The sequence below is a fragment of the Pagrus major genome, chromosome 9, assembly GCF_040436345.1.
Source record: "Pagrus major chromosome 9, Pma_NU_1.0".
NCBI lineage: Eukaryota > Metazoa > Chordata > Actinopteri > Spariformes > Sparidae > Pagrus > Pagrus major.
The window spans coordinates 25,717,242-25,846,440 of NC_133223.1; the positions used below are offsets into that span (position 1 = coordinate 25,717,242).

Below are 129,199 nucleotides of genomic sequence, written 5' to 3' on the forward strand. Positions count from 1 at the left end.
TTTACTTGTACTTAAGTATACATTAAAGGTTTGGTGAGGTGACCACGACCACTGAGCAGAACAGTGCAGGAGTATTGTTTGATTACATATTGATAATGCATTGAACATCAACAGTTAAACAGTAACTAATACTCTGAGCAGTGTTTAAGAAGAATACTTTGCACTTTTACTTCAATATTATTTTAATACCACTAGTTTTACTTGTAACTGAGTAACATTTCAGTAATGTAACTGTACTCCTTCCACCACAGCACCTAGGTAGCTGCATAATAACTCAACAATAGCAGGGGCTCAATTGAACTTTGACTATGGAAGCTATACAGAACGAAAGGGTCTTTTCTAGACAAAGAGATAATGGTTTCGCATTAACACTTTTTTAAGCCCGGCCTACCGATGTAAAAAGTATCAAGTGTAGTAAACTTTGGCCACTTGGGGAAATCACAACTTAGTTTCCTGACACTTGAACATCATCCGCCAGACACGAGGTTAAACATGCACTCAAAATTCTGAGTTTGTCCTGCACTTTGTAAAATGACTTGTCATAATGAATGTGCGACGTGGACCTCCGTTTTCATAACATCTTGAATCACCATCTCTCCCTCATTTCTGCATGCTTGACTGAGCCATAATTACCATTTAAAGTGGGATAGAAGTGAGTTGAATGAGATGGTTGTTTGCACCTCAGGTCACGCTGCCTTCCTTGATTACTTGATTAGGTGAGGCTCGAGGAGATCAACCAGTGGAAAAGATTTCGAGGGAACGCAGGCTGATCTGTGACACAACAGATGGATATAGCTCAATTTCTACAAGCGCTTTTTGCATATGACTGGCTGTGTGTATATATCAATGTCCTGCTAATTTATTCTAACTGCTCATAATATTTGTCATTAGCATGTTCACACAATAACAGCAATGATGTGACCATGTGTAAAAGTAAACGGAGCAGCAATGAAAACCATTAATTTCCATTTATTTTAAAAAGTCAAACTGTATGGTAAAGGAAAAAAAGGCTAACATGGTTCTGTTACATAAGATGTGTAGAACAACTGAATTTTATTATAAGGGGCTTTTGAAACCATCACCATTCAATGTTTGAAAATGGCACATCTCCATCAGCGATTATGGAGATCTAAAAAAAAATAAAAATAAAATCCAAAGTTGTCTCATAATTGGCAGAAATGTGAAATGAGGTTAAAAAAAACAGTTTGCCTTTCAGGGGACCAAGATATCATGGCTACACAGATGGACCTCTGGCAAAGAAAGAGTTCCATGACTAATACAACAGCTGTGAAATATGCCTCCAAACAGGCTAATTTTAAAGGGAACCATCTTTCCAAACAGTCCCCCTTTTGTTACAGGAAAAGGGGTCGTCGATTTATTTAGCTAAATGTGGCACTGTGACCGCCTCCTGAAGGAGTATGAAGAAGAGTACAAGTACTTCATTCAGATTCAATTCAGACAGAAAACGTGTTGAAAAGAAAAGCAATATGAAAGCCCTTACATTACAGTTGAACTAGATATGAGGAGGTAGGGAATAGAAAAAAGGAAAAAAAAACTAATTATAGACAGACTTCTGTAACAAATCTCTCTACTGCATCTGGTGCTATGTTAATGTAAAAATACAAATCAACATGGTAATTCAGCTTGAGGTTCTCAGTCTGCCTCCTCTTCCTCGGACTCGGACTCTGGAAAAAAACAAAAGAGAGAACAACAGTCAGAGCTGCTCTCAAACATCGATGCACTATGCATCACCAGCAATGTCATCTAAACTTAGAAGTGGGACAAAAGAGATGCCAAATGCAGTTACTCAGCTCAGATACAGCAGATACCCATCCCATGTATTTTTTCGGCAACCTGTGGCCAAGGTTTCTGTTATCTGACAATTAACTTTAATTTTTTTTTTTTTGAAAACAGGTTGAGGTCCCACATTTTTAATTCCCTGGTCATCATGTCTGGTGGACATCGTTCCCTCTAGGCACAATTTGACTCACATAAAAAAGGAGTGAGTGAGTGAATAAAGAGAAAGATAATTGATTGTTGAGTCTCATCCACAGGTTGTCAAATACTGACACTTTGGGTTAGTTGTGCACTCCGTCACTGGTCAGGGACAGTTCACCCCCAAAGCAAAGATACATTTTTTCATCTTACCTGTACTGCCTTTAATCCATCTTGTTCATCCATTTGTTTTGTTGTGAGTTGCAGAGTTTTGGAGAGATCGACCATAGAGATGTCTGCCTCCTCTCTCATATCATGAAACTAGAAGTTTTTCAGCTCGTGGTGCTCAAAGCAGTGAAAAAACAATACATTTGAAGGTCTGTGGGTTATCTTGAGAAAACCAGGCAATGATTTCCAGAAGAGACATGCCTGTTGAGTTCTTTGGAAAATTTTTTTTTTGCTGCTTTAAGAACCAAAAGCTGAGTGCCATCCAGTTCCATTATATTAGAGAGAAGGCAGACATCTCTACAGCCAACATGTCCAAACCTTGGCAACTAACTCCAAAACAATCTAGATGTGTAAAAAGCACGACAGGTAAAAGGAAAAATCTTTATTTTTTATATGTGGGGGTAAACTTTCCCTTTTAAAGAAACAGTTCAGCCAAAAATCAAAATTCAGTCATTATCTACTCACCACCATACCGATGGACAGTTGGGTGAAGTCATGTAGTCCGCTAGACATTTCTGGAATTGGTGCACGGTGAAGCTAGTGCACCGATTACAGATGGGGTGTGCAGTAACGCTTTTAGTTTAGCAGCTACTGTAAAGATTTCGGCTTTAAAAAAAAAAAGAAGCTATGAATAACATCAACAATTTGGGATCTCAAGACTTCTGGAGACTTGAATTACATCTGACAGCTGTATGGAACCTTCTTTTTTTGTTGCTTAGGAGAATATTGCAACTCTATTTTGCTGTGACGCTCCAGAAATGTTTTGTGGACTACACAATACAAACCCGATTTTCCATCAGCATGGCATTGAATCCACCAGGACACTTGAAACTGCTGTGGGAAGGAGAACCAAGATCATCGACTGACGAAGACAAACAAAAGGAGACCGTGAGGTGTTTACCTTCCTCTGCGTTCTTGAGCCATTCAACAAACTTTTTCATCTGCTCAAGGAAAACGCTCTTTCCCTTGGCAACGTGGCCTTCGTTGTACCACTTCAGAATTGCCTCCTCACTCAAGACATCAGCTTTAAAAAAAAAAAAAAAAAAAGGGGTAAATTATTAAATACAAATACAACTCAACATGGAGCCAACTGCACAAATGAGTCCGCGGGTGCTCGAAAAACAGATGTCTTTATGCAGGTTGGCGACATCAAGCAAGACAAACTTTTGGCTATAGTCTCTGGCCATCTGGCATCATTCACACAAAGCTTCCCACTATAAAGTGAACACTTTTCTACAAGAAAAAAAAGGAGCACAAATAATCTACCTTTGTAGAGCAGAACAACAATTTTCTGGAAGGCCTTCATGAAGTGGATGTTGTCGTAGCAGTACTCTTGGATCTTCAGCAGGAGAGTAAGTTCAGAGAGACCCTGGGAGGTAAAAGCCTTCAACAGTGGGCTGTATTGCTGAGAATGTAAAACAGGGAACATTAAAAGTTATGAGTTGAAAAAAAAAAGAGAAAGAAAATCATTTTTTTCAAAATCATTAATATTCACACAAGGGCTGGGTGGGAAGTTTCTGGACCTCACAGGGGATAGAAAAAGATTCAGGATATTTTTTCTAACATTACTTCTACTTTGAAAGGCTCGGGGTTGGTAAATCAATTATCTTCAAAGCCTAGAGCAGCCTCGATTTGAAAAAATCTTTAAGGCACAATTTAAGAGTGACATCCGTAAGTTTCTTTAGATCTCTCATTTCCGCGCGTGTTGCCATGGCTGCCGCAGAATCAATGAACAACGGAGCCATAATAACAGAGGAGTCACCTTTAAAAGTTTGATGGCTTGTTCTGTGACCAGCTCCTCCTTCTTGTTCCACTCCACGGAGCTCATTACACTCAACCAGATTAGTCCAATCATCGTTTGCTCGGAGATGTTGTTCTTCTTCATTTCCTCACGGACGTAGGCAATGATCTGTGAGACACGAGGCACAGAGATGTAACACACGTTATTGGCAAAACAAGCACAACCATGGCCAGCAGACGCAGAAGCTTATTGCTCATCAAATCCTGCCGAAGTCTGACGTATGAGAATGCTGGCAGGAGCTGGGAATATGTTCAGGCTGAATGGATTTTAGGGCCGCTTTCATTGTCGACTAATCTGTTGATATATTTTGGATTAACTGATAAGTTGTTTGGTCTATAAAATGTCAGAAAATAGTGAAAATGTTCAGTGTTTCCCAAAGCTCATGCCCTCAAATGTCTTTGTTTTTTCCTACAACATAAAGATTTTCAGTTTACTGTCTCAGAGGAGGAAAGAAACCAGAAATTCACATTTGAAGATGAAATCAGATAATTGACGTTCTTTCTTTAAAACAATTACTCAACCAGATTCATTCATTATCAAAAAAGGTAGCAATTAATTTAATACTTAGCAAACCACTTGTTTAATCATTTCGTTTTATCAATTTAGGCAACTTTTCAATATACAGCATCCTTTTATCCAGCCCTCGAGCCAAAATTGGGGGCAGAAGTTAAGAAGAAAGCAAGCTGAAGTGTGACCCTCACACAAAATGGTCTCGATTCATGTAAAGGGGGTGACAAACTGACAACGCTTACATCTTTGAGGGGGTCCCCACGTGCCATCTGCTCCTGAAGCTCTTTCTGCAGTTCTTTGCGAGCACCGATGGACTGCTGGTTTCTGGCAAAGTCCGAAATCTCCTTGAGCCCCGCGTCTGTGAAGTACTTCGAGAAGTGCTCACAACTGCGCTTGTTGGCAGGGAACAGCTCCTGAAAAAGCACAGTCAAATATTGAAGCAGACTCTTTCGGCCAGACAAGCTTTCATCGGCCATTAAGAAGCCTCTGTTTATAAACTGCCTGCGGATCAGATGCCACAATAACTTGGAGCTAAATCCGGGCATGGAACTACACTTATTTTCATCAAACAATGTCATTTAGAGTGCACAGTGAGGCTGTTGACCCTTAGCGCATCTTAGCCTTGTAAAGACATTGCATTTGAGCTGTCATTCTCACCATGAGCCTGTTGTCCATGCCAACCTTTCGGAGACTGGTGGCAACAGAGCTGATGTCCTTTTCAGAAAGCCAGGATTTGAAGAGTTTTACCGCAAAGCATGCCGAAACACCTGAACAAATGCATAGAGACGTGTCAGCTGTTGCTAACAGACCTGCCAGGATAAAGCTGGGCCTGAGTAATACATTTGTAAACAACTCCTTAGGATGCAATTAGACAGGTTTGAAAGAGGACAATGCCTAAAAAAACAATGCAGCAGTCGACTAAATTAGTTTGGATCGTAGGTGTATTAAATTTGCATCTGCCCCTTAAAAAACTACGATAATTATTTAAGTGAGCATCAGTTTAGTGACATGGTTTGCAAATTTGAAAAGAGAACAGCTGTCTTACATCTGTCGGGAGGGTTTAAGGGTCCTGTTAGATTAAGTCAAATGGCACCATTGGGCTGAAGCCGTCCATCAGTCACAGTTTTTGTGTCCCATTTCTGGCTGTCAGCGCCAGGTTGAAGCAGAGCAAAGCTCACCAGAACTGTCACCTGCATCTTTTCTTTAGACATTGTCAATTCACAATCCAAGTATGTATTGAAAACACATTCACAGAAACGTCTTTGTCTCTCCACAATGCTGACTCACAGAAATGGTATACGTAACTCTTTGTGCTGGGTGATTTTGGGCAAAGCATGAAAGCATTTTACCTCTGACACAGAGGTTATGTGCCAACTCATGTCTGTTTGTTTGATTGATTGATGGTGGGCGGTTGATTTATCAGCAGGATTACACAAACACTAATGAGAGAATTCCACGAAACTCGGATGGACGATGGGTCTCGGCCCAGAATAGACCCCATTAACTTCTGGTAAGGATCTGGATAAAGGGGATGGATCCAGGAAATTTTTTTTCGCTCACAGTCTTTCACATTTCAAGATAAAGTGTTTTTCTGACATTTTCGCCACTTTCTCAGGGAATAATGTACGACTCTTAATGAGAAAATTAGGCATATTTAGTTGGCTGGTATCTATGAGTGAGTACAAAAAGGGACTGTTGGGGCGTGGTGGAGGTATGCGCTTTACTTACTTAGTTACTCTACTTAGATGTTTAGGAACAATTTCTCTGTCACACAATGCATCCACCAGAAAGAAATGGCAAGTTTATTTTTTTTTTTATGTAAAAGGGTCCCATTCAGTAAATATCTTTACCTATAGCTCTATGTACATCTTTATCTCATAATTCTTGGTTCACCATTTTCAGGGATCAAAAAGTTGTTCAATACATTTTAGTTGATTGCATTTAGGTAATAAACATCAGTGTTTGTTAGCAGATTGATAGGGTTAGTATTCATACCAAAATTGGCCGCAAAAATTCAGCATTGGTTGGACTAAAGTTTGATCAGTTACATTCTGTTGGCACTACCTCTTTGACTCTTTGAGTGTAACTGGCTGTGTCACGTCATGTCTGTCTATGGAATAAAGTTGTGTGCATGTGTGACTGCCAAATGACATTAACAACAATGGTTTATAAAATATTTCCCCAAAAATTTAGCTTGTGTAGTCAGTAGGTCCAAATGCTTTAGTTACTGGAATTGCGAATGGTAATGCTTACAATACCAATGTTTCAGAAAAGATACAATAATGCAAGCACTTGTGTTGATTTTGAGGTAAGCAGTTAACAAGAGCAAAACAAACAGCCATAAGAAAAACAAACAAAACACAAAAGCCATTATGGATGCACAGCATGGCTAATTTAGTCTGCAAGTGGCATCATTAGTCAACACTCATATTTACCATTTATCAACTCACATGGAAGAGAAAAACACTTAATTGAATGATTAGAATATTCTGAGTGTTAGACAGCATTTTATGCATCTATTGCATCATCTGATGCATCTTTTTCAGATGCCTCTAATATCAAACATGGCTGTAGAAATCTGCTTTCCCTTTATATAAACAACTCAGAGACAGAAATTGGTTTGTTTCATTGCACAGTCTGCATTAGATTTGGGATGGGAAATTGTGGGCTCTCCAGTTGGCTGCTTTTTAAACAATACAGTAAACAACAATTTCACGTAGTTGGGGATTGATTATTAATTGTTCGGACAATGATTAGAAAACCATCAAAAAAAATATGCTACACATTTTAAAAAGAAACAATCACAGGTACTTAAGAGGTAAAGAAAATATTTTGTTTAAAAACAACTGGTTTATACTGTTTTCAAGATGAGTTTGCAGGTAAGAGATGATTCTTCTCCTTTTTTCAGATCTAATTATTTCTTCTCAGTACAACTACTTCTACCTGCGGACCTGATCTGCAAAACAACAAAAAACACAACCAGGCAAGCCCACGAGGCAGAGAGGTACGTACCTTCTTTGACTAGGTTCTCATTGAAGAGGCTGCTGAGAATGGATGCAGAGAGATTGCCGTTGGCCAGCAGAATCCCTGTTAGCATGGCCAGCTTGTTGCGCTCAGACTCTGTGAAGCCCTTGAGAAACAGCAGCAGCTGCCAAAGAGCAAACACAGAAATTCAGTTCCATATGCTGAAATTTTTGAAAATTTTAGTTGGAATAAAATGGACATTAATTTAGAAGCTTTACTATTGTGGTACTGTGTGTTCCTGTAAAGACACTTTAAGACACACCTTTTTAATCTCCTCCTCAAACCCTTTCTCCAAGTATTTGTAGCGCCTGATGAGCTTGTTAAAGACCTAAAAAGGAAACACCAAACATGTTGTACCATCTGAAAAAATAGATTCATGACTTCCATGTGATAACAGTGAAAACAAAGCAGAACTTAATGGTATTCACCTGTGCATATGCCTGCATGGTCTCCATGTCCTCTTGCGCTTTGAAGAGACAGAACTCGGTGGGTGTCACGTCATCTGACAGCGTCCCTCCTGGGGCTGCAAAGAAACATAATTCCTTAATTTTGTTGCCTTATGCTTCATACATCCAGTGAGTTGTTTCACTTTATATGATTAAGTGTCTATACTTGCATTGAACTAACAACGAATAAACTATTCCAGGGTACTATTAGTGTGATGACACAGCTGTACAAGGGACTGACTTCATCACCATCAAACTGATAATTAAATAACAAAAAAGTCCTTCTTAGGGCATAATTGCTACTTTTTAGAATATTTAAAAGAGGTCATATTATGCTTTTTGCCTTTCCTTTACTGTGTTATGAAGCATTTTTGTGCATGTAAAAGGTCTGCAAAGGGAAAAAGCCCAAAGTCCACGCCAAAGGAAGTTACTCTCTCCCACAGAAAACACTGCTCCTGCACTACCTGAAACGCCTGGTTTGGAGTCGAGCCTTTACTTTCGTAACTTATGTGCGTCATTATGTAACAGCCATTTTATAAATGTATATATATATTTATTATAAAATATATATGGCTGTACCACAGCCATGGTTACCAGCAGTAGCTGCGTTATTTTCAATCACACTACCTTATTGGCATGACCCGCCCTACCCGCACTACATCCTGCCCGTTAAGTAATGAGCATGTACAACGCTCATCAAAGATTGAACAGAGGCGAGATGTCTCACTCTATAACTAAAACGGAGCGTCAAAACAGTGTGTAAAGGGGTGCTGCAGCAATGCACCATATGAGAAAGATTATGTGTTTTTTGAAAATTAAAGTAAGTAAACCTATTCTACTGGGACCCCCAAATAAAAGAATGAACCTGAAAATTAGCATTATATGACCTCTTTAATGTAAAGGCACAACACATATGAAGAGCCCTGCCTCTTACCCAGCATTCCACCGGCCACCAGGATGTCGAATAGTGTCTCAGCATAGCGGCGGTAGTCAAGCTTGGCACCAGAGGCATCAAGGAATTTTGCAACAGCTTCCAAATCAGTGCCAGTTTGATTCAGACCTTGTATGATGCTTTCCTGAAACTGGGAAGGGTCAAACCTCTCCTTTTCATCTGTTGAAAAGACAGATATTTACCAGAGTTTATCAATGCCAATAACGTACGACCTTATTCTAAGACATATCCAAACCCATACACGGGTCATGAAAATTTGTAGATCATCATATTCTCTTCCTTGAAAAGGCATTTCAGTTAAGGTCACTGACATCCTTTAATTACATGTATTTGCCACTCAACAGTTTGGACCCAGACACATCTTTTTAGCATTTTTAATACTGAATATCTTATCAGTGAACATACAGGTGTGATCGTCACTGATCAAACCTTACAACCGTGTTCCTGTGTCCGCGATTGTAAGCAGGTAAGGACCTGGATAGAAAGGTCAGTACTATGAAAAGCTGGAAGACAATCAAGCAGGTGTTCTTCATGGAACCTGATGGAGAAAAATAACCAAGAAACACTGCTGCCTTCAAGTTTGTCACCTCTTTTTCGGGTTTTGAAACGCTGGCCTGTTAGCGTAGGCTTCTGCTGCCTTTGATTACTCATAAAAGACACTCTGGAAGAAAGGGGAAAGGGAAATAAGATCAGCATTAGGACATATGTATAATAAAAATACATTTCTACACCTATTCATCTATGATACATTGAAAAAAGGACAATTGTTAGACCAAGCAAATGGCTGGAAACTGCAATTCCAGCCATCACCTATTGCAAGTTTATTTACCTGAAGACAAAGTGCGACACATTATAAGATGAGGGCCTTTTGATTAATTTGCATTAATCAATTGTAATTGAAATAGACACGGAAACAACACTGTAGCTGGCACAATGGATATAATGCTATGCAACGGTGCAGTACACACTCATGCAGTGCAAGGTACAACAAGCCAGACATTAGCCACATCCCTTACTTCTTTGCTACAACTCGTTTCCCTTCTGGTGGTCACTGTCACGATGTAAATCTATCAAACAACATGACATTCGTTAACTCTGACTAAACACATTTTTTAAAATACTGGCAAATCATGACATGAGCGTTGATTTGTTTATATATATATATATTTTAAAGCCAGACAAGAGACAACCTGCACGTCTGACTACACCGGCTAACGGTCATGTTAGCTAACTACAGCTAGCTTCGGCATCCTTTTTTTCCCTGACGCAGTGCATCAATGCGTTTAAATATGTGACCTTAGCTCGATCACATTACAACTATAGCAAAAAAAAAATGAATAAAAAGCAACTCACCGAAATCCTCTTTATGAGCAAAAACAGTCCGAAAAATAAAAACTAATATCACTGGATATCAACACTATCAGTTCCAGGGAAGAGGAAATTGTTAGCGCGCATGCGCAGTAAGACGGGATTTAACTGGGTCATTACATTTACGTGGGGAGAGTCCAGTTCACTAACTGTAACAAAATGGAGAAAAACACGTCCGAGTGATAAAACTGTGGCAACATTACAAGCGAATGTACACTTTGGTGCAACCTAGTAGTAGTTACTCACTGCTTAGGATGCAAAATGGAGTAATATAACGACAGCGTTTGTACATGAACCCCCTTTGGACGGGTAGAAGTCATTGTCTTTGGTTAACGGGTAAACGAACAGTACAAATGTTCCTCAACTCCCCCAAAATCTGGATCAGGACCTTTTTTCTAAACTTCTCTTTTAACACCACAAACTGCTCCAGGGTTAGTGTAATTACACGACGGGTCACCGTGCCGGTGCTATCTAGCATTAAGACACAGGAGGGGGGTGTTGTGCTGTCGGGTGGCTGCAGTATCCGTCCATGGGATGAAGGGAAAACTTTAATGTTGCGTTAAAATCAACCTCGGAAATCTTAGTTCTCATTCCAGGAACGTCTTTAAAACCAAATCAAATAATTTGTCTGAGCCAAAAAATTATATGGATTTACATTTGCTAACACTGGTTTAAAATACATGGCTGTGCCATAAGTTATGTATCCGTTATTAATTATTCATCAATCCATTTTGCAAAAAGTCTTTCTCATGTATTAGAAAAAATACACTTTGTCTATGGAAGATTGTGTTTAGGCAGTGATGGAATGTAACTGGGTACATTTACTCAAGTACTGTACTTAAGTACAATTTTTAGGTACTCTAAAATGTCCATTTTCTGCTACTTAATATTTATTTTTTCTATAACTGAATAAACAAGCTCATAGGAAAATAGAACTATGTTTGAAGCTAGAAAGGTGGCGAATAAGGAATTATAAAATATGTCTTTTCAGTACTTTTTTACAACACTGGGGTTGGGCATGAGATTTAAAATATTTAGTTTGGCTTGCTTGAATGCCTAGATTATTATCAGATTTGATGAATGTTTGTTAAAAAAAAAAAAAAAAAAAAGTTGGTTATGGAAGGTGTTGCATTTCCTCATAATCACAGCTGGGGATTCGTGACTAGTGCTCCATGTGGACAAAAAAAATACATAAATTCATTTTTTCCCGACAACACGTGAAGGCATCACAGCCCCACCTCCTCCCCCTGGCGCTGGAGGTGATTAGGGGACGCTGGACTCGCCCAGAGACGCCGCTCCAGCCACTCCCTGCGCCCGGCGGACCCTGCACTCTCCAAGTCCATCCAGAAGCTCCATTCAAAAAGTGCCGAGATCCGGATGAGAGCCACGTTCAGCCTCATCCAGCGCAGCAGACTCAACTCCCAGGCAGCGGGGTAAGGGCTTCAGGAGCCACTCCACACTTTGGAGAAGCACCTCTGGGATCCTACTTTTTTGTCCGCAGAGTGGATTTTTAAGGACGAGAGGGAGCAACTTCTGCGGAGATAAAGAGGCAAGTTTGGCATCTTCTGTTACTTGGCTCGGTGCTGGAAAACAACTGCGAGTCCTTTGTGTTCGTTTGTGTTACACTGTTGCTGCAACTTCTCTGAAAAAGTTGACTTTTGGATAGTCTTGTAGTCCGTCTGCTTCCCAACTCATTCATTCCTGCTCTCTTCCTGCAGAAGGGGGTTGGGATTTAGATTTTTTTTGTGTGTGTGTTTATCTTTCTTGTTTCTTTGTGAATGAATTGCAAACCGATCGGAGGATAAAACTTGTAAGACGGAGTTTGTCCGAGTGCAGTTTTTCCCCTCTGGTTTCCTCTTGTCTTCAATCCAAACCGAGGCTCATTTAGCGATGTTAATGAAAAGTGTGGTCGCTAATTGCCTACATCTGCCGGTTAGAGCACCATCTTTGTAATTCAAAGGCAGGGAGGACAAGCAGATGTGTCAAATCTCAGCACTCATTCAAAGTTTTGTAAGAGAAGTATCCCATCGCCACACAAGTGAGCTTAAAGCTGCCTGTGAAATGGAGGGCTAAATGAAAACCTCCACCTCTGACCTCCACTTTCATTCAAAGCATCTTTATTCCATTTAAAACCACATCCTTTTACATTATGTCGACTGTAATCTATGGATCTGTGGCAAACAGATAAAAGATCAATGTCAGGCTTTTGAAGGCGGATGAACCGACTGAAGGTGGGTTTACCCTCCAGTACGCCCCAGGTTTTAAGAGATCTCAGTGCTGCTGACTGGAATAAATTACTGCTCAGCATGGGCTGCATGAATAAAACTATTCACCTCTGAGTAACATCCCCAAAAAAAGTTCCCTGCTTGTCAGAGTTGACCTGCTTCCTCTCTGCTGGGATCTCCCCCACCCCCCACCCCCCCAGCCAGAGGCATCCAGCCTGAGAGTTATAAAATCAAACAAGGAGAGGAGAGACGTAGATGGAGGAAAAAGTGACAACACGCTGCAATATTAAAACACACCGTTGTTGCATTAGAGTAAAAATAGACTGAATCGCTGCACGGTGCGCTGCTGTAAAATCACACTGGAGTGCCATAGAAACTGTACTGTGCGTGTTCTTTTAGAAGTGAGTTTTAAAGCATGTACTACTTTACTTTCTTACCCTGACTTTAACTCTTTTGCATGAATCATTTTAGTCTAAACTATAAGTATTTTAATTCATTCACAGGATCAGACGTATGGTTTTCCCGACCGTTCTGAGGCTTAGTTCCCAGATCTGATGGTTGTAGATGCCATTCGACGTCTTCATCAAGTTTTATCATAATGCTTTTTTGTGTCTTGGTTATCTATTATTTGCTCTGCCTTTTTCAATTTTTTTTAGAATGGCATTCAGTCGTAGAGTGCATACCTCTGCCAAGGCCCAAAAGTCCAGTTTAATTCAATCAAGACTATACCAATATCATAATAAAACATGTTTTAATCTGCTAGATCCGGATTCTTATTTGGATCAGCATCCAATTGTACTCACTAATAGATACCAGACACTTAAATATGCGAATTTTTTGACAAGACCCACGCATAACTCAATGTTAAAGAAGGTGAGTGAGTCAAGAGAGGCTATCCAGATCCCTGCCAAAAGTTAAAGGGGTCTATTCTGGGCCACGGCCCATCCTCCATCCAAGATTTGTGGAAATCCGTTCAGTAGTTTTTGTGTAATCCTGCCTACAAACCAACAAACAAGTGGACACAGGCGAAAACATAATCTCCCTGGCAGAAGGTAACAATGTTCCAAAATTAAGCCAAGCTGCGCATTTTTATGAGTTGAAAAACTTGCATGCACCTCGTCTTCCACAGAGACAGGGAAAACACTGGAAAATATTCTTGCTTCTAAAGTATTCCATTCAAAACATGAATTCAGTGGAAATGTTACAAACTCACAGTCTTATTCAGCTGTAAATGTTCCTATGCTTGGCTCTACTTTTCGCTCTCCTGCACTTTTTCAGCTCCTAATTCCATTTGTGAACTCGGAAATCCCGAGAGGATCAGATAAGACCTCCTTTTCTAAAGGATTGTGTCTTTTCTCTTTGTGGTTTTCCACAAAAATGTCCCGCCTCTGTTGGCCAGAGTCTCAGTCGGGAAACCAGATGGGAACTTTATTACCCGCGCTGATCAAACAAACAGTGATGTAAGAGGGCTGTGAAAAGGTAGTGTGTGGTGAGCCGTCAGAGCTGCTCGATGGACTCCTGGAAAAAGTAACAACCGTTTAGCTCAGACTTGGAAGACGAGCGGTGTGTGGGACTGTTGGCCACTGTGGTAGCTCTTGTCGGCGTGAGCTAGGTTGGCCGCCCCGCTTTAACTTGCATCATTGTTTTCTTTAAATGTGCCCCTTGGTGAACACGGTCGCTTGAGATGCTGTGGTTTTAATCTGGTGTGCATTGAGGACCAAAGTCCCCCAGCCAGTGCCATGGTGATGAATGGTGTTTGTACTTGTCTGCCTGTGCAGTTTAGTGTAGTGAGGCGTGCGTCTTGTGTCAGAGATAGTCAGACAGGAACACACATGTGCAGCTCCACCGGCTGAACCCTGAAAAGCCTTCAGCATAAGAGAGACTGGCTTGGAAGGATCCTCTTTATGCCAGGAAGCACCAAAACCGAATATGTTGTTATATTTCCATTTCCTCATAATGAACTACATCTCACTTGTGATTGTTTATTGGTGTATTACTTTACGATGCTTTGAGGTTAAAAGGGTAGAACTCGCACATTGTTGGGATGGTGAACCCGAAGACAAAGAATTTTCCCCTGGTGCTGTTTGACTCAGAAACACTTTCCACCCGTTGAACTTAAACTGCTTAAACTCTACGCCCTCCGGTCTCCCTGTGGAGCTCCAGTAATAAGGCTGTACATTTTAAAAATTCAGCCCACTGTTGATTTGTTAAGTCGAGTACAGCTGCTTTCTCCATTCACTTATGGGAACCCAAGCCAGACCAAGTGTTTGAGTGCCTGTTGTGCAGACGATGCTGAAACTGCTAATGCGGAACAGTCTGGGGAACGATTTAAAACTGGAGTGCGCTCTTGTACTATAATACAGTAAAAAATCGGTGACCTTGCAGGGTGCTTTTTAAGAGGAGTGTTGGTCATATTAGTTGTAGAAAAATGGACAGTTCTTTGGCAGAGTTTGCATATAAAACGTCACCCTATACCCAAACAGTCGCCTCACATTGACAACTGGAGAAAAAGTGCCTAGTACAGAGTTAACTGCCACCTGTTTCATCATGCATGAAGTTAAAATCAGTGGTAAAGGCTCACAGCTTCCACATGATCTATGTGCGTAAATCACTCTCGGTTAATGGGAAGGAAGAAATGGAAAAAATCAATCTGCTCCTTTTGTGAAAATAGACGAGCGCTGAATAAAGCTGAGACTAAATTTAGCCTCATAACACAGTGACAATACTTGAACGTTACCACGATGGTATTAGATATTCATGAAGCAGCAACTGTCAAAGTTAAAGTTAAGAACAACATCCTTGGGTTTTATTAAGAGTTTAACTGTCAGAAACTGTGCCTGGAAACTTAAAGTGGAAACAGACTACTTCCCCCCCACTAGCGCTTGCTGTCACGAAGACAACCCGATCGCTTCGGTTTTCTCCTCGGAGTGGCAACTGCTAATGACACAGGAAAATGTGTTTTTTCTTCATTCATGTAGTCTGTAATGGAGGCGTGAAGCAGATAGAAGAGGTGTCATGCTGTCAGCTTGCATGGCTGCAGACATGGTTGCATTGTGAAAGCGAGGCTCGCAGGGAACCAATTTAAACGTGGATGGTGTCGTTATTCTATGGACATTACATGCTGCAATCAGCATTTACTGGAAATTAATTGGGGCAAAAAACATGGCAGTAACCCCTTTTCATGGCAGATATTTTGACATGTCACAGTAGGAAATAGCGCAGGCTACAGTGCTAAGTAAATCTGTGAGAATGAATTTTCACATTTAGCTCAACTTCGGGGGAACTTTGACCTGAAAATTTGGGCCTTTGACCGAAGCAGGCCGCCTTGACAATGCTGTCCTTTGAGGGATCGGAGAGCCAGAGGGTCCAAAATATCAAAAAGCTATTGTAGCTGTGTTATTTAACCTCCTCTGTCAGGATACAAAGTGCTTCACAAAAGAGCAGTGGTTGGTGCATCACCATTTCCTAATGGAGCCCGCCCCCAAAAATAGTATCATGATCTTTTTAATCGCAATCACGATCCCCAATCTCAATTCTGAAATGTGCTATAGACTATAGACAGGCTTGAAATAGCCTGTGAATTTCCACCATTATACCGTAATACTACAGCGATCGTTCTTTTTTGGCACAAGCTCCTCATCTCCCTTGCCACTCGCTTTAACTTGCATTGTGTACAATATGTTGCCCGAGGAAAAGTCAATCATCTAGCTGGCTACATCACTCTGTCCATGTAGCACAGATCTGCTCGTCAATGATGCTGTGTGAAGTTTGGAAGCAGAAGTAAAAGGACATGAAATACTGCGATCTCTCCAGCTCGCCTGTAAACTACATTATGGAGGCCTTCAACAGTGATCATGATTTAAAATCACCAGATTGCCTGGTGTCGTGTGACATCACCAGAACTGTTCCGATGTTTGCAGATTATTTAGTGACCACAGCTCATGGAAGAAAATATGTTTTCAGAGGCCTTAAGGCAAACACATCAGACAGTTGTTCCTATCAGTCGTCTGGTCTCTCTTCAATCAACGCTTTGTATGCTTCGTGGATTAATTACGGTACGCCTGTTGGATCCTTTGTCATTTTGATTGCCAGCTGTAGGCTCATGTTTTGCAAATCTACCAGTCTTGATGTCTCCCTGCTGTGTGAGCTGTATTGTAAATAAAGCCCAGTGTTTGTTTGGGTTACAGGTTTATGTTTAACCGGGCTGGCTGGTTGTGTTGTCATGAAAACTCTGTTCCACTCGCAAATGTGTGCACACAAGAAGACAGGAATCATTCCATAGTGGTCATTAAGCAAGTTGTTCGCAGACGTTTTGTTTAGTCTTTTTCGGTGTTCCAGTGGGTGGAAGAGTGGCTGGTGGTTTTGGTTGTGTGCCCACCTCTGCTCACAGATGTTCACCTGGAGTAAGGTTGAGGACTTTGGACCTCTGGGGTCACTTTCTCAGGCAACAGCTCGCTCTCTGTCCCGTCCGTCCCGGGCCTGCTCTCTGGCACAGCCCCCATGCCCCCCCTGCCGCTGCTCCATTAGGAAGGGCTTTAATCGGCATCATTGCCCGCAAGCCTGTGATGTTGTGACGCTCGCGTCCCGTGACAAGGCCGCCTCGATCTGCGGGGAATTTACAGTCTATTACGCTGCATAATAGATTTTTATTATCATTTGTTTGCACATCAGCCTCGCCGCTGTGTTCTCAAACAAGCGCTCCCAAGGTAGAGTGACGCCAATCATCTCTCAGTGCAGCTCACACAATAACCCAGACCACATGTCGGTGTAGATGTATGGTTGCTTTGTTGACTGTGATGCAAGTATTGATGATTTCAACACTGATAGCCACTCTGAGCTGCTTTATTTTTAATCATGAACACACATCCTAACAAGTCAACAGCTGGTTTACTGGCTCCTCGCTTTCTGTTTTCACTACTACACCACTACCACTGCCTGTGCGGTTAATGACTTTTGATCGGGTGACTCGTCCCCCTTGCTAAAGAACAGAAAAGGAACACGTGGCTGTAGCCCAGGGCCTGTAAATAATATATGTACATGTAATAGTGTTTTTCATGTTTCCCTCATGGCTTCATCTCGCAGGGAAATCTAGGTCAGCATGTCTCATAATATCATTGGTGGTTACATGCATTGAAATCCCAGGTCAAGCCCACCCATCGCTCGTGTTTCCATCAAGCAACTTCTAAAAACAGCGATTTAATCAGTGGGAATTATAGATCAAACTTTAGAATTGCATTATATGACTTGTGCTCTATGTCGCATGTAGGATCAACACCTGTGCCCTTCGCCTGACATTCAAGGTGTGCTCAGCGTGCTCCATATTATGTGACCCCCAAGGGGCAGGGGAGTGTGTAGAGCCAGTGGCAGGTAATGCTTTTAAATTTATAGTGCTGGCAGCTGATGATGAATAATGGGAGATTGTTGTACCAGGAAGTCAGAGAGGAAAGTGTTCAGAAGGGAATACTGAAACACCACTTTGCCATCACATGTAGGGCTGCAGCCAAAGATTATTTTCATTGATGATTAAAGAATAAGTTCACCGTAAAATGTAAATTCAGTCATTATCTACTCTGGAGCTTCACAGCAAAACAGCGTTGCATCATTCTTTTAATTAACTGAAGTAGATGGGGACATAAAATGGCTCTGTATGGCTCATCCGATGTAGTCCAAGTCTCAGGAAACCCCAAGATCCCAAATTGATTTGAAAAGACGATATTTGCACCTTTGACGCGTGGTCAAGCTCGTCAGATGGGTTGCGTGCTAACACTTTTAGCTTAACAGCTTGTTTGACTTAAAGAAGGATGTGAATAATCAATTTTGGATGTTAGGCCTTCCTGAGACTTGGATAACGCTGGACGAGCTGTAGGGAGCCATCTGATATCTTCAAGTTTTAAAACAAGTCCCCATCTACTTTAGTTGTGAAGGAGAATGCTGCAGCACTATTGCTCCAAAAATGTTTTGTGGACAACAAAACTTTACCTGACTTTCCCTCGGCATGTGGGTGAGCAGATAATGACTGAATGAATTTTCATTTTCAGGTGAACTTATCCTTTAATCTATCATTTCATCTGTTATTTTCTCAATTAGTTGTTGGGTCTATAGAACGTCAGAAAATGGAGAAAAAATGTGTTTCCCAAAAAACCCATTATGATGTCCTCAAATGTCGTGTTTGGTCCACAACCCAAAGATCTTCAGTCTGTCATAGTGGACAGCCTTTAAAAATATGTATATTTAAACAGAATCTAATGGTTTTGGTGCTTTCACGACATCAGGTCAGCCTTCAATGTGCCAAACTTAAATGATGTGTAAACCACTCCCATCTGCTGCACACAGGCACTGTGCCAGTCATGTTTTTTGGAGAGCGCACTCGGTTAAGGTGACACGCATCCAGCCGGGGGTATTTGACTGCAAGTTTCGCTACATATCTGATTTGTGAGATTTAGATTTGCGATTAATAACAGCTCAACCATGTGGGCACATGACATGTGATGCTTACCTACTAAACATGCATCAAAGAGATTTAATCAATCTCTCTGATGCAAAATGCATCAGAGAGATTGATAAAGAGGGACACTTCTAATCCAGTTTCGAGAGTAAAATGCCAAAGGGTCACGCTGTGGTTTTTTTAATTTGGACTGATAAAATAAGTGTGTTTAAAAATAAATCAAATCACAACACAACAGTGGGAGTTTTGTACTCCATGTGTACACTGAGGCAAACAGCAAAAAATCTGTTTTTTACCAACACAGACTGGTTGTGTCCCTCATCTCTCCACCACTCAGCTGTGAAGATAATCCCCTGGGTATTAATCAAGGCTGTCAGGTTTTCTCTCATTCTCCCTCTTTGGATCCCATACAACAGTTAGCAGCAGGAAGCAACTCTTATTAATGGGATTGTGTCACTGGCTGCCTAGAAGCCAGCTCCAAATCTGGGGTAGTGGGTTATCAGCAAAGGAGCTGAGGGCATCCGGCATCCAGGCTGCAGACAGATGCAATATGTTGTCGGTCAGGGTGGCACGAGCACCCAGGCGACATGGACGCACTGTGCTCTCCCCCAGGTCACCGACAGGCTTCAGCATCTGTTTCCACAGAGGAGGAATACGTCCTTTAAGCTCAGTGTGGCATGTCTTTGCACCTACTGTCAGGCTGTAAGTTTGGAGTAGCTGCGTGGTTAACTAGTTTTCTGTAATTGGATTGGCCAAAATTGATTGTGTCAGGCTAATGCATGTATTATGTGATGCTGTGGGTGATCAATATTAAAGCCTGGGTCATTAATTGTTTTTGTGAGTTTGAGTGCATTCACATGTACTGTATACACATGTTAGATTAAGTCACTTCATTTTTATTTGTTCAACTTAGAATCATAAATCACAATTTGCCTTAAGGGGCTTTAAAAGCTGACCAATCAGAGGAGATGGGGGCTAAAACAGAGGGGGGGTACAGTGCTGCAGAACTGGACCGTATGAGAAAACCGATATGTTTTTTTGAGCACTAAAACATGTGAACCTATTCCAGCATTAACCCAAAACAAAATGATGAACAAAATATGTCTCCTTTAAAACATTTCTTACTATTGGAGTCTATTTAGACTAATGAAATACTTGCCTCTGTTGAGAATAACAAAAGAAAACTAGATTGCTGTAGCAAAGCAGCAGCATTATGAATCCCCGCTGACAGAAGAAAACATACGGTGCGAGATCACAGAGCAGGTGATTGCAGCTCCATCCCTCGAGAGAATCAGTTGAAAGGAAATAACTTGATTTAAAACTGTGTTGCAGACAACCAAAGCAGCTGGTAGACATGAGCCATCACAGGGAATGTTTGGGCACAATGCCATCAGCTCAGGACGCTGCACTAGCCGGCGGGGACTAAGTAACACACCTACCTGGACGGTGGGTTGACAAGCCAACAAATACTTCTCCCCCTGTTTTGTACGTCCCTCGGAGTCAAGATCGAGCTGTGGGTGTCTTTGGCGGCCCCTTTTTGAAATGTTTTAATTGCGATAGAACATCAGTCATTTTGAACATTCTTCCCCATCTGTCTCGGTCCACCTTTTTAAAGATTTGTTTTCACGCTGAGAGCGAGAGTGAGTGTTTTTGGAGCTTGAGTTTTGCCTCCTACTAAGAGCCAGGCAACTTCTTTATGGGCCAATAACACCGTGCCCTGCAGGGGAACAGGAGCCAGGGGAAGAAGTAAAGTGGAAGTCGACACAGGAGATCCATTTTTCAGGAATGTCATGCAGCTCCGAAGTTGCTGCTAAAAGTTGATTGACTGCTAATAGAGGGGTTTGTGCTGAAGCGTTGGAGCTTTGAGTCTTCCTGTTTTGGCTGTACACCAATAGTTTCAGATCACGTACTGTATTACTCTCTGATTCAGATGTTTAAGCCCCAAACATGAACTTGCCAAAGAATTCTGTGTCTACATCAGATATATCTGTGATATTAATCTATGCAGAAAATTCAACCCCCCTCCCCCAGGCAGGGTGTTTCAGAGTGTCAGATGTTCTCTAATTTCAGGGCTTTTTTCTAATTCCCACTCAAGTCGCTGCTTTATTTATTGAAAAGCATATCTAAAACATCAGAGTTCATGATACATTTTGTTGCTTTCATTCTGTACCAGCCAGTGTCTGCTACTGGGTATGCAACAAAAAAAAGACATCTGGACTAAGAAGCAATGAACAATAGATGACTACATGTGCCTCATCTGTCTGTTGCAACAGCAGACATTGGGTTTTGAGTTCAGCAAAGCCCTGTATCAAGGCTCTGAATGTATTCTAGGCCCCTCTTTTATCTCCATAGCATTGGGATTACTGTCCCAAAGGAGATGGGAGGCAACACTGGACTGAAAACTGCCACCCCCAGCAGTGTCTTTGTCATGGTGCACTCCAGCCCAGATCCTTTACCAGCCACAAATATTAGATTGCTGCAACAAGCAAGAAGGGCGGAAAAAAAAGCTTTGAAGCACTTTGGGGACAATTTCTTTGACTTACAAGAAGTCCTGAAACGGGAGCAGATTCCAGCTGTGCAGATACCCAGAGGTCAAGGGCAAAGTTCTTGAGTTATGTAATAGCCTATGGGATCATCTCACATGCCACTGGAGAACAAGACTGAACAGCCAATCAAATGGCCCCACTCCTCCCTTGGAGTCTAACCACTGCTGTACAAACATGTCCACCCCAGGGTTTATTTGTATTGGCTATATATAGGGCTGTTTATTTTCTGATCAGAGAATGCCTCTTAAAAACATTGCTGGAGACCTCACAAATAATGGACAACCAACATAAAATGGCTGATTAGAGTTGTTCTTTTATTAAGCAAGTGTTTCCCACCAAAACACATTGTGTATAAGTGCTTTTTCTTTATCATAAAACATATGCAAAGCTTAAGATATTTCAAATCATGCATTGTTTACATCTGTGTGTGCCTAAAGGTGCAATATGCAAGAATTGCATATTGCACTTCTGGCTCCAAAAACCAAGAAGACGACAGCTGTCGTGCCAAATTCATGCTGTTTAATAGCGCTACTAGTGGTTCAATCTTCTTAGGATACCTCTTTAACTTCTACAGTGTGTGACGTATCTCTTCCTTCCTCTGTATTTCTCTCTAGGGGGGGACACCGGCAGCCAAAATGGAGGTGAAGACGTCACTTCTAGACAACATGATCGGGGTCGGAGACATGGTCCTCCTAGAACCCCTGTCTGAAGACTCATTCATCGCGAATCTGAAGAACCGCTTTGACCACAATGAGATCTACGTAAGTCTGCCACTTAATGTTAACATAATGACTGCATTAATATAACTGAACCTCATTTGAGTGGTGTGTATTGTGTTGTATAACTACTCCTCTGCCGGTCCCTGCCTCCAAGACGGATATAAACGGCTTCCCTAAGGAACTCTATTGTTCTTCCACTCACTCACTCACTCACTCGTTTTAGTTTTGGCTACAGAGGTGGCATACAGAGACCACAGCAAGCAAGCAACCAATCAATAAATCACTCCACCAAAGAATGTAGATGATGCCTTTTCAAATGAGGCATGAAATCCAGAGCTCAGGGACAAGAAGGGACTGGCAGGATGGCCCACTGGCTGTCTATCTGTAGAAGAAGAGGGTTGTTGAACTATCATGCCCGCATCAGCGAATTGGTTCTGGGCTTTGTGCGATGGCACTCCATGATTTTTCTTCTCTGCAGGTTGGCTGCTCTAGACGTAAGCCAAGATGATTACAGCTCCACTCTGGTTGCTGTTGGCTCACAGGGCTCAGGGCCCAAGGGATGATGTCACCTCATATAGCGATGATTGCCTTAGCGGCGCGCTAGATATTTTGCCGAGATGCAGCCCACATCCTGCTGAGGAATGGGAATGGTGTTTTCACATTTCAGATGCCCTCAATTTTCTGTCCAAAACTATAAGCTCAGAGCTTTTTTATTTCCTGTGTGGTGCTGACCTAAATATTGTGGCGCTAGTTAAACACGCTCAGCTGTGTCTTTTTAATGTTATTATGCGCCGGCACAGAATCTTAACATTTATGTTTTAGGTGAGTATGAAGTGAAAGTAAAAGTGGCATATTCATGGAGAGGTAAATCACATGGTTTGAAGCCTATAATGGAAGCTTTTTTTGTAGCATAAGCTGCACCTAAAGAGTGATGACCAGGGAAAGCGCTGGAGCCTGTACTTATCCAATAAATCTGTGGTGAACAATCCTTGCATGTGAATGTATTTTCCCCTCATGTGGCATCATTCCTTACAAATGGCCCCAACCCCCACCCTGAACTATCATATGACAGCTCAGAGCAGAAGAAACATGGCTTTGTTTTCCAGAGGGACAGCGCATCATGTATCCAATAACTCTGTGGAAAAATCAAAGAGACTAAAACTCGCCCTCTTAAATCTTGCCCTGCTTCTTATGCCTGACTTTCTTTTTTTTCCTCTGAGGAAGAAGAATACAATGAGCGTTTCTCACAAGTTTATTTAACTCCTCCTTTTTTAAACATTAGCTCTGCATTGTGAGTTGCACGATTAGGTGTATCGCCGTCATTTCCCTTTCACACCAAAACTGAAGCTGGATGATCAACCTCAATCTGTGTGACCAGCGTCTACAAGTCTTTTTTAAAAAGGTTTTTGTCATGACAGATGAAGAGATCAAGATACCCACTCACTGTATGTTTTGTACATAATTGCTGAGGTTTCAGCCCCACCCAATTCTTTTTTAAATCAACCATAGCCCTAGACCACAGTAGCTGCCCATTTCCAGATTAACAGAAGTCATATTTATGCAGTCCTGTACACAGACTGCAAAACTGTCATGCTGAAATTATGGATTTTAAGAATTGCGGTTAAAAAAGCTGAGAAAGCTTTCATTTATGCAGTTTTTGGGCATGTGGCGCATCATCCATGCTGCTACAATTACAGTGACTGAACAGATGGAGCTTTAGAAGTAACAGAGCAGCAGGTGTAGTAGTGCAGAAGAAGACATAAAGACAGAAAATGACCAGATACCTGGGCAGTGTGGACAGTGTCTGCATACAGATCGATCTCTGCTGATGGACATGATACTCGCTGAGTTTTGACTAAAATCCTGTCCAACTTTTTTTGCAGTGGAAAAGGTAAAAAATGACGAAGAAACCTTCATGAGAAAACATAAAATCTCCCAGTTTTATTTGTAGGTTTCACTTTTTTCCTGCTTAGCACCTGAAACTAATTGCACCAAATGCGTTTGAAAAGGTAATGTGCTTGAACGCCTAACCTTTTGTCCTTTTTTGGTTATTTGTTTACAGACTATAAACTTATTTTGGATTCGGTGTGAAAAGGCTTGAAAGCCCCGAGTTCACCGCTGTTTTTAATGGTGCCAGTAACGAGCCTTTTTGATACCAATTTACTGATGTGATCCGTCAGAAGATTGATGAAATAAACATGAAATCCTTTTCAAGCTGTGATTTGCTTAACTATCAGCAGAGACTAAAACATGTGTTCTGCCTTCGGTCAACAGAACCACTCATTAACACGTGACGCTCTGTTTACATTACGCACTCTCTCTCCCTTTTGTGTCCGTCCTCTGCACTTGAAAAGGCCTCATTTCTGCCTCCGGTGGGCTATTGAACGAGAGGCTGTGGGAGGTTGTGGTGCTGCCACGGGGAAGGCCGTGCTCCACTCTTGTCAGAGTGGGTTATGCAACAGCCATTACCGCGGAAAGGCAAAGAAAAATGTTTCAGGTTGATGTTTGGAAAGTGCTATCTGGGCTTTTGTTTTGAGCGTGGGAGGATGATGAAGATGATGGCTGCTCCGTTCGCTTTCAGATATATCTGACAAGTGTTATCTGTGTGACTGTTACATAAAGGTGTTCATTTATGTAAAAATGTGAAACTTTGTTTGCAGATTTTTGATTAAAACCCCACTGCTGATATGTTAGATATGAAAGCTTTCTCATTTTATTTGGAGTTTAAGGTGTTTTTGTCACACCAGCTGTTGTATCCAGGCCTGTCAGGCGTCGGTATGTCAGCACGCACACTTACTGAAATCCTCCTCAGCACCTTGACCGCTTTGCAGTCTGTGTTTACTGCACAGCCCACAAGATTCCAAACTTTCCAAAGTTTTTTACGTCTCTTCAGTTTAACTTCAGGCATTGCATGCCCCAACAACGTATTAAGAATGCCCAGCTGTGAAAAGCTGACGGAGGCAGAATTCCTCCCACCTAGACTTAACAATTAACACCGAAATGGACAGATGTTGTTGAAAACCAGTGCTCCTGTCAGTAAAATACTTAAAATGCCACATGGATTCACACTCAGGTTTTTCTCTTCTCCCCGCAGACGTACATCGGCAGTGTGGTGATCTCCATGAACCCCTACAGGTCCCTGCCCATCTACACGCCAGACAAAGTGGAGGAGTATCGCAACAGGAACTTCTATGAGCTTAGTCCGCACATGTGAGTCCACAAACCCACATCCTCACCAAAACCACCTACATGTAAATTTTATGTCTTGCTTAAGGCTCCGGCTCTTAAAGTTTGACAGCGAGACTTAAAATTCGGTTGGCACCTGAGAAGAGTGGTTTTTCAAGGATTCGTTAGACTGATTTCTTTGAGCAAGAAACTACCGTCATCTGTCTGTTGAAGATACGGTGTGTTGCAGCACCTCTGTAAGGATTATCAATTTTGGTTCCCAGTTGCTAATGAGGTGGGGTAAAGAAGGAGGAGGGACACCAGCTCCTGTATGGCGAGCCAGGCCCGCTTGCTTCTGCCGGGGCCATTCAGCACCGTGGCATGCCATCTGTCCACTGGCAACATTAAGTCAGCATTGCTGTTAGGATGCCAACATAAAACAAAGCCCAGCGCTCGTCAATTAGCCTGCTGTGTCTCTAGGCTGCAGCAAAGCCCCTCAGAGGGCCCGGCTGAAAGAGCGAGAGTGGCCTCGTCCCAGAACAGACGTACTCCCTGCAGACAAAAAGCGACTTCTTTTGGCTTTAATTTATAGCCAGCTACAGAGTTGACATGACACAGTTTCAGGTTGTTTCGCCCCTTTTTTTGTTTTTCAGTGCCTCTCTTGCTTCTCCTTTCCTTTTGAATGCTGGTGGGGAGTACTGGTGTGTACAAGGAGGGTTCGTCATGGTCAGCTACCCAGTGGGCTGTTTTTAAAAGAACGCGTTAAGTCTTTAAGGAGGTGTCTTGATTTACCTGGCAACCCAGAGGCAGAGGCGCTCACTTAAGCCCTCAGATGCCGGTCAGTTTGTGGCTGAAAATGGATAAAACGGGTCCCAAGAAGAAGAAATACGCTTCGAAATGTCACTCAACTTGGTGCGAGACTTCCCTTTCCCGCTTCTCTTGCCTCCACCCTGCAGACCGTAATCCTGCATTATGATTCTAGGCAACTTACCGATACCCCGGAAAATCTCCCTCTATTTCACAGCCTTATGTTGGCAGGTATGGCTGTTTGGCAGCGGGAAAGCATTTTCAAAAAATGGCCTCTGAACTGAACTGCGTTACCACAGTTAAGATCGTTTGGATAGTTACAGAAGGCTAAAGGCTAAACGCCCGACAATTTGTCTACGTCGTTACAAGATCATTTTCATACCGCACTGACATGAACTGAAACCAGAGGCAGCCTTTAAAAGGCAATGGAGCAAAGTTAAAATTTGTTAGTTAAACAAGCAAAAAACACAGATATGGTCATTTTTCAAAGCTGCTAACTTTAAGCTATTGAATAAGAGATGACGGACTTGGTTTCTTTGCTGTCGGCACGAGCTGCTCCACTTGATTTGGCTGAAACCTTAAAAACCTAGACAAACATCTGAGCCATCTGTGAATCCACAGAGCCGTGCTAAACCAGGGTGGCTCGGATATTTGACCTTTTACCAGACACCAACTGCAGTATACCACACAACCAGAAAATAATATAAATTATTACATATGGATTTTAAAGAGCCCTTGAATGAATCCTGCAATGTCCCTCCCTCCTCTCAACTCTTTCCATTGACTGAAATGTGCATCCTCTAAACATGTTAAAAGTCATCTTACCATTAGTCTTTAAGTAAAGAAGATTAAGCCCCGTTTAATAGGACAAGCTCTTGTACGAGACCTAAACTGCCAGTCAAAGGCAGATTGTTTCAACATGCTACATGAATTGATCTTAATCCTCCGGTCGGGCCATCTGGGCCGAGCTTTGTGGCTTTGCATTGATCTCCCTCAAGCGATGTTAAACCCCTCAGTCCTGTCAAATGCATCAGTTAGCCTTGACTCCGTGACATTTAGCAAACAAAATGGCTGCAGCATTACCACAATTAAACCGCTGCAATTTCACATGCAGATAGCCACTGTGACTTAGCGTTAAAGCAGGCAGAAACAGCTAGCCTGTCATAGGAAAAAACTTGTTCTTCAGCTCTTACACATTATGTTTATGTCTTGTATCTTGCTAGCTCATAAATTAGTTACAAATGGCGACATCTGAGATTGAGCTTTGTTAATGCTAAGCTAGCACCTGGCTACATCGTGGCGACAAGACTTCCAGGTAGGCCACTGTGTTAAGCTAACTGTTAAGCTAGCTGCACCTTGAAACTACAATGTCGGTTTTATTTCCAAGCTAAATACACACATAACTCTTATTAAGAAATTAATGGAGATATAAGAGGGCACACAACAAAGATAGGTTAGTTGTGTCCACCTGCTTCCACAGTTTGCGAGAAGCTAACCCTGAAACGGCTAACTGTTGAGCTAGCTGCTCCTTCAATCTACCATGTCTGTTTTATTTCCAAGTTAAATGCACAGATACCTTTTTCAATGAGAAATTATCTGAGATATTAGATGGCACACAATGAAGCTAAGCTAGTTTGTGATAAGCTAAGTATCCCCATGTATGTCCCCATGCAGAAACAGGACTTCTAACCTTGTGTTGTTAACTTTTTCCATATTGACAATGTCAACATCAGAGACGACATTGTGAATTTCATTTTTTTTTTAAAACTTTACATAAACTCTTTTTGAATAATTAAGCCTAGAAGCAGCTGGATTGTTGTGGTTTGGAAACACATTTGGATTTGAATATATTTGACTTGACTGGTATTCAAATCAGAGCAGCAGGTATGCATTACAAGTGATGCTGCTTGCCGCTCCATGTTTGCATGTCTCCATGTTTGTCATGCTTAAAAACACAAAGCAAATAATTTTCTCCACTTTTCCCTTGTTGAGATCCCTCACTGATCTTCACATGAATTTAAGCCCACAGAAAATGTAAACAGTAATAGATTTATTGGGCAATACAGGAGGTTTGATTTGCGGCAAATGTTTAGTTGTAGCTTTTAAGTGTGAGAACTATTTTATTTGGCCACTGAAAGGCAAAGGAATCAAGTGTCCTGTCAGTATTTTTAAATAAAAAAACTCCTCATGAGGTTTCCAAGCCAGAAAAGGTTCTGTTTTTCATGACCCGGTTTTTTGCATGGCTGAGCTTCAACTGGCTGAGGGGCATTATCACCACAGTGACTGAAGGGGATCAGTGTTGGCCTTTAATTAAAGGAACAACAGGAGGTCCCCAGGAATCTTCCTCTTCCTGTCTTTGATCCTCATTAGACACTTGAATGGTATAAAATAAGCAGCTCAGAACAGGTTGCATCAGTCAAGGCCAAAGCAGTTCACTTGGGTGCGAGCTCCTAAAGATATTGGGCTGTATGGGAAAACTGTACACACTGTGTTATGTTTAAGTGTTGGATAACTCAAAATCCATTAAAAGCAAATATTCAAACGTAGAGGTTTGGCGTTACGGAAAAAAAAATCAACATCAGTATATTTCACGTCAAATAAATTAAGCATTTTTAAAAGTTATGATAAAATTAGCCTTGACTGGTCAGCTGAAAGAATATTTCTTTGGGTATAAACCTTTTAAAAACATGTAATGATGGTTATCATGACAAAAGTTGGCTAAAGCTAATGGAAAAAAGGTTGCACTAATTTACAAAAAGAAACTTTTGTCATGGGATTGTTTGTGTAGATCATAAACTACCAGCCTGATGGGAAATCAAAAATGTTTATCAGTGTTTCCCAAAGCCCCATATAAAGTCCTCAAATGTCATCTTTCGTCCACAACACAAAGATATTCAGTTTAGTGTCATAGAGGAGTAAAAAAAGAGAGAGAGAAAAGAAAACATTCATATTTAAGAAGCTGGAATCAGAGAATTTTGTATAAATCACTGCAGCTCTACTAATGCCACTCTTCTTCTTTAGCATAAAGCTTCTTCTTCATTGCATTTCTCACGTTACTGTTACTGCAGAGATATTTTACACAACAATTAACAAGCAATGGATAACTGCTCAACCCCCATCAAGCCCAGCATACGTGCACACACACAGTGTCAACAACACCGACGTGTCGATCAGCATCACCCACCTGCAGACTGAAGTTTAAAAAACTTTTGTCTAACCTTGTCACGGACAACGCTGTGTCTGAATGCCACAAGTCTGTTTTGTCTGACTTCCTGGCAGAACAATGTGCTGATATAGTCGGACCCGCTGTAACAGCACGTCAGCTGATGTGTCAAACGCATGCTGTCCCTAAAACAATCAGCCGTCCTCTCTTTCCTCAGAACACACAGCACAGTCTGTGCATGAATACTCAGTCATTGTCAAACTGGCTGTTGTGGGAATTGTCTGAGCATCCTGGACAGTCTGTTTGGATGAGATGAAGGATTATTGTAGCTTAAGGTTATTGATTAAAGTCAGGAAAAGGTGCTGGAGCGGGATTAGTTTTGTTGCTTTTGATTAATGCTGTCACATCATCATCACCGGTTCAGCCTGCGTGTGCGTGTCTGGATCTTCAAGGATGCTTTTGTGTGTTTTTGTGCAAAGGACCAGCGAGTGTGTGCAGGTGTTCATCACACCTGCTCTTGTACGTCGAAGACAAATAGAGGAATGAGTGTGTACGTTTGTGTGTGTGTGTACATCAGCTGGAGGGAGAACTGCAGCTGGTCCCCTATCTCTGAAGTTGTTTGTCGACTAATTGCTTGTTAAGTTCCATCTTAATTAGAGTTATTGTAGATAAATGGTGGGTCTTTCCCAGGCCAGAGACCAGTACAGTACACATTGATTACTTAAGAAAACGAGACGGCAGATGTTTTCTTTCAGTTGTCAAGTGAAGTCTGAAAATGTCACAACATGAAAAATGCGATCTGGGTACATTTTCATCAACAACAGCTGAAGAAAAATAGAAGAAAAATAGACGAAAAAATGTGTTGATGAGAATGCATGTACCAGCTACAGGTTACACAACCATGACAGGAAGTGTGGTACAATTGTAGATGACAATAAACCACCCAGATTTGACCTTAAGTCACATTTGTGAAATGTGAAAGGCTTTGGAATGGTTTCCATTTTGAATATCTTGATTCTCAAAAAAAAAAAAACCCTGAGTGTAAACCCAGCTGAGGATCACTCATTTGTCCATCATTTCCTCAGCCGGCCAATTTAGCAAACTGCTTTCTGCCCAGATGAGGCGCCTCATAATTAACCGGCAGGTGTTTCCCTCCCGTCTACACACTGTCGAGTCATTAGACGCAAACTAATCAGCGGCCTTTCTCTGCGCAGAGCGGCATTACAGATGGCCAGGAGTCATCTTTTGTACGTCCCGTGCCACCCAAGCCAGACACACAGATTGAGAGGAGTATGTGCGTGTGCGGACAGGCTATAGCCCCATGTCTCTAGGGTAGGATCGCATTTCCCCAATGTTTAATGAGGTATTGCGACCCCCGACGCTCTCTCAGCGCTCAATACCTTGTGCCACTGGAGCACTGGCTACAGGGGGGCATCGCGACTGGCTAATGGAGCAGAGAGGCCCCGTGCAAGGCGTATGTCAGAGTTCTCAGCTGTCACGCACACGACCATGACAGCCTGACTGTGAAATCTGCTTTATTATAGAGTTTTGACAGTGAAAAATACTACGGCATGCTGTGCCTCATCATAGCATGCCGTATGTTGATTTCCATGTCATGTGGGATTGTAGTCTTGGTTTTTACCTTTGCTCTTGTACAACTAAACAATGACTCTACTGTAAACAGAGTCTGTCATATCTCTGGAGTTTTGCAGAATGTGCAGTGTATACAGTATGCATGCTTGACTTGACCACGAAGCATTGATTGCATTAAATCAATTATTGCTATAACCGCAGTACCCTCTGTGTCAAAAGCTCAGAGGTCAGGTGTGGGAGTAAGCTAATTGTGTTGAGTGCCTACCCGATCAGCATCACACCAGAGGCATTCCCTCCAACAATCTCATCCAAAGTAATGTCTATGTACATTAGGGATATACCGATTATTGGGGCTGATATTCAGTATTTTTCGATTATCCGCATCAGTATTTTTTCTTTGTCAGACTGCCAGTGAACTATATTAATTTAAAATGAAATATTTGGCTCTGAAGCAGCTTTCTTCCTCTGTCTGTGATCTCACTAAATTCCCAGCGCACAACACTATCTGATTGGTTAAGTGTCACAAGTAATAGCCTATGGATAGTCTTCATAGTAATGAGTGAAGTAATCAAATAAAAACAGTGTAGAGGGAGTATAGAGTAGCAGAAAATGGGAATACTCAAGTAGATTTCCTCAAAATTTCACTTAAAGGGTAACTCCACCAGTGTAATTCTAATGTTTGAGGAGTGCTAATGCATATGTGAAAAAAGTAGTGTAAAGCCTTTTGTGGCTCCAGAGGAAGCTGCATGTAATGTAGAGATGTCACTCAGTGGCTAAATTGCATTGTGGGAAATGTAGTTGCCACAGCACTGCACTTCGAACTTATTATGGACAATTTAGAAACAAATCGATACAGCAGAACCAGAGATATCACCCTTTTTTAATCCACGCATTCTTCTTCCATTACAAAACCCGGTGCCTACATTACCCACAATGCAATGTAGCCACTGAGTGACATCACAGGAGGCAATTTATCAGTTTACATGCAGCTTCTTCTGAAGCCACAAAATGCTTTATACTACTTTTTTCACATATGCAATAGTTGCTCCTCAAGACCTGTAAACACACTTTAATATATAAACTTTGTGGAGTAACCCTTTAAGTATACTACTTGAGTATATTGTGCTTATTATTCTATAATGATGTGTGGCTTCTCAACAGGTTATAGGATTTCTTTCAGGCTTTTGGAAAGAACTGTGCATGTGTTTTTTTTTGCAGTAGTCCTGTACTGAGCTAAATTTCCCAGTGCAAGAACAATCGTACATGAACAGCAGTTGTGTTCAGCATTTGTCACTCTGGCGTTATTACAGGCATCTTTCTATCAAACCGCTTCCAAGTTTGTGAGAACAAATTAATGAGGGCTGTATTCTGCAACATGAAACTCCCAACTGCCCATTCAGTTGGGTTGGGATTCATTTTAAATCCGATCATTAGGCATAAGACTGGGTGTTGTTTTACAAGCAGGTTTAAGATAAAAGATCCATGGTAACTTACCGCTCTATCTGTGGTGAGGCCGGACTTTGGAGCCATTTACTGCATTATGGCAATATACCTGTGTTTGCATTTCCTGTTTTGTCAGTTCGTGCACAGGCAATAAGTAAAAAGGGTACATCTCCTAAGATAATGTGTCTATTTGCTCCTCACCTTGTGTTGATCTTACACACTATCCTACAATAGTTGTAGTAATAGAAGAATATGGATGTTAGTTTTAAGAAAGTCTATAAAATAGTACACATCTTTTTGGATTTGTACATTCGTCCCATTTTTGCTATCCATTACATCTGCTGTTGTTTGGTAACAGGCTGCCACGTGCCCACTGTTTTGTTATTACATAAAAAGGACTGTTTTCAAGGAGAACAGAACCTGTACGTAGGTAGATTTAAGTGGGCACTCGTCGGAGTGGCATTTTGACTCAGGTGGGTAGAGCGAGTCCTCTCCAGCATGTGTGTTGGCGTAATGGTGAGCTCGGTGAACCTCGAGAGAAATGAGTGTGTGTGTGTGTGTGTGTGTGTGTGTGTGTGTGTGTGTGTGTGTGTGTGTGTGTGTGTGTGTGTGTGTGTGTGTGTGTGTGTGTGTGTGTGTGTGTGTGTGTGTGTGTGTGTGTGTGTGTGTGTGTGTGTGTGTGTGTGTGTGTTTGCGTGTGTGTTCCTTCTCCCACCCACCTCTTCAACCCTAGAATGAAATGCAAATGTGTTAAATTGGATAATGCAACCATTTGTAATCAATTGCTACATTTATGCATAGAGGCAGCACTCTCCCGCTGACTTCTTCTGTGAGAAATACACTAACACACACAATTACAGTCTTTTTCTTCCCTCGAGCTTATAGATCCAGAACAGAGCTGGGTGTTTAATTTGCAAATTTACTAATGCGGACAATTGACACCTAATTATGTTTCTTCCGGTATGTTGTTGGTAGATTTCCCAGTGTAAACATAATGTCCGTGGTAAAGTTTGGCCTGGGTTTTGACCAGGACCGGAAGCTGTAAAAATAAAATAAAATTAAAAAAATGCCAGAAACAGTATATATATTATTATTCTGTATAGACTACCACATTTCTAGCACCTGCTCAGCCTGCTGACAATCATTAATAGAGACCAGGTTATGAATTCCTCTTGTTTTCAAAGACAATGCACCGCCGTTAGCTTAACACGACACTGGTTAAACATTGCCTGCTCGCTCATTTATTGCTTCCGTGGAAAAAGATTTGATTTTATAGGTTTTCTTTTGCCGGTGACTCTCCAAATACCGTTGTGAAATCTCTCTATTCATGGCCAGAACAATTGGCATCAAGCTTTTTATCTGTGTACACAGCTTGAATAAAAACAGAGCAGAGGCATACCAAAATGGAGGCAAAAAGATAAGACTCATATCAGTGTAAATATTGTTCCACCATGGAGCCTTATATCTTGGACTATAAGATATATTTTGTATTTATTTTTCAGGTCGGTAGCTTTTATTTGCATTAAAAAAGGACAAAAAAGTTTGTTGGGGCACACTTTCGGGGTCTACCTGCTACTGAATCCTCTTTTTTTTGGCCTCTGATTTACACTTTAAGATGTCTATGCATATTTTTGCATATTTGGTCAAACACAGCAACACTGTAGTTGAAGCAATACAATCTAGAATCTGCTGTTTCTCTACTGAAGTTCTCCTTTTTCACTGCGCAGCTCGTCTGCAGTCGTGTTAGGGCAGCTTGCGATTGGTCACATGGAAATCAAACAAGCTGTCAAACAGATTTGGAAGCGATTTGTGTGGATTGAGGATTCAGCTGCTTGTGGAAATTTGGCCAAGACGTCCCAAAGGGTCAGGCTGGCATTACACAGCAAAACCAGTAAAAAAGCTAATGGAAATCTAATTTGCCCGACATCGTTGCGGGGTTAAGCTTGTGTCAGCTAATCTCCTCCGCCAAGCTGTTGCTATATCGAGGCAAAATTATCGATAGTTTATCAGCGTAATGTTCCTTTTCAGTTGGATGAAGCACATGTACTCTGTGAATCAGGTCAGACCTGCATCTTGCAGTTACAACAAGGGATAAGCCACATGAAGATGCAAAAAAATCTGTAGGAAAAACTAGATTCTCTGGCTCAATCATGTTAAAACCCTTTTCTTGGATTTTTGGCTGTCCATTGTTTACACTGTCAGCTGATCGTAGACATGGAGATGAGCCGTTGTGACAGATTGATCACTGTCAAGCTCTTTTCACTGTGTTGAAGGTGTATATATTCCTTGTTTGACGAGGTCTTATTCGCTGTTGCGTGAGTTCCAAAAAGTTGAAAACGGTTTCATCTTCCCTACATCTTATGAACTAAAGCCATGTCTCTCTTAGCTTTCAACTGTTATATTTCACTGTAAACTGTTTACTTTTGCTCTGGAAAAAGAAACCCATGACAACTTTATTCCCTTCCACCAAAACCTCCCAGTCTGTGGCCTCCTCATTTTCTGGTGTGGAGCAGGAGAAGGTGTCACCCACCACTGTGGTGCCGATCTGGGCAACATTGCAGTGTTGGTCAAACCCACAATGACTCTGTCTATAGTCTGAATGGGCTCAGCAGGTCACATGGTCAGCCTGAGGCCTCTGCCTCTTTGAAGACATGCCAAGTGATTTTGTACTAAATTAGGCATAACAGTTTATTTCTATGCAGCCTTTGTATATAGGTGAGTAAGTGTGCAGGGCTTGTTGCAATGCCTGTCGGCCTCACACAGTTTTTTTTATATCTCCATTGAGGCGACATCTGCGGCCGAGGGCATTATGTATTTCGGGTTGTCTGTCCGTCCATCTGTCCGTCTCATTTTCATGAACGCGGTATCTCTGGAATTCCTTGAGGGAATTTCTTCAGATTTGTCACAAATGTCTACTTGAACTGAAGGATGAGCTCATTAAATTTAAGTGGTCAAAGGTCACTGTGACCTCACGAAACACATTTTTGGCCATAAATCAAGAATTCATACACTAATTAATGTTAACCAGGATAGAAATAGTGAAGTGATTACATCTTATATCCAAAGGTCAACTTATCTGTGACATCATAACGTTCTGCAAAACCACTCACAAACTGATACAGATAATGTCAACATAACTTCCATTTGGCCAAGAAATTGACATATTACCTTTTTCTTGAATGCCATGAAAGGAAACTACAACTTAACTGGTTGGCTGAGAAACTAAAAATCTAGTGTATAAACATAATCCACTTTTGAGATGGGTCATAGGTCACTCAAAAAATACATGTAATGTGATGTTGGGATCATTCCAGTGCAGCTACAGCAGAATTAAACAGAATAACCTGTAACAAAATACAACAAAACATCTTCTTTTGGTGTCAGGCCTGAGAATCGAAGAGCAAGGTCATCTTTTTAGACTCTTTCAAGGAGAAATTGTCCAGTACAGAATGTTTAACTTAAGGTCGGTTGGTCCGTATATGTCAGCAGAACTTTGCTTCAGGGTCAAGATGTGCTTTACTGCACTTTTCAAGGCCTCCGAGAGTCCGAAGTGACCAGAAACGCCACAGTGGAAGGCTGAGAAGTGAACGAAATGAGGAGCAGGATGAAGAGAGGAAGTCCTCAAACCTGACAGAGCTGCTGCTTTCTGGGCTATAAAAAGCCATCTTGCTCCTCTGTTTCCATCATCCTGTCTGTGGCTGAGCACATGTGGCCATGTATTTTTTTATTTTTTTTCCCCTTAAGTATGTTTTTCTACATCTTCTAGCCAAAGGAGCAAGGCCTTTGTCATTTATCACTGTGTGAAATCTCATGACTCATGACAAATCCATCAGCTCTTTAAACCCTTTCAACACCTGATAATTGGGAGTCATTTGAATATTCAGTTTTTATGCTGCATGCTGATTCATATAAATCCGGCTCAGAGGAGTGTTTGTGCGAGTGTTGCTTTGAGGATGTTTTGCTACCTTACTCAGCGTGCTGCTTTCCTGCGTTTCAAGGATCAGACAAACAACTTGAGCCTGTGTTTTCCCCCTCTCTGGAACACTAAATTGCTGTGCAGAAAAGTAAATTAAAGCCCTGGACCCCCTTAAATCTTGATGCGTGGGTGGGTGGAGTATCAATGAGTAATTTAGCAGGTCTCAGACAACATCTACTGTAGTGAGTGTTGAATAAATTAGAGACGTGTGGCAGAAGAACTTCACTCCGAGCTTTTAATTTATTCTTTATTGCACCTTGAGAGGGATCTCTTGAATATAGACTCTTGCATCTGATATTTGCCAGGTTCTTGCCCTGTGTGCTGATCCTCTCCTAACCACCTGTTTCACAGCAACATGTTGGTTGTTATAACCAATACACAGATGGGCCACATCTGTCAGAACCAAGACCTTTTGTCTGTGTGTGTGTGTATCAGCTCCCTGCTCGCCCACACCAGCAGTTTCGCCCACAACCTCTGAAAGCACACCAGTGTACTGGATTTGTGTGTTTCTCGCAACAGCCACCCACTCTCCCACCTGGTCATAAAGCGTCAGGAAAGAGTTGCTTCCTTGGCCGCTCCATCAGAGCCAGGCGGATTTCCTGTGGCCACTGGAGGAGCCGGATCACGCTGAGATCACAGGCTACTGTACTGCCCCCCCATGCATACAAATAAATAATAGAAACGTAGCTGGATTTAGCATCAAAGTATGAACAGAGGTCATCCATTTTCAGGCTGGAAAATGAACAAAGTTGTACAAAAGAGTATGTAAATGTGCTGCATGTCAGTATGAGGGCATGACTAACAGCCTCTGAGAAAGATTATTATTGTTTGCAAAAAGTCCTGTCATCTTCCAGAAGCTGGGTGGGCTGCACTCCAGACCATACATTACAGCTTCATTAGCATCTACAAATCACAACTTTAAAGTGCGCAGAATGTGCCCTCAAAGTACTCCACCCTTTTTAAGATTCAGGTCACACACTGCAGGCCCATCATCTCCTCCTGTGTCCCAGTTACCAGAGGTTGGTAGTAAAAAGAACTGACTAGACTATTTTCTACTGCTTACCTCATGCCAGTGTGGCTTTGTGTTCACCGCTGCCACGTGCAAGCCCAAATTACAGTCTGGAGGCAGATGTGAAGGGGAGGTGCCAAGCAGCGCTTCTGGTCCAAGGCCTTATCCCAGCCTAACCCCGCACACTGAATCAGCGAGGCCGCTGGGATTTTGGTGCCTCGCTCGCTGCTTCCTCTGCCTTTGATGGTGACCTTGGTGCTTCATCATTATTTTGATTTTCACATTTGTGAAGTGGTACAGCGAGTTACCGTTCAAACTGCTTTCATGGCCCTAATGATAGCACAATGTTCTAGCCACAGGGGCGCACATTAATTGTAGTTCTGCTGTGTTTTTCTTGCTTTTGCATGTGGGAATAAAAGTACAGATTAGTTTCTTGTGAGAGGTCGGCTGTGGCTTGGACTTTTTTTTTTTTAAATGTTGAAGATTTAAACATGGATTTCTGGGTGTGGCCCCTTGCTTCTGCTAACTTCTATTCATATTGTGATTAATGGCCATTCATATTCATATGACTAGCTGGTGTGTGTGTGTGCGGGGGGTGTCTGGCAAAGGACCTCCCACTCCTATTCTCGCCCCTAACTCTTCTTTCTGGTACACCCCCCCACCCCCAGCACTGGCCTCCTCCGGGGTGAAATAATTGTGTGATGGTTTGGTCATTGTCAGGATCAGGTCAGGCAACAGGAGTGTTTTCACAAAGCAGACATCTGCTGCGCTGTGCTACCCTTTTCAACAGTGACGTAATGTCCCGTGGCAAGTCTCATCCACACCAACGTGGTGTACAGGAGAGGGGTTAGGCTGTGATCCCAGATTGTGGGGGTGGGGATTTCTGAGTGAGAGGCTTGTGCTTTGATGGACAGAGGGAATGATTTGATGCAGCCGAGGGCACCAAAAATGATGGCCAGTACGCACGTTGAGTGCAGATGTATTTGTTAATCTGAAACCTGCATTGCTGACATCCGTGTTAATTGTGGCTCAATGGAATAATGAGAAACAAATACCATTTCGCACCAAAATGTGTACATATATTAAAGTTTTTTTAAACATGGGTAAACCCACTTAAAAGAAGCAATTGAATCCTTTCCCATTGCTTGTAGAACGTGTTTGCCTTTCCATTTTTTTCCTGGTGTGTCACGTTCAAAGTCATGATCACACCAGAAAACGGGGAACAGTGGAGAGCAGCATGGAGACCGGTGACAATGTCAAGGAGGTTATATTCTGATATCTTTTACTTCAATCTCGCTTTCAAACTCAACACCGACTGATTTAGCGCTGCTTGATGAGAGCAGGATTGAAAAGCGGCAATGTCCTTAACTTTAGCGTTTATCACAGCATGGCTTCGCAGAAAAGGTGTAAATTAGCTCGTCCACCCACGCGTCATTTTTCCATCACAGCTGTAGCTGGAGCCGATAAATACACAGAACGACTGCAGAGTTATTTGACCCAGGAATATATGCCCATTGTACCCTTTCAAACTGAAGGCAAAAAGGCAGATATTAGTGGGTGTTATTGTTTTTTTGTCCAGCGTGAATGCAGTTTGATTGTTGTACGCAATGCAAATGTACATGATTGCCCAATCTCTCTATTGAAAGAGCTGCATTACTTCACAACTAAGAAAGTCTCAAAAATGGTTTCCCATAGATTCCCATTATAAAAGAAAACATCTGCAAAGCTGTTGACAGGGCACTTCCCTCTCCAAACAAACTCTAACGTAACTCTTCTTCCTACGAATTTCTAAACCATGAAGGTTTTATTTTTGCAAAGCTGTGTGTGTGATGTGATTCCAATGCAAAGTCCCTAGGCCAAGCAGGGCCGAGGATTTGATATTACTCGCTACCATCTTGGAAACTATTTCTTCTAATAAATCAATGCTGTTCACATGAATACTTCTGTCATGCTAGATGAGGACAAGATACCAAGGACAGCAAAAACAGGGACCTACATCTATAAAAAAAAAGTTCATCATAGCTCCTCTATTAACTTACCACACCAGCTTGATCCACAGGAAGTTTTATGACGAGAAATTCTGCTTTAGTGTACCCCCTTTCCTGATGGTTTATTGGTGGAGGGCCCACACTGGGGGCTGATGAGGGAGAAGGGACTGCAGGGCTGCATGGGCTCTGGTCCAAAACCATGTGTGGTGGTGCAGAACCTTAAGCTCCATTAGCCAGCCTGAGCTTTAACTTCGTATTGTGGCCTGGAATGCATTCATCTGGCTGTCCATCTCTGGCCCCCTCTCGGTCATGGCTTCTTACTAGCAATCAGCTACTTTTCAAATCGGAGGTCAGTGTTAGTTCAGCTTGTGATTATATGCTCCCAGTTCTGCTCCTTACCGCACCGACTCCACTAATACATTCATCTTTGTAGCCCAAATTAGATTTAGACATTAGCTGCTTTTTCCACGTCTTGGTGTATTTGTGGAAGTTGGACTAGATAATGATCAAATAGTAGAATGATGCTGCATAACCGTTCAGCATACAGCTTTAAATGCAATCTGAACATCTCCCTCAGAAATTACTTTGAACCTTGTCTAGATGCCACACTACATTTCAATGTGCCATGTGCTTCAATCTGACAACATTGCCTGTGCAAGTAAATATAACTTCAGCAACCGCGCTCAAGAGTTCGATATCCCATTTCAGACCCAGCTACAGAGCCTGTCAGTAGTGCTGTATGCATCTGTGGATGTCAGACATTCCTTTCTGCATTCATGTCTAGTACACTTTGTGCGTATAAATGCTTGATTAATGATATTACTCAGACCTGGGAGACTTGGAGTGCCCCTACCCTCCAGGCTAGGGCTAAATTAGACACTGGGGAGAGACTATTTTGATGCATTCCTCCAAAATTACCTCAAGCTAGATTTACCCTGTACTCAATGTGAAACGTATGAACACAAAGATGTTAATCTTAGCTTGATATTTAAAAAGATTAAGTCCTTGATGGTTTTCAAGCGAGCAACAGTGAGTTATATTAAGACAGTCCACCTGTAGAGCCTGTATTGTAGAAAATTAGATTTCCATCTCTTCTTTTATTACAAAGCTGGTCTTGGCCCATATATTTGAAGAAACTGTGCCTTCAAATGAGCTGTCAGGACTTCCTAAAGTCAGTCCATCAGCGACACCCCCAGCATGGCTGTGGTGGCAAATACACCGGCAGAGCTAAGGCCAAGCCCCCTGGAAACACGGCAGGCTTTGAAGCCAATTTGACATAGCAACCAAACAACATGTGACGCACACTGGCTCAAAAATACTTCTTCCCATAAGCCTACATTGTAAAAAATGCATCTGTAAAAATGCTGTATACATTTCTTTAGCTCTTTTTACTATCAGAATTTGAGCCACTTGGTCTTATAACATTTAAGTCTAGAAGAGCCGTATCATTGCATTGTTTTTATTCTCATTCAAGTTAGCGGACGGCTAAACCAGAAGTTAGCCACTCGACTGGTGGAAGGTCTGTAGTATGTGCACTCTATGGTCCGCACAGTATGGAAGCTATGCTATGCTGTGAGAGCTGCCCAATCAGAGAGCAGACTTGGCTTTTGGGAGGGCGGGACCCTCATTTTCTAGTAGTCACCCTAAAAAAAGGTATGAATCTGAAAATTAGCATAATATGGGACCTTTTAGGGAACTTCAGCATGGCAGTTACCATGCCATGTTCTCCCTAGTTACCCTTAAGCCCAGTTTCCCTCCTGTGATGATCCAGACAGACTCATGGAGACTTTCCTTAAACGTTAACATGGCTCTTCTTGGAGGTCTTGGATGAGTACAGTCTTCCGAATCCACTTCTCAAACTAGCTCACAGCAAAGACATTTTAAGTGTGTCATAAGGTAAAATCACAGCTATTACCAGACGTGGCTTTGGAAAAAATTCCTGAGTAATGAATGCCAAAGTACGGAGGGGGGGACGGGAGTCGAGGAAAGCTAATTTGCAGTCTCGTGTCCTGCTGGAGGAGAAAGTCAGAACACGGATCTTGCAGCACTGTACACGACTGTTTTCTTGCCAAATGGAAGCTGTAAAAAAAAAACAACTATTGCTTCAGCCTCACCCTTCAGTGTTCCCTCTTTGTGGGTGTATCACACTGAAATTACAGACCGCTGTGCCACACAAAATAAAAAATTGACATTGCGATGTGGCGCTCACACCATCCACACCCTTCTCTCAAACCATAAAGAGAACAACTAATATATTGTTCTGGAATCCAGTGAGGGGGGTGAAACTGCAATAATCAGTCCCACTTTCCCATTGTATCACTGTCCTGGAATGTGTGACAATAGACTTCGTTTATAATAGGCACTCCTCTTTTATCATTCAATCTACTGAGGGTTAGTTTACATTCTCAGCGACACCTGCCAAGATATAATCAAAGACTTTTAACATGGAAAAATCCTTAAAAGTTATGTAATGATTAAAGCAACAAGTTTACCTTAGGAAAAATGGCTTCTAAGCGTCTAAATGTAGCTTTTTTTGCGTGTAAGAGTGCAGCGTTCACATCGTAACGAAGTTCAGGAAAAGAAGTAGGAAGGTTTCCAAATATCGAAGCCAAATCCCAAATGTGAACCGGCCAGTGTAGCTAAATAAAGCTGCTGTGGCTGTCCCACAGATGCGACCTAATTTCTAATAAACTCACATGCTATTGATTAGGGAACTTATTTTTACACTACTATCTGTACATCAACTCCAAAAACATCCTGGAAAATAAGAATAATGTGTAAGCTTGGGGCCATGTGCTTGTAATATGAAGGCTTATGACTTTGTGCTTTCTGTCTTCCAGCTACGCTTTGGCAGATGAGGCCTACCGTTCACTGAGGGACCAGGACAAGGACCAGTGCATCCTCATCACAGGGGAGAGCGGGGCTGGGAAAACCGGTATGTGGCTAAACGCTAACTGTTGTTCAACTGTTGTTCAACTGTTGTTCAACTCTTGTTTATACCCGGGGAAATTTGACTCACGATGATCACCCGGCTATTCATACCACAGATGTCCTTGGCATAAACACACGCCTTAAGGCTATGGATATCAGTAATGCATCTCTTGCCAGTGCCAACATGAAAAGTCCTTCATTTATCAGAAGCCAACAAGAAAAAAAATCAAGAAGAGTAAAAAATTACCCTGTAGATAGCCAAGAAATCCCTGCAGAGTTAAAATGTGTCATCAGGCATTCTTATGTGGAGCGCCGGAACAAAAGTTTGTCTGAAGCGTAGTCAAAACGTATATCTAAAGGCTGCCGTAAGATAAGGATTGTTATGTTCGAAGCCACAGTGGAGATTTAGATCAGCTCTATCGTTTTTTTGATGCCAGTTCTTTGAGAGCATCATGTCGCTACATGACAGTACCTACCAGTGTGCTGACACTCTGCATGCAACTTCCACACTCGCCAGTTAAGAAACTTTAAAAACTCATGTCCCGGTGCAGAGTCACATACCTCACAGAAACCCAAGAGGAATGGAATTTCCTGGTCTCTGTTGGCAGCGCTGTGTCGCAGGTAAAGGTCATATTGAGTTGGCAGAGCACAAACTGTGAGAAATAAGTCTTATTTCACTTCATAAAATATCTTCCTGTACAGTAAAGACACAGACATCTTGACTCTCTCCAAAAGCTAGTTATTGCACTGCACTGCAGCTTACACTTAATTGTGGTGGAGTTCTCACTGTCTGCTTCAAATCCCCAAACTGTCATCTACCACGCTGCTATTTCATGTGCTCAGCAGACTTTAAGTGTGGGAGTGATTCGTCATTACAAATGTCCATTTGGTTCCAATTACATCTGTCCACGTGGCTGTAATAAAGAGGTGGGCAGTATTGGAAAAAATGATTTATGTCAGCGTTAACTATCACAGAAGTCCTGATATCATATGGCAAAAATGTTAATGTAGTTCATGTAATTGTATTTATGTATGTATGGCTGTCTCCTCCTTATTAAAATTTCAGTCTATCATAGAGCATACACTCGTTAACTACTGCACTGATGCCATCATTTGCCAGTATCGATGGTTGATTGTTTGAAACTGCTAGGACATTGATCTCTGGCTGGAGCTCAGATTTCACACCATAACTTTCCCTGTCGCACTTTGGCACAGCCATTTTAACAAAAGCCACCGTCAACACTAGGGATGCACCAATATATCTGCTGAACATCGGTGTTGGCTGATAGACGTGACGGCTATCGGCCTATCAGTAAATACGATGGCTTACACTGATGGCTGTGGCCAGTGTTTATATGTTGTGACGCATCAATTTTGCGCTGGCACATTCATGAGCTACTGGCTCGTGGTATCCCTGCAATCAGTTTGTATGGTCATGGAAGTGCTGAGAAGTTCTTATCATCGAGTGCCTCAAGAACAGAGCGAGGCAAAGAAAGCTGCCTCGAAAGAAGGAAAGGAGAGCAAGTGCGGTGACGTAGAGAGGAGGGAGGGGCTTGTGAACTGCAAAACGGACAGGAACATGGCTAAAACGCTGACAACGCTTGCAGCAGCTTTAAAGGTTGTTTCATAAATTTGCGTTATCGGATTCAAAGTTGCTGTACTGAAGGGATGAATGACTTTACAACAGCTCAGTTATGTTTATAAAATGAAGATTTGTTTGTTTCCCTGGCACAAAAGAGGCCAAATTGTTATTTTAAACATCATTGGCCTAGAATTTCACAATCATCATCATCATCATCATCATCATCATCATCATCATCATCATCATCATCATCATCATCATCATCATCATCATCATCATCATCATCATCATCATCATCATCATCCCTAGTCCACACTTTGTAAGATTGCCAATGACAGACCCAGAACGAAGCAATAGAAAATCGCAGCACAGTTTGACAGATCATGCTTCACGTGATGCGCCAGCCTTTATTTGGGTCTCCTCAACCTCTCATGGATATTAAAAACCCCACTCCAAGAAGCTGCTCAGCCAAGTCGAGGAGATAAATTTGGATTTTGTTAATCTCATCGGCCCCTGAAGCTCCGTAGTGAAATAAGGCCATCAAAAACGTGCCTACCCCATAGATATGGGTCATTGACATTCATGTCTGGTTGGGGGATTTCTTGTGCTACGTCTTGCCGTGGCTGTGACGAACTTATTATTTTTTTTTATCAGATGCCAGCACAGTGCGGTGGAGACATAACATATTCCTGTAGTCTGAGAGCGATGACTCAGGAAGTTTATTTTGCTACCCTGAGAGATAAAAAAGATCAAGCAGTGCATACCTTGTTACTCAGCAAAGCACTGACTCTTGATATCTGTACACCATCCTCCACCTTGGCTTAATGCATGAGGGTGTCTGGAGTTGTTTATCTGACAGGCTCATCGGCAGTCTGCCCCAGCAGCCACTGCCGAGCTCACTTCTATCCCTCCTTGGCACATCACACACATCATCAGTTCTGGGTCACTGTCATCTCGCTGGACAGGAGAGATGATTCTGATGCCAGCAGACATCCTACAAGGCATGTCACTTGTTTCAGACAGGCACAAGATGCCTTCTGAGCCCGTGTCACGTTCTCATCCAGAAAATTACTTCTGAAAACATATTTCACTCGCAACACTCTCTCTGAGTCTGTCAGATCGGCTTCGGTCCTGACACGTGAAGTGGATCATCTCTGTAGGCTGTGTTTCTTCAGTACATCCTCCTGGCTCCAAGTGAAATCAGTCATTTGAATGATGATAACATGATGCAATAATGTTCACCGTCTAACTGAACAGAATGGGCCCCCGTGCCCCAGACTAATGAATGATCCCCACCCTGTCTTGATGGGTGTCGGGGGGGATGAGGTAAGGGGAATTTTAGGGGCACGTCGCACTTGTTCCTCAGTCATGTCTCACTAAAGGCTTCACCCTAATATTTTTATCTGTGTGTGTGTTCCAGAGGCCAGTAAGCTGGTGATGTCATATGTGGCAGCGGTGTGTGGGAAGGGCCAGGAGGTGAATAAGGTCAAGGAACAGCTGCTGCAGTCCAATCCCGTGCTGGAGGGTGAGTGAGCGACATTCACACTCAAGCTGTGTCCCACTTCGGAGGCTGATTCGTCTGAAGTTCACGTTCGGAGACTGAATCTGTGTCAAGAGGTTGACAGCTCTGTCTTAAACACAGCCAAGACAAGCAGCCAACATTTGGAAGACATGAATGATATATGTGTGCAGCTCACAGCTACCGACCATGGTGCATTAGTTAGTTGTTGTTAGTTTTTGTTAGGTTTTTTTATGTATCTATTAATCTAGTGATTAGTTTCATTTTCAATGATTTAGTCTATCAGTGTTTTTCCATCCTGGACCTGGGCCCCCCTGCCCTGTATTTTTTATGTGTCTCTGCTCAACAGCCCAGTTGCCAGGATGAAATGTTAGCAGTTAACGTTTCTGAAAACCACAAACGTACATGTCATTAAGCTATGTACCATACTGATATTTGTACAGAATTGAAGCTAAAGAAACATAAAGTTGCAACGTAAATAAACATTAAGTTCTATCTCGAATGTGGTTTTGCAGAAACGTACTTTGCTAACATTCATTCGGGCGATTGGGTTGTGCTCCAATACACCTGAATCAAATGAATGACTCGTTATCAGGCTTCAGCAGAGCTCGATGACCAACGGATCATTTGAATCAGGTGTGTTGGAGCAGGGAAGCATCTAAAAAAGCAGGGAAGGGGGCCTCGAAGGAAAAAGTTTCAAAGTGACGTCTTTAAATTGGTTCATTTGTTCTACCAACAGTCCAAAACCCAAACAGTTTCATTTAATATCATAAATGACATAGAAAAGTATGAAATCCTTACATTTAATCTAAATATAATGTATACATTTTTGCTTAAAGAATGACTGAAATGATAAATCGATTGTGAAAATAGCAATTCGGTTTCTTTCGATCGACCAATCACAGCAGCTCTACACACCAACTACAAAACATAACTTTTAGATTTAGCCTGTAGACACTGATAGACACATCAACATGAACATTTTACTGTCACAGACAAGAAAACTGATTGGCAGAGGGGTCCTATACATACGGTTTAACACCCTCTTTTTACTGCATTTCCTCCTTACTATAACACACACACACACACACACACCTACAAACATACAGTCTCATTCCCACAGCTCAGCGCTGGCACAGGAACAGCTGTATTTTAATTGGGGGCAGTGGACAGGAAATGCCCATGAATGATGAAGCTGTATGCCTGGGTTGAGTTGCTGCAGGAGCCCTGCACATCTGCAAGAGTTTAGCCCCTGCCTGTCTAATTGCTAAAAAAAAAACGGAAAGAGAGGGAGAGCAGAGCAGAGCACAGTTATCGTGCTACTCACAGTTTGTCTGTGTGACGCTTCCTCTCGCTGATTCTCTCAGTCTTTATTGGCTCCGTTGTCACCCTCAATTTCTTTTCCGTTCTTAACGGTAGACTTAAACACACTTTAATCAGCTGTTATCAGCGATCGAGCACTTATGCTAATAGCGCCGCGATGCATGACACATTAATAGCATTTTAATGTAGAAGTGTGGTTAGAAGCGAATTGAGAGGGCTCCGGATTGAAAGATACTGCTCTGTGTGCACATAAAACGGGGCTATGTAGTGCATTTAACTTGCTCACGCACAACAAGTGTGTTCAAATGTCATGTTTGTCACTGTTTGTTTATGAGCGCTGGCACATACTGAAGCTCTTTGACTTGAACGAGTGAGACAGAAAGGTTCAGTCCTCCCTAAGCTTGGAAAGCCCTGGTGCTTTGCTTAATCCATACAGAATTATGGGGCTTCATCAGTACAAATGGCTTTGATGTCCAGATCTTAGATGATTGACAGCTCGCTGGAGTGAGGCGCAGTGTTAAGGATTGTTAATAATGTTTGGAATATTTGTAAACAAGCTCTAACTTTCTCTTTGATGGCTTATCATAAATCGTGCATCAGTTTGCGATGGTTTCATCTTGTCCCATTATGATTTTCCTCCTTTTTCAGCCTTTGGAAATGCCAAAACAGTGAGGAACGACAACTCCTCCAGATTTGTAAGTATCCTCTCCAGAGCTGATAAACAACTAGTGTTGTTTAATTAGATGATTGCTTCTCTAATGAGGACTCATTGGCGAAACATTATGCAAAGCTTGGATGTTTTCCTTCAGACTTCATTCAAGCTAGCACATAATCCCACACTTTCATCTGTGTTCTTCCTTCAAAATAAACCCCAAGTGTTTCTTAACTCCCTACATCTGTCACCTTCTCTGTATTTCTTTAAATTTCTTCACACGGTGAGTTTCATTCATGTGCTTGTGTCAGTCTGGCTCTTAAACCCTTGAACTATATTGAACTTGGAGTAGGTTCTGCGACCTTACAGTAGCTTTGTTCCTCGCTTCTCAAGTCAGTGATTCTATGCAACCACAAGTGCAAGTGTGTATATTATATACTTTACACCAGCCCACGCTCTGCCTCTGTTACAGTCGGCCTTGCACGCTTGATATATTACACTTGCACATGTTAAGTGGCCTTTGTAAATGCTCTTTCAATACGGCATTCAGGACAAGACCTTTGACCTGCACTGCTGTACATCAAGTCAAAGCGTGGCCAAATGCCAGTGCCAGGCCAAGAACACTGACCTGTCAGTTTTTCTGTGCCCAAAGAGGGAGAAAACTCTTGTATGGTTATGATCTTTTGGTTAACTGTGCCACTCTCTGTGATTTCAAAAATGAGGAAGCTGGAGTAATCAGAGATGGCATCATAAGAATGATTCATAGACAGACACAAAGGCAGAAAACCTGTTATTCCCAGGTAGTGGAAGTATGATAAGAATACAGGGTGTGTTTTGTTTTCCCAAGAGGGCATTTTCACACTTTCTGAAACTGTAATGCCAGGGATGATCCAGCAGCAGCAGCCTGCTTTAGTTTCCTCTCCTTATGACATGATGTTACATCAGATCAACCCTATCTTACTACTGCTTGTGCTCATGTGAATTTCCAATATGAATGTTATTTTAGCTGTAAATTCTTCAAAAAGTGAGTTGGTTTATCTGAAGAACTTTCAGCAGTGTTGTAAAAAGTACCCAAAAGTCATACTTGAGTAAAAGTAAAGATATCATGTTGATACCCGCAACACACAAAGTGAAAGGAACCACATTGTCCCAACATGTTTTGAAATCAGGCTCGTATATTGGTACACAAACACATAAGTGCTTTGACCTGCGGTTGTATTATAAATGAGTATTATAAAGGATTATGCCCCCTGATCTGTTTATATTTAGGTACCCCTTGCATAAACCTCAAGTGGAGGACCCTCTGTCCTCCCCACTAGAAACCAGTTCATCAGAGCTCCATCAGTTTATCAGAGACCTTTTGAATCAAACCTTCACTTCACTTTGCTGAGTGCAGCAGGCTTATTGAGTTTGGCCGGAGCCCACTCACCAGTAGAGCTTGGCCTGCTCTGACTGAGGACATGTCTGCTATTAATACATCAGAGTGAGGGGGGAAAAAAAATCAAACACACAGGACTTTTTGTTCTGACTTCCAAGTCTCAGACAGAACAACCGAAATGGTTTGTTTTAGTCGTCCAGTAGAAGGAACTTGGCAGGGCGAGGGAGGGGCTTTCCCTCCACAGAGGCCAGTTATTTCTAGAGTAGTTTGGTAACCGGTGCTGTTCCGTAACTTGAATTGTTTTCGGACCCAGCCAACGGTTAACAGTGTATGTTAGGAAGAGACACTACAGATGAAATCACCATTTTATCATGCACTTTTCAATTTTCTGGATTTTTGGGCTGTTTTGCTTCCATAACATGTCTTCTTGTATTGTCAGTGTATTGTGTTGCAGAGATATATACTGATGTTAGCATGTTAAACAGTTAGCCCCAGCCCTGAAAATCCTTCTCCCAGTGATCCAAATCTCCTGTGCTAGCGGTGTAAACACCAACACTCCCCTGGTGGTCTGGCTAGCTGCACGGCTAACTAAGCTAACAAGCTAACAGTAGCTGCAGTCATACAGTAGATGGATATACAGAATACAGTGAGCAGCAGTTAGCAGTTTCTCTGGTGATATGCTGCCCCTACTTGTTGAATTCAACAGGTGGCCTATTGCACCTTTTTAAGTAATCACCTGGGTAACTTTCATGATTATCTATCACTTAAAAATGTGCCAGAAATCTCCCCTTCCTCATCATTTACATACACCAAACCTTCCAGTTGTATTCCTATCTGTATCCTGAAGGCTTTCACAGAGGAGCTTGAGGGGTTTATATCACATTTTATTCTTAAAAACACGGCAAAAGTTTTTATTTTATGTCTGAGCCTTGCTTTTAACCATTCACCTGTACTGTGCGCTCTGATCCACAGGGAAAGTACATGGACATTGAGTTTGATTTCAAAGGAGATCCTCTGGGTGGAGTCATCAGCAACTGTGAGTACTACTAAAATGAAAATGCCCTTAAAATAAAAAAAACAAAATCTGTATAATATCATATTTCTTTAATCTGAATCATATTAGTCCAATTGCTGTCCTCTTCTCGTCCTCATCAACCTGACACTTACTGTGTCCTTTCCTAGCAACACATAAAACTTGAATGAGGCGTACAAGCATCTGCTGTTCATCTTCAAGTGCAGTTTAAGAGCCCATTCAAATGTTCAAGTAGTTGAGGTGCAGTTGCGCTTTTCATTATAGGCTTAAAAAAATTGATGGATGCTTAATTTAAACCAGTTTCATTCGCAGCCTGAACAAAACGCTGACTCTGACTGACACAGCTTCTTTCCTCCTCTGTTTTGGTTTTTTCTTGCCTCTTTTCACATTGTTTTGTCTGCGCTGACTTCTCCGCCAGAGGTCACAGAAACAAAGAGAGAAGCTGATGGCCAAAGGCACAAATGAACCTCTGTCTATTGGCCCGAGTTAGTCCGACACAAGGGAATGTCTGTGAAGAAGAGCCTCGACATGTGACTGCTTCAGACATAGCTGGAGGGCTGGCTAGACGGATGGTTTAGGATGTTCTTGTGGGGAAAGACTGGACGGATTTTTTTCCTCACCTCTCAGTTCATTATTGTCCCCTGATTATACATCCTTCGAGCCCTCAGAGCTTCCTTCAACAAAGATTAAATAGCTGTAATTTTTGAAAAGCGGTAGCTTTGGTAATGATAGAGTGGTAGCAAGTTTTTGGCAGCCAAACAGCCGAAGCCTTTTGTCAAAACATAACAGGATATTGTTCCCCCGCTTTAATGTGTGTTTGCTTATCTCTGGGAGAGGAACATACTGTGAACGGAGCATATAATAAATGCCCTTCAGCACGCCGTTCTGCACAAAATGGGAAGCCGTGGCTCTAAAAAGCAATAAAAGATGACTGAACTGTTGGCTGGAGACGACGGGAAAGGTCACTTCAGTCCCCTCAGGATGAGAAAAATGAGAGACTCTGCGCAAAGGTAAAAAGAAATGAGACCAAACATTTTAGAAATATTAAATACCTCTGTGTCTTTGAGCACAGCTCGGAGTCCTTCTATTATTGATGTCCTGGCTCCTACTTATGTGACTGTGGGCAGTGGGTGCAACAGCTTACCATTCAGCCTGATCCACCGCTGACTCTGACAGCCCCCAGATCTCTATGTAGGGCTCTCTAGTTATGTGCTTGGAGAGTGTCCACAGATACAGCGCAAAGTGGCACTTCTGTCCTCTCAGCACCCACAGACTGGTGAGTCAGACTTTGTGAAGTCAGACAACTGACAACGCCAGGAGCAGTTCTTTTTAGGGATGTCCACTTCAGTGAAATGTAAACCCTTAAACACACAGTGTGCCATTTCTGCTGCCGCACTATTTGGAAGTTACATGGAAGATCCAGGCGATTTTTATCCCGGGACTTCGAACGTCGCTCAATACATCACTGAGCAGCTATCGTGGGGAGAAACGGGGCCTCTGGCTCTGTATCCAGTTCTCATCATACAACAGACGACCAAATGAAACATACTTTTACCTTGAATGGGTTTGAACATAGCATAGGTCTAGTAATTTTTTGACGTCTGAAATGCAGAAATGTCATATTATATATCTTGAAGTCTCTTAAAATAAGATGCTTTCTGAACAGATGAATTGAGTGCTATTATCCAGCCAGATTGGCCACTGAAAAGGATCTCAAGCAGCCTCAGATGCTCAGCTCTGCAGTTGGTCTTTAATTAAATCATACTCAGTCTAATGTGGTGAGCAGATGATGGGTCCCCTTTTAATCAGGTACTGTTGCACTTGGTTGGTAGCCCAGAAGCAAAAGGGCTGACGTTTGCTACCCTTGTGCAGTTTCTTCCTTGTACACTTCTTGTAGTCAGGACACAAATAACTACCAACACTGGCACGGTTACCTTGGAAACTTAGAAATGTACAGTTGATTATACCAGGAAACCCTCTGAGCTCCATAAAGATATCAGGCTTCCTTACTGAAGGAGGTCAGGCCAGTATTTACCACTCAAGGACACCTCAGTGAGTCACCACAGACACATCTCCTGTGAGGACTATTGTTCGGAAATTACTTTTTGTCATCATATGTCATTGTTTCCCTTTGTCATCCTTTACGCTTTTAGATCTGCTGGAGAAGTCACGCGTGGTGAAACAGCCACGAGGAGAGAGGAACTTCCACGTCTTTTATCAGCTCTTGTCCGGAGCCTCCGATGACACACTCAGTAAGTTGTAGAAAAACAAAAAATGGAGCCAAGTGGAAGAATCACTGTTTTGTTTTTAAATTGCATGGATAAGGGACAGACTTAACTTGAAGATTAAAGGGGCTCTCGGAGCTGAGAGAAACTGTTATTTGACCTGAAATCCAACCTTCTTATCAGCCCAAACCACAAACCGTGGTTGTTTATATATATTTAGCCTGTTTGCCTGAAATATACACATCTCTGCTCACAGGAAGTGATAAATCAAACGTCACAGTAGCTACCGAGTTGTCTTTACTCGCCGCTGCTGTTGTTTTGATTTAGGTGTCCTACACCAGACTGCTGTGGTTGACACGAGCATGGAGTTTGTGGTTCCTTTATTTCAGGGTTTTGAATGTCATGTTATCATTTACCTCATCTTAACTGTCATCTCGAAGCACCAACATGCCATTCCTTATGTAAAGATCTTACATAAATGTTTTCAGGCCGGATCGCAGCTGCAGGAACACATGGCTGAAGCATTAATGACCCAAACTTCCTGCCTAACAAACAGCGCAGAGAACAAAGACGAGCCGTGAAACCTGTTCCCTCTATTTGCTTTTCTGTGGACAGAGGGCATTGTTTTATGTCCTGAACACAGCAGAACAATGTAATGGTCATTGACTCCAGAGCACATACATCAGAGGGGCTAGATTCAGCTGTAGCTAATGCAGCCGCTAATGAAATCTGACACATGCACCCACGAGAGGAATAGATTTCTTTGCTACTAGATAGGGGGGCTTTTAAGAGAGCCATTTGATCTTCCCGAATAATGTTCACAGCAGTCGGAGCTTTAACTGCGTGTAGAAATGGTGTTTGGACTGACAATGGCCTGAAGGTTGGATCATTTTGTATTAAAGGATAAGTTCCCACCAAAAATGAAAATTCAGTCATTATCAACCCATCATTATGACGAGGAAAGATCAAGTGAAGTTTCTGAGCACACAAAACGTTTCTGGAGCTTCACGGCAAAACAGCATTGTGTAACGACTGAAGTAGATGGGGACTCATCCGGTGTAATCGAAGTCTCCAGAAGCCCACATAAATTGATTTGAAAGGCTTTATTTACATCTTTGATGCACAAATGAGCTAATGCACATGGGTTGCACGCTAATGCTTTTAGCTTGGTTGCTACAGTGGAGATTTTCGACTTAAAGGGGTCTTTTTTAAAATCAATTTTGGATCTCAGGGCATCCAGAGACTTGGATTATGCCGGACGAGTTGTACAGAACTGTTATTCTCTGTGTTTTTATTTACATTTTAAAATGAGTCCCCATATACTACAGTTGTTTAGCAAAGATGCTTCAACGCTTCTTTGCTGTGAAGCTTTTGTTGGCTACAAAACTTCCCCGACTTTCCATCGGCTTGAGGTAGAAGTAGATAATGATTGAATTTTGCATTTTTGGGTGAACTTATCCTTTAAAGGTGCATTATGTAAGAATCTTTATTTTCAAACAATCAAATAACTTGATCAATACCTATAGTTAGCAGCAGTTAATGGTTACTCTGTTGATGGTGCCCCCTATCTGTATGTTATCTTGATTTCTTTAAGAATGCAGCTTATAACCGTCATCCCAAGATTGTGTAGTTTTGTGATTGTGTAGCTTTTTTTTATCAGGCACTTTCCAGCTGTGAGTTGTGCAAGTTAAATTGAATGTAAATAAGTCTTAAATTGCCTGAAGCCGAGCTGCTTTAAACAAATGTAGTTTAAAACAGCAGCCGCATGATTTGTGTGTCACAGAGAAGCTGAAGCTGGATCGGGACTTCAGCAAGTACAACTACCTGAGCCTGGACTCTGCTGCGGTCAATGGGCTGGATGATGCGGCCAACTTCAGGACAGTCAGAGTGAGTAGCACACGCTCATTTATTTGTCTGAATAATTTGAATTTAGGAGTAATCCCTGCTGATATTTTAAGAATAACCCCAAACAGTGCCTGGGGTCTGGTAGAAATGGTCTCTCTTTTCTAAAAAAAAGTTTATAGTTTTCTGAAACACAAATGGATTCTCACAAAAACCAGACCAACAAGAACGCACACTCAATCAAAAACACCGCCACACTCCAGTGGCGATCAGCAACGACTTTTCTTTGTTGCATCATGCTGAGTTAATCTAAATCCTGTACAGAGGGTAGAGGCCGTCTGATTTCTCCTTATCTCCTCGACATAACAAAACCAACCGAGTGTGGATTATAAAAGTCAGTCTTTTCCGATTGTGAAAACACTACACACCAGACTCCCTCCCTCCTGTTGTGAAATCAGCTGAACTTTGAACTGAACCTGAACTTGAACGTGAACTAACTACTGGATTAAACGTGGGAGACTGCACGTGCAGCACAGTGGTTCAACTGTTGGAGAAAACCAGATTCTTCCTTTTTATTAAAATAAGTTTGTGCACATACATGCAGGTTCTTGTCTGCATATACAGCCCACTGCTTCTTATCCTCCACATGATGTTATGTCTACAGTATAAGAGACTATTTCTGCTGCACTCTATTGTTATCAGTCCTGCTCCAGCGTGCTCTACTCAGCTACTGTATACGCCTCTGCAGTCTGCTCTGTCACATCCTATTTTACTTATTTCCTTGTATTACACATCCTGCTTCACATCACCCCTCACATACAGTATTCCCCACACAGCTGCATTTCACCACCGGAAACACAAGAGGACATTCCCTCTAAACAATGAGTCCCCCCCACGTGGCCTTGTCTGTTACATAGCCAGAAGAGGCCACACTTTCTTCCTTTAAACATGTAGTTAAATGTTCAGTTTAACATGTAGAAATGTGGATTATTTATTGTTCTACGTTTAATTTGAACAAATATGAAGGTGTTTCAGTATCACAGCAAACAACAAGCATGAAGATGTGGGTTTTTGTAACAAAATTCAGTTTTTTATTGGCAGGTTGAGATGTTTTTATGTGTTTTTTGTTTGTCTCCTATCTTCTTGGCAGCATTATCTATTATGTAATCAAATGCACAGCCTAGATTCCCTCAATATAGAGACCTCAGTCCAAAGAGATTGTCCTCTGGAGTTCAAGGTTAAAGGACTCTGTGATCTGGTCGGCTTATTGATCAGTGCAGCTCTGCCCTTTTCGAATGTGTAGCCTCATTCTCCAACTTCGTTATCATGACAACAACTGAACTGGTGCACTGTGCAACCCTGTGTCTATGTTTCGAAATAAATTTGCTTCCCCGCCCTCCCAGAATGCCATGCAGATCGTGGGCTTCATGGAGGACGAGGTGCAGTCGGTGCTGGAGCTGGTGGCGGCTGTGCTGAAGCTCGGCAACATTGAGTTCAAGCCAGATTCGCGCTCCAACGGCGGCGACGAGAGTCGCATCAAAGACAAGAATGGTGAGTTCGACAGCCAACAAACAAAATTAAAAATATCTGTCATCCTGTCATACAGCATTTCTGCTTGATTTTTAATCATTTGGCAGCATGATGTATTTGATACCTGAGCCATCTGGGCGTTGAGTCATGATTAGGTAAATATCAGACGAGCTCAAGCTGTTCATTTGTTCCTTGTATTTTTATTCTGTTAATTTCTCGAATATTTTTACATAAAAATCTTACATATCAATGTGATGTTGAGCCACTGCCTCCTATTGGCTGCTGTGACCTCCTCTACAGTCACCCTCACCAAATGCATGTTTGTTTTTTTATGATTTGCGTAACAAAAGCTGTTTGTGTTATCACTCCCACAGCTGTCCTCTTTAGGCAAATATTTCATTTGCATATTTCATTCCGTGATCCATCTTAGTGACACTTTTCCAGAGAAAGTGCACACACCTTGCTGTGTGATTACTGTAGCATCGGAGCCGTACAGGTGGTGATCTAATTCTTAAAAACGAAAAAGGTTAACATCTTTATCATCGCCATTTAATTGATCTACAGGCTTCATGTTCAGCTTTGACGACAAGATAAGAATAATGATAACAAAGTCAGAATTATTTCCTTTTCGTTGCAGAATCCGGTTGTTTATTGTCACTGTCTTTATGTCTGTGGTTGCAGATTTGAAGGAGATGTGTGAGCTGCTGGGGATCGAACAGTCAGTGCTGGAAAGAGCGTTCAGCTACCGCACAGTGGAGGCTAAGCTGGAGAAAGTGTCCACGACCCTGAATGTGGCCCAGGTCAGAGGGAGGGTTACTGTCTTAATCTGTCTCGCACCAGTTAAACCAATGCATGTCTGTCCTACTTGTGTTGACGTTCTCTCTCTCTCACTCACACACACACACACACACACACACACACACACACACACACACACACACACACACACAGTGCATAAGAAGATAAAGGGCCATTTCTTCCCCCTGACTTGCTCCTCTGGCTGCCGACTCTCATCCATCTCAATGCTACATGAAAACCTCTCCATTATAGATAAGCCGTATTCCTCCTGGTAATTCGAATGTAGGTCATATCTTAGGGGTTAGTGAGTTCACTCACACTGTTCATCTAGCATTGATGCTGCAAACATGGGCCCCTCTGTGTCCAAAATGAGAAGTGGTTCAGAGAATTAAACGTGTTGGTGGTGTCCTCGGTGAAGGTTGTTTTTCTTTTCCCAAATGTTAGTGTTTAGGATTTTTATCAAGCATATTATGAGTATGCAGAGATATAATAAAAATGAATTAATGCTCCAGTAATGTGTGTTTATTTACAGGCCTACTATGCCCGAGACGCTCTTGCCAAAAATCTCTACAGTCGTCTGTTTAGCTGGCTAGTTACCAGGATCAACGAAAGCATTAAAGTAAGTAATGTGAAGAATATATTCTATTTTATGTCAGTTGATTTAAATGTACTTAAAGGAGCTTTAAAGTGGTTTTCAAACAGTCACAATTCAATACTGATGCCTGTATATATGACCTGCATGAGCAGACAAGATGATCAGCGAGATTAGCTTTTTCCATATAGTGCTTATAGTTACTTTTAAAGGAGACGTATTATGCTCAATTTCTGGTCTATAATTTTATTTTGGCTTCTACTTAAATAGGTTTACATGCTTTAGTGCTAAAAAACACATCAGTTTTCTCATATGTCCAGTACAGCGACACTGTATTCTCCCTCCATATGTTTTAGCTCCTGTCTCTTGAAGGCCAGCCCTCCCAGATACCCATTCTTCTCTTATTGGTCCACTCACACATGCCTGAGCCAGCAATGCTAACAACAACAGAGCAGCTGTGTCAAGCTGTGTGCTGAATCAACTCTCGCGTGCCAAATAAGCCCCTAGGAATAAATTATGCAAATGTGTGACATGGTTATGTAGTGTGAGGTCACGAAGTTAAAGGAGAGATTACTGACGAGGCATTTCAGGGGCAGTGTTTTCTGTGGGAGAGAGGAGCTTCTGTTGATCTAAAAAGCCTAAATTGTCTCCTTTAGTGCCCGTCACCGGGTCAGATTAAATTAAAAGTATTTTTTATGGTGGAGTTTCCTCTCACCGCCTGAGGAAAGAAGCTGCTCTGTAGTCTGGTGGTACGGCACTAAGACAAAGTTTACTTTGTTTCACCCTCATCATATTACAGTTATTAATCTTCAATAGCCATAAAAAGATACAGTACCTCATTACCATGCATGCTGCAAACAGCTGTGTTTTGAAAAAAATAGCCAGAAAGTGAAAGTTCATTGTAGCCACTTTAATCAATTATTCTATCTCCAGACTGGCTGTACACCACAATCATAGTGTTTTTCTAATATTGACAATATTCTCTCCCTGCAGGCACAGGCTAAAACTCGCCACAAGGTCATGGGCGTGCTGGACATCTATGGGTTTGAGATATTTGAGGTAAGACAAATGGTCAATCAAAACACAGGCATTTCTTGCTTGATAAGCCGCAAGGACACAATCCGACCAACCAAACATTTTATTACATTTAAAAGGATTTTGCCCCGGGGCTGTTTGCGTGCATGTTTTGGTACCTGCGAGGAGCTTATCAACAGTTACCAAACGCTGAATCACATCAGATTAGTTCAGCTTTATTGCTCCCCGGGGTGAAATTATTTTTGGTGCCAATGTGATTTCAATATGAAAATCTGCATTTCACAGCAGAGAAATGGCCACAAATGCACATTATCAACACATTATATACATGTTATGGCTTATCTGTCAAACATATTACACAGTAAACAGAATGTATATGATACCTCTGCAACAGTAAATAGCCCAGCTTAGATATGTGTGATGTTTTTACCGTCATGTTAATCACACAGGGACCAGCCATTGGGGCATCTATACGCATGTAGATAAGTGTGCATGCAAACACATGTGAGACACAATTTGAGTGCGCTGTATAGACTAAATGGAGTGTAAATAAATGCCCTTGCCTTGTTGCCTGATACCTTCACACCCCCCCACCCCCACATGTTCATGTCTTTTTTCATATCCTTGCTTGTTTCACTCCCACTCACTCTCAAGTCCTTCCTCTCCTCTGACTGTTGTGTTGTGTCTGGGTACACCAGGATGGAGTAAGTAACACCTGCACCGGCCTGTTTGCTGTGCCAGTGTGCATGCCGTGATCTAAACCTCCTATTCACTTAATTTAGCTCCTCGTTAAAGACGATTCAGGGTTCCCGGTGTGCAGCATAGCCACACGGCTGAAAAGATGCTAAAGAAAGCCTTTGCATCGTTTGAATCTTAACATAACACCCAGTTGCTTGTTTATTAAGTACACCTAGCAAAAACTGATGCAGTGTGATAGAGCAGCCCTGCAATAAACCCCATGAAGATTGCTATACAATGTTAAGCTTTTGGAGAGAGAGTTTTTTTGAGGCTTTATACTGAAAGATGTTTTTAATATTTTGCCCGCCCCATTTTTATCAATGAGGTTAGGCTAGATACTGTTTTAGGATTGATTTTTGTAGGGATGTTGTATGACACTGCGATAGTTTTAGCTAGGTGTACCTAATAAAATGGCAACTAAGTGTGTCGCTGCTGTGTTGAATGTCTGTTCTGGTTACGTACAGATATTAGTTTAAAGGAATAGTCGTCTATTTTGGGTCATACGCTTATTTCCTTTCTTTACAAGGGTTATTTTTAAAGATTGACACCACTCTGAAGTTTGCACGGTAAATACGAAGCTACAGCCAGTTAGCTTAGCTTGGCATAAAGATTGTTGGTATCTCGGTGTCAGTTGTTAACTCCCTTTCTTTCCGAGTGTTGGAGTACAAGATTCATGCCTCTCTCATGTCTGTTAAGTAAATACGAAGCTACAGCCAGCAGCTAGTTAGCTTAGCTTAGCATAAAAACGCTTTTAGAAGTGTTTTTCAGTAAGATTTTTATTTTTTTATTTGGATTTGGAATCCAAATTAAAAGAAACGTAGATAATCTAACTCATAATAGTTTACAAACCCATATTATATGCATATAGGCATACACACACATAACATACATAGAGTTTTTTGTTTTTACTTTCAGCTAGCTGTTTCTTCTTGCCGTTTCTTCATGTTTTTATGCTAAGCTAAGCTAACTGTAAAAGAAAGCAAATAAGCGTATTACCCAAAATGTTGAACTATTCCTTTGTCAGATACAGATCAGACTAATGCTTTGGGATGTTTTAATAGTCTAGTAATAATTTAACAAACTAATATTGAGAACAGTACAGGTGTCATTTTAATATAATTTGTGAGCTTGGACTTCTCCCATAATATACAGGAATTATTTTGATAAAAAAATGGTAGAAATGCTGGTGAGATTCTTGTCACAAGAAAAAGATTATGTAACATAAACATTGACCTGTAAGTTTGTCAAACTTCTGTACTTTTCCCCTGTAAATGTTGTTGATTTGAACTTATAATATTGAATAAATATTGAAGTATTCCCCTACACTGGGGGAAAAAAATCAACAGCTTGAAAAAAAAAGTAACCATTAACTTAAAACCTAGTTTTTGTTGCCTTGTTTTGTGCTTCTCATAAAACAGCACAGCTACAACTGAAATATTTTAGGGTTATAGTAGAAGTCAGTCATATTTCAGTCTGGTGTCTGCTGCCACTTGGGTTTAGACATGCTATTGAGCGTGTATGTGTGTGTGTGCGTGTGTGTTTGTCTGTGTTAGGGGTGAAGACGACCTTTGGGTTTCTCAGTTAAAGGAAATGGAAACTTAAGTTTAATAACTGATCTCCTCGTGCCCGTGTTTCCTGGTCACTGAGAAACCTTGCCACGTCCTTCACTCTGAGCTCTTAGACAAAACACGCTGCTCTAACCACTGTTGTGTCCTTAGCAAATGACTGTGAACCTAACCCAGCGCACAATAAGGCCATCTGCCAAGAAGCATGACTCACACCCAATGGTCGTAATTGACAGCGATGATAATTGAGAAACGCGAGGTGTAACAACTGGTTGAGGCTTTTAAACACGTTTAATGTTTAATGAAGTCTGTGACAATTTACATCAACTTGTAACCCTGATAACCCTGGTTCATAAGTTACACTGTGAAAGATTTATTGGTATCAGTTATTCACTCTCCAGATTGATTAAATGTTTGTTCAGTGATGGTTGTCAAAGTGATGAGGGAGGGATTTGTTGAGCGGAGGGAGTGAGCGTTTGTCCAAGCTGATTATAACTGCTGTTCGATTATAGAGACGTTTTCTCTTTGCTGGATATAACTTCAGACACATTACCAGACTAATGCATAGCCAGATTGAATAGATAGAATAGAGTTTGCAGGTTTTGTTGGCTGACGGCTTAATTGTAGATCTAGTTCTCAAATCAAGATCCATTCCTGCTTCATATCCGACACATAAACGGTCTTTGGTCGAGCAAAATGGCTCTAAAACACAATGTAAGCTCTCTCATCAGTGCCCATTGGTACAAACATCCACGATAGCCTCGTTTCCACTAAGCAGTCAGGTTCAGTTCAGTTCGTTACACGTTAGAACAGTTATTTTTGCCTTTTCATGATTAAAAGTTGTGGATGATGCTTAAAGAACCATCCTGTTTTTCCGTTGCACTTCTGTTGAGGTACCTAACTCGCTGATCCCTAACTAAAAGCTGGAGTTAAAACACTGCAGGTCACTAATTGGTCAGTCAGATAAGCCAGAGTCGCCTTGTTGTCTGCGCTCTGATTGTAGAATTTCCCAAACTGCTGTTTTGCTTTTGTGGAAATGCAGCTTTTGATAAAACGCTGCAGGAAATTGATGGAAGCAGCTAAAGTTGGCGAAGAGGTGACCGTGCTTATGAACGTTTGCAGAGAGGAAAGAATGCGGCCGGAGCTTAAATGAGCTTTTTGGAATAAGAAAATGAAACAGGAAATGTCAGTGTGAGGAACAACATTAATGAAGAACAGCAGAAACAACCAGGACCCAGACCCAGAAATGTTCTGATATTTAACAGATATGGAAATGGTACAGTGTTCCCCTTTTATGGCTTCTCGCCGACAATAACAAAAGAGCACGTTTACAGGCACCTTCATGATGCAACACGTCGACACTGGCTGGAACTAATTGTTATTTCCTCTGGTTGCTGCTCTCCACAGGACAACAGCTTCGAGCAGTTCATCATCAACTACTGCAACGAGAAGCTGCAGCAGATCTTCATCGAGCTGACCCTGCGCGAGGAGCAGGAGGAGTATATCAGAGAGGTACGTTCTAGAGCTGCAACGACAAGCCTAATAATTGATTAGTTTGTTTCATTTTTCAAGCACAAAAGTCAAATATTTGCCCGTTCCAGCTTCTTAAATGTGAGGATTTGCTGCTTTTCTTTGTCATTCATGATAGTAAATGAAGAGTTGTTGGGTTTTGGACTAAAGAAACAATTTGAAGACGTTTTCTTACATTTTTTTTCTCATCGCAGCCCTTGTGCTTTCACACATGCAACACACACATAATCCATGTACTCATGAGTAGACTGGCAGTGGACGGATTACCCATCATGCCCAGCCTGTAGCCCTGGAAACACTCTCTCACCTGCAACTGTACATCTACATCACTCAACATGTCGGCACTCAATTTGTCGTGTTGGCAGTTCATCATCGCCGGGCCCCTGCAGCCTGATCCCAACCTGCTCTTGTCACTCATCTGTTTAACCTCTTGTGCGATTTCGGCGAAATCCTACATTCCTGCCCTTGACCCCGAACAAATTTCGACTTCATTTATGCCTTCTATCCCGTCTCTGTCGTCCATCACGCTCTGAGTTTATCCCCCCCCCCCATCCTCCCGTCTCCCCTCTGTGGAGTCTCAGGGACGGAAGTGATCCCTCACTCCAGCGAGAGTAAACACTCCCCCCTGTCGTGGGGCCTTTAAGCTCTGTTTGTTTTCAAAGCTCTATGTATGTGAGTGCTGCAGCGGTGACCCCCACACCCCTTCAATACTAACAGCACCACCAATGATATTCCACTCTTGGCCTCTATCCAGTATCCTGCATGGGAAAATACCACAGCGCCCAGAGAAAGGAGGGAGGACCACCAATCAGGAATGTGGCCAGTCACCCGTCGGTCTAAGCCACACCTTCTTTACGCCCTCCCCCCTTAAAATATCTGTCACATCGCTTACATCAACTCAAGCTATGCTCCCAACCCATTAGCAGCTGTGAATTATATGTTGGTGGATTTTTCAATAGACAGCGGCTGTTTTTAGAGGGTAAGATGGAGAGTGTTTTCCTTCTCCTCTGCAGAAAGGCTTTGAGCTTTGTCCTTAATGGGAGGACTAAGGTGGAGACAGAGCAGGAGAGAAGGCCCAGTGAAGATGAAGGTCGATGTACAGACATTTTAGATTTAATTTTAATCATTTCTAACAACTCAAGTTCATGATTGCAGCTCAATAAAGGAATAGGAACTGTAACTTTAAAGGGCCCTTTCCTGTTTGGTGTTTTTTTTCCAAAACATTTGTTCTCATTAGACCTTTTATCAGACTTCTCCATGTTCATGCTAAATGTCTCGATGTGGTTTAACATCAACAACGATGATCCCATGAAAATATGATGGCATAATATGCAAGTACACAACTGCTGAACACTGATTCTTCATCATCGTTACTGCATTATCTGGTTTGTTCCCGCAACGCAAGGAACTTTTTTGTGTGTGTCAAGCATCTTTAGGTTCAAATGACAAATTTCCTGAACAATGTGAGTAGAAATAGGAACGCGAATACAAGGAACGCTATTCATCCAGTTTGATTTTTAAAGCTTGAGGAAGAGAAGTGTTGCTTTGAGGAGATGATGTCAACGTGCAACAGAAAAAAAAGATGTCGCGAACTTATAAGAACCCGAGTATATGCATGAAAATTACCTCTGAATAAATCTGTTTGTTGCTATTACAGATTAGCTAGGCTTAACATAACATTTTACACAAGGCACACTTTATCTTGTGATTTATTATGTGGTCAGTTCAGTCTAACAGCCTTTAAGTGTGAAGTCTACAGTACTTGAGGGCCATTGTGAGCGCGGCACTGATTAGGTATATGTCTTTTTTCCAGGTACTGGAGCAGGTGCTCAGTGTTGTTTTGCAAAACGGGCACGTTCAAGAGTGTTACTCTGTCAACCACTTTTCTGTGAGAGTGGAGCTGCTGCAGAGAACACGTCTTGTTAGCTCTAATGAAAGACAGAAAAGCTATTGTCCCTTTGACCTTCATTTCTTTTGTCACAGGGCATCGAGTGGACCAACATTGAATATTTCAACAACGCCACTATCTGCGACCTCATTGAGAATGTGAGTCAGCCTTCCAGTTTCTCCACAAACCAGCTCAGTATGAAGTGTGACTTTTGAAGCCACGAAGAGACACAATAATAATGAATATAACTTTTGAGTATTGAACACTTGGTGGTAATTGTCCATTTCTGCCTGTCTTGTTACGTCCAGAACCAAACGGGCATCTTGGCCATGTTGGACGAGGAGTGCCTGAGGCCGGGGACGGTCACCGACGAGACCTTCCTGGACAAACTGAACACCATCTGTGCTGAGCACCAGCACTTTGAGAGTCGCCTCAGCAAGAAGTTTCTCACCGACCACAGCCTGCCGCACAGCTGCTTCCGCATCCAGCACTACGCTGGCAAGGTGCTGGACACGAGTCATGAGATGCATAAGAAACAAAGTACAAAGAGAAGAAGTTTTTGCTCAGTTATTTGCTTTTGTTTCCTCTTCGCATGAAGGTGCTGTACCGCGCCGAGGGCTTTGTAGACAAGAACAACGACCTGTTGTATCGGGACCTGTCACAGGCCATGTACAAGGCCACCCAGAGCCTCATCAAACAGCTGTTTCCTGAAGGCAACCCAGCCAAAGTCAACCTGAAGAGGCCACCAACTGCTGGATCCCAGTTCAAAGCCTCAGTGGGCACGCTGATGAGGAACCTGCAGACCAAGAACCCAAACTACATCCGGTAAGTTCATACCGAGAGTGTATCAGTTAATACCCTGCCATTTCAGGACATTGGGAGTATTGTTGGTTTTGTGTGAGGCTTTTTGGTCTCTGATATTTTTAAATGCTTGGTAAATTGACTGTGAAGTGAGCATGCTAACAAGCTAGCCCCAGCCGGTCCATGACTCAAAGCTCCCAGTCTGCATCGCTAGCTGCACTATTAACTGAGCTGACTTGCTAACAGCAGCTACACTCAGCAGTTACTTTGGTGGTTTTCTGCCCCCTACTTGCTGGCAGCATGGATTTGAGAAGTGGCTAAATCTTACATATTGCTCCTTTTTTAATATTCTTAACGGTGTCAGTTGTGGTATCATCATAAGTCTTGAAGCTGCTGCTGCTAATTATGTTAAATTGAGGAATATTCAGCGAGAATAAAATCAACAGTCTACCTCCAGAATCCATTTAGGTAAAAATATGTCCCATGTCTGATTTTTAATTAATGGGTCATGTCAGCTCGATATATCTGTCTAACCTTGGTGTCAACTCTTCTCGCTTCCCAGCTGCATCAAGCCCAATGACAAGAAGGCCTCCCACATCTTCACCGAGTCTCTGGTCTGCCATCAGGTGCGCTACCTGGGCCTGATGGAGAACGTCCGTGTGAGGAGAGCGGGCTACGCCTTCCGCCAGGCCTACGAGCCCTGCCTGGAACGCTACAAAATGCTCTGCAAGCGGACCTGGCCCCACTGGAGAGGACCTGCCAGGTAATGGTTGTGTTTATGCTGAAGCGGTGGCTAATTGCAGGGCGGGTGAGGGGAGTAGAGAAGGGGTTTGTTTTGTTACTGGAAGCTTGCCAAACAAGTCCCTCTGAGGCTTTTGTGAGAAAAAGTGAGTGTGGAAAGTGAGAAACGCTCTCAGGTGTCTTTAACTAAGGCACCGAACCTCAGACTGCTCCCAGTGGAGCGACTGTGACCAGCACTAATAGACTGTAGTCGCAGTGGTCAGGTCCCAGGTGGGCTTGTGTTGAGCTGTGTGAATGTGAGGCAGGTTATTGTTGGAAAACGGCTCAAATGACTTTCCCTGTGTAAGCAAAGGTTCAAAGGGGGAAATAATCTGCTGAACTTCACAACAGTTTAGCCGACATACTGACGTACAGTATATAAAGCATACATGGTATTTTTAAGGAAAGGATATGTTGAAGGATATGACAAAAGAAGCGATTTGAAGACATCACTGTGGGTTCTGTAAAATCATGATGAGCATTTTTCACAATTTTTTTGACATTTTAGACTAAATGATAACTTGATTAATCGTGAAAACAATCTGCAGATTAATTAATAATAAAAAATAATCTTAGTTTCAGATCTAGTGACTAGATTTGCTGCAGGAATGAGCCCTAAAACTCGAAAATGAGCATTTTTGCTCGTCCAGTACCTTCGTCTTTAAAACAAGGTTGGATGCCTGAAATAAAGTCAATGGCTAAGAGATTTTTTCTGTACCGCGCTCATACATTTTGTCATGAAAAAGGCAGTTGCCAAAGAGTGGCAAAATGGCTCTACAGATGGTGTCAATGATTAAACATCATCAAGCAAAACACAAAAGCTTCTCTACCCTTTTCAAAACTATTCTAACTCTAAATATCCAACATGTACATTATCAGATTTCTAGTTAAGTGTGTATAGTATAGCGCTGCAAGAAAGAAAGACTTAATTTGTGATTATCTTGCTTGTATCATTAACTTTTGTTTGCGGCAGAGCTTATTTTCCGCAGTGTCCAAAAATCCACACCATTTTTGTCGAGGGAAACAGAGTGCTGCTAACTTCCTGGTTGGCCCACAAAAATACGTCATCCCTGCAGCACTCTATTATCAAGCATAATTATTACATACAGTACACACACACAGTTTCAGCTGTTTGCATACGCCACATGAAACTCCTCTTAATGCCCTCTCAGAAACTAGCAGCATATACCAGCCGCTCAGCCCTCAGCAGAAATGAACCGTTCCCTCTCTGAACCACAACATGTTGAGACACTTCATCCTTATCTGTCCATTCTATATCAGCCAGACTTGCATGTTTCATCCTCTGTGCTGGTAAGAGCACTGATTCCTATCTGCTCTACCACACATCGGCATCTTGTTGTTCAGCCGTCCCTCAGTGCTTTGTGTGGTTTTCTTATTTCCTCTCTCCACATGTTTCTCTAGACTCCTTCTCCTTTTAATCAACGTTCCTGTCTGTTTCTCAAACATCCTCAATGCTGTTCACTTCTAGCTTCTCTCTTGTGTCTAAAAACTTTGCACTCCTTCTATAAACTTGATTTTATGGGCACTTGAAGTGTCAAGTATGTTTTGGATGACCCATGTGACCCTTCTGGCTCCCCTACAGGGAAGGAGTGGAGGTGCTGATGGCCGACCTCCAGGTCCCAACAGACGAGTTCGCTTACGGACGCTCCAAGATCTTCATCAGGAACCCAAGAACGGTAGAAAACACAGATAAACATGTATTCCAGCCAATTCTGACATCTGCTGTGTACTCGGGTAGATCAAGCTGTGTTTGAACATCTCAAGGTTTGAATCCAGTGTGCTCAGCAGCCCTGTTTTCTCACAGTAAGATGTTTGTAAAGCAGGGGTGGGCTGCACTCGGAGCCCCCGCTTCAGCAATTAGCATGCAACGCTGAAAACACATGGTTTCACTTAGCCGTCGAACATGGGAAATGAGCTTCTTTACTCGGCGCTCGTAGGCTCTTCAAACTGCTCGAGCTTGCAGCGTTTCAATGGACTTTTCTCCCCACCCAGCAAAAGACCAAACAAAGCTTGGAATAACATGATCTCATACCGGGGGAATTTTTTTGCTTCTATAATTGCTTTTTCGGTCTCATCAACTTATCTGCCTTATACATCTGCAGCTGCAAATCACTGCATAGGGTGTAGCTGAGTGGATGTTGATCCATGTTTTCAGACAGTATTTGTCTTTTTAATGTTTAATTAAACTAGCCACACCTCCAGTTAAATTGTTATTGCTATCGTGCATTTTGTAAAGCTTAAAGTGTCGTGGTGTCATTTACAGGTGTGCTGCTTCTGTCCCCTGTTGGACTTTTATGATACAGAGCGTATAGCCTCGGTGCTTTCAGGTATCGAAAAATGTCTTGTCATTTGATATAAAAAAAAAAAATACTTAAGGAGGTAATCTCATCAGCGTCAGTGAGACAATAAGCATGCAGCATGCTTTTTGTGCCAAGATCTAATAGTGCTGGTGACTGGCTGTCTCGAGGCATGCGTGAAACACACTAGGTTACGCTCAAGGACGGGACTCACTATGTGTATGTGTGATGTAATCTTTTGTTAAAATGGATTTCATAAAATTGGTATAAAAAAACGGTATCGTTCAGGACCCAGCATTAAAGTCAAGGCAACGGCGGTATCAATTTTTTTTTTAACAATACCCAGTCATAGTCCTCTGTTGTCTGCTGTCTGTGCGCTTTTGAGTTTCACACACACAGCACAGGGACAGAGACTTTATTAACTCAGAAATCGATACTCCAATGGTTACAAAGGCTGTTCAAAATGGGAAGGTTACCAATTCTTTCTTATTTCCCTTTTGTTAAAATGCAAAGGCCTTCATCTGCCATTCTTGTTCTTTCACTTCAGCACAGCAGTAACTACAGTATAATCATTTAATTAAACTCTTCATGTAAGCATTAATATTTTCAATAAAGCACCAGGTTATAGTATTATCCTTGTAAACTATACAGGAGTAGTTCTCTCAGTATTTCTACCATATCCAAGCACAATTGGTATTATAACTGAAATATTCCTAACTGACTCAAGAAATCAGTGGTGAACCCAGCTATAAGCTACTCTCCCAAACGTGACCTTACTTTAACAGTGAGATAAAGTTAACATAAAATTATGTAATTGAGAAATTGAATTGTCCTGCGTGTATGCCAAGCAGCCATATCAAAAGATAGTCAGTGGTTTACAGCAGGACAATAAAAGCTTGACATCTCCTGATGAAGATAAGTCGATTCACATAGGTCATTTTTTATTGTCTTACTCTAAGCCCATGCAGGAAAGGGTTATTTTTCTCTCCCGCAGATCAATTGGACTTTGTACTTGATATTGCAGAATCAGTATTTGCTCATATAAAAATATATTTTTATTGATCTCACAGGTGGAGATTTTTTTTCCCTTTAAGCTTCATTTAGTACCTTTTTATAACTTTGCCTTCCCCTCTTATTGCGGAGAGTCAAAGGGCACTGTACTTGCCAAAAGAGAATTAGATGTTTGTACATGAACATTCTCCCTCTTCCTCACAGCTCTTCTTCTTGGAGGAGAGGAGGAGGCAATGCCTGCAAGATCTGGCCACACTCATTCAGAAGATCTACCGTGGCTGGAAGTGCCGCGCCCAGTTCCTGCTGCTGAAGAAGAGTCAGATAGTGGTGTCAGCCTGGTACCGCCGATATGCGGTGAGGCCCTTTTTGAGGAAATGCTCTCAAAACAACATATAAAGCAAAAAGAAAAACAGATAAGCAGCGATGCATTCAGTGTTTTTAAGTCCCTATCTTTTCCCTTTTTTTCATCTCACAGCAACAAAAGAAATACCAGAGGATCAAGAGCGCCACCACTTTGGTGCAGTCCTACACCAGAGGATGGCAGGTGTGCACCTTCATGTGAATTTGTTCAGAATAAAATGTAGCAGGAAGCAATCGTGACAGAAAAAAACATAAAACTGTTTGTATGTTATATTTCCGCTAGGCCCGTAAACTCCTGAGACAACTGAAATATCAGAAGCGATGTGAGGAGGCAGTGACCACCATCGCAGCCTTCTGGCACGGCACCCAGGTACTGACGCATTACAGTGGATATCAGAGAGTGAGGTGTTTTACCACAGCGGGGCATCAGCCTGGGTTTAATACACAGTTTATGATCATGTTTAAGAAAAAAACAGCTCTTAACAGTATTGCCCTTAACACTTTTTTTCATCTCATGCAGTGTTCCTGCCTAATGGCCCAACAGTATTACAACAATTCTTTAACAAAAGCTATCCTTGATGTCATTGCTGCTGTTTCCCTTTTAATCCTGCTTCTTTTGCTGATCACACAACTGCCACTTCTCTTTTTTTTTTCCCCCCACTCCTCTTCCATTTTCTCGATTCTGTTCCCTCTCCCGTCTTCAACCCGTCTTACCCAACGCCCACCGCGTCCCGACAGGCTCGGATGGAGCTGAGACATCTAAAACAAGAAGCGCGGAATAAACACGCTGTGACAGTAATTTGGGCATACTGGCAGGGAACCAAGGTATTTCAACCCCTCAGCCCCGTAGTGTGTCTCTGTCCCAGCTGTCTTGTCATCCCTGTCCACCGTGTCCCGTCCCATCCCATTCTCGCTATGACACTGCCTAATAGAGTAGCAGCCCCTTTGAATAAACCTCAGTCCCAGTCCTTCCGTTATGCACTGGCCTGATTAATGTTCCTTATCCTTGTTCGTCCTGTCTTCTGTTTCGTAGCTGTCACACATGTAGGATTGTCTTGCTTTGGTTTTTGTTTTATTATTATTTTCGTGGCCTCATGAAGCAAAACTAGCTTTTCAAACGTATCTCTCAGATTCTTTAATGTGGCTCACATGTTTTAAATTTGTGTGTCTTTTGTGTGGTTTGGTTTCCATCCAATGTGCTGTTATAACGTTCCTCTTCTATAATCTCATTAGTTCAAACATACGGTGCCCACCACACAGATGACTTTCACTGTGCTATCGTGCTGAGACGCCTCTCTTTAATATACTGATACGCTGACAGCAAAACACCAGGAAGCTCTTATAAATAAGCACAGAATTATCTCTGTACGATGGCACATATGTTGCTACTTAACCACAGTGGCTGTGTATAATCAGTCACTGCGCAGACTTTGTAGCCTGCATGAAAAACATATCATTATCTTATCAGCATTCACTGTGTTATCATTTGAGATATCCTGGGTTGTTAAAAATCTGTTTCATTTCAAGGTCTCACAACCTGCCGGTAAAATGTCAATTCTGACTCAGTACAGATGCAGTTAAAGTTTATTCCATCCGTGAACTTTGTTCTTAGCAAACATCATTGGTCAGCGTCTTTATAAAGCTCTAGATAATGCAGTAATAATCCAGACTCTCCCACACGTTTTATTTCATTCCTCTAAAGCATGCTCAGAGTCACAGAGCAGGAGCAGCCACTAAAAGCTGCTCGCATGTCAGCCACCCGTCGTCCCACCTCTTGACATCTTTTGTTGTCCTTCGTCAATGTCTGCTCGTCATGCTTTTATAACACCTACTCAGTTCCTACCCTGGGACAATTAAGTTTTGACTGTCACTGAAATTAACCTCCTCCGCAAACTGCCACCGCTTCCCATCAGGCCCGGAGAGAGCTGCGTCAGCTGAAGGAGGAGGCGAGGAATAAACATGCCGTGTCGGTCATTTGGGCCGGTTGGCAGGGCACCAAGGTATTTGGGAAGCCTGTTGACTTGACTTGCCGTGACTATGTGACTTGCCGCCTCCGTCGACCTCCTCCTCCCATCCCATCCCTCCCCCTAAAGAAAAACCTCAACATAACCATCATTCTGTTCAACCCATCCTCAACATTTCATTTGTGATGTAAAGCAGTTTACCAAACACCCTCTCATGTAAACACCCATCTACTGGAGGCTGAAGTGGAAAGTCTTCCAGCTCTGCCTGCCAGGTGATATTGTAATCTTGCTCATGTAAGTACAAGGGTTGAGTGAGTACTTGGCTGAAATTGGTAATCGATACAGATAATGTACTTTTTACAAGTACAGTACGAGCACCATTCAAGTACACAGTCATTATGCATATGCTAATTTTATAAGAAAAAACTTCTTACTATACTTCTCTTACTCCTGGATCAAAAGTAATACTCTAAAACTCTATTGTGGGGCTTTTCTGTGAATAGTTTTCTAATAAATAATAAATATAGCAATAAATAGGGGTGTCACTATACTGTAAATATAAGATTTGATTTGACTTTTCGACTTGAAGGTGACAATTTGATTTGGTTTTCGATTATAACGTTTTTTTCAGCACTGACATTGTAAGACAATGGCGTCTGGATTTCTAAAGATATTCTAAAAATCAGCAACTCATTGGTTTTATGCCCTGACAACTATCATTTAAATTCTTCAACAGCTTGACTTTATCTTTGTGTCTCTTTGCAGGTTAGGGTTAAGCCACTTGAAAATATTTCACTATAACTAGATTTTAGAGTTAAACACAAAAATACCACCCACCAAGGATTCAACCATGAACATCAGAAGATAGAAATTTAGTTTGTTATTAAGTTTGGTTTCTAAATTATGTCCCTAGTAAACCCTCTTCTCAAACAAATCGATAAAAGATCTCAATGTTTTCATTTCAATCAGTTCAGTTTTTCCCCCAGGAGTAAGCCCTCTTCCTAATTACATCAATAAAGGATCTTTGAAAAAGAAAATAAACCAAATATGAGGCACACAGGATAATGATGTACTCGCTCATCTCTACATTACATTGGCAACCTCCCATTCCCTGGAAGACAGTCAGTCAGACACACACAGACACACCCCGCACTGACAGTTCAGGTCATGTTTGGGTGTGTTTTCAGCTTCTTCCTCCCAAGGTCCATGCCTCACCAGTGCATGTTGCCTGCCGTGTGCATGACTCCTTCTTTCCTGGGTAGTTAATGCATGTTTACTCTCTGCATCGCAGCACTGTTTGTTTTTTTTTAGATGGAACTGTTTGGATTCGTTGAGGTGACCTCTGCTGCCTGACTTATGACTTCTGCTCTCCTGCCCTTCCACTAAAAAGCCTCGAGTCTGTTTCCGTTACAGAAGCTCCCCTGATAAATGTTGAAATGACCCACAGTGTGCCATATTTGTTTTCTGGAGTCTGGAGCTGTAGAGCTGTACTTTTACAGTCTCTTGATGGTCACAGATGGCTGTGTGCAGTGTGTTTGTGTGTGTGTGTGTATGTGTGTGTGATGTTTGCTGACCTCAGGCAAAAACGATGCCTCCCCTCCTCCTCCTCTCACCTTCTCTCGCTTCATTTGTTCCCGCTCTCTTGTCTCCTCCCGCCCACCCCCCGAACAGGCTCGCAGGGAGCTGAGAAGACTGAAGGAAGAGGCCAGGCGTAAGCACGCTGTCGCTGTGATTTGGGCCTACTGGCAGGGACTCAAGGTACCTACCAGCCCCACGGCGCAGCCCATCACCAAGTCTGGCACCCACTCATCACCCCTGACCCCTCTTCATCCTCCACAACCATCCACTTTTTTGCACACTTCTACAGGAAGCCAGTCTCTGCCTAGCGCTGTCATCACACTTTATGCTGCTAACTGCTCGCAGCTTTCAACACATTGGGAACTAATAACTGAGATCCCAACTTAAAGGGGAAGTTCACTTCAATCAAAAGAGAAAATATTTCCAGTTTATCCCCAAGTGATTTGTAGCCATGCACATGGGATTTTGTTTTTATTTGCAGAGGATTTGATTGACACTAATAATAAGAAGAAGACATTTTATTTATAAGATAAAAAACGAAGACAATAATAATAAAAGAACAGCAAACCACATCAGAAACACAATCATAGTATGCACATTAGGGAGCATCGGAAAAAGACTAGTCAAAACAGATGCGTTTCAGTCGCAACTTAAAGAAAGTAACAGATGTGGGCTGGTCAGCCACGGTGCACAGTCTGGAGGGAATAACTGAGAGAAGGTGGGCCTTGGAGGAACTTAGTGAGTGAGTTGAGGAGTAAGGATGTAAAAGATTGGACGAGTAGGAAGGTGCCAAACCATTTACGGACTTGCAGACAAGTAGGAGAACTTTAAACATGTGTAGTTGTTGAAGGGTTGCTGTGATGTGCTCCGAGTACTCTTGTAGCTGAATTCTGGACATACTGTAATCTTTTTAACCCCAGAGTAGGGAGGCCAAAAAGAAGGGAATTACAGTTATCAAGTCAAGATGTAATAGAAGCATGGATTAGTCTCAGCAGCAGAGTGGGAGAGTGAGAGGCAGAGTCTGGAGATGTTCTTAAGGTGGAAAAAAGGCTGTTTTGGTAATGTGTATGATGTGTGCATCAAAGCAGAGCGTGGAGTCCAAAATGACACCAAGATTTTTGACTTTAGCAGCCAGGGATGTGATAAAAAAAACAGGGATAGACAGGTTAGGATGAGAGACTCTGCAAAAGTGTGGCTGGGGAGGCAGTGAGGCTCGCCGCGGTGTTATCCTGTTGTAGCCTGAGGTAGTTGCAGGTCGTCCACGCATTGATTTCAAGCAACAGTCAAATTTGATGGTGGAAGAGTGTCTGAGTGCAACAAAGGTGAATGGAATTTCATTTGAGGGTTTAAAAGCAACAAATCAATTAAAACAGCCCTCCAAAGGTAGCAAAGGTAAAGCTACATTTCCTCCTGTAATTACTGAGGATAAAGATTTAAAGTTTAGATAAGTATTTAGAGACAGCTGCTATTTTCCTCTTTTTGTTTTTTTTTAACGCTGAAGATTTAAACCAACAGAGCCTGACTGACATGGCAGAGGCTGTCTGTTTCTGTCTAATCTTTTCTATTCATCCTCCTCTGTCTTGCGTTTCTGTGTCTGTGCAACTAACCCCCATATGAAGCAGCACTGTTTTGTATATCCAACAGTATTTGTTCTGCCTGTTATTTCTTTGTCTTTAGGTGTGCCAAGTCTGCGTGTGTGTGTGTGTGTGTGTCCTCGCTTTTGGTGATTAAATGTTGCGCGTCCATCTGGTTTGTAGAAGAATGACTGTCGTCACACTGGTCATTTGCTGCCGTGTTAATCTTCTCATCATGTTAATTGACCCATCCTGCGCCTCACAATGCACCGGTCCACAACTCAATTTGTGCAATTGGGGTCAGCATGAAGGTTGTTTGTCATAACCATCATTGACTTTCCAGTAATTAATTTGATAATCGTTGTCATTTTAATTAATTCCAGCAGCTTGGAGTTGACTTTGTCTGTTGCAGGTGTTCATTGTTTTGTGACTAACCAACCGTCTGTTACTCCGGTGATGTTTGTGTACACTGTCAACTGTCCTATCAGTGTGTTCGTTTTCCTCCCTGCTTCACATCAAACTAATGGGTGGACACAGGTGATTGACAGTTTGTTTATTGTTTACTTCTCTTCCTGTAAAAGGTTCGCAGAGAGTACAGAAAGTTCTTCAGGGCAAATGCCGGCAAGAAGATCTATGACTTCACCATCCAGAGAATTGTAAGTAAAGGCTGAAAAGAAAAAAACTTTATTCTTTTGCACACAGCAACTAGCACTTTTGTTGTTTTTCATTAAATATTTGCTAGAATGTCTTTCAACCTGCCACACAGTTCTCACTTATGTCCCTTTTGTCTAGATGCAAAAGTACTTCCTGGGCCTGAAGAGCAACATGCCCCCCATGTCACCCATAGACAAGAACTGGCCCACCAGGCCTTACCGCTTCCTGGATGGAGCCCACAAAGAGCTGAGGAGAATCTTCCATCTGTGGAGGGTTGGTCACACATAACCAGTCGGTCCCTTTAGCCTATGTTGAATTCTTATGTTATTTTATGATTCATACGGTCAAAGTAAACATTGTCTAATGCACTATAGATCAAAAACAGTTACATTAAAAACATGAAGGACGGGAACAACTTGTTTCACATGTAGCTTCGTCAGATTCATTCTGTCTAATGCACACCGGCACTTGGTTGAATGAAGTAAACATTATGGGCATCGACAGTCCTGGAATGTTACCAGGTACATCTAGCTCAAGCATGGTACTTGTAAGGAACATTTTGAGGTACTTGCACTTCGGTAGTGTTACATTTTAGACTACATTTTACTTACTTAGTTACTTTGCAGATTTTAAAGCAACATTATGTAATTTTTTTCACCTTAAAACATCAGCTTCAAAATCATTTTGATGGCACAGTGTCTTGTAACAGGGTGAATGGTGTCTCTATCACTTGTTTCTGAACTGTGTAACTTCAGTGAGAGGGTAGGATCACAGCGTCACATACATGTTTACTTCAACATACACATTTTCAACACACAACATTGTTATGACGTAATGAGTTTTGTTTGTAGTGATCACCTACATTACGTCTGACAAACTGTTACACACCTGGGATTTGTATTAACTGTATTAACGAGCGTGATGTCATAGGAAAATGGCCGCCGTGTGAATATGGTCTTCTCTGCTCCATGAGTGCTTTTACTTTTAGTACTTAAAGTATTTTTTGTGACAATACTTTTACTTCAGTTTTTTTTTTTTTTTTTTACACTATAGTATCGCTACCTTTACTCAAATGAAATATCTGAATAGTTCTTCCACCTCCGGGCATCAAAGTCAGGCATTTCGCTAAATTTAACCAAATCTTTATATTTGAGCTGCAGTCTGTAACAACCAATCAATACAACTGTCAAATCACAAACTCCTTAGGTAGTGAGCCTGTCAATTACTGATCAAATATATATAGAATGTGAGATAAGCAATGATTCATAAGATCCACAAAACATTAGAAACTTGAAAATAAAAAGTGTTGGAAAGGTTCAAAAGTTCAAAATATGGAATATTTATCAGTAATGACCCTCATCTGAACTTCTGTTCTGTGTGCGTGTTCAGTGCAAGAAATATAGGAGCCAATTCACAGAGGAGAAGAAAGCAGTTTATGAGGAGAAGCTGGAGGCAAGTGAGCTCTTCAAGGATAAAAAGGCTCTCTACCCGAGCAGGTAACTAAATATTACTTGTCTGTGCCGATCCTATGAAATAAAGGGCAGTCTGCTACAATGAATTTCAGTGACTCACTGTTTAATAAATGAGTTGATTAAATGAATGACAATGTCTATTATGTCTCTCTTCTCAGTGTGAACCAGCCTTTCAAAGGAGACTACCTGGAGATCAGCAAGAACCCCAAATATCAGAAACTCAACAGCGCAGTGGAAGAAAAGGTTCTGCTGGCTGATGTGGTCAACAAGATTAACAGGGCCAACGGGAAGGTAAGAAAGATGACTACAACATTTCCAATCCATTCAGCTCGTTTTTAAGAGCTGAAAAGTCAAAGATATAAGCTGTGGTAACAGAGTGACCTGCTGTTTAGAGTTTTGCTCCACTTTCTCCACACAGGCCAAGCGGAGCACAAAACTATTAGATTGTTTTGATGGGTGATTCACCCAGCTGTGCAGCAGTCTGACATCTTAACAACTGGCATTATTTTTGTTCCAGCAGACAGCAGACATGTCTGGACAGGTGTATTATGTTTTTTTACTCCTAACCCTGTCCAAGTTTTAAAGATCCCAGAGAAAGAAATGCACTTGAAAACACATTTTGGTCTGCACATTTGCTATGTCATGTTGACAGTGGGGCTGAACGGTTTCTGCTCTTTTTTTCGAAGGGCACGGCTCGAATCTTCCTGCTGACCAAGAAGAACGTCTTCCTGGCTGACCAGAAGACGGGCCAGGTGAAGGCCAGCGTTCCTCTGCCAGATCTCGCAAGTGTGTCAGTCAGCACACAGAGTGACGGTTTCTTTGCCCTCAGACTCAAAGAGGTGAGGGAGACCTGTTGTTGTAAATGTATTTTTAGTGCTGTTATGATCCTGTCGTAAGTTGGATTTCGTTTGATGTGCATTTTTTACAGACATAAAAGTCAGCAAGCAAGCTCAGCCAGTTGAACTATTCCTTTAAGGCCTGCTGAGACATGAAAGTTGTTAAACATATTACAAGGAACTTTTAACTGGTTATGAAACAATCTCAGTTTAACAGTGATCCCTCTGTTTGACCTACATAAACAAACAAGACCATCAGCAAGAAGATTGGCTGGAAGATTGTTGCTCGTAATGCTTGTCACAGGTCAGATTCTGACTTGTCTACGTCGGATATGTCGAAAATTAAAACTATTTTTATGGCGGAGTGTTTAGGATGAATTGAGATATGAGGAAAGAAGCTACACTGTAGTCTGGTGGTACAGTATGAGACTAAAACAAAGTTTCCATCATCTTCTGTCCAAAGGCGCTGCCAGAATCAACAAAAAATAAAAGTTCATTGCATTAGCTTTAAATGGCAGTCAGCTGTGCACTTTTAAATGTCTCTGGTTACTAAACTGGAAAGTGAAACGAGACAGCAATTTTGTACACAGTGAGCCTGCAGTAGTATGCCCAACTTCTACTCACTGAAGTAGATTTACCCTATTTGCTTGAATGAAAGTGTGCTGTTAGTTTAGAGGGTAAGTAAGTGTGTTTACGAGTCTTAGTACAACTGCATATGTGGAAAAATGTAGTAAAAAGTATTATGTAGTTTTGAAAAGCAGTCCACTGGTCTAACATTTCACTGCTGTAACACTGTTGGACTCTTTATGGACAGTTTGAATACAAATGATCAGAATCGATACAGCAGAACCAGAGATATCCCCTCAAAACCTGATGCCTACACTATTACTTGCAGCTTCCTCTGGAGCCAAATAATGCTTTATACTTCTTTTTTTCACATATGCAGTGGTACTCCCCAAGACCTGTAAACACACTTTAATGTGCAAAGTAGGTGGAGTCCCCCTTTAAATGCCCGTGCCCACAGGAAGTATTGATACAAAACTTCATTTTAGAGGTAGATCAATGAGAAACATTGTTTTTTATAGCACAAGTAGCCAACGGCAAGCAACGTTTGTAACTTCAAGCACATGTCAGCAAACTTCATGTATCCGGGAAATACGGCAAAAAAAATCTATGTATGTAAATATAAATGCACCAGTATCTGTGTTGGCCAGGTTTTAATATGCAAATTTTCACCCTGTTATTTTGCTTCAGGGTTCGGCCTCAGCCATCAAAGGAGACTTCTTACTCAGCAGCGAACATCTGATTGAGATCATCACCAAACTCCACCGCACCGGGGCCAAGGCTACAGACAAGGAGCAGATCAACGTTGACATCTCAGACGAGTAAGATAGAAAGAAGAGTTGATCTCATTAATTCCTGTCAAAGGGACGTGAGCCGTCTTCCACCCCGGGTGATTCTTAATGATGTTTCTGTGTGTGACAGGTTTCTGGTGCAGTTCAAGCAAGACAAAGTGTGTGTGAAATTCATCCAGGGAAGCCCAAAGAACGGCAACAGCGCGTCCTGCAAGCGCAAGAACAACCGGCTGCTGGAGGTGTCGGTGCCCATGACGGCATAGTGCAGCTCCCTCACCAGTTCTCCAGTGCTGTTCGAGTGCTCAGATTGGGGGCGATTTTTTTTTAAAAACCACCGCACCACTCGGTTACCTCTCGTCTCAAGCACCATCAACCCCAGTGACCGCCCTGAGCCCCAAAACGGAAGTGCAGTAATTTGGCTTGTTGTGTTGTTGTTTTTTCCTTCAGTCTCTTCTTATCAGATTTACTATGGCACCACTATAGCTGTAACCACGTGCCACTTTTTGGGCAAAGAAAGCCCGTATCTGGGTTGCATGCCACAGAAATTTGGTAAAATGTTTCACTGGTGTTTTGTAAAACTGGGGTAAAGAGTTGGATGAGGAAGAAAAGAGTCTTGACGGAGCGTAAGAGACTTCTGTATACCAGTGGTGACAACGATTGTTCTGCCTGTATGTTGAATTCAGAGAAAATTGTCATTGTAAGAACTTTGTGACGAGCTCCAGCCTCAACTGGCCTCGACTCATCCATTTTTTAAGCTGCTCTGGCTTAGAATTTTAGATGACCTGGAAACTTTTGGGCTGTCAGATTCAGTTTTCTCCGAAGACCTTAAACACTGCACTTGTTTTCACCTCGGTGTAACCAAAAGATGATGACCCGAAAAAATGGATTTGATTGTATGTTGTATTATTTTCTATATATATATTTTTTCTCTGAAATAAAAAGGTGGGCAGTTGAGAAGTCAAATGATATTTGCTAGATAATTGTAAAACCATTTTTTTTTTTTTTTGTATCCGTGATTCCTATGTGCCATTGAACAGGTCCCATGACTTGTCACATGTCAGCGTACAAATACAAACATAGAAAAAAACCATGTAGGTGATTGACCCTGATCGGTTATTGACAATATTACTGCCAAACTTTTTTTTTTTTTTTTTGAATAAGGGACAACCTGTGCTGGTGATTTTCTTGTACGTTTTTGACTGCACATGTGATCAACTTCCATTTCCTTTCCAAGCACAGTACAATTTGTGATCCAAGCTTTTATTTAATCAAAGAGTGAATTCATATCCTTAACTCAAAGAATGTCACGTATGAATCGAAGGAGACCCTCTCGCTTCATGAGGAGGGGCTTGATTAAAAGATACTGACAGAGGCAGGACAGACATTCCAGTGGAAGAGGAGGCGAAGGTACCCGCACCTTTCTACAATGTCCTCACCACATTAAAACCCTCGACGTTGATTTTTTTTTTTTTTCTTTTGTGTGCAATAAATGAAACGCTTTGTCTCGATTGTTCTCTTCCAACAAAACCGTAGTGAGAACCCATAGCAGTCGCCCTCACTGTACCCTCAGCTGTACATAGGCTCTGTAGGCTGTAGCCCTGGCATGGACAAAGGGTTTCTTTAGTATCCTAATTTTAATTGCTGTGTTTGTGAAATAGCTGTTTTCTTGCCACTGCAGCTTGAGTTATCGTAGTGCTTGACCCACTTCTGACCTAATGTGTATTTTTCCAAGACCAAAAGTAAGCACACGTGACCATAGGTTCTCAATGTATCTGAAGAAATTGCAGCTTTTACAACTTTCTAGTTACACTCGAGTACAAATTTGGTACATATATTTACACGCAAGCCAAATTTGATTTTCAAAGACGAAGACAGAGTGTTATATTTTCAGGTATGTTGAACTATAATGATCTTTTATTTGGATGTACTGGTAGTGGGGTTTTTTTGTACTGTTGATTTCTTAGTCATCCAGATGTTTCTCTGGTGACTGTGAGGGAATAACACAGCCAAAGTTGGTCTAGACATGTTTTTGCAACCCAGGGTACCTTGGTTTGTAAGTTGTTTTTGTATATTTTTAATGTCACACGCGACACAGGGACTTACGAAATCAGTTGTTGCTGTCCCTTGCACGGGAACGATTGAGCTGGATGCCACTTTTGATGCACAGTTTCAATGCAGTTTTGCAAAGGTGACATCCTCCCCCCTCCTCCTCCCCATCCCCCTCGCTTCTCTGTTTTGATGGCTAAAACTGTAAAATGACGTCTGCATTCTTGTGTGCCTAATGTTAACCTGTGCTGAGAGACAGAAGATGGAAATGTTTCAGTAGAACTCAGTGTAACATTTACAAGTAATCTTTTTTAAATTAAATAAAAATCAGTAATAAATAAATGTTGTTATTCTGGGATTCTGTCACGCACTTTTTTATTGTTTGTTTTTGTGTCTCCGTTTAATACCGATGCCTTTACATGAGCTGCATAAGCAAATAGGACCATCATTGTGAAGATTTGCTATTTTTATATAGTTAAGTAAACCCAAAAATTTAAATTTAGTGATCACCTACTATCTCCCAGGCTGATGGAAAGTTTTGTAGTCCACAAAACATTTCTGGAGCTTCACAGCAAAACGGCAAAATGATTTGAAAAAACCATATTTACAACCTTTCTAAATCTTCACTGGAGCTACTAAGCTATAAGTGGTTGTTATTATGGGTGAACCTTTCCTTTGATGCCCCTCACTGGGTCAGCTTCTGACTTATCTAGGTCGGGTCACTCATAAAATTAAAACAAATTTTCATGGCGGAGTGCTGAGGATGAATTGAGGTGTCTCGACGCCTGAGGAAAGAAGCTGCTCCATAGTCTGGTGGACAGCACAACAGCACTAAAACAAAGATTACTTTGTTTCATCGTTGTCACATTACTTGTATCACAATAATGTAATCTTACATAGCCACAAATAGATGCATTACATCATCGCCAGGCATCCTGTTTAGTATTCAAAATAAGATATCGCTTTCAAAATAATTGCACGTGCTAGCCAGACTAAGATCTTTAGACAAAATCATACTACTTTTGTCCACAGGGGCCACCAGAATGACCAAAAATGAATGTTCTTTGTAGCGGCTTTAATAGTAATTTATTACAGCAATGCCACTTTTTCTTGTAGTCATCCACACCTAAACTTACTCTGCCACACCCCATGAAAATGCCCTCAAAAAACTGTGTAAGAATGCACATTGTTTCAGGATGTTTTCATGGGCTCTCTTTGACCGAAGCCTTCTGAACACTTGTAATGTAACCGTCAGCATGCAGGCAACTGTCAAAATCAGCCATCAGTGCATCGGATTATTAAATCTCACATTCCTGTAAGGGAATAAGGATCAACAGGGGGTTGCATGGCCAGAGCTGAAAAGTCTTATGGGAGTTGATAGCACCGAAGCTGGACAACCAGGCCTTGTAGTCAAGCAGCTGGCCAGATGTTTTCCATCACCTCTGGGGAGAGCTGTCCTAGGGTTAAATTCCGCGGCTTGGGGAGAGCTGCCGGCAACAGGTCTCCAGGGAGCAGCCCTCAGATTGAGCAGAGAGTGGTAAAAATAGCATACCATTTTGGGCTGCCCAGTACCCGGTTCCCACCACTCTGCAGGCTGGGAAAGGAAGGAGGAGCCACCAGGACTCCCAGCGGATCTCGAACCCTCAGTGGGAGTGCAAAAGAAACTGTACAGCGCACAGTCCTCATCTCCTGCAGACCCTGTGGTGTTCAGAAAGTGATGCATGGAATCAGCAGAACAGGACAAGAGTGACTCCTTGTTGAATCAGATGACTTGTGTGATCTGAATATCTTGTATGACATAACAAACATAGATCTCCTGTATTCATCTTAGATTTAATTACATACAATTGAGTTTTATTTGATAAAGATCTGAATGATATTCACATTCTAGTGGAAGGTGAACACACAGTACCATCTCATAGAGCTGGTGGTGAATGAGAGGTGGCATCATGCTGCTTTTGCTTTGCGATTAGGTAGTCTTTGGCGACATCTCATGGAATTTAGGTGACATTACAGCTAAGACAGTGAGGGCACTTGAGGATCAACATTAGAAGATGTGTCCTTACATGATGGCTTTTCACTAATATATAAAATCTCAATAAATTAATGATCAAGCATTAGAAAAACATCACTCACAACTTGTAGGCGTTTCATAAAGTATGCCTTATTAGACAATGATTTAGAAGACTATGCTAGAAGACTTAAATCTTTATAAACTACAGAAGTTTTGCAAGTTTTCCCATTTCTGTGGATTAAATTATTCCATTGGAATAATTACATGACACTGACTTAATTACATTTACTGTGATGTATAAATCAAAACATCTTCTCTTATAATGCATTAAAGGAGCGCTGACTAAAGTTGACTTTAATTATATGCAGAAGCAGCAAGTTGTTGAGATCATTTTAAATAAGGGTCATTCAGTGCCAACTCACACAAAATCCAGAACTTTTCCCAGTTCATGTCATGAATTATAGCGAAAAAATTCATGTTGAAGCCTCTTTTAATTTCATGGGATCTTGCACAATCCTGTAGCTGTACTCCAAATACTTTTTGAGTTATGATCTTTTTTTAAGTTTGGCCCTCTGAGCTAAAGTTCAGCATTTTGTGATTAATATTTTGTCCAGACACACGGAGATGACATCATCTAGTATTCAACAGACCAAGCCATTATAACTTTTACTTTCCAGAACCGGATGAAAAACAGGCTCAATAGGTATCAGACAGATACAGGAAAACACTGAATATAACTGAGAACCTTCATCAACACACTGAATGTAATAACAATATAATTATTTATTAAAAGTATGAAAAATAAGCTAATTTCGAACATGTTTAAAAGGCGGAGTAATATAACATTTTTATATTTTTTGATTTATATGCAATGAATATCAATCAAGTTTCACACAAAAATAGGAAATTAAAATATTGCTTCTTTCGAAAATCTACAGTGAAAATAATCCAAAGACTGTGTTTTTCAGCTCTGAAGCTATATTTAGCAAGATCTGTTAAATATAACAGATCAAGTTTTTTTTTTACAGGACCAAATAAGTTCTGGATGTGCTAAAACTACAGTAATACTACACAGAACCAACATTTGGTTGCAAGAAAGTGAAAACAGGAAGTAATTTTTTTTTACCAGAATGAAGAATCTGTTATTAATTTGATTACTGTAACCATTCAACAACAACTATTTAAATGAATTCCTGATATAAATCATCCTCAGGGTCTCTTGGACATTCAGCAGAAACTTTTGTCCATAGTGACTTACAGTAATTCATACACTGATGGCGGTGGCTGCCTTGGGGTTCAGTATCTTGCCGAAGGACACTTTGATATGCAGACCAGGGGAATCGAACAAGAGACCTTCCGATAACAAGACCCTGGCTCTACCCCTGAGCCACAGCCACCCTTCAGGACAGATTTCAACCCAAACCAGTGAAAAATTAGCGATTGGTTTTGAAAAACACGTATAAAGAATCCAATAAAAGCTGAAATTTAGCTCAGAAGGACAAAGTTAAAAAACTCATAACTTAAAAATGATTTGATGTAAAGCTACAGGATTTTGCAAGAAGTTTAAACATGACATTTTTTTAAAGAAAATGATACCTTAAAGTTGCTTACATTGCCTTCTGTAATGTTTAAAAGAAAGAGAAGGATTGCCACTAAATGTGCATTAAAACAATTCCAGTTGTGCCTCAGCTTTTTTCTGGATATACTGTATGTATAAATACACACCATTATAACACAGTGTTACATATAAGCAATGTACAGTATTATAATGAAAACAAAATACAATAAAACAAACATGCACAAAACACACAGAAGTGGTCATGAATGAGTAGAAAACCCCACTGTGGCTGCTCGTCCCTGTTGAAAAGTCATTGTCGGGGGATTAAAGCTGTCTTGTGTTGTGTGCTTTGATGCTCTGATAGTGCTCACCTGATGGTCGAGATAAACGGTGACCTGGCTGAGTGTTGTGACCGATAATGTGCTGTTCTGTAGCATAGATTTCCTCCAGGTATGGCTGATAGCTATCAGTCATTTTTGATGCCGGCTTAACAACTTTGTAAGGTCGCTTCAGTTCAAGCACAAACAGGCTGCCAAACATTTAAATCAGTGCACCCTGTTTAAATCAATAATCATCTCTCTGCTTGCTCTCTCAGTAATATAGATATCAAAAAATCATACTTTTCCCTTCAGGTCAAACTTACTCTAATGACAGTTTATATCGCCTGGGTCAGATTCTTTCGTCTCTTATATCTTCATTTCTCTTCATCATCTTCGTTTCCTTCATCACATGTTCAAGGTCAGGTGTTGTGACTGTGTAGTTTTGGCTCCTGAATTCAAATTGGTTTAACATTATGTAGCTTGCACCGTCTCTGGACACTAGGGGGCAGCAAAATTCAGCTTATACACAAAACATTAACTTGCACAGAGGTCAGGGGTGGTCTGAAGGGAGGATATCTGAAGCTTAGAAGACCTTTGACAGTTGGTCATGGTGCTAATAAAACTGTTAGGATGTTTTTGTTGTTGTTTGTCCATGGTGTTAAAATGCTTAATAAATATGTTATTTACACATGAATTATTCATCAGGCTTTAAGGCACATCCCCAGAGGAGGCTTTTAAGTTTGCATGTTTGACGTGCTTCTCCTCCAAAAGGAGCTGACTGCTCAAGAAAGGCCATAAGCTGGCTGGACATCACTGCCGCCTCCACAATGCAAAAGTGTAAATGCACAACTAGAACTTTGTAAATAGTGACTGGAGTTTGCACTGCAGACGAAACCAAAATAACCGAATAATATTAAAGGAGACCTTTAACGCTTTCTTCCCCCCTTTCCTTTGTGTGTGTTATGTTCTTGTGCATGTGAAAGGTCTTGAAAGTTAAAAAGGCCGAAGTCTGCACCAACAGAAGCTCCTCTTTCCCACAGAAAACACTGCTCCTGAAACGCCTCATCAGCAGTCCCACCTTTAATTCCGTGACTTTGTGACATCACACTACATCACCATGTCACACATTTGCATAATTTATGCCTAGCGGCTAGTTTGGCACGTAAAAACTGATTTAACACAGCTGCTCTATTGAGGCTAGCGGTGCTGGCTCAGGCGTGTGTTAGATGACCAATCAGAGCAGACTGGGTATTCAGGAGGGAGGAGCTCAAACAGAGCGTTTCAGACAGAGGGGGAATACAGTGCTGCTGCACTGGACAGTGTGAGGAAACTGATGTGTTTTTTGAGCATTAGAGCATGTAAACCTATTCTAGAAGTATCCCAAAATGAAATTATGAACCTAAAAATAGCATAATATGTGCAGCCATTTTTATACTCCTGGATGATTATCATGGATTTTTCCAAGACCTTAATTTACTGCCATCTAGAGTCAATAAGATCAAAGTTCAGTGGAAACTACTGAATCTCTAAATTCAACATTTAAACCCTTCTTGCCACCTTTCTCTTTCTCCGAACCTTTTTTAAAAATGCATTTTATTAGAGGTGAAATCTTTATAAAGAACCTCTCTTCTAACTAAAATATTGGACCATGAGATTTTTCCATATTGTGACTTTTCTGCAGTAATTTAATTAGCATATTGTCTGTCTCCAGGGACGTCCAACACCAGAAGCATTTCTCCGACCCTGCTCTCAAACCATCCACTCAGTGGTACGTTACAGACGCGTCCTACGTGTGGTGGAAGTTAGTTAACCGTATTGAGCGTATTGAGCTGTCACAGCGTCAAGGCTGATTTCATTATCGAGTGAGGGAGTTTAGGATGTAGATGTCAACACGTTGGCCACCAGCTTGCTGATTTACCTCAGCGTAAATCTATGCTGTGATTTAAACACAACCAACCCTCAAAGTCCGGAAACACTATCTGGGAAATCTATTTTCGTGTGGCTTCAAAACAGGATTTATAAGGTGAATGTCGAGTTTTGGAGGTCATTTGTTGTGTTCATCTGAGTTTATTTTCTTTCTTTCTTTTATTTTTACATGGAATTAGGTCTTACAACAAAGTTAAAGTGGAAGTACATTGGTGAACATACAATCTTGCAAGAAATTTCTCCAAATTGATTTTAGTCTTTCAAGAACGACGATACAATTTTAACTTTTTTAATCACTTTTTAAATGAATCGGCATTGTGGTAACCAATATCAACATGATCAACATACAGACAGAGAACAAGTATAAAGAAATGAGGTAGAATTAAAGTCAGACATGGTTGGACCCCACCAGACGGGGACAGACACACCAAGAGTTGCATTACAGCCCCTGGCAGTGCGTCAGTCTGGAGGGAGGGACAGGGGGCTGGAAGGGGCCTGATTAATGAGTGTTACTGGGTGGTGGAGAGTTTGTGTCCCCACTCACCCTCGTGTCACCGGCACACTCAATGGCTTCATCAATTTGTAGCCATTATCACGTCAATAGGCAAGAATGGAGGGAGGAGGGGAGTTGAGGATTGAGGGGAGAGACGGGCTTCTGCTGCACCATCTGTGGATTGCTGAGCAAGGAGTGAAGCAAGAAGTGATCACTTAAGTCAGCTCCAAAATGTATGTCAGCTGAAGATGGCCAAAGGTTCATCATCAACAAATGAAAGTTTTCAAAAATGTTGTTACACAAACTTTTTCATCGTTGTTAGCCAGAATAAAAGAAAAGCTTTAAATATGACTGATTATCTTAAGACATTGCATAGCTTCGGCTCCCTTCCAAAACAATTAAAGAAAGTTGTATAAATTGTTTAAAAAAATGTGAAAGTATTGTATATTTTTACTTATTTACTCGAAGAATGAGTTGTTTGAGTTTTTGGTCATATTCACTCAAAATAAATCTCACTTTTTGTCTCTTTTACCATCTAACAACACTAAAAATCTACAGCCCTGTGAGCCTGTACTTTGGGTAGCACAGTGGTGCTTTGTGCAGCATGCATAAGTGCTAACAGTGACAAGCTTTACGGTCTGTTTACCATGTTTACCATCTTAGTTTAGCGTGCTAGCATGCTAACGTTTGCTAATGAGCTCTAAACAAAAAAGGACAGCTGAGGCTGGTGGATTACATTTTGTTTTGCTGGTGACCGAAGCCACACATTAGGGACATTTCACCCCAAAACAAAAACCTGTTGTGATATTTATCCATCCATACTGTTTTGTTGCGAGTTGCAGAGGCACTAAGAGGCACTCAACTAGGGGCACTCAATGTCCGAGGCAGAAATCTGACTTCAAGTTAAAAATGTTGACTGGGAACTCGGAAATTTGTAGATGAATGAGTAATGAGTAGATAAATGCTTCCTTCTCCCAGTGATATGGTGTTGTTTGGTAGACAGGTAATTGTTCCCTGATAAAGGGCTCATAACAAGGTCTGTCGATTATCTTGATTAACAGGGCCATGATTTCTGGAAAGAGATATTGTTCCATTGTATTTGAAAGGGGGCAGACATCTGTAAAACGCGGCAACTCACACCAAAACAATCTAGATGGATAAATAGCACAACAGGTAAGAGGATAATTTTTAAGTTTTAATTTTCTTCTAGATGAGCTGCTCTTTTAAGACCGTCAGCTTTAGTTTTGGAGAGATTTTTTTTTGCCCCACACTGAAATATGTTTTGAAAGATATCAAATGAGGAGCATCAACCAAAGCAATTCTTAAGTGCTCGATCAAATTCCTCTATCGTGTCTTTTAACATCTGCCTCTCTGCTTTTTAAAAAAGAAAAAAAAAACAGGTAAATAAACTTTTTTTTTTTACAAGGGGCACTTGTATCACAAGTTCAAACAAGTTAAATAATGAATCATCACTATCTCTATGCTCATTCATCATTGCACCAGCAAAGGCGATTGCGTCTGTCTGTCTGTGTGTGTGCGTTCCGGTGAGTGTCTGCATGAACGTGTGAACACAAGCGGCTGTGGAGCTGATACGGATAAGCAAATAGCTGCACACACATCATTAGGTGCTCATTTACAGACAGCAGCAGGAAACTTGTTCACTTCAGTCACTCTGATCAGGCATATGAGTGCGTATCTCTGCCCACCATGCCAGACCTGACATCTCATGCAGTTATTAATCTTCCCATCACCTTGTTTTCTACCACCTTCCACAATCTGTTTCTTGCCATCGTCAGGTTTATCCTTTCTCCGATAGCTCCAATGCTACTTATCCTCTTCACTTGAGTCCAGAGATCCCTGAAATTTCATTTGAAGAAGATATAACAACCCAAATTAAACCAAAAGTCATGGCTCTATAGTGTGTAAACCCACCTTGGGGGAAGTTTATTCTGTAGCTCGCAGAGGTGTAAAACAGGCTTTTTAGTTGATCCAGAGGCTGCTCACAGTGAAACATAATATGTGATAATAATAATGATTCTTCATCACGGAGTTCATTTGGCCTGTAATGATGCTAATCAGTTCAACACCTGGTCTTTCAGTGCGCATCGCTGTAACTGATTGAATTGTTCCGACTGCATTTAGACAAGCAACATCTGGGTCGAGGGGAGAAACAGAGGAGATACTGGCAGAAGGTGGAGATAAACAAGAGAGGGAGTAGGTGCAAAGTAAGGGGCGGTGGTGGATCAATTAGGGAAATGAAATCTCATCTTCAGTGTGGGCCAACATACATCAAGCTGTGACAGCTCCTCCTCTAAGCATGTCAGTCCCGCCTCTGTCACAACGACCAACTAAAGCAAAGCTAATCCCCCTGTTAACCCCTGGACAGCCTTAACACAACCTCCTCCTGTGTACTTGTTCACACAGTCGATTTCAAAAGTCTATCTGTGTGTGTTTCATCCCTTTTTACATTATATTACAATATCCTTTTTAAGTGATCTTGCAGTCTTTTTAAGGCTTGTGGCAGCAAACTGATTTTGTTTTTTTCTAAATTTATATCTCTGCAGTTGCCAAAATAAAACTTTGGCAGTATACATTTCAACAAACCAGAGATACATTAGATTTCCATTTCATAGGTATCATATCAGCATGTCTACAAAGCCCTCATAGTACCATCAGATTACTTATATATGAGCTGTATGAGACTGTTTGCTTCCTGTTTCAACTGATAAAGTTACGACCATTGGGAATTTTTCCAGCCACTTTTGTGACAACAAATCTGGGTATTTTTTGACAAGACATCAGGACACTTTCCAGTTGTTCATGGTGACAAAACTGGGTATTTTAAGCCAAAATATAATCCTTTCCTAACCTTAACCAAGTCGCTCTTGTGCCTAAACCTAACCAGACCTTAAAGGACCAGATCACCCAAACCAGACCATGCACCCTTGTTTGAATTGGGTGCACGAGCTTGACTGCGTGTCAAGGGTGTAAATAACGTCTTTTACCAATTTGGGATCTTGGGGCTTCCAGAGACTTAGATTACACCGAATGATTTGTATGGAGCCATTTTCCTTTCTTTTTTCTTTTGGTTGGTTGTTGAGGAGAATGCCGCAGCGCTGTTTTACCGTGAAGCTCCAGAAATGTTTTGTGGACTATGAAACTTCACCTGAATTTCCGTCGGTACAGGGGTGAGCGGATGATGACAGAATTATAATTTTTGGATTAAAAACTTGTCCTTTAAGCAAAGCAATGTCACATCATAAAATTAAAATAGACACGTAAAGTTGGAACGTAAAGAAACATTAAGTTTCAACTTAAGTGATTGGGTTGCATCGTTAGGCGAGAAAATAATGAATATGAAAATGAACATATGTATTATTTATTGATATTTCTGTGCAAGCAATTTTTACTTGCCGTTTGTCATCACTTTAGGAGACAGAACCACCCTTCATTGTTGACTGATCTCAAAAGCTAACACATACAGAAATTGGTTCTTGGATTGCAGCTATATTTTACATTTTATATCCATTCTTCAAATAAACAGAAGCAGCGGGGACACAAGACAAAAGCACCACCAAATATCTTTCAAATCAAATCCAGGGATAAAGATGTCATTGTAGAGGACACGTGTCACCAATGTTGCTTATTGCCTCTTTTATCCAAATTGCTTTGAAGCTGTAAATCACCACGCAGGTCATTTCACTACTATCTTACACGTGGACTACAATGCAATCTAGAACCCGTAAGCTACACTCATTCCCAGAGTTACAAGCTTCTACCTCCAGCCTTTTTTTATTTAATCTTCCTCACTTGACCAATATAGGTGTTTTTCATCAGAATTCTTCAGGTTCTGGAGAGTAGAAGAGGATAAATAAAAAGCAGTGGAGGAGAGGTGATATCGTGGTGTCAGGTGTGGTGGTGATAAAGAATTATGTCTTTCCCTTCATCACCTAACCCTAACCCTTACACACACACACACACATACATGCAAACACAAGCACACAGCCAATCTGATTAAACCCCACAAACATGGATTGGTGGGAGTGTCCGTGGACCACGAGGCTAATTGAACTGTCTTCACTCGGACAGGATGGAGGGCTGGGGGGAGAATGATGAGTGCTGCATAGAAGGAAGCAACTGACGGGGATAGGAGTTATCATTCAGTCAGATGTCTATAGTCATGTTTGAACGCTCCAAAAAACAATGTGAAAGACGAAAGTGTGTGACGTGTTCAGTGATCCAGACTGATGTGTCTCAGGGACTAAAATGTTTGATTTGTTACAGATATTCAAGGTCGCCAGAGGATGAAGTTGACTGACTTCTAAAAAAGTTGGGATGCTGTGTAAAACATTAATAAAACACAATGTTAGAATTTGCTAATCCTTATTGACTTAATATCAAAAACAGTACAATGTGCTACCTCATCAACTTCATTGATTTTTGTTAATATATGCTTATGACGCACATTTCAAACAAGTTGGGACAGCTGCAACAAAAGATTGGGAAAGTTGTGAAATGCCCCAGAAACACCTGTTCAGAACATTCCACAGGTAAACAGGTTAACTGGTAACAGGTGACAGTATCATGATCGGGTTGAAAGGGACAACCTCAAAAGGCTCAGTTGTTCACATTTAAGGATGGTTCACCACTTTGTGAAACACATGATTGTATAAAGGATATTACTACATGGGCTCAGGAACATTGTAAAAAACATTTTCCATAAACACAGTTAGTTTGCAGATGATTGCATCCTGTTTTTATCTAAGCTAAACACAAGGTTTCAACTTCTTGGGAATCAGGGTTGTTGCCCCACAATGAAGTTGATTTTTGTGTTTGAGTTACACATTCATGCACCCTACAGGTAAGGCAAATTACAAGATGGTTAGCTTAGATTTGCTAGACTGTCCCAAGATTTCTAGGCCTTCTCTTAGATATGGTTAGTGAAAGATCAGGTCATAATGATCACTTTCGTGAGATCTTTCACATGGCTGCGGTTACCATCTACACATGACCCCCTCAGGTAGCCTGGTTTGTACTACTGATTACTTTGGTGATCGCCTGGCTTTTCTAGCCATCCACACGAGTTGAAATTTGCTTAAATCAATTTTCAACATATATAGAGGAGGTTATGTTTTCACCCATGTCCATTTCTTGGTTCGTTGGTTGGTTGTCAGCAGGATTACACAAAAACTATTGAATGGATTTCCAAACAAACTTAGATAGAGGATGGGTCCCCATCAACTCTAAGTGTGGAGCTGGATAAAGTTACGGATCCAGGATTTTTTTCTCACTTTTTTTTAACATTGTGAGTGTTTTTCTGCATATTTTTTAATTTTTTTTCTGGAATAATGGATGGATATTGAGAAAAAAAAAATCAGGCGCATTTAGGTGGCTGGTATCTATGACTGAGTGCAAAAGGGGACTGTTGGGTCTTGGCGGAGGTATGCGCTCTACTGATTTCCTTTCTAGTCTCTTCCCTTGGCACATGCCAATGCTTATATCATTAGTATTACATTAGTATTAATGATTGCAATATCAGTAACAGTTTGTACCCCAACAAATATTTAAAGAATCAACTTTTTATTAAAAAAAATTTATATCCAAAGAACTGAGCACTCCACTGGGGCTCTGATGAAGAAGGCTCTGTATGACTGATGCGCCATCATGTGTTTAAAATGTGTGTATTTGCTTGTTTCCACTTTTTTACAGAGATGACACATTTTGTAGATGGGTTTAAACTACTTTACAGCCATCGTTTTTCCGTGTTAAAGGAAGAACATATTTGGGGACTGAGTATTTTGGGAACCTGACCCTGCAGAGCAGTCTGGCTGTCCCACAGAGCAACAGATGTTTAACTACTCTGCCGCCCCGTCACTGCCCCTGTCTTTGTGTGTTAACCAGCTCTACGTGTGTCTGTCCCCTCCTCTCATTCACAGACCTCTGTTCACGACTAATTAGCTATGTGCCTCCTCTCCTTCTACCCTGAAGCCTCATCTCATTGCACTGTCATCTCGCTGTTTACTGTGCTAAGTAATAATCATCCAATCTCCAGCTCTCCTCCTCCCGCCTCCCCTCCTTTCCCTCCCCTTACCCTCCTCCGCTCCTCCCTCGTGTCCTCCTCATTATTGCCCGGTCTCAGTTTGTGACGGCCGTCATTAATCAAGTCATTTGGAACAACGTTGAACCTTGCAACCCCGAACGCCTACCCCTGCTCAACCAGGAAGTGTTGTATTCCCCTGCGGCTCATTAGGCCAATCAGAGCAAAACTGGGACATGACAATAGATGCAACAATAGAAACCAAATGCAGATATTAGACATGAAAACACAAAAGGATGCAGACAGCAGAAAGAACAACAGGCTTTATTATTCTCTATCTGATGGGGATTTTGGGGGGTTTTCCTCTACGTTTAATGTCTCCAGGGATACATAGTCTAATTGCGCTTTACTAACTCACTGGCCCTGCTAATCTGTGTCACTTACATCTTTAAAGGAAGGTCACTAATGTTTCCACCTCGGTTAAATTCCTAATTTGAAACATTTTACATAGAAATATATTTAGAAATGGCGACTGCATGGCGATTGCAATTGACATTAACCACACCATGCTTAATCCTTAACCATGCGTTAAGGATTAAGGATTGTTTTCATCTGATTGCTTTTGAACCCAAATTTGAGTGGGAATTTAGAAAAATTATCTAATTGTCTCATTTGAGAACTATTGTTATGCCACTGATGAGATGCTGTTTTGCAAGAAAAAGAACAAAAATGTTTCAGAAATATGACGGCAACCTTGTTTTTATTTCCATAATAGTGTCACTGCAATTTAAATAATTTTAAAAAAGCTCTTGTAATCAAATATGTTTTGATTTAGCTCCTGCCTATACCCCGCCCATATTGCTGTGAACTGTGCAAGAATGGCGTAACCTCTCTGCCTCTTAACTAGGAGGTCTGACAGATTCGCCCACTGGGTTAACCTCTTTTTCATTTGTGTATGAATAGAGGCAACATGAATGGTTCTTTTACAGCTCAGGGTAGAGAGGAGCTACGGCCTGAGTAGTTGTTCTGTGTCTCTCAGACCTGCTCTTGTCTATTTCGACTCTGTGGGTATGCATTGTTGTCTATATGGGTGTGTGGGTGTGGGTGCATGCAAATATGTGTGTGTCTGCTTTCCGGTTCTGTGTGTAAGAAGGTGGCTGTAACCCAAAGTGGCTATTAGAAAACAGACCCAGCTCATAATAGCTGTAGTGCCAAATGTTCATGACAGTAGAGGTGTGACTCCCCATGTTCAAAATGTAAGAAGAGCTAGCCTATCGTATCATTTCAGCTTCGAGTGCACTACAATAGTCCACATTCAATAATGTTTCAAAATTTTTGGTGATTTTGAGTATATAATTGACCAATCAGAGCTCAAATATTTGTCAATGCAAAATGTCTCAAAGTTTATTTCCTTAAACATACTGATCGTTTTTTTTTTTTTGTCTCTCAATCAAAAGACATAAGTAAGGGATCACGGGAGTTGTTGTCTTCATTTTCAACCAACCACCATTGCTGATGAATGTCTACCTGCATGGCAGAAATGTTCACGTATGAAATAATGCAAAGTTTTATCCATGATACGTTTAGTCACGCTCGACGACTGGTTCCTCACTCTCTGGCTCTCTCCAGGAAGTTGTCGGGACAGGCGACCAAATGAAATGCGCCATTACCTTCAGTTAAATTATTTTTTTCTCTGGGTTTGAACATTTCAAGAAGCTACTTCACTCAACAATATATAATGCAAAAGGTGTAAGGTGACATTTTAAAGCAGAAATGGTACATGTTATATCTGTAATTTTTGTCCAGCCACCTTTTTTTCTCAACTTCACTGTTCTCTGTCTTTGTGGGGCAATATTACTTTGTGCTTTTCACCTAAATCCATTTAGATTTAATTCTATGTAAAAATCTTTTTCTGACATTGAAAGACTGAACTGAAAAAGAGTTGCAGTTCAGTTTGACACCTGACCTCTGGTTTAATAAGTGCTTCTGTAGATGAAGGAATGCCTTTGATGAATAATGTTTCCATTTTAATCAGACAGTTGACCTCAGACCCGATCGTTTCATCCTCGAAACCAGGGTATATTACTGTACAAAGTATCAAGTTATGACTGCTATCTGTGTGTGAATAGATAAAGGCACTGAGCGAGGGTTATATTAACACAAAGACTTTTTTGTGAAGGGTTATTAACAAAGCAATCTAAAGACCGTAAATCACAATTACATTATATTACTAAACATCATATCTGTCAGTGGTGTGAAATTTCAAATGCTGCGTCCTTTATATCTTATCTCAAACGATGTGATGTTTGTGCTCGGATATCATTGTCAAGATATGTTGTACAAACTTTATTAAATGGTGTGATATATCCACTCTCTCTGCCCTTTATCTAATGTAGAACAGATCACAGAGTATTAATGATTTTACAGCTGGCTTTTACAACCGCAGTCCTATCCTGGTGCTTCACACATTACTCTGACCCGTCTGACTAACAAAGGCAGTGGAAAAAAGACCTGATTACTAACAAACAAAGCGTTTATTTTGTCATAGATAACGTTAAATTTGCAATTTAATCACTTGCGATACAAAGGACTGTACAGTATACCTCATGTGGGTATAAGTTGTATTACCATGTAATGAAAGAACAAAGCAGATGTATTTGTTGTCATGTTTTTGCAAAAGTTTAGTATGCAATGTGTCAATGCAATTTCTAAATAGTTCACTTTTGCAAAATGTGGTTTGCATTCAAATTTGTATATATATATCATATTAACATTTCCACAATATTAAAACGTTAGCAGTTTACATGTCTGCAAACCACAACATACCACAGACATGACTACAAAACGTGTCATGTCACATTCTCAGTGCATGACTTTCATGTCGGGACGTGCAGGGGACAGTGGTAGAGTCATAAAGTGAAGCCAGTGACGGCAGCTCGAGTCTGCGTTTCAACATTTGTAAGCGTGACACCACTGGATATTTTTAAGGAGACCTCGGGCACAATTTCCAGCTGTTTGTGGCCACCAAAACAGGTATTTTAGGCCAAAAATGTGATCTTTTCCTAACCCTTACCAAGTGGTTTTGTGCCTAAACCTAACCGGACCTTCAGCAAAGTATTGTCACAACATCAAATTGATTCTTGAGACCTGAAGAAACATGAAATTGCAACAAACAAACGTAAAGTTTCAGCATATCAAACATAAACTAAGTGTATCTGTGTTTTTTTAGATTTGTATATTGCCAACATTTACTGTGGCAGATGGTTTGCTGTTTAATTGCAGCCTGAAAACTTTACCAGGCTGACAAAGGAGAAACATGTATTTGCAAAATATAATTTTATTTTTAAGATATTGTTTTTTCACTTATGCCTAAATAAATATCTACAATTTCTGACCTGCATAATCTGCATTTTCAGCCATTTCTTCTACCAAGCTGTGGTCTGCCTGTGGTCTATCTGAATATGCCTCTGACTATATGAGATTCTGAGTAATGATTGATGATGGAACTTGTTAATTAGTAACCTGTGTCTCCTTGGAGATGACTTGAAACAATAACATCAAAGCAAACAAAATAGTTAATGAAGTATTTTCTAACTTACAATTCATGCTACAACTATGCCATAACAGTAATAAACTAAAGTGGCACTGACTCCTTAGAGAGCATACCTCAGCCAAGGCCCAACAGTCTCTTTTAAAGTCTATCAATCCTAATCCAATATTAAACTCAGTACCCTTGTATCAAACCACCAATGACTGCTTTTTTCCATCAAGATCTGTGCACTATTCCTGAGAGATTAACCAAAATGTCAAAAATCTCACAATGTTAGAGAAAGTGAAAAAAATTCCCGAATCCGTCTCTTTATCCAGACCCACATCAAAAGTTAATGAGGTCTATTCTGGGCCGAGACCCATCCTCCATCCAAGTTTCCTGGAAATCTGTTGAGTAGTTCTTGTGTAATCCTGTGTGACACATATATGGACCAAAGACCGTTTAGTTTATATGTTGGGTGGTTCAGCAGGTGTTGGTGTGTTTGTCTTTGAAGTGAGAGCAGTTTGTTTTCCCAGGCCGTCGACCGTCTCTTATCAGTCTTGTATAAACCGGGTGCAGGAAATCACCACAGGTTAAAACTGTGGCAGAAGTAGATCCAATTAGGACACTTTGAGTCAACCTGAAGCCTTACGCTGACATGGACGGGAAGAAATTAATGAGGGATGAGGGGAAGATGTCCTCTCCAAAACTGTGTTTAGAGGAATGCTTTTACTACAGTAATATATGCTCTTGTAAATGTACTTTTGCAACCAATATATGCAGCTCCATCAAGTTATGGGTAAAATGCACATACACTGTACATTTAAAAAGCTGACTTCTCTTTTAAAAAGTCACTTTGTTAGATTTTACAGTGTATATGACTATATATATGTATGGTTTAGTGAAATAAACGCAACTACTATATGATTTTGTCACCTGTCAGTACTCCACACACAAACTGTGTGAGGCTCTGGTCTGCAGGGAGAGAAAATGAGTTTGCTCTCTGTCACTTTACTGCCCCCTTATCTGCTCCATGGTGTGGTGATGACCGGTAATCATAGCAGCAGCCGCTGATAATAACTGTTGGGTTTCTGTCAACCTTAGCAGGCCATAAAACATAATGAACAGTTAAGTTGTAAAGTGATGATTTTCGTCATGTCTCTAAAAGGACATTACAGTAATTGACGCAATATACTCTTCAAGTGTGTCTGTGTGGACGGTGTGTGAGAAAGCTGCACCCCAGTCACACCTGAGACAGGGATTACATTTGAGGTCAAACTGCCAGACAGATAAGAGAGAGAGAGAGAAAGAAAGAAAGAAAGAAAGAAAGAAAGAAAGAAAGAAAGAAAGAAAGAAAGAAAGAAAAAGTCCCACTCCTCTCCTTGTAGGAATTGGATTGTGAATTCTTTAAAAGGAGTGAAATTAAGCTGAACATACTCTCTTGCATATAATTGAACCACTTAGAGGTACATCCTGCCCTGTCCCTGTGCTGCAGGGCTCTGACCAATCACAACGCAGCAAACTTTATAGCGCTATTGGGTGCGAGTAATTTTTCAGCCCACTGCTGGAGTGACTGAAGTGGTCTTTACGCACGGGGTTTAAGTGGAGTAGGTCAGAGAGAGGACATTTCTTCAGGGAAGAGGAGTGACGGTAGAGCTTAGTGTGTTCGGAAGTTAATCTTTTAAGTTAAAGTTTTACATTTTGTGTGTAAGATATTATCTAGAACAGGAGTTTTATCAAACCAATTAACATCAGCTGTTAGTTGGAGACGTCGCGGTGCAGAATGACCACCACCATGGAGAAATCTAAAAACTTTCGCATTGATGCGCTCCTGGCGCACGACGTGGAGCAGAGGGCGGACAGCGACCGTGCGTCCCCGGGCTTCTATCACAGCAGGAGCCCCGGTGGAAGTCCGGTGTCAAACCGCGGCTCAGAGACGCCCTCCCCGCATCCAAACGTCCCAACACACCCCTCTCCAGCTCAGCCGGGAGTCCTGTCCAAATCCCAGCTCTTCAACTTGTCGCAGTCAGGATTCACAGCTCTGCACCAGGGGGGTCTCCTCGGAATGCACCCGGGCTCCATGTATCCTCTGGCGGCCCTCGGAGGCCAGCAGCACGCCTTCATGTACCCCGGCTTCAGCCAGCTGGTTCACGCGTACCCGGAGCAGCTGAAGGGGGCCAGCATGGCCGCGACGCTCCCGCTGGAGCACTGGATCAGAGCCGGGATGATGATACCCAGAATGGGGGATTATGGAGGTGAGGATCTGCCTGTCTACAGTTATAAACTTTATTATTCTTACTTCATGATAATAAAAGTTCATGATGTTTATCCTCCTCTCAGTTTGTTGATCAGAGTTTTAAAAGACTCAATAAAATGACGTTTTTACGTGTTTAAAGGTCATTAGCTTTAGAATAAAGTAATAATAATCTTGTGTTTAATATTACATTATTATAGAAAAAAATAATAATGGTGCAAAATAATGCAAAAGAGGACTTTTTTATATATAATTGTAGGCTTAATATTAAATATTATTTTTGTTGAAACCTTTTTTCTTGTTTATTCTTTCATCTAATTAAAAATGAATCTCCATGTACTCTCACAGGATAATTTACGCGCAAATCCTTAAAAATGTAGGATTTAGGCCTTTAATTTATTCATTTCATTGAAAGTACGGCAAGCAGTATAGGCCAACATCCAGCTCATGTTTGTGTTTGTGTTTTCCTTGTCTTTCTAACACCTTGGTATTGGTGTTTGACATTGAGATGTTGTCCCTTAAGGACAATTCATCTCGTAAAAAACAACGCGCAAAAACATTTACGGTAAAGGTAACACCTAAAATAGACCTACTACTTAATCAATTGATAACATTTACAGTGTTTTCATTAAGGTAATGGTCCTCTGTGATGGTTTATTACCCCTCCAGAGCAATATCCTCTCACCACGGCCTCACATCAAGGCAGTAAAATGTAAACGGACAGAGAGAAAGTGAGATATACAGGCAGGAGGGGAGACAGGCAGGTAGGCCGGAGGAATCCAGACAACTGAATGGAAACCACAGTGGAAGATTTTGGGATGATTTGTTTGAATATTTATTTATTTATTTATTCATTTGTCAAATTAAAGTTTTCTTGATGTCTTTCTTATGTCATTCTTTCTATTATTGGCTACTGTAGGCCTCTTTCACTTACAGGCCCACTACTGAGAGGTATTGTGCTCTTAAATAGAAGTAGATAATAATGATCAAATTTAAATGATAACCCCTCTGTTTTCCCCTCTCAGCTCCAGCACAGGTGGGTTTGTTGGGGAAGTGTCGGAGGCCCAGGACGGCCTTCACCAGCCAGCAGCTGCTGGAGTTAGAAAACCAGTTCAAGCTCAACAAGTACCTGTCCAGGCCCAAACGCTTCGAGGTGGCCACTTCACTCATGCTGACTGAGACTCAGGTGAGACAGTCAGAGGCTGTAGGAGGTCTTACTTTGAATTATAATATCACAGTGTACATGATTTTAATGTGTGAGTAAATTCCTTCAGTTTTTTTTTTTTTTTTGGACTAAGACCTTTTTTCTGGCACCTGAATGAAAGCTTGTTGTGTCTTTCTTGAAAAAACAAACAAACAAAAAAAACCCAAAAAACAAAAAACACCACTGATGACAAGCAAGTGGAAGCAAAGGTGGTAACTTTAACTGTTCAACAGCTGATAATTGAACATTTATTACAATACATGGCTTTTATTTATTGTTATTTGACCTTTATTTGACCAGGCAAGTCACTAAGAACAAATTCTTATTTACACTTAAAAACTTATTTACACTGTCAGCTTCATAGCTGCTGAGGTGACACACAGTCACAGTCTGTCTTCATGTACTATTTTATATATATGTTAAATTTCCATCATATGGGGTGCCCGTTAGCTCAGTTGGTAGAGCATGTGTGCCATGTACAGAGGCCCTGCCCTCACTGCAGCAGTCCAGGGTTCAAGTCTGACCTATGGCCCTTCACTGCGTGTCATTCCCCCTCTCAACCCATTTCCTGTCACCTCTCTGAGCTGTCTTGTAAAATAAAGGCCAAAAAAGCTTCCTCCTTAATAATTTTCCTTAAAAAGACAGCTTAAAAAAAACCCCAATATTCGACGGGATGTGGCCTCAGCATTCTTGACATTATACTGTACTGTAGCAGCAGTATCATTTCTACATAATGCTATGATATGACTGCATGGCCACAAGGGTAAAGTAATAAATCTCTTTTCAAGACAGGATAATGGCATGGCAAACATTTTTTTTTTTTAACAAGTTTTGCTTGAAACCCACACAACTAAATGTTTTTGTTTTCCATCAGGTTAAGATCTGGTTCCAGAACAGACGTATGAAGTGGAAGCGAAGCCGCAAAGCCAAGGAACAAGCAACCCCATCCTCCCCGCTGACCGACACAGAAAGAACTGGGATGGACATGCACCACAGCGGCAAGCCTCAGAGCGATTCACACAGCTCGAGCCTAGAGGACGAAGAGGAGATAGAAGGGGAGGATGAGGATGAAAGAGAGGAGATAGAGGTGCTGAGGGCAGGTTCTCTAGGCTCCGTAGGCTTCATGAGGCACACGGGAGGAGGAACAGGAAACTACAGCCGTTACTCAGAGGAGGAGCTGGAGGAGGGAGGGCCGAGAACAAGATGTGGGGTTTTCCCATAGTTATAAAGTTCAGCATGCTTTTATTGTACGTCTTTTTATGTTTATTGCTCCTGAGAAGACAATACACAATGCAATCAGGTGCATGAACATGGTGGCATGAAGAGGATCATTCATTTTTCACAGCCCAACCCGTAGTGCCATATCTGTCTCTGGAGCTCACAAATTAGCAAAAAAAGGGTGTATATCGACATCTGCACACTATATGAAAATAGGACACTTAATGGCCAGTAGTACATCTGAGTTATGGATTCTTAAATGGGCATATTTCTGCATGATTTACTTGTGACTGAAACAGTACAAACAGATTGAAAGCCGGTGCTTCTGTCCCGTCTTCTCCATTAAACTTAATTTATTTTTGAATATACTTGTACAGGGGTAATAGCACTTTGATGGAAGGTACTGGATGAAGAGACAGAAAAATGTACTTTGAGAGTCATGTTGTAAAGTGTCACTGTTACATTAGTTATCAGTGCATACCGGTCTGTTACAATATTCCTCTAATATTCAAAACTTTTCATATTTTTGCGAAGAAAAAATAATGGATTCATTTTCACCCAGTTGAAAGTTAAGGGCATTAGGTGTGGCCAGAATATTGCGAATGTGGCTACTGAAGTACTTTTTTGACCATATGGTCCTGAATTTATGTTGTACAATATTCAATTATTTGTTTTGCATTATATTATTGAAACTGCATGTTATATTTTCAAGCTGCACACACACACATGCAAGGGAATTGCTGCACGTACTTTATTGTATCTGAAATTTACTGTTGATAAGGAATTTTTCCTGCATTTTGTAAACTGTTCTTATGTTAAGCATGTTATGTTGTCGATGTAATTTAACATATTATAGAATTTAATATATTTCATTTTAAAAGCAAAACTAGTAGTTTTTGTGGAGAGGAATAGTTTGAAAAATAAAGTTGAATAAATGTGTGTTGAGTCCAGTTAATTCAGACTGAAAGAGTGAATGAAAATGCATGCAATTTACAATTAAAGGGATAGTTCAGGTTTTATTTTTTAAACAAATCAATGGCAGAGTTATTATAGTTTTTCATTGTTATTTTTATTTTTATTTCGTTTTTATTTTTTTCGTTTTTAATTCAGTATAGTTTCAGTTTTCTGATTTTGTTTGCTCGTTTCAGCTATTTTGTTGTTGTTTTTTTGTCATAATTTTTTTTTTAGTTCCAATATTTGTTTTAATGAATTTCTATTATAATATGGGAGGGATTTGTCAGGGGCAAGATTTAAGAAGTTTAAAAAGTACTTTTTTATTTTATTTTAGGTTATAAGTTAATATTTACAGTCGGTTTTTAATTTATTTCAACTGACTTAAATGGTTTTCACAATTAGGTTTAGCTTTTAGTATTTTATATTATACCATTGACTCATGCACATATCTGCACAGCACAACTGCTAAATAACTTTTTTAAATAATAATATAAGCGAAAATAAATCTACATTAAGCCATCAAACAAGGAAAATACAAATAAATATGTACAAAACATAACATAAGATGAAAATAAATACGGAAAACTAACTGCTGAATAACTGTACCTCATAACATCATACGTGTAAATTCTACCAGCTCGCAACTGTCCCTCCTCGGATGCCGTCGTTACCATGGCGATGTCAAACAAGTGCCTGTTGCCATAGGAACGCAATGGCTGACAAAACTTCAAACATCTGTCGTTAGCGGTGTTCTCATGACTTAAATTGAATAAATAGCTGTGACTTTAGCTTGTGAGCTGTATTCTTTAACATTTGAAAGAAGGTAAGAAAGCGTTAGTGTGTCGAAGCAGCCGTGTTTATGGTCTTAATTCACGTGAAGTCTACAACAGTCTGTCGCTAACGCTAGCTAACAAGTGCAACATTGCGTCATTTTGTCTTTTCCCAGTCATGTTAGCTGAGGCTCGGGCTCCTGCTGATCCCTTGAGTTCAGGGGCACCATGGAGGACCTCCACCGCTGGGAAGGATATCAAAGTAGGCTAACTGCAGCTTGAATATCTACAGCTTGGTATCATTAATAACTTGTAGCTCACTTTTCTTTTGTAGCAGATATTTTCTTTAAGGTCTCACTGAACCTGTGTTTTAAATCAGCTCAATTCATATCCCAGAATAAAGAAACTGCACCATGAGCCACAGCAGTGTATGCCTATGTGACTCATTTATTATACCTATTTCCTGTGGGTGGGATCCTATTGAAGAAAGTCTATGGAAGAAAGGATAAGTTTAATTTTCATGTCCAATAACAGCTACAATAGTTACCCATTTCTGGTGTCTAGTGGTGAACACTGCATTGAAAGGAAATTGACCTCATCTATGTATTAATTATCACTTGTTTTGACATGATTTCTGACTGATCCCATCCTTTCTTAATATCCTGTGTAACAATATAACGTAAGCGCAAAATTTTTGAGTCTGAATTCTGACTGCTGGCTGTTTAAGATCTCTGCAATAAACAAGGAATAGTTCTTAGTTTTTGTTCAGTTTAAATGTCTTCAGGGGGTCTTCTAAAGTTTCTTGAAAAGTCATTTATGTGTGTCTTTTTTCCAAAAACAACATCAACTGTAACTCACCAGAGGCAACGGGATGGAAAACACCAACGTCAAGCATCCAGCCGACAAAGCTGCTCCTTGGGGTTGGAAATGAGGCCAGAGCTGGTCTGGGAGGACTGGGACCTGCGAAGAGAGTTCACCAAGACTTTAGTGTTAAAGAATATTCACAGCAAGCTGCAGAAGCTACACGTCAGGTCTTACAAACACACATAGACACACACGTGCATTCATATATGTAGTCTTACTTATTCACACGAAAACACACACAAGTAATGGCCATCATATTTTCTCTTTGCCACCTCACAGGCCTCCAGTTTCCAAGTTTTTCACCACCTCAATTCCTCAGACAGTTGTGATCAGCCCAGGGACTTCTTTGTCAGTGCCAATCACCTTTAGACCACTCCAAAGGGTAACACAACACAAACTTACACAGAATTGCATCTATTCGTTGATCTTATTAGCAAGTGTTGTGCCCCATGGCTTTCAAAACAAAAAAAGAAACTGGGAAACATGTATAATTTTTTTACATTATTATTTTATATTTACTCTTTATTCAGCGGTGTTGACAACACCACAAAAAGCATATACTGCTTTAAAACTATGAAACATTGTTATTCATATAATACTTTGAGGTGTAACATGATCTACTTCTCCTGTTTCATGTCCTCCATCAGTGTGAGTATGAAGACAGCATTGAGTTTCAATCTAAAGATGGCAGCTTCCAAGTATGCCTCCATGCCACCATTCCCTGTCATGCCCTGGAGGTGCCTGACTCTGTGCTGCTGCCACTCTGTGCTGTTCAACACTCTGCGCATACTACTTTCCTGCTCAGAAATGTCAGGTACATATGAGTGTGCAGTGTGCGGAAAAGTAATAGGCATGAATAACCTGAGAAAAAGAAGTAGGACACTTTGTGTTCATGTTCTCACATGTGTGTTTGTGCTTAGAAGCAGCTAGATAATGTAAAAGTCTTTCCCCCTTCACTTTACATCACTCCTGTTAATAAATCTCAACTTTTTCTGTGTCTTCCTCATTTTCTGCACGCGTTATTTCCACAGTAAACTCCAGACGCACTTCCAGTGGGAGTGCAATGCTCCGTTCAAGCTAAGCCCTGAGCAAGGCCTGTTGAAGCCTGGCCAGGAGTGTGATATCATGGTGGTCTTCAAACCACAAGAGGCACTAGTGTACCAGCAACAGGCCTACTGCAGGTTTGGAGAAGAAGAGGACAAGGCGGAGAGCTGCTGCACTGTGCTCCTGCAGGGACTAGGTACTGTAACTAGCAGCTGAGAGAGGCATACTCGCCAACCCATCAATCATCATTCAGGTGCTGACATTGGGAAGTGGCATGCACGGATCCCCAAGGGGCAGGGGCAAAAAATGGATAGATGAATGAAAAGTGATTAATGTTACTTTATGCCAGAGGTGGTGGTTGTGTTACATCATTAATGCTAGTAAAGTAGTTATGTTCGTGAACATGCCTTAAATTTATAACACCAAAGAATGACTGATGCAACCTTCAAATAAAGCAAGCCACTGATTTGGCCCAGCTGATTATGTGTAACTATGCAAATTTGAGCAAAGATGTGTGTTTGTTTTCAACTTTATTTTTGATATATTGAAAATATGCATCTGTATTATGAATTGAACCAAGTGGTAGTAGGGTATACTGTATTTTCTGTTATTTGTGTTAAAGGAAAAATAGGAACCAGTACTCTATTACTTGCCTCTTGTGTTGTCTCTGCTTCCCTTTTCAGGCAAGTACCCATTTCTTCAGCTGAGAAATCCAGCAACGAAGGATGAAAAAGAACAAAGTGGTCCAGTGCTGCAGTTTGGCTCTGTGGCAGTCGGTCAGAGTTTGCAGAAACACTTTGACATCCTCAACCCCTCCCCTGTGAGTAGTACACCAAGATGCAGTAATGCAAATGTACACTCCCAGTGGCCTTCTCTCTCATCTTTGTTTTTTGCCACTCTCTTCCAGGTAACTGCGTCTTTCTCTCTTTCACGACTGTCCGATGACGTGCCTGTGTTGGGATCAGAGTTCAGCTGTGATGTGAGCAGGGGTAAGGTGGCGCCTGGTGGATCAGTACGGGCGACAGTTACCTATACTCCTGCTGTGGTGGATACTGTCTCTGTCGAGTACCTAGCTCTAAAATGTAGAGGGGCACTCAACAAATCTCAGCTCACACTCACTGGAAATTGTGAAGGTATAGGACACACAGAAAGGCACACACATGCGCAATAACAATACATGGTTTTGCAACAAAAGGAAGGAAGGGTCTTAAACTCAGAATCTTGAATTATATGCAATATATTCTTTTGTGACTAGGTCCCAAAGTTTCTTTGTCCTCCTCTGTGGTGGACTTTGGCTGTGTTGAGGAAGGAGGAGCAGTCGTGCAGACATTGGAGCTGCTTAATTCTTCCCCTGTTGAGGCTATCTACCAACTGGACCTGGACTGTAGTGGGCACAGTGTGTTCAGCATCCAGCCAGCAAGTGGCACTGTCCGCCCACACAGCCATACCACTCTGAAGGCAGTCTATAGGCCCACACAGCCTATTGCACATCACAGGAGAATGGCATGTCTTATACTGCACAGGGTAGGATCCATTATTTAGACACAAACACACTCACAGCACACACACAAACATCTAGACTATTTATTCTTTCTCTCTACCTCATCTCTCCCCTAAAGGACCCCATGTTCCTTGACCTGATTGGTACCTGTCACTCAGAGCTCCAGAAACCAGCCATCCTGAAGCCTGAACACTTGGTTCTGTACAAGCTCAGCTGGTCCCGCAGAATGGACATACCAGTCAGCCACCATGCCATTAAGCAAGAACATAATGCACAATTGGATAAGCAGGGAGTACTCTGCCCCCTGGAGGAGGTAGAGTGTCAAAGACAGATGAAAGATGTACAGATTTGTATAAAATACACAGTAGAGGCTTAGTGTTGTCTCTCTACGTCTGTCTCTGTGTCCTTTTCTAGCAGTCACCCCAGAGACCGGACAGTGTTGGTACTGTGTCCAGAACTTCCATGGAGGAATATTACCAATCCTGCTTCGGGTTCATGGATCCCCTCTCCTGCAGCTCCTCCTCATCGTCTCCACATGTATCTGTGGTGCCCAGCGAACTACTGTTCAATCACAAAATGTCCTCCTCTTTGTCTACTGCATCACCATCCTCTCAGTCTGTCTCCATCACCAACCACACCAGAGGAAAACTAAGGTACCCCTGTGTTTGATGGATTGTTGCTTCTCACTATGGCACAACCAAACATGCTCTTCTTGCTCTATCTGGTTTCTTTGACATGTGGTTTTACTCCAGCCTGGTGTGGACTGCTGTTCAAGACTCTCCGTTCTCCGTATCTCCCTCATCATGTGACCTGGCTCCACTGAAGTCCACCTCATTTAGAGTGAACTATGACCCCAAGCAGCTCAACACTCTGCACGCAGTGCAGCTTGAGTGCTTTGCATACTATAAGGTAATGTTTTTACCCTACATTCAAAATTATGTGGAGGAATATTCTCTTTTTTTCTGTTCTCTGTTGAGAATCAAAACAATTTCATGGGATGAATTCTGCTGCCACTCTGTCCTCTGACTTCTCTGCAGGACAGTCATCAAATGGAGGAGCCACTGCTGTGTCCACCCTGGTGTGTGACTGTCAGAGTCATAGGCAACTCCTTTCAGCCAGGCAAAGAGCATTTCATCCCCTGCTGCTCCCTGAAGCCCCCTCGAGTGGTGAGACAAAAACAACAAAAGGGACAATTTTTACAGTATATCTTCCTCTCTCTGTCTGCTGAGAAAACTGTAACATTTTCTTCTTTCTAGGTGTTTCCAGCTCTTAGCATTCTTTCCTATCGGACAGCGCTCCTCCAGAATTGTGGAGACCTTCCTCTAACCTTCTGTCTGGACCACAGCTTAAACCCTGCCTTGGCAGAATCTTTGTCTGTAGTGCCCGGCTGTGGTTTGATCCAGCCTGGGAATCACCAGATCCTCACCCTCAGAACAAGTCCCACAGAAGACGGTCCCAAACAGGGCTTCAGTTTACACCTTCAGCTCAATGCAGCTAAGCACACAAAGGTACGACAAGGACAGAGGAACAAGAGCAAAAAGGCTCACCAGATGGCTCTTGCAGGTTTTTCAATCTGTGTATTTCTGTTTGTCTTTTAGGAGCTGACAGTTGTCAGTGTGGTGGAGAAGCCAAGTGTTTCTCTTGAAGGAGATGGCAGCTTGTATTTCCACCCAACAGCGTTGGGCTCTCGGACGCAGCGCTCCCACCACATCAGGAACCTCAGCCGCGTACCTCTACGGTTGGTTTGCATAATGTTTGTTATTCCTGTGCCAATACATTTTTCAGTGTATTGGTTTGTAGTTCTGATTTATCACAGAATCATACATTTGTCTACAGCTGGCTTTCTGTGTTTGTCCTTTATGGCAGGTTCCATTGGAGCATTCCAGAGCCAGACCAGGGGCTTATCTCTGTTGAACCAGATGCTGGTGAACTGCATCCCAATGACAGCTCAGTGAGCGAACGAATCATTCATGCATTTACAGCAACTGTATGTCTGGCTAAAACAAATTTGAATTATTTGACATTTTTTATAACTTGTTGATGATGTTACAGGTCCAGATTTGGTCCTTCAGCCCGCTGGCAGAAGAAACATACACACTCAAACCTACTGTCACCTTCTGGCCAATCCAGACACCTGGATGTAACATGTCCCAACTTACCCTTAAAGTGGTGGGAATGGGCTCTAAAGGCTTCATAGAGGTGGGATTTAAACTGTATGTCAGTTTTCAAGAATAATTAATAAAATGACTGTTGTTCTCAGCTTTAAGGGCATAAATTATCTAACCAAGCAGTGTGTGCATGTTTCTTTCCCTTCCAGGCAGAGAAAACAGTTCTGGATGTCGGGGAGATTCTGGTTGGAAGCTATCGGTCAATTGAGGTTCCTCTCGTGAACAAGAGCCCCTGTCCTGTCTCATTTTGCCTGTCTGTACAGCAGACACTTCTGGATGAGGACCTTATTTATGACCCAGCATCTGTGCCAAGTGGTATTCTCTTTTGTGGCCATTACTTATGTGCATGATAGTCAAAATTTCTCTGTGACTTAGTTTTTGATTTTAGCTTTCTCATTTGTTAGTAAGGCAAAAAAACGAGTCCTCACTGTATACACCATTGTTGTAGACTGAATATGTCCTGTTTGGCCCCATTAGCCCTGAAGCTGGACTGTGAGAGGGGAACCATCGCTTCACGCTCCAAGCTGCTGGTACGATCCACTCTCAGACCACGCGGACGAGCCCAGTACCTGTGGACCATCAGCTACCAGACACTGAATGCCAGTGGTAGATAGAAAAAACGCACCCACACTATGAACCTAAATGTATTCTGCCATTTTTTGTGACTTGATATTTACTTTTTTCTCCCTTTCTGTATCTCTCTCTGTAGGGTTTGTGTCATCCCCTCCTCAAACAGTGTGTGAGGTGCGAGCTAAAAGTGTGTTTCCCGTCCTAAAGGTGATTGATGCGTGTGGCGGTGGCAGTGCTGGCAGACTAAGCAAGTTGCACCTGTGGAAACTCTTCTCATTGGACAGCCTCAACAAACAGCTGCTCTCTAACCCGGCTCCTACAGAACTGACGTATAGAACCACCACCAGGCACAGGTTAGGGTAGTATACTATACTATACAAGTATACTCAGTCAGTATCTAATCACAATTTATTTCATCCAGTTTCTCTTAAGTTCCTTAAACTCTGTAAAATAATTGAATAATATTTTATAATATGCATCTTTTGATCTTGTCCTCTCTCCCTGTTCTAGTCTGCGCTCTTGTCCTTCCATCTTCACTCATGCCATGCTGGATTTCAACTTTAGTGCCGCTCCCCTGAATTCAGACCCGTCAACTTTTGTGTTGATTTTTCACAACCCTTGCTCCATCCCTGTAGACTGGTGTGTAAAAAACTAACTGTAGAAATTAAACTATATTGTATATGAGTAGTCATTTTACCATTTTACTAATGATGAAAATACCGGTTACACTCCTATGCAATGTGTTTACAGCTTGATTTTTTGCCTTCTCAACACTATTAGGGCCTTCTTGTTTCCAGAGGACCAAGAGATAGAGTTGGAGTACTGGGCCGAGACAGGAGAGTTTAGCAGCACAGAGCTGTATCAGATGAAGGTCAGGCATATATGTTCTTTATCTAGAAAGTAATTTTATTTTAACTCTGATTAAGATTGACTAACAATCAGATTTTTCCAAAAATATAACTTACGTCCCATTGAAAAAAGATATAGACACAAAGCACAAAATCTTTGATCTCACTGGCAGGTTCAGGACAACCAGCTGTTCAGCATTTCTCCCCGTTCTGGAACTTTGCTCCCAGGCCAGCAGAGGGCAGTACACTTCAGCTACAGGTCAGAGATCATTGCACAGGATGCAGCACAGTCACTTTGCAAATACTGGCAATAATCTAAACTTTGTTCTTTGTTTAAAAATAATCTAAACTTTGTTATTGCAGCCATGAATTTGCTGGGACAGATCGGTTTCCTGTCGTGTTCAAACTTTCTTATGGCAGAGAGATCTTGGTGAGGCAGACCTCCATACAAATTTACACAAGGCTCAACAACAACACAAAAACTAAATCTGCTTGACTAAGAATAGACTAGAATCAAATAGTTTCTTTGTTGTAATTCACATTTCTGTCACTTCAATATTGCAATTCTAGGATTGTCTCTTTTATATAATGTAGGGCTAGATAACTGCAGTAATCTAATATAGCAATAAGTATGATGAACTCTTTATACTTTGTAGGTATTTTATGCCATCTTGTGCTGTGGTTCTGTGTCCAGGTGAACTTTCAGGGGGTGACAGTGGAGAGGAACAGGCCGTGTCTCCACTTAGCCTCCAAGCGACGTGTCTTTACTTCTGTAACTATTGGGGACCGTGCTCCTCCGAGGCAGGTGTGTGTTGAATTTCTCTAACATAGAGCCTATTGCAAGTGGCCTATTCACTGTGAGCTGTAATATATTGAACTGTGACTGATAACTTTCCATATATTAACTCCTAATCAATGAAACACCTTCAACTGATTTCTCCTGTTTCTCCTGGTTTCCATCAGAAACTACAACCTTAACTACGTAGACTCTGTAACAAGTTTGTTATGGTGATTCATTTTCTAAGTCTGATCTAAATCCTTTTCTCTCCTGTGTTTATGACTGAATAATAGGTGGAAAGAAAAGATTATGCCAAGATAATCTTTCCAGGGTTCCTTTTTCTTTTCATTTGTGAAACAGGTGGGGATAGAAGTTTTGCCAGGATCATTTTTCAGAGTTTCTTTATTTTAATTTGTGAAAACAGATGAACTCATTTTGGCTTCCTGTGGCCAAAATTAGTATTTCAAAGAAGATTTTATTTCACCTAACAAAACTAAGTATCTTAGAAAATGATTCTAGTAATTTATTACTCCTACTCAAGAAAGATAATCCTGGCAATGCAGCTTTTTTCACCTGTTCTTTGGTTCTAAATACAGGAGGGAAACAATTTAGATAAGATTTTTTTAACCTGCTTGCCTCTCAGGGTTTCTGTAGAAAGATGTTCTGCTTCTTTATTAATAATACTTCAAACGTTGCAACCTCAGATTCCCCTAAATGGCTCATGTATGACTTGGCATTTGTATATCTTTCTTTGTCCTGCAGGTCCATGAACTACACAATGGTGGTGCAGTGCCAGTGCAATATGAGGTGGACTCGACTGTATTGTCACAACTACAGGAGGACAACTTTAACCATCCAGTGCTGTGCTGCCTCAATCCACAGGGAGAGGTCCTGCCTGGGAAGACGGCCATGCTGGAATGGATTTTCTCTCCATTAGAGGCGAAGATGTATCATGTAAGGAACGAGCCAAAGTCTGCCTACCTTCTGTTTTCTCTCCTTGCTTTTATTGCTGGCACTGTGTTTCTCTCCATTTAACATGTTTTCTCAAATTCAAATTTTTTTTTTTTTTTGTGTATCACCAGATGGATGTTCCTATCCGTGTCCAGGATGGGGAATCCATACTGCAGAGGTTTGAAGGATGTGGGTTAAATCCTGCTGCACTGGGCTCCAAAAACTTTCTAAGCGACACTAAATCATCCGAACCCTATTTGCAGAGGCTGCCCTTTCCAGGACAGGTGAGAGTAATCTTTGTCAGACTTTGTCAAATCAGATTTTAATTTGAGTTTGTTCTGCAGAACACCAACACGCTGCTCCTTATATGTCTCCTTGTCTTTGCGTGTGTTTTTTTGTAGGTGGTATTCCTGTCTGAAGACAGTGTCTGTCTAGGTCACATCCCTGTGAATTCACAATCTTCAAGAATCCTCTTCCTGACCAATGTGTCCCACACGGACACTGTCCACTATACATGGGTCAAGAGCGAACAGCAGGTAGAGGAAGGTGTACATGGAGAAAGATGTGAAACATGTCGAAGACACAAGCAGATCCTCCCTCTTGTGTTGGATTGTCTGTCATAAGCAGCACAAATATACACAGATTGAATAGCAGTGATTCTTGCCTTATTTTTCTTCTTTGGTTATTTTGTGACTGACATGAAGATTCTTTGTTCAGGTGGTGCAGATCCATCCAGAGCGAGGTAGCCTGTGTCCGGGGGAGAGTGCCCTTTGTGTCCTAAACTTCACTTCTACTGACTACCCCACTTGTTATCAGTTAGATGTCATCTGTCAGGTACCACAGCAGTACTAGTGTATATTTAAAGCTCCACTATTCAATGAAATTTCATTCCTGGTTTTCCGAGACTATTGTTTAAAGTTACACTTTGCTGCAAATTATATATGACAACCACCTCCCCTCTCCAGGTTATTCGGGAAGCCGCACTGAATCGGTATCATGATGCTCTGCAGCGTTGGGAGGAAGAGAAACAGAGACAGCAAGATGAATTCACTATCACGGACAAACATCTTACAGAGGGCCAAAGAGTTTTGATAGATGAGGTCCTTTCTCAGATTCAAAGTCATAGTTTTGGCTGTGATGTAACGGTCTTCTTCAGTGTATTCACCTTTTGTCTTGTTACAGGAACTCGTAGCAACTCCAGTAAGAAAAGGACCACCTCTCAGAAAATACAAGGTGATTCATTTGCACCTTTGAGAATTCATAAAGTTCAGTTTCATTTTGACTACACCTTTACAGTTGGTCTCACGTTCACTCCCCTCCAGACTCTTCCTCCTATCAGTGCCAGCAGTAGTAGTGAAACCGTGGGCACTTTGTGCACCAAGCTAACAAGAGCTGAGCGGCGGGCGCTGCGAGAAGCAGCAAAAGTATGGAGGCGCCCTGAACCCCCTCAACCTGCTCTGCTGCACCTCGGGGTTACAGCACACTCGCATGGGCTTCTTGAGTACCACACACAGTTCCCTGACCAGTTCAATAAGCACTATAGGTACACAGACACAGATCATTCTGTGATCAACTCTGGGTTGTATATGTAGTAGCTGAAAAACTATTTTTTTCACAAAATGTGCTTGTCTTCCTTAGATCCCTCCAGTCAGTCAGGTTCCAGCAACCTGAAACCACTTCTTCAAGCACATCCCTCCCTGCTGGGCCACCTTCACTGACACAAAGCCCTGAGAGAGACATTGTCACGCACGTACTCACCTCTATGCTCCGGTAACCCTTACACAAACACAGATACATACAGTAAAGTCTTACATTCAGACATTCACGCTGACTTATGCACTCAAATCAGCTTGACTGATATTAGATGGAATTTTAGGATTAGATTCTATGAAGATGGCTGGAAGTAATAAAGAGCATTGTTGCAAGAAATGGTTTATTTTCTACATTTCTCTTTCCCTCTCTGCTTTTCCAGGAGCATACTTGATGACCCAAACTTTACAGAGTCGCTGATTAATTTGCCATTCAAGCCAATCACCTACCGCTTTCCAGACACTGGTCCCTCTCACTGCTCCTCGATTCCATCTTCCCTCGCTCCTCCTCCCTGTCCCACATCTTCTCACCCGGCACCCCAACCTCAGAGTATGTCGAGTGGGAGGGAACAGCACAACACAGTGGACAAAGCCGGGACTGCAGGACGCTCTGAAAAGACACAGAACACACTACACACTGAACATGTGGCCGCTGACATGTGCGAGGATGTTTTGCTGAACGCCATCCAGAACCTGATGATGGAAGCTTTCAGAGGAGAGCTTGATCTCACAGCACACCCCCGCAGTGTTATCTTGCCACCTGCTTCCTCCAGGTGAAGACAGACGCTCATTATAGACACGCACACTTACAGTAACTGGCACTGTTATCTCCTTCTTCTTCTATCAAAAGATTAACATGTTGTGTGTTTCATTAGAAGGAGGACGTCCAAAGCTACAGCTGAGGTGGAGAGAGAAATCACAAAGGAACCAGCAGGGACATAAGTCACATCTACCCCACGTCCCAGAGGTCCTTCTCCTGCTGTTTTTAACTATACCATACTATACTATATATTAACTTTACTTTATCTCGACATTTATCCCTTTAGTGCTCCTTATCCTCAGCAACTGCTACCAATCATTTTCTTTCCTCTATCCAATTCATGCGTCTCCTTTTTCCTCATCTTTGCAGGCTTCTTCCTCAAAAGCTCCTCCAAAAACATTTCAAAAGTGATGTTCCAGCTGTAATGAGACATTCAAAACTGTTCTGGGCTTTAATAAAAGAGATTCCAACTTATTATTAGAATCCTGTGTTTTGATACCTACCTGTATAATCATCCAAAAACTTCATCAGTTGCTTGTTTGGATTGAAAGTTAATGGGAAACATTGAAAATTCACAAAGCTGCAATGATTTAAAATGTACCCACAGGTTATTCGAATTTGGTTCTTTTTGTGTGACATTTGGAAGATTGTCAGATGACCGCTGGGGCAGTATTACACTGCATGCAAGTTTATTCCTCCCATTTTTTTAAATGAGACCATGATTCAATATGTCAAAGTGTTGCTATGTTTGTCTGTCTGACCAAATCAGCAGCAGTCAGTAACAATGTGGGGAATGTTTTCAGTGTTCTTAATGGTAAGAAGAATCGACCACCAGTCCAAAGGATAATGTGAGGCAATTTATGGTTCATCTTTAAACATAAAATAAGAGCACATTCCATGTCACACATTTGTACATCTCATGTACATTTCATTTTGAATTTGGACATTGTGTCCAGTTAATGAGGTCTGTTTTTCCCTTACCTGAAGAACATCTGGTACAGATAGTACAACAGGGCAAAGGTTGAAGCCACAACACTCAATATTTACACATAAACAATAAAAATCACATCGTCACCATCATGTCTGTTTAACAACATATTAAAATAACAGCAAAATACATTAATGGCCAGCATCATCTTTTGAAATATACTGGTTTAAGTATTCTATTCAGATCATAAGGTGCAAATATAGGACATATATTTACACAAATGGCCAGAGAAGCAGCAGGTCAGCTGTTAGGACTGCCCCTCTTTCACAGCTGCATTTTCATGATAATGTCAGACAAACTGCTCTGTTTTCTGCCACGCCTCGTATCTTCTTCATGTCGTCAGCTAAATGTCTATTCAGTTCACTGGAAGGTTGATTGATTTCTACAGCAACAAAAGTCTGAGGTATATTTAGTTGAACTCAATTTGTTAAGATCTGTGTTTGAACTTGAAGATGGTGGGAAAGATCTTGTTGTGAAGATACTGGACCCGACTCTCCAAAGTTCCCAGCTTCTCAAATTCAAAGTACGGGATCTGGAAGAGAAAGGGAGCAGAGATGTTGGTGGGCATTTTATGGGCAACAAAAAAAAAAAAAAAACATTACAAAGACAAAGCTCAAAATGAGCAAAGCTGTGGTGCACAACTGCAATGATCTAGTTTTACAATGAAGAAATTTGCAACCTTCAATGATTCATTTGTGGAGTATTTGTCCAACAACTTTTCTCAAACATACCTGCACCACCTCGTAGCCCATCCTGCGGAGGTGTCTCCTTTTAGTGGCTTCCTTCCCCAGCAGGTGTTGTGTGTTGCTGCAGAAACGGGTCGGACCATCCAAACACAGTGCTATCCTGAAGGAAAAAGTTCAATCAGTTAAAGAAAAGGTGCAAATGTCAGATTGTAGATAACTGGTGTGTCAGTCTGATATTTATGTTGAGGCATTATGTTAAAACAGCATTTCAGAGGGTCGTGGGTCGTACCTTCTGTAAGTGTAATCCCACTGAGACAGAGGCAGAACATATCCCCTCTCATCCAGGCATATTTCCACATCTGGAAAAAAAAGAGCATGATATATGTGACAATAATATGAAAATTACAGGCTAAATATTTAATTTGGGTGAATAAAGTTGATACTAATGTTCAGGAGACACATTAGATTCATAATCTTTTTCATGTTGATCATATACTTGTGTATATTTGGATGGTTATCGCTTACCTATAGTGTATCCACCGTGAGTAAAGACCTTGGTGGAGTAAAAATGTCCCCCCAGCAGTTCTGTAAGTGGCCCTTTGACTTGTTTATACAGAAGACTGTCCATAGGTGTCTCAAAGGCATGGTCCACAGAGGAGAACTTCTTCACATGGAGGACGCAGGGCAGTCTGGGACCCTGATGAGGAAGACATTAAGGAGAGTTCATCACTGTAATCAATTATCTGACTCAATAACTTCCAAAACCTCTGATACATAAGCAGTTGTGTGATGCTCACCCTGTAGTAACTGCATTCTAATGAGGCGGAGAGATTTAGCTGTGTCAGTTGTCCCAGTGCGTTCTTGTCCAATGGCTCCCCCTGGACTGTAGGACAGACAAGGACAGCTTACATCACAGACATTACATTCAAACACATGCCTTACATACACACATATTACATAAACTGACATGTTGTACGTCCACGTGGTGCGACGACTCGCCTCTTGTGTGTGACAGCTTTTTTCTTTAATAACTAGAACACCTCAAAAGTCTATTTTTTTGATATGTAGCCTTGAAGTTTAAGCATTGAGATAATATTTTTTCATACAACTGAACATTATAAACTTTGCAACAGTAGACTTTGCCTTGAGCAACAAAGCAGCAAATGGTGAAGGGGTTTGACCTTGGCATTATTTACCTTAACTATACATTTACAAACTGTATGTGAGCATACCTTGGAGCCTCTGCAGGAAGTACGGGCTGAAGACCTTGGACGTGTAGTTGAGCGGGAAGCGTTCCAGGTGGATGCAGGCGTGCAACACCTGGATCAGGGAGCGAGGCTGGAACTGGGAAAACCTTGTTGACAAAATGCTCTCCAGCTTCTTAAACATCTGGCTGGAGCACTGAGGAGTAAAGGAAAGATTAATAAGAACAGTCTATGCTGATAGTTTTTGATTTATATACAGTAACACACTATTACAAACAGCCCCCACCTGTGGCAGATAGTTGAGTCTCCCCATGGCGACAATCTGTTTGGCGATCTGAAGGGTGGTGTGCGTTTCACCCTGGGACACAAAGTTCTCAGCCACAGCCTCGAAGATCGGCTCGGAGCGGCACCTCGTTTGCAGGCAGTACTCCATGACGGTGCTGATCAGCTCTGGATCGCCCTTTTCCAGCCGCCCTGACACACACACACACACACACACACAGCACAGAACTTCAGGATTAGACAAAGCTTGAAGGATGCTGGGTCCATTTTGATCTAAACAGACAAGTTTCACTGAGGCCCGGTTGAGGAAGATAAAACCACACCTGGCAGGTGTTTCTCCATAGCAGCCAGGAGCTGTTCATCATGCTGCCCCAGGATCACCAGCGCAGAGAGCACCTTCACGACTTCTTTGTCGGTGAAAGCTTTGAACACTCGCGATGCCCTGTGACTCAGCCTCGTCACCAGGGAAATGGACTGTGAATCAAATATCAGTATTAATATCCTCTGATAACACTTTGTACAATTTCAGGGTGGCAGAGACAAACATTCACACTGTGCTTAAAGGAAAAGTTCACCTTAAAATTAAAATGTAGTCATTATCTGTGAATTTCCATAGTCCACAAAACATTTCTGGAGCTTCAAAGCAAAACAGCATTGCAGCATTCTCCTAAACAGCTGAAAGGGTTGGGGACTCGTTTTAAAACTTAAAAAAACTACTGAAAAAAAACATGCAATGGCTCCATACAGCATCTGGCTTAATCAAAGTTCCCGAAAGCCTTGGGATCCCTTATTGATTTGAAAATACGTCACTTACACCCTTTTAAATCTGTAGTTTCCACTGTAGCTGCTAAGCTAAAAGCGTTAGTGCACACCTAATCTGAAGTGGGTGCACAAGCTCAACTGCACATCAAGGGTGTAAATAACATCTTTATAAATCAGTTTGGAATCTTTGGGCTTCTTGAGACTTGGATGATGCCAGACAACCTGTATGGAGCCATTTTATGTTTCTTTTGGGTTGTTTCTTTACGTTTCTAGAAGAAGTCCCCGTCTACCTTCAGTTGTTTCGGAGAATGCTGCAACGCTGTTTTGCTGTGAGGCTCCAGAAATGTTTTGTGGACTTTTGTGGACATTGTCATTGAGGTGAGTAGATAATGACTGAATGTTCATGTTTGAGTGAACCTTTCCTTTAAAAGACACCTACAGCAAGAGGCCTTGGCAAACATAAATCTCATTCAGCACCACAAATCGAAGAGTAGCTGCTCTACCAACCTGCCTCTGCTGTAACTTCACAAGGAACTGCAGTATCTCGCTGACTTGTCCCGCTGTCAGCTTTTGCACCAGCCTCTTCGTGTGCCTGTGCAAAGTGTACAGTGTGCGTGTGTGCTGCTGGTTGGCAGGATCGCGACACAGAGCCAGCAGGGAGTACAATCTGACAGCCTCACTGGGAGAGACAACATCATCCGCCACTGCGACACCTACAGAGTCCAGGACCTCTGTGACCAGACCTGACTGGCCGCCTTCCAGGGTGTGAGCCACCTTACCCAGGTGGCAGAGCTGCTTCACCTCGATGTCCCTTTTGGAGAGGAGCTGCAGGCACTCATTTATCAGCCTGCGGACTAGAGGGCTGTGTGCGTCAAGGCCAAACTCAACACATGCTCCGAGTAAAGTTGCCAGTCCCTCTGCCCTGTCGCTGCTGGGGAAGTCTGCCAGCCTGGAGCACAGCTCAGGGATCACCTCCCCTTCAAACAGAGACTGCATGTTGACCAATGCAGCTGCTTCGCTCTGTGGTTTGGTGTAGGGGCTGTATGGAGAGAGGTGTGGGGCTGGTCTCAGAGCAGCTGCAGGTGGCACACGTCTTCCGAGCTGGTACACTGTCAGATCATCCTCTCTTTTCCCTGGTATGGGCACATGGCTGAGGGGGGGCTCTGCGCTCACCTGCTGGACCACTGCGGTGTTCACGTGCGTGCCATGGAAATTACGCACGCCGGTTACGCACGGCTCTTGCCTTTTGCAAGCAAAATCCACATTAGAGCATCTGCCCGCCGGACTGCAGAGAATTAAAGCACGATGAAGAGGAAGACACGTTGAGGTGTGCTGACAGGCTGCTCTGACAGACGAGGAGATGCAAGCGATGGACTTCATTGTCGTCGTGCAACAGCTCCTTCCTGTGTCAGAACACAAGAGAAGGACGAGAAAAGTCCAAATTTAACACAGTTTCAGGCAAAGTTTAAAGAGAAGCGACAGGAAGAGAAAGGTGGGACTTGAACGCACCGCAAGGAAACAGTTACACAAGCGAACCGCCAACTTTAAAATGAATCAGTGTTTCATGAATTAAATGAATTAAACGTAGCTACAAAGCTAATTAAAACTTTAAAGAGTGAAGACGTCTTACCCTCAGAGAGACAGCAGTGTTGTGAGGCGGGGCAGCGATATGTTACAGAACTCTCCTTCAATGTTTGGTAACAGCTTGTGTAATGTTACATGTGTTTACACGTGCTGCCGCCCGCTGGTCAAACCGGATACTGCAGGCCGGCTGCGTGTTACGTGCTCAGGTGCTCTGTGATTGGTCGAGCCGTGCCAAGGGGCGGGCAGGCGTGGCCACATGAGGTTGTGATTGGCAGATCGTTTTTAACACGCTGCACTACATAGTAAACGTCCAATGATGATGATGTCACGTATTAAATAGGCTTGAAAAATACATGGGAGTAAGAATAAACACAGAAATGTCTCCAGCATGCTGTAATCAACTGGGTTTTAGGAATATACTCTGTTGGTGAAATGCAGAATATATTATTTATTGACTTAAAGTGATCAAAGTAAAATATAACAATAAAAATCAAATTAATAAACAATGTACTGGGATCAGCTGTTAAAATATCCTTCATGTATCAGGTGTATTTCCTTTTTGTTATGGTTAATAAAACATACAAATGCTTTGTAGTGCCCACGTAGCATAAGCCATTAATAAAACGAATATTTTAGGTTGCCAGGTCATGATAATCCTCTCAATATCCTTTCGATTTTGTCATAACGTATGGGAGTTTTTAATATTGGTTATCCATTAATAAACACTTGTGGTCTTTACAGCTTCAAGTAAGCCATGAGCCTGCATTTAGAAGTGTTAATAAGTACAAAATAATGGATTTTGGTCAATATTTGCTCTCGACTTTTTCTTTTTTACAACCTGGCAACCCCAAAAGTTATTCTTAATAAAAGCTTAGTACATATCTATAAAGCGTTAGCACTTTGGTAAAGCCATTAGTTACAACGTACAAACCAGCTGTCAGTTTATAGATATAGACTATATGCACCACCATCTGGCCTTTTACTTAGACGGTGCAGAATGAAGAGAGAAAGTTGTCAGTAGAAATACTGATCTAAACAAGCCTCTTAGGTTTAATGATTTGTTTTGAGGATGCATGGAGACTTGTTGCAATATGATAACAATCGAGGGCGTCGCTTTGTGTTGGAAAGTGGTGCTGACATAACGGCTCAGATGAGAAAAACTTCCTTTAAATAGTCATCATATGTGGTTTAAGGCAACGTTATGATGGGATAGTGTGAGGTCACATTAGATAATCACGATGGGGTGAAAAAATTGCATTTTTTTTTGGTTTGTTAGTTAAACTTCCTTCGTGCAAGCTCCTTTTCAGCACATTTTTAACTAACTGTGCTTTTACAAAGTGATGTGGCCATTTCAAAAAGTGGTGGTGACACGTCCCCGGTGTAAATGACCTATAATAATGAAAGACTGTTTTGGGTAAAGTAAAGTAAATCTTTCCTCGGAGATTTACAGGACTAAAAAGAAAGTTGTGCAACTGTTGGGAGCTAAACAGTTTCATTTACCCGGTATTTTCAGTTTATGTAATTATTTAGAATTTCAATGACACAAATGCTTGAATGTTTTTTTGAATGTGTAGTCACTGGGATTGGTGTTATTTCCCTGGAAGTGAGTCACTTAAACATTATCCTCCTCCTCCTCCTGCTGGATTAGTAGGCAGTTTCCTATCAGCAGCTTTGAACAATGCCCACAAGATGGTGCTATATACAAACAAACTGCCTTACCTCATAATTCACATTGCCTCAAGTCACAAGCTGAGCTTTATGTTATCCACATTCAAATCATAATTATAATTCAGTGATATATAGCTTTTGCTCCAGTATGGACTGTCTGCAATCAGTTCAAATGATGCAGAGCTTGCTTGTATTGCAGGACACACGTCGAATATCTGTCGAAAATCTTTGCGTGTTTTTTTCCTGTGATGGCACAAAATGTATGCATGTGTTAATGATTGGGGTTATTCTTCAAACGAAAGAGTCCTGAGACATTAAAAGGAGCAATTTTTGTGATGAGTATTGACTCTGATATCAGAGTGTAAGAAGGTCAATACAGGAATGTGCTTCTGTTAGAGGGCCCGTGTGTGTGTCGAGCGCTCTGCGTTTGTGTGTGTGTGCATGTGTGTGGCTGGTGAGACACAGCGTATGTGAATGAGGGCTGAGCCGAAAGTCATCTGCACCCCATATCTCTGAGACAATCTGTGTGTGTGTGAGGGAGAGAGAGGGAGTGTGTGTGTGTGTGTGTGTTACCCATCTGGCCGGTTCCCTCTCTATCTCTTTGCAACACCACAAGCCCTCTGGACACGAGTTGGACGGAGAAGAAAGAGTAAAAAGGACCCGGAGCTTTCAAATGGAGAGCATGGCAGACCAGATAAGATCTGTTATAATAAAGTTACTGTTCTGCCAGTAATGCTGATGAATCACACTGAATAGTCACCCTGGCTGTGTGTGTCTGTCTGTGTGTGTGTTTGTGTTTAGACAGCAAAGTGGAAAAGTGAGTAAAAAATGAGTTTACATTTGTGTTGCTGTAATAAATCTTATTACGCCTACTGTATATTCCAGTTTGTTGTGACAGAAGTGCACTTTTGAATTTTGGATTACAAACACTGGACATTAAAAAAAAAAAACACACACACATGACAAAGACAAGAAGAACTTCCTTGTGCTGGTGAGTGAAATCTGGCAAAACAAGTTGGAAAACTTACAAAATGCCATTAACACAGTGGAAACACATGCACACACGAACACACACACAGTGTATGGGAATAACATCACACCGCGCTTTGGCCAAATCTAATCTAATAATCAAAAGTTCAGCTGTGATGTTATCATTACTCACAAATGGATGTGACGCATTTGGAGAACATGTCCACTCTGTCCCCGTCTCGCCTAAATTATTGCTGCTATTGGATTAAAAATAACACAGACCAAATGGTTAACTTTACTGGGAAATTAGGGAAGTCTGGTAGTTCATCATGGCCGTATCAAATGTTGTGGAAACTTGACAGAAGATGTCAAATAAGTTATCCAAGTGTTGTGACAGCGGAGGAACATGCAGTGCTTTTTTTTTAAATACATCCAAACATCTGATCAATACATGAGTTAGCTGGAGAAAGGCGTATAAGCTGCTAAAGGGTTGATGTCATAACCTGTAAAACTCTGGCTGTGTGAAGGCCTTTGGCAGCTATTTTATTATTGTCCTCCTCTAAAAATTGTAAGACATATTCCTGAATAAGGGCATTTGTGGAAGAAGTATTCAGACAGCAATACCACAATATAAAAATACTCCATTACACGTAAACATTACACATTTTGATTGATATATGATATTTTCCCGCATGCGATGTTACAAATGCATTTTATTGTAGCGCCATAGCTGTTAAAACCTACATATTTGTCTTGTTGAGTGTTTTCAGACTGTAGTGTGACCTGATTGGTCCCTGTGGGTCAGCTAACCTATTTAAGTCTCTCCTATTGTCTTGTAAAATCACCTGATGAAGGTCTTGTCCTTAAAAGTAGAATTACTCATTGCTGTATTGAAGCAGAATGGCCCAGTTATTTCCACTTATCCTTAGAAAGTTTCCTGGACAAGGTGCCCTCATTCACACCTGCAGTCTGGTCATACAAAGTCTCCAATCAACCTCTGGACTGTACATAGATATGTGTTTAATAATTTGATTATTGTCATTGCAACACATGGACAGCATTTTAACTCATCAACGAGGAGCTCATTTCACTGCTTTTCTTTTTTATACAATCCCGATTCCAAGTTGGAACGCTGCGCAAAACATGAGCAAAAACAGAATTCATGAACCCGTGTAGTTTTATCCTTTATACAGTCATGTGTTTCACGAAGCGGTGAACCTCGCCCCGTTCTTGCTTGTGAACGACTGAGCCTTGCGAGGACGCAACTATCATACCCAATCACCACACTGTCACCTGTTACCTGTGAACCTGTTTACCTGTGGAATGTTCCGAACAGGTGTTTTTGGAGCATTCCACAACTTTCCCAGTCTTTTGATGCCCCCGTCCCAACTTATTATAAACGTGTCGCTGGCAATGAATTCAGAATAAGCATATACTTATAAATCTCAATAAAGGTGACGAGGTAAAACAAACATGTTGTCGTTGTCCTGTTTTCAATTGATCATGTCAAAAAGGACTGGAAAATGATCACACTCTGTTCTGTTTTTTGTTTTTTTTCATCGACTTTCTTGGAATCAGGGTTCATCTATTAACTTTCAGTGTTGCCAGTGTGCGTCACCAAAACACACTGTCAATCATTTTCCAAACTTTATATGTTTACATCCAGTTTTGCGAGCTTTCAGCTTTCTTCTTCCCTGCCTTTGTTGGCACATTTCTGCATTTCTTGTTGCACTACCATCACCTGTAGATCAGTGGAATAGCATGAATCCATCGGCAGAATGTATAATGTCACCCATGTGATTGTATAGCAACAAAAACAGGGACCCAATCTTATAAAAACATTGCTCCAAACTCCACGGGGCACCTTTAAGAAACTATGGCAACTATAGCTGTCAAGTAGAAGGGTAAAAAGTGAAATATTTAATTTAGACTTCTTGATTAAATGTAATCAAATGTTGCTATTAACTTTATTAAAGCTATAACATGCAAAGAAAGCTCAAGCACTTTTGTGTAGCTGGAATTTATCTTGTGAATTTATGATGTGAGCTATGAATTTAAGTGTTTCCAGTCATGTTTTTGGGTATAGCTTTTTATTTTTTTGATCTCCCTTTAAAGCAATTAAAGAGAAGTTACAAGAAATGCATTTATAAAAGCATAAATTGAGTCAAACCTTGCCAAAACTCAATGGTGAAAACTCGAGGGGCTAAACACAGACACTTTGTAGTTGTGTGTTTTGTAATCCTCGACTCTCTGCCTGTGTACAAATATGGCACTGCTGCAGGAGGAGATTCTGTCAGAGATAACTTGAACAATTCAAATTCCTTTGGCAATTCAAGTGATGTAAGTTAAACCTTACTGAGAAAAGATCTGTACCTGGTTCACTGGAACCTTCAGGTTTAACTCCTTATCACCGCCATCGGTTCAGGATCACAATTTATTCTTCCAGATGACCAGTCGATTGGTGGATTCCAAGTGTCTGCTTACTGTTATGATCCAAATAATGTGCGTCCAATTATAATAGGGTCACTGAGGCGAACCCTATGAGAGACAAAAAGCAGGATATAAATGAATCACACCGAATTATGTAGCTTTTGTTGACAGATTGCAGCCATTCTCTGTGAGAGGCTTTTGTCTGGAACAGGCTTTACTTTCATTACTTGCTGTAACAAGACCAAATTTTGTACAACCTCAGTTCCTTCCTCCGAAAACAAACTTTCTGCTGTTGGACATGTAAAATCATGTGGCAGCGTGAGGTATCAATATTTTATACTACAGCCTCTCACACTTTCAGCGTGTGTGTGTGTGTGTGTGTGTGTGTGTGTGCCAGTTTTGAAGGAATTTCATGAACATGCCTTTCTCCTGGGGATTCCAGGGATGACTGTGGTTTGTTTTAAAAAGGTTAGGGCCATCATGTGTTTCTGATTTAGATCTAATTCAAGTTGTCATATAAAATATTATCTCCGATGGGATTTCTGCTCATTTTCGATCATAACCGAACGGGGAATGTGTTTTGTGGACTTTACAGAGTGGGCGAGGCACTTTTCTGTGGAAACAAAAGGGCACACGTGTGGCACAGAGAAAGGGAGAAGGGAAAAGAGTAGGAGGGTGAAAGAGAATCACATCCAGAGATAGGTGGTGCATTCTGGCAGACAGTAGGAATCCATTTCACGCCCAGATGAAAGCAGTGTGAGAGGGGGAATGTGTGCGTAGCCTGTGTATGATAGGTGTGGCGGGACAGGGGTTAGGCCTGTTAGCTTTTCCTAGGTGGAGGAGTGAGGGAGGAAACACTTCATAACCCCGACCAATTTTCTTTCAGTTCCATCAGTGACAGACCTAAGGGGAAACCACAAGTTATTACAACCAATAGTTTATTTAGTATTTTCTCTCAGCAGATAAGCCTTCTCGTACGAGACTGTCCAATACAGTTTGACACATTGTGCAGAATAATACAACATTCCAGTACAGTATATTCACTGACCCTGTGACTCGCCTGACATGAAAATGCATTGGACATATAGCTGTTGTGCAAGAGGATGTTGTATCAGGGTACATATAGTTTAGGTCCTATATTCACTGTATCTTTGGTAAACATGTTCCCAGGCTCCTATGTTTCCAGGGTCTTATGTTCCCCAAGTTCTACATATGTGCTCTTCCAAGGTCCTAGTATGTTCCCAGGTTCCTGTTTTCCAGGTTTCCAGAGTCCCATGTTCCCAAGGCCCAATCCTACCAGGGTCCTATGTTCTCCATTTTACATATGTGGTCTCCCAGGGTCCTTGTGTGTTCCCGGGGTCCTTTTTCCCAACGTTCTGTTTTCCCAGGGTCCTAAGTTCTCAAGTTCATATGTTCCTGGTGTCCTATGTTTCTATGGTCCTATGTTACCAGGATCCCATGCTCCCCAAACCCTATGTTCCCAGGGTCCTATGTTCTCCAGTTCTATGTATTTGCTCTAGTATGTTCCTGAGGTCCTGTGTTACCAGAGTCCTGTTTTCCTAAGTTAGAGGTCCTATGTTTTCAGGTTCTTATGTTCCCCAGCTCTCGGGTTAAGGTAAGGTTAAAGTGACTCAAACACAATCGGCGGGTTAATGACTATGGAACCTTGGGAACTGCGCTCCCACTAAGAGTCTATGCTGGCTGCTCTGTAAGGCTGCACTCAGGCACAGTGATACCTTGAACTATATGCTAACGCTGGCAAGGCAACATGTTCACATCGTCAATGCCTGCATACTGATATTTAGCAGGTATAATGTTTATCATGTTCACCATCTTAGTTTAGCATGTTAGCATGCTTACATTGGCTTATTAGCACTTAACGCAAAGTACAGCTGAGTATGAGGTGAATGTCATCATCAGTTTTTCATCATATTTTTCATCATATGGGGACATGAAGTACATGAAGTATCTAATAGTTTTGAAGACATTTTGCAAAAAAAACAAAAGCTTCAAGCTTGTGGTGACGCTGTAGGAGATGTCAGGGGATCAACAAAGTCATCACAGGGACCATTGAATCCATCCAACAGTCGCTGAAATATTTCACTCTGGACCATGTTATGCTGTGAGATCAAGTCCAACTATTGTCATGTCACAAGTAAATCCCTGTTCCACCCCAATATTCTTCTCTTTAATACATAATATAATATATTCCATTACTGTTATTCTGCAAAATATCTTACAAAGCAACAACAATGTTAAAAGTTTAATGTAATGACTAAAAAATGCAGTGTTGGCAGCTCCCAGTGAAGCTCCTGTATCTATCAGGGCGTTCTCCTTTACAACACTTAACTAAGTCCCAACAGATGTATTATACATACTGGAAGGACAAGTCACATATCTCCACTCTGAGCTATGTGATTAAGATGAAACAGTCAGGGAATAAACAACTGAGGGGACTCAAGTTGATCAGAAAGCTGTTTAAGGTCAGCATGGCGTCATGGGAAGGGTGGGAACAAGGGTAGAGAGACTACCCTTAAACCAGACAATACTGGTTCGAGCTCCTGTGCTGGCTCCTGCTGAAGTGTCTTTGAGCAGGACACTGAATCTCTTGCTCTGAGAGTTGTAACTTACAGGTAGAGAGGAGCAAAAGAAACACTTAAAGGAGACCTATTATATCTTTTTGTCCTTTTCCCCTTTTTCCCACACCAACAGAAGCTCCTCTCTCCCGCAGAAAACACTGCTCCTGAAACGCCTCGTCGATAGTCTCACCTTTACTACGTCACCACGTCACACATTTCCATAGTTTATCTCTAGAGGCTAGTTTGGCAACTAAGAATTAAATTAGCACAGCTGCTCTGCTGTTTTTAGCGGTGCTGGCTCAGGCGTGTGTGAGCTGACCAATCAGAGCAGGAGAGGGGGGCCTTAAAGAGACAGGAGCTAAAACAGAGCGTTTCCGACAGAGGGGGAATACAGTGCTGCAGGACTGGACAGTGTGAGAGAGCTGATGCGTTTTTTTTTAGCATTAGAGCATGTAAGCCTGTTCTAGCTGTAACCAAAATACAAATTTGAACATAAAAATGAGCGTAATACATCTCTTTTCTCATTTCCCAACCTTTTTTCTTTTGGACCCACACACGCACACACATTGTGGAAACTGATGACCGCTGACCAAGTGGCGTATTTTATGGATATTTCATATTATATTCAATGTATAACATTACCAGTACAGATAAACTGTTCAATATACCCAAATAGTGAATGAAATCACTGCAGGAAGTGTGTGTAAAGCAGTTTGAATTAATTTTACTGCCTGTGAACATTGCTTTAGAGATGAGTTTTCCTGATATTTCAAAGAACCTTTTACACAATTCTGTCTATGTTATGCATGGCTTTAATTATTTTATTTTATCATACATAAAGTAATTAATAGGGTTCTTTTTTTGACAAATTCAGCGTTTTCTTTTCCTTGATGTTTTGCAATGTTTCTTTAGCTCTTTGGTTCTCAGCTGCTTACTTGTCTAATGCAGGACGAGGCTATTTAATTGAGAGTGAAGGCTCTGTAAATATCGCTTATGTGCTATGGAGGACTGAACCTGCCAAAATAATAAATAAATAAATAATACATAAAATGGGTAAGTAAATAAATAGTTGAATAAAGCAGAAATATCTGTTAAGTCACATTTAATAAATTAACAAATGCCTACATTTATTTTAAAGTTTATTTTTGGTGCGTTTAATGGCATATTATTATTTTTTAATTGAGCCATTTATATGTTTCTTTATTCATTTCTGATTTTGTATATTTCAGTCCTCCATAGTGTTCAGGTCTTCACTGTGTCCTTATTAATATTTTTTTAGTTTACAGCTTAAATGATAAACTAAACTTTAAAAGGTAACGATTTCATTTCATTTCATTTTCTTCACAGAAATGAATGGAATGCTGACATTTAACACTTCTGTATATTTAAAAACAAAACAAAACAAAAAAAAAACAGTGAAGCTTCGGTGGCCCCCAGAAGTTTCCAGACCCCCAGTTAGGGAACCAGTGACTTAAAGGACCACATTGATTAAAGACAAGTTGCTTATACTTTTCTGCCAAGAACACAACAGGCATTTGGACTGATTTAGTACTGTGGAGGCAGTCAACTGGTTTCAACTCAATTTATTATGAAAACTGAAATCAAAACCAGCTTGAAATTGGTAATTTACCACACTGAACTTATTCTCCGTCAAACTTATTATGTAATTGTGTGGCGATGCAATCTGCAATGTTTTTAAAAATCCTTCATTTGGTGTGTTTAAGGAAACTCCGGCATTTAAGATATCAACCCTTTCGGTGCAAAAGCATACTTTAGTGTCAAAGGATTAAAATACTGACACTAACAGTCGTTTTAAGGAGTCCAGTGCAGCTCAGTGACTCCGTCCAAGACTGCAGTGTTGAAGTTCGAAGCTGCACACAGACACGTACGTAACGTACAATATGAATCTACTGTATGTGGGCTGACGGCCATCTGGTTAGGGGCTGTGCAGTGTCTCCTCCCAGCAGGCAACTAAAGCTGTGAGCCAAGACCCCAGGCCCAACACCCTGCCGGACTTTGAAATCAGATCTTTATTGTCCATAAAGCCTCGGCCAAGTATGAAGAATCAGCCCTCCCTAACAAAACACACTCACCCAGCAGAGAGAGGGACAAGATGAGAGAGAAATTGGGGGTGAGTGAGCCACAGAGGGAGAAATGGAGGAGGAAATTAGGGGAAGAAAGAGTGTAAGGTGGCTGAGAGATAGATGTTGAGTCAGGGAGAGATAGAGAGAGAGCGGCCTGTACGAAGCACAGAACAATGGTCGTGCTCTTGCTCACAGTTATTTATAGGTCATTGGGAGATAACTCAATTTTCATAACTTTCTAATTTTGTTGCGGCTGGGCCCAGTTCACATATCAATACAGGACTCTCCACGGAGATCAGCTTTCCCTGCTAGAACACCACACTATGTTCTGTGTCAGCCACTGCATGACAAGTATTCAC

General features: G+C 41.5%; 5 protein-coding genes across 9 annotated transcripts; 3 read left to right on the top strand and 2 right to left on the bottom strand.

The window, feature by feature from the left end:
* Window positions 1–949: 949 nt before the first annotated feature.
* LOC141002258 (eIF5-mimic protein 2-A) lies at window positions 950–10,338 on the bottom strand. Of its 2 annotated transcripts, none has more exons than XM_073473509.1 (12): window positions 10,250–10,338; window positions 9,484–9,557; window positions 8,879–9,055; window positions 7,927–8,021; window positions 7,761–7,826; window positions 7,487–7,622; window positions 5,132–5,241; window positions 4,717–4,887; window positions 3,926–4,072; window positions 3,430–3,568; window positions 3,065–3,187; window positions 950–1,685 (listed from the first exon to the last, which is right to left on the bottom strand). In XM_073473509.1, the coding sequence occupies exons 2-12, from the start codon at window positions 9,545–9,547 to the stop codon at window positions 1,654–1,656; spliced, it is 1,260 nt and encodes a 419-aa protein (XP_073329610.1). In that variant the 5' UTR covers window positions 9,548–9,557; window positions 10,250–10,338; the 3' UTR covers window positions 950–1,653. The 2 variants fall into 2 exon arrangements, with proteins under 2 accessions (XP_073329610.1, XP_073329611.1); XM_073473510.1 differs by lacking the exon at window positions 10,250–10,338 and adding an exon at window positions 9,913–10,001 and having other exon boundaries at window positions 1,571–1,685.
* A 1,234-nt stretch (window positions 10,339–11,572) lies between these two features.
* Window positions 11,573–80,611, top strand: myo1b (myosin IB). 4 transcript variants are annotated; one of them, XM_073473570.1, is made up of 32 exons: window positions 11,573–11,813; window positions 22,095–22,241; window positions 25,294–25,409; window positions 42,184–42,278; window positions 45,277–45,381; window positions 47,347–47,393; window positions 49,701–49,764; window positions 51,915–52,013; window positions 53,770–53,873; window positions 55,232–55,379; window positions 56,040–56,158; window positions 56,689–56,775; window positions 57,742–57,807; window positions 61,494–61,598; window positions 63,600–63,662; window positions 63,813–64,007; window positions 64,103–64,329; window positions 64,868–65,068; window positions 66,689–66,782; window positions 68,619–68,768; window positions 68,890–68,958; window positions 69,058–69,144; window positions 69,513–69,599; window positions 70,688–70,774; window positions 72,410–72,496; window positions 74,472–74,546; window positions 74,683–74,817; window positions 75,934–76,040; window positions 76,175–76,307; window positions 76,703–76,855; window positions 78,107–78,237; window positions 78,338–80,611. In XM_073473570.1, the coding sequence occupies exons 2-32, from the start codon at window positions 22,116–22,118 to the stop codon at window positions 78,468–78,470; spliced, it is 3,495 nt and encodes a 1,164-aa protein (XP_073329671.1). In that variant the 5' UTR covers window positions 11,573–11,813; window positions 22,095–22,115; the 3' UTR covers window positions 78,471–80,611. The 4 variants fall into 4 exon arrangements, with proteins under 4 accessions (XP_073329671.1, XP_073329672.1, XP_073329673.1 ...); XM_073473571.1 differs by lacking the exon at window positions 70,688–70,774; XM_073473572.1 differs by lacking the exons at window positions 69,513–69,599; window positions 70,688–70,774 and having other exon boundaries at window positions 11,574–11,813.
* Window positions 80,612–97,690: 17,079 nt separating this feature from the next.
* LOC141002554 (uncharacterized) lies at window positions 97,691–101,742 on the top strand. The gene is made up of 3 exons (XM_073473907.1): window positions 97,691–98,385; window positions 99,410–99,570; window positions 100,463–101,742. The coding sequence occupies exons 1-3, from the start codon at window positions 97,914–97,916 to the stop codon at window positions 100,808–100,810; spliced, it is 981 nt and encodes a 326-aa protein (XP_073330008.1). The 5' UTR covers window positions 97,691–97,913; the 3' UTR covers window positions 100,811–101,742.
* A 966-nt stretch (window positions 101,743–102,708) lies between these two features.
* cfap65 (cilia and flagella associated protein 65) lies at window positions 102,709–114,013 on the top strand. Its single transcript, XM_073473167.1, has 35 exons — window positions 102,709–102,792; window positions 103,392–103,561; window positions 103,674–103,776; window positions 104,042–104,208; window positions 104,426–104,634; window positions 105,122–105,258; window positions 105,346–105,571; window positions 105,694–105,962; window positions 106,058–106,252; window positions 106,357–106,592; window positions 106,692–106,848; window positions 106,977–107,105; window positions 107,196–107,447; window positions 107,538–107,677; window positions 107,806–107,890; window positions 107,992–108,138; window positions 108,257–108,422; window positions 108,585–108,713; window positions 108,817–109,030; window positions 109,188–109,316; window positions 109,458–109,548; window positions 109,699–109,784; window positions 109,889–109,955; window positions 110,220–110,330; window positions 111,066–111,257; window positions 111,386–111,538; window positions 111,656–111,786; window positions 111,959–112,088; window positions 112,220–112,354; window positions 112,437–112,487; window positions 112,577–112,797; window positions 112,893–113,024; window positions 113,227–113,616; window positions 113,719–113,810; window positions 113,973–114,013. The coding sequence occupies exons 1-34, from the start codon at window positions 102,709–102,711 to the stop codon at window positions 113,783–113,785; spliced, it is 5,301 nt and encodes a 1,766-aa protein (XP_073329268.1). The 3' UTR covers window positions 113,786–113,810; window positions 113,973–114,013.
* Window positions 114,014–114,447: 434 nt separating this feature from the next.
* On the bottom strand, window positions 114,448–119,226 carry LOC141002644 (FAST kinase domain-containing protein 3, mitochondrial-like). The gene is made up of 10 exons (XM_073474015.1): window positions 119,157–119,226; window positions 118,034–118,929; window positions 117,088–117,238; window positions 116,769–116,956; window positions 116,510–116,678; window positions 116,075–116,160; window positions 115,803–115,974; window positions 115,567–115,636; window positions 115,323–115,437; window positions 114,448–115,123 (listed from the first exon to the last, which is right to left on the bottom strand). Exons 2-10 carry the CDS (start codon window positions 118,904–118,906, stop codon window positions 115,019–115,021), a joined length of 1,929 nt encoding a protein of 642 aa, XP_073330116.1. The 5' UTR covers window positions 118,907–118,929; window positions 119,157–119,226; the 3' UTR covers window positions 114,448–115,018.
* Between the last annotated feature and the right edge of the window lie 9,973 nt (window positions 119,227–129,199).

Excerpts from the sequence above, each read along its gene's own strand:
- LOC141002258 (XM_073473509.1), bottom strand. The coding sequence starts at position 9,547 with ATGAGTAATCAAAGGCAGCAGAAGCCTACGCTAACAGGCCAGCGTTTC. Across the intron at positions 8,022-8,878 it reads GGTGGCCGGTGGAATGCTGG|CCCCAGGAGGGACGCTGTCA; the intron begins GTAAGAGGCAGG and ends GTTTCTTTGCAG. Across the intron at positions 7,623-7,760 it reads TTGAGGAGGAGATTAAAAAG|CTGCTGCTGTTTCTCAAGGG; the intron begins GTGTGTCTTAAA and ends GCTCTTTGGCAG.
- myo1b (XM_073473570.1), top strand. The coding sequence starts at position 22,116 with ATGGAGGTGAAGACGTCACTTCTAGACAACATGATCGGGGTCGGAGAC. Across the intron at positions 57,808-61,493 it reads ATGGGTTTGAGATATTTGAG|GACAACAGCTTCGAGCAGTT; the intron begins GTAAGACAAATG and ends TGCTCTCCACAG. Across the intron at positions 78,238-78,337 it reads AACGTTGACATCTCAGACGA|GTTTCTGGTGCAGTTCAAGC; the intron begins GTAAGATAGAAA and ends TGTGTGTGACAG.
- LOC141002554 (XM_073473907.1), top strand. The coding sequence starts at position 97,914 with ATGACCACCACCATGGAGAAATCTAAAAACTTTCGCATTGATGCGCTC. Across the intron at positions 98,386-99,409 it reads CAGAATGGGGGATTATGGAG|CTCCAGCACAGGTGGGTTTG; the intron begins GTGAGGATCTGC and ends TTCCCCTCTCAG. Across the intron at positions 99,571-100,462 it reads TCATGCTGACTGAGACTCAG|GTTAAGATCTGGTTCCAGAA; the intron begins GTGAGACAGTCA and ends GTTTTCCATCAG.
- cfap65 (XM_073473167.1), top strand. The coding sequence starts at position 102,709 with ATGTTAGCTGAGGCTCGGGCTCCTGCTGATCCCTTGAGTTCAGGGGCA. Across the intron at positions 106,253-106,356 it reads TACTCTGCCCCCTGGAGGAG|TCACCCCAGAGACCGGACAG; the intron begins GTAGAGTGTCAA and ends CTTTTCTAGCAG. Across the intron at positions 112,089-112,219 it reads AGTTAGATGTCATCTGTCAG|GTTATTCGGGAAGCCGCACT; the intron begins GTACCACAGCAG and ends TCCCCTCTCCAG.
- LOC141002644 (XM_073474015.1), bottom strand. The coding sequence starts at position 118,906 with ATGAAGTCCATCGCTTGCATCTCCTCGTCTGTCAGAGCAGCCTGTCAG. Across the intron at positions 115,637-115,802 it reads TCACGGTGGATACACTATAG|ATGTGGAAATATGCCTGGAT; the intron begins GTAAGCGATAAC and ends TTTTTTTTCCAG. Across the intron at positions 115,124-115,322 it reads TGGGCTACGAGGTGGTGCAG|ATCCCGTACTTTGAATTTGA; the intron begins GTATGTTTGAGA and ends TTTCTCTTCCAG.